General features: G+C 43.5%; 3 protein-coding genes across 11 annotated transcripts in view; all 3 read right to left on the reverse strand.

Moving 5' to 3' along the window:
* Positions 1–7,197: 7,197 nt before the first annotated feature.
* GASK1A (golgi associated kinase 1A) lies at positions 7,198–81,183 on the reverse strand. Of its 3 annotated transcripts, none has more exons than XM_054483416.2 (5): positions 80,849–81,183; positions 30,668–31,954; positions 11,349–11,471; positions 9,456–9,559; positions 7,198–8,813 (listed from the first exon to the last, which is right to left on the reverse strand). In XM_054483416.2, exons 1-5 carry the CDS (start codon positions 80,849–80,851, stop codon positions 8,603–8,605), a joined length of 1,728 nt encoding a protein of 575 aa, XP_054339391.1. In that variant the 5' UTR covers positions 80,852–81,183; the 3' UTR covers positions 7,198–8,602. The 3 variants fall into 3 exon arrangements, with proteins under 3 accessions (XP_054339391.1, XP_054339392.1, XP_054339393.1); XM_054483417.2 differs by having other exon boundaries at positions 81,009–81,154; XM_054483418.2 differs by lacking the exon at positions 80,849–81,183 and adding an exon at positions 40,851–40,959.
* A 36,384-nt stretch (positions 81,184–117,567) lies between these two features.
* Positions 117,568–123,987, reverse strand: KRBOX1 (KRAB box domain containing 1). Of its 6 annotated transcripts, XM_054482665.2 has the most exons (6): positions 123,447–123,503; positions 122,728–122,759; positions 121,427–121,508; positions 119,005–119,131; positions 118,289–118,405; positions 117,568–117,822 (listed from the first exon to the last, which is right to left on the reverse strand). In XM_054482665.2, the coding sequence occupies exons 3-6, from the start codon at positions 121,460–121,462 to the stop codon at positions 117,713–117,715; spliced, it is 390 nt and encodes a 129-aa protein (XP_054338640.1). In that variant the 5' UTR covers positions 121,463–121,508; positions 122,728–122,759; positions 123,447–123,503; the 3' UTR covers positions 117,568–117,712. The 6 variants fall into 6 exon arrangements, with proteins under 6 accessions (XP_054338640.1, XP_054338637.1, XP_054338636.1 ...); XM_054482662.2 differs by lacking the exons at positions 122,728–122,759; positions 123,447–123,503 and adding an exon at positions 123,874–123,987 and having other exon boundaries at positions 118,289–118,402; XM_054482661.2 differs by lacking the exons at positions 122,728–122,759; positions 123,447–123,503 and adding an exon at positions 123,874–123,987.
* Positions 123,988–142,955: 18,968 nt separating this feature from the next.
* The window catches only part of ZNF662 (zinc finger protein 662), a 13,220-nt gene continuing 11,996 nt past the window's right edge, over positions 142,956–144,179 (reverse strand). For both annotated transcript variants that reach the window (XM_054482668.1, XM_054482667.1), the window contains one exon: positions 142,956–144,179. This exon is cut by the window's right edge and continues 3,784 nt beyond it. The gene's annotated coding sequence lies outside the window, so the exon portion shown is untranslated.

The raw sequence follows: 144,179 nt of genomic DNA on the forward strand, positions 1-144,179 counted from the left end.
ATTTTGAATACTTATTACTTTTGTTTCAATGTAATTTATTTAATGGTAACGATATATAGTTTTTTCCTCTTTTTTAATACCCTTCAATTGGGATATGCTTTTTTTAAAAAATAATGAGGTGGGGTCTCACTATATTGCCCAGTCTTGAACTACTGAGCTCAAGTGATCCTCCTACCTCAGCCTCCCGAGTAGCTGGGATTACAGGCATGTGCTACCACACCCAGCATATAGTTTAATTTTTTAATAATGGCTGTGCTTTACAACATAAGCTCTTGCAAGCCAATATGAACAGACTACAGTATTTCACTGTGGCAGGCTGAAAGAATGGCCCTCCAAAGAAATATTCACTTCCTAGTCCCCAGAATCTATGAATATTACCTTAAATGTAAAAGACTGAATAGTATTTTATTTGGTGAAAGTGATATCTAAAAATCCTGAGAGGAGACTCTTACCCTAGATTATCCAGGTGGGCCCTAGATCTAATAACAAGCGAAGTATCCTTGTACTACCAAGGCAGCGGGAGATTCGACACAGACACACATGGAGTGGAGAAGGCAGTGTGAAAACAGAGGTAGGGATTGGAGCGATGCAGCCACAAACCAAAAAACAAAACAAGACCGGGTGCGGTGGCCCACACCTGTAATCCTAGCACTTTGGGGGGCCAAGGCGGGTGGATCACCTGAGGTCACGAGTTCGAGACCAGCCTGACCAACATGGAGAAACCCCATCTCTACTAAAAATACAAAATTAGCCAGGTGTGGTGGCATATGCCTGTAGTCCCAGCTACTTGGGAGGCTGAGGCAGGAGAATCACTTGAACCCGGGAGATGGAGGTTGCAGTGAGCCGAGATCTCTCCATTGCACTCCAGCCTGGGCAATAAGAGTGAAACTCCATCTCAAAACAAACAAACTAGCTAACAAACAAACAAACAAAACAGGAGGAATGCGAGGCAGCCAGCACATGCTAGAAGAAGCACACAACAGATTCTCTCCGGAGCCTCAGGTGGCAGCATGAACCTGCCAATACCTTGATTTCGACTTACCCCCAGAACTATGGTTTTGAACCACCCCATTGGTGGAAGATTGTCACGGCAGCCTGAGGAAATGGTTATGGGCCCGACGCTTCTTCTCACATGGACCTCAGATATTTGTCTTGTCCTTAAGCAAACCAAAACCAATGGCTGCCTTCTTTGCAGAGATGTCTTCCTTTGGATTAAAAGCTGGGTTAAATCTCCTACCCTTCTTGAGTCTTCCTATCAGTCTCCAAACTCCCCTTTTGGAAGGACTTACATAGTTCAGATTTTACTAGAATAAGCTGTTTGCTTAGTTCTCAAATACATTGTAGAATGATTCCATCACAATTTCCAAATTGCCTGGCATTTTCATAAACTCCGGAGAGGCTCCACCTTTTCCTTAACAGCAAAGACTTGAAAAATGTTGTCCCTGGACCAGCAGTGCCAGTAGTACCTGGAACTTGATAGAAATGCAGATTCTCAGGCCACACCCCAGGCCCACTGAGTCAGAAATTCTGAGGGTGGGGCCCAGCAATCTGTGTTTCAACAAGATCTCCACATGATTCTGATGCTGGCTCAAGTTCGCAGCTGCAGCCACAAATGGATGGTTTCAGAGTCTGCTTAGGCTCTCAGACTCAGCAGCAGGCCAGGGAACCCGGGATGATGTCTGAGAGGTGGGGTGGGGCTAGCCCAGAGCTCCTGCACTGAGGAGGTTGCTCAGGGCTCCAAGCATGTGAGCTGCACACTACAGGAATCAGAGCACAAGGAAGACAGCAGCTCCTGCCAGGAGGGGCAGCCCCTCCAGGCTGGGTGGAGCCCTGCCGTCCAGATGGCTCAGGCTATGGGAACTTCTGCCCATTCTTCCGACCGCCACTCTCATCCTTCAGAGCACTCACTCTCTGGATCAGCCACAACCTTTCTGGTGCCTTGAAACACAGAGTGCCTGGAGGTGCGGACAGAGGAGGATAAGCACTCATGCTTCCTACTTCCACTCAGTTGATAAGAGTCTGCCCAGCACGGGCCTACAGTATGGCAGAAGTCAGTTAAACCTCAGACCACCGAGGCATGTGGGCTGGCTCCTCACATCCCTCCAGCCTCATGGGGGATGAACAGGCCAAGGGGCTGCTTGGCTTCCTTCCAATCTCCAGGCTCCCAACCCAACTCAGGGAATCCACATCTGACATTCCACTCAGGGTGGGGGCCGTGGCTAGGGAAGGAGGAGCATCGCATTCACTCCTCCAGGGAAAAGCCATCGCCTGCATCCTTGGCCAGGCCTTCGTGGACTTCAGGATCCTTGTCTGCAGAACAGAGGGGTTTCAGCCAAGTCAGGATGGCTCAAAGTGCATCTTGAGGAATGCTGACAGACGTTACTTAACGCCTCTGTGCCTCATCTGTAAAACGGAGATAACAGCCACACAAAGGCCACAAAAAAACCAAAGGAAGGGCTGTTTGACAAAATAAGTTTAGGAAGGGCTGCACTGAACAGGGCTCTGGCCTCAGGACCACAGAGCCTTCAAATGCTGCTTTGGCCACATCGCCAAGATGCACCACACCCAGGGCCTCCACCTTGGAAACTTCTTAAGTCAAAGATCTCAGGATCCCTGAAGCATCTGTCCAGCATCGCAGGTAAAAATCTGCTGCTCCCATCTGTGTGGCCTCAGGCAAGCCACCTCTCTTTTTTCCCTCCCCACTACCTCTGCCATTCGTTCCTTATCTGTAGGGTAATCATAATCAAATTGGGATTGTTGTTAGTCATTGATGAGATAATCTGTATAAAGCCCTTAGCATGAGTTATTACAGGTCTGTCCAGAATCCCATACTCAAACCCTGGGGCCCAGATGTGATTCAGAATTCTGAATCTCTCAGATTTAGAAAGGTAATATGGTTCACATGCCGTGCATTATGCAGTGCCCTCAGCAGAGTCTGAGGGTACACCCAATAATCAAACACATGGCTATTTCTGCAGTAAGTTGTATAAATATTCACACTGAGTGGGACATGAGTTTTAGCACCAAACATACAAAAAAGCTTTTGATTTTTATGCTCTGGGGAATTGTTGGAATTGCATCTAGAAGGTTGTGAACCTGTGTTACTATCTTCAGCTCCTCCGGCTTGGAAATCATCATTTTTCTTGGAGCAGCCCATTCAGCTGGGGATGCAGGAGGAGCAGGTTGGACCTGGGGTGAGGCCTATCTGGCAGCATGGACGCTGGCAATTGTGATTGCCTCAGCAGAGCCTCTGAGGCTCATCTGCCTGAATCGGAGCAGAACCCCCACCCCACCCCACCCACTGCAGACCCATGGCAGCACCAACCCTACAGACTCTCCTAAGCTTAGTGGGAACATCCTGATTCCCAGCTGTTTGCTTCACTTGGCACATGCTTCTCATTCCAGAGGGAATGGCTGGGTGAACAGCAAGCACTGAGGCAAAGAGGCTTTCTTGAAAAGGATAAAAGTGGATGAAGTTTCCAGTTTGCAGGAAAGACACAGCTAATAGATTAGGCAGACTTTAACAAGCCAAGAGCCAAATGCACGTGAATGTGCTTGGCCAGGAGTTGCAGCTTGCGGCTCCCTGGACTAGAGAACCAGCCCTGCCACATCATTAACAGAAAGTTCTTCCCCTGCTAATCCTTCTGAATCCAAAGGGATTAGCAGAAGAGGAACTGTCAGGGTGGCTGGGCTGGGGAGTGTGGTGGGAAAAGCGGTGGTCTTGGAAGCGAGACTTGCTAGCATAGTTCCTGCTGGGTTTGAAGTCCCACCCTTCTACCTACAAGCTGGGTGACCTTAGGTACGTTATTTAACCCCTCTGTGCCTCATCTGTAAAATGGAGATAGTAACAATCACACCTCCCCATGTGGTTGCTGTGAGGTTAAAAGCTTTGATCCATGTAAACCACCTATCCTAGGGAGCCTGCCCTTCTCCCTGCTCCAGGGAGGAAGAGGTCAGTGTTTATGGGAGTGCCCAGAAATGGTGTCCTTGCCAGATAAGCCAAGGAGGGAGAGCTGGGCCCTATGCCACAGTGCTACAAGTGGCTGCTGTGCACTGGACAGACTGAGAGGGGCCACTCCGTATCTGCCCATGTGCCCCCACTGTCTATGCTGAGCAGACCTGTTCACATCAGCACACAAAAGGGCTTGCTGCAAGCTGGGGCCTTGCTCACTGACAGGAAGAGTCTGGCTTGGTCATTTCAAAGAGAAACACACACACACACACACACACACACACACACACACACACACAACCAGGCAACCCTGCCAGGCAGATTTCCCCTCCTTTCTTAGGCGGCCACCTCTGCCCCATTTCAGTGTAAAGGAAACCTGCTCTCAGGATGTGGCTCAGTTTGCCTACCCTTCCAGGTGCCGGGCCACTGCCTTCACCTGGATTACCAGCTAACTTTGTTTAATTCTTACAGCCAGGCAGTACGGAAATCAACAAAGACCACCAAAGGGAGAACAGACAGAGGCTTGCTATGGCAAGGGGGTCAGCACCATCACTTGCATTTGGCAGGGACTCCAAGACAGGCAGGGACTGGGAAAGCTTTATAGTGAAAAAGAAAGGGAAGGCTCCAGGTACATCCTGATTGGAGGCTGCTGGCATGAGAGACACTGGAGGTGGGCAAACTAGAGGTGGGCATCCTAACTGATTGGTTAGGGAAGCATATTTGGCTTTCTCTGATTGATCCTGAGTTGGAAGTAGGGACAAAAATAAGGGAGCTGGCAGTCACTGACTAGGTCCTTACCCTACCAAGCAGATGCTACAGACATTGTGGTTGGTTCTCTGAGCTGGTTGCTACAGAGTTGGTGGATAGAGTTTTATTATTATATGTAGTTTGGGCATTGTCCACTTGCACGTTCAGTCTCTCAGTGGTGAGAGAGGATTAGATCTGTTTTATTTCAAAGGGGCTGGTTAAGTCACAAAGTAGAATGAGCCTCATCCTAATGTGAGAGCTCCACATTATGTTTTGCAATGAAATGTTTCTTTGTATTCCTTTCTCCTTGCCATTTTCTAGGATGACAAGTGTCTCACTCCCACCTCTGGCTGAGTGTAGGTCTACCAGGCAGAAGGCAAAGCAGAGACTGTTAAACAGAAACTGGTTGAGGCCTGGAGGAACAGCATCACTTGATAAGGGTATCCTTGGAAAGAACTGAGAACACAGGAAGAAGAGAGGAGAAAAGACAAAAAGTCAAAGTCAAATAAACATTGGTGACCTTAAGAGAAATGCCTGAACTCTCTAAATCCAAACTCCCTTTTCCAAGGGCCTGAGTCTTGCCCAGGACACTTCTACATTTCCACGCCTACTGAATATGCCAGGCTTGTTGGTTTATTGCAGGCCCCTGCTACCTATCTCCTACATTAGGTTGTAAAAGATCTAGCAAAAGGCACAGGGCCCAGATGGTTTTATGGGAGAGTGCTATAAAACTTTTGAAGAATAAATGGTTCTTATTTAAACTCTTACAAAGCATTAAAAAGATAAAATAAAATTCTGAATTTATTTTATGAGGTATGTTTAAATTTAATAGTAAGACAGCCATGGAGTGCCCAAAAAGGAAAACCTTATGAATGTATATGCAAAGATTCTAAGTAAAATATTGGCAAGTTAAATTCTGCAGTTCCCAAAATACTAACATACCTCAGCCTAATAGGTTTATTCTGAGAATGTAAAGATTATTCGGCATTAGAAAATAAAGGAGAAAAACTATATGCTCAATAGATATTGAAAAGGGCATTTAATAAAATTCAATCCCCATTCTTGATTTTTGAAAAATTATTTTAGTAAGCTAAGAATAAAAAGAAACTTCCTTAACTTAATGAAAGATATTTATCAGAAATGATTTCTTTAAACCTGACAAAACATAATAGAAATCTCAGAGGTGTTCCCATTAAAGTCCAGAATATGATGTGGATGCCTACTATTGTTGCTATTATTACTCAATTTTCCTCCAGAAAGCTCCCAACCTAAGTAATAAGACAATAGAAATAAATGAGAGGAGTACACACACACACACTTATGAAATATAAATGTAAAATTATCATTATTTGAAAACGTTATTTTCTACTTAAAAACTATAAGATATGCACCTAAAATTCTATCTAGAAAAATCTAATCAAGAAAAAGAACTCATTCTCAATAGGAGTAGAAATTACAAACTATCTTTAAAATGAGCTTATTTGTTGAAGAAAACTTCAAAATGTTACTAGAGGCCGGGTTCGGTGGCTCATGCCTGTAATCCCAGCACTTTGGAGGTTGGGATGGGCAGATGCTTTGAGCTCAAGAGTTCAAGACCAGCCTGGGCAATATGGCAAAATCCCATCTATACAAAACAATACAAACATTAGCTGGTCGCGGTGGTGTACACTTGCCTTCCCAGCTACTCAGGAGGCTGAGGTGAGAGGATCACTTGAGCCCAGGAGGTTGAAGCTGCAGTGAGCTGAGATCTTGCCACTGTACTCCAGCCTGGGTGACAGAGTGAGACCCTGTCTCAATAAACAAAAAAATGTTGCTAGAGATTATCGAAGAATAGGTGGATTGAAAAACCTGAATGAGAGCATCAATATTCAAATAAGTCAGATTCCCACCAATTATAAATTCAATATAATCACAATCAAAACACCAATGGGATTTTGAGGATAAAAGGAGAGGGGTGGCATGCTTCATAGACTGACATTATCACATGAAAGACAAATGCACAAAAATAGCAAAGGAAAAAACTAAAGTAGAATAAAAATATGGGAACTCAGCCTACCAGACAGCAAAAAAAGAATAAAGTAACTTTAATGAAAACACTGTCATACTACTGCAGGAACTGAAAAATAATATCAGAACAGAGTTCACAAATGGACCTCTGTGCATGTGGGAACCTAATATCTGATAAAAGTATACTTTCACAGCAGTAAAGAAAGAATGGACTATGAAATAATGTTACAGCAACTAACTATCGATTTGAAGGGAAATGAAACTTGTTAGATCCCTAACTCACACCATTCTCTGCTTAAATCCATATAAAATATAGGTTTTATATATTAATTTAGAGGGAATATATAAGAAATACATGAAAATATATAAGAAATACTATACAATATATAAGAAATACTGTATAATACTAGAATAAAACAGATTATTTCAATAATCTTGAAGTAGTGACAGCCTTTCTAAGAAGGCATGAAACTCAAAAGACTTAAAGGGAAGGATAAACAAATTTGACTACGTGGAAATTAACATTTTACACTTGGCAAAAGACGATAAACAAAGTTAAGAGACAAATGACAGGCTGGAAGAAAACATTTACACCAAGTCAGCAGAGAAAAGACTGATCACACTCATTAGAGTCAAAGATTTCCAACAAATTAACAAGCAAAGGGCAAACATCTTAAAAGAAAAAGACAATGCAGAAAAGAAAATACAAATGTCTGGCAAATAAGTGGAAAGATGACTTCATTCATGATTAAGGAAATGCAGCTTTTAAAATAGGTTTTCCTCCTAAATAGACCAAAAAAAACCCCAAAAGTCTGAGAATGTCAAGTGTTGGTGAGGGTGTAGAAAAATAATCAGTCTCCTACTCTCTTGGGAGAAATGTAAATTGACACCACCATTTCAGAGAGCAATTTGGCAGTTTCTCTCAGAATACTGAATGCCCATACCCTTTGCCCCAGAAATCCCTTATGGAAATCTAGCTCGCAGAAATACTTGCATGCCATGTGATCATGTTCATGGCAGCAATGTCTGTAACTGATGAAAAATTGGAGCTACTTAAATGTTCATGATTATGGGACCAGCTAAAGAAAATATGACACATCCCTGCCTTGGAATTTCACGCAGTCACCAATAAAGATTGGGTCAGTTCAGATGGCTGATACAGAATATAGTTAATAAAGTAAAAATATAGTGAGTTGACAAAGCATGACCACACTTTCATTTTTTAATTTGCATGTAGTGTGACCATGAATAACACACACACACATACACACCGCTAGGGAGTTTGTGGGACTTATGCTTTTCGTCATATGCTTCTATTTTTTATGGACTTGTTTTTACTGCGCATGTATTACTTTTAGACTTTTATAATTTTTTAAACCAAAAACATAACTGAGTAATAATTGAAAATTTAAAGTCTATAAAGACGAACGCATTATGTTTCATTTCTTAGGCCTGAGTCTACTTTCAGCCAGAGCAACTCTAGGCTGCAAGTGCAATTCTATGAAGATTGTACCTTTATTAGGTTTGTCTCATGTATTGCATGCAGGCGTGCACACGTGCCACCCACACCCACACACCTCCACACACACACAAAGTTCTCCCACTCTGCATATGCACGTGCATCACACATTTTACAGTTTCTTGAGCAGCTCACAGAACATTTTCGAATGTATTTGTTGGTGCAAGGGAATAAATAGCCAGAGCCGAGAAGGCAGAAAGGGACGCATTGAGATTGAAAACCCCATGCTACCTCCACCATCCCAGGCAGGTGAAATATCCCGTGACATCCTTGTGCCCCTCTGGCTTCTGGCTTTTCCCATTTGTCCTCAGGATGAGTGAGCCCAAGAAAATGTGGCCATCAGGATGGATGCTCATTGACTCAGGGCTGTGTGCGGCTTACAGGTCCTCGTCCCTGAAGAGTGTGAGGTTGTGCTTTCGGATGTGTCCCAGCAGCACCTGTCCTCGCCGCTCCAGGGTCTGAAGGACCTGCTTCAGCCCCTGGGCCCCGCCTTGGCTTTCCCAGAACACTGGGTCCATCTGCAGCGACTTCAGCAGCATGTTCTGTAGACACCCTGATGTGAGAACCTTCACGGCAGACTCAGGAAACCTGGAGCAAAGGCCCCAGAGCCCCATAACAGAAAGAAAAAGCAACAGCAATCTCAGAGAATTTCAATAACAAGTGATGCCAGATGGCCAGAGCTTGCATAGCTGAGGAACTCTGGCAAAGTCACCCGGCAAACTCTCCAGACCTGTACCTGCTATCTCATTAACAGAGGACCCTTTGCCTGGCTTTGCTGTGAAGGCAGGGGACAGACCTTTCAGATGGGTCCCATCCTACAGAGAAGCCACGTGAATAAATTCTGCTATCCCAGGCTCCACTTGGCAAATGCAGGGCCAGAAAGAATCCTGGGAAGGCAGAGCTGCCTGCCAAGAGTGAGCTGGGAGGGATAGACTCTCCGGCCTAGCTCTCCCACCCAGAACAAGGGAAGGACTAGCCTTCCCACACCCCAGCAATACAGCTAGTATTCTGCAGGCACAGGAGGCCCTCTGGATATTGGGGTATGCCCTGCCAACTGTATCCCCTCTCAGCTTTCCCAGGGCTCCCCACCACCGCCTAAAGTTCTGATCCAACAGCTTCTGTCTGATGGACTGTGAGCTTCTCAGGGCCACAGTTGAAGGTCCCAAGGTTTGCAGCAAGGCCATCAGGTCTCAGTCCCATGAACTTCCACCCAACCCTTTTGACCCTCACCCATCTATGCCCTCCAGCAGCCGAAAGTTCAGCTTGTCCTCAGGGTGCTGAAGGTTGCCAGCGTTATCGATGTAGACCAGGTGAGATGGATCGCTGCTCCGGACCTCAGGGAAGAGGGTGGACAGAGACAGAGGTGGGTAAGGGTGCAGCTATGGCTGGCACCTATGGACTTGGTCAAGATTAAGGGGTTGAGAGCCCTGAGCTGTCAGTCCCACAGTCCATCCTAACAAACAGTCCTCACCGCTGAGTGCTTACTCTATGCTGGGCACTGTGCTAAGTGCTTCCAGGCATCCTGTCAATTAATTCTCCCAGTAACCTTAGGAAGCAGGCACTAGTGTTAGCCCTATTTTACAGAAATGGTGGCACCTTCTTTAAGTTAAGCAATTTGCACAAAATCACACAGCTAGTAAGTAGCTGGGCTGTTTCAAATCCGGACCCATAGGGCTAAGCCACAGCACCATCTGCTAAATTGCAAGGCCAAAGGACTGATCCTGTTTTGGTGGCTGAAGGGATGAGGAGCAAGGGTGGGAATCAGCAGGTGCCGAGGTAGCCTGCTCCTCAGGGCCACTGGCTGTGAGGGGCATCACACATGTGCTGCTCACATGTGTACACACACTCAGTCACCCCTTTGTGCCACCTGTGCCTGTGCACCTGGGCATCCCCCTGAGCATCACTGAGATCACACAGAGATGTCCTTTATCCTCAAAAAGCACTGACCATACTCTGTTTCTACAGAAGAGTTTAGCAGCTCCTAAACCTTTTCAAAACCAAAATCAGCACCAGAAAATTCTTTAGTACCTTAAAGAATATGGTGTGGTTGCGAATGGGAGGCCATCTCTTCTGGTCCCCACTCCCATGCACGCGCTCCTTTCCCACATAGCCTCCAAAAGCCCATGGGCATTTCCCACAATCCTCTCCAGCGGCCTAGGCTTAAGCTATGAGCTTCTGTTTCCAGGACTCCAGCTTCCCTTCTCTCTGCCTCTTCTCCTTTCTCACCCCATTCCACATATCAGGATCACCTTTTGCTCAAAGCCGGGTGACTCTTCCCTCTGGAAACTGCTGTCCTAAAAGATCTGTGAAATGCCTGCTCACCAGGGGTAAACAATGGCTATTAAAACTTTGTCTCTCCCATGGATATTTACCTTTGACCAGGGAAAAGGAGAGATGGCTCTGGGGGTAGGGGAGGAGAATTCCCAGCACCACCACTAAGCAATCCTGGCCTTCAGGTGATGTGGCCTCCCTGAAGCCCATCCCTGGACACCATGCTGACAGCTACCTTCCAAGAGCAAACGGAGGCTGTGAGGACACTATGCCTCACTGCAGGAGAAGATAGAGAAGCCCTTCCCCGGGGGAAGCACCTTGTTTCTTATGCAGAAGAAGTGGCTATTCTGCTGTATCCAATGGCCTCAGCACATTGCTTCCCACCCTGGACTCTAGTTTTGACAGGAGCAGAACCAGCCTGTGAGCCACTGTGGTCTTGGGTTCATGCCCTAATGCTGCTACCGTATGGCCTTGGAGATTCCTTTCCCTCCAGACTGCAATTCCTCATTGACTGGCACAGCAAGGATTTGACTAGACACACCATTCTCAAACTCTACTTCCAGGAGCCCTAGTTGTTCCCTGGAGTCTCTCAGGGGCAGTGGAGACAGTGAAAACAGGGCTCCAGCCCCCACCCCACACTCCTCCTCAGGCACATTCTTAAAGCTCCATTTTGTCAGCTTTATATATTGCAGACTCCTGGAAATATTCAAACAACTGGTTCTGCTGCTGAAAAGAACAAGACTGGGAAACCCCAGCATCAACTGATCTCTGAAACTTGTTAACAGCATCTTCTGAAGGACACAGGAAGACCTGGGTCTGGGGTGACAAGGGGATGGTGTGGAGGAGACGTACCAGGATGTGGACCAGCCGCAGCTCAGCTGGGTTCCGGCATTTCTCTCGGAGCCTCTCTTCCACACAGGGGTCTGAGGGCTCAGGCTCGAAGCCACAGCAGTAGCGATCCAAGCGGTCGTGGACCTGTGGAGACACCCAGACTTTGGTGGGGTGCAGCAGGGGGCCTGCCTCCACCAGGCACAGCACGGAGGCCACCTGACCTGCCGTTTCCTACATGACCCTGGGGCCACAGCAGGGGTGACCCTCAGTGGTTCTCTGTGCTGGTCATTACTAAATGGGGCTACCGCTTTCCTCCTCTGGCCAGATCACTCTGCACACCAGGAGCTGTTTGCTCATGCCTCAGGCCAGTGGGGATTTTCACCCAGTGCCCAGAGCTTAACCTACACTGTTGCTCTTGAGCTCTAGCCTGGCACCTCTGGGGCTCTGAATGCTGACCGTCTGCCTGTCTACCTAGGGAGATTCCACATCACTCCATTTTTTCTTTAAGCAGCAAATGCTACATCAGGGATTCCTCCTTTCTTTAGAGGTGCAAGTCCTTCAATGATCATCTCAACAGCTCCAACTGGACAGCTCTTTCACCCTGCAGCAGGCCTGAATCAAGCCAGGGAAAGAGGAGGGCATCCTCAATGTGGTGTGCAGTCAGTTCTGAGGAGGTTTGCCACCCTTACCCTGAATAGACACATACAGATGACACCCACAGCATTTTAGAGTGGATCAGAGGATTCCCAGAATCACACTTCCCACTCACTTGCTTCCGGGATGCTTTCTTCAGAAGGAAAGGCGCAGCCTGCAAGTCAGCAATAGGAAGAATTGTGGGTCTATCCCAGCCCTGACCTACATGAGGATAGTATCAGCTGTAAGTATCTAGGACAAAGAGGTTGAGGATGGAGAGGCATACAAGCAGAAGTGGTAGAGTCCTCTGAGGATGGTTAGGGGAGGGCTTGCTGTGGGGAGAAAGACAGGAAAAGGAGAAAAGTCGAAGTGAAGTGAGGTGTTGGTTTGGAGAAGGCTTGGGAGATGCTAGGAAGTGGATGAAAGATGAAGCGAGGGCGGCTGAGCAGTAGGGAATCATCATCACACACAGGATGGGCAAGCCGGGGAAAACTCACTGTATTTTCCTTTTATGAAGGAAACTTGGTTTGAAGCAATACCTCGATGAGTGCTTAGGGTAGGAGGTGAAATCCCAGGAGGTCTGGGTGTGGGAGGACTTGCTTTGCATGGGACAAGAAGAAAAGTTAGTTTCTTGCTGTGGAAGGAGGAGGACAGAGGAATAGAGAAGGTGAAGGGAAGCAGGGAGCAGCAGGAGGCTGGGGCTGAGATGTGCCCTCCCGTAAGTTCTCCATCCTTCAGTGAAGCTGCCGCCCTTGTAAAATGTTTGGTGGATGCTGAGCTTTGAGTTCAGGTTTGGTATGGGGCAAGTCAAGGTAGTGCTCATGGCACATGAAACAGAAAGAGTCCATCTACTCCTTGGGATTTGTCCAAATCCTAGGAAGGGCTCCAGACCCCACAGGTTATGGGACTAGGGGTTTTAGGCATTTTCTTAAATCTCCCAGGTGATGGTGAAAGTCAGTGGGGAGGCCTTGAGGACCTCTGGGATCTACCAGTCAGGACAATGAATCACATAGGTATCTAACTGTCAGGCTGCAAAATGTACTAAGTTCCTAAAAGAGCCTGGTGTGGGGAAGACCTAGATTGGACACTCTGATCCCATCTTTGCAGAAGGGCTAATCTGAATTATAAAGCCTGGGAACACCACTGGAGAGGAAGACATCAGCCTGAGAACCTGGAAACTCAGTATGAAGGGAGCAGAGCAGACCTCATTTCAAGAAAATTATCATTATCTGACGTGTCTGGTGATTCCCTGGTAAACTCCACTAAAAGGCATGGCTTTTTTGGTTGCCCGGTACTAAAAGCCTTCTCCTGGAAGGGTAGAGGACATTTGTTGATAACATTTACTGGCAAATGTTTCAAAAGCATGGCTGTCTGAGACAGTGGATAACAGTTGGGACAAACAATAGATTAACCAAAAAGCTTTAAAAGGAAAAGATAAGAAATGTCCAAGGAGCTGTGAAAAGCTCCAACATGTTCCTGGAAATCTAGAAGGCCACATGCACTTGTGTAGGACTGTGCACTTGTTCAGGAAAAAACTGAAAATACCCTAAGCTCTCACCTCTGGTTGACCTTGAGACTATACAAGCATGAGTGAAGGCAAAAGCAGATTTGTCAATTGCATACATACGTGTTGGAGATGTCTCAATACACACACACAGAGTCCTTTGGCAAAGACTAGGAGACTTACTGGCTCCAGAAATTCATGAAAAGTTCCTGCTCAATCATCAGCTGATACTGAACTAACTGAGCAGAAATTTCAGTGGCCATATACAATAAAGAATACAGATGAATATAGAATTTGTTCATAAAAATAAAACAAGCAAATAAAGAAAATCACTACAAACAAAAACAACTACAACAAACAGCAACGACAAAAACCCTGGGGAAAAGAAGAATCTGATTTTCAGAGTGGCCACCTTATATTATTTAAATACTCAGTTTTCAACAAAAAAATGTGAGACAGTCAAAGAAACAAAGTATGGCCAATATGCATGAAAAAAGTCAATCAATCAAAATTTTTCCTGAGGAAGCCCAGATGTTAGACAAAAAATTTAAATTAGCTATTTTACATATGTTCAAAGAACTAAAGGAAACCAGGCCTAGAGAAGCAAAGTATGAGAACGATACCTCACCATAAAGACTACATGAATAATGAGATAGAAATTATAAAGAGAAACCAAATATAAATTATGGAGTTGAAAAGTACAACAACTTTTAAAAATTCACTGAGAGGATCGAACAGCAGTTATGAGCAGGCAGAAGAATGAATCAGAAAACCTGAAGATAGGTCAACTGAGATTATCAAGTATGAGGAATAAGAAGAAAAAAATGAAGAAAAATAAACAGTGCCTCAGAGACCCATGTAACACCATCAAGTGTACCAACAGATATATAAGAGAAATTTTAAAAGGAAGAGAGGAGGATGTGAAAATAATATTAGAAGAATTAATGTCCAAAACCTCCCCAAATTTGGTGAAGAGCATTGATCTACACATCCAAGAAGTCCAGTGAACTCCATTAATATAAACTGAAAGAGACCTACACATAGAATAAAACTGTCAAAAGCCAAAGACAGAGAGAGAATCTTAAAAGCAGCAAGACAGAAGTCACTCATCACATAAAAAGGATTCTTTCAAAGAGTAATTTGATATCAAATTTATCAAAAACCATGGAGGCCAAAAGGCAGAGGAATAACATTCAAAGTTGAAATTAAATTGAAATTAAAATTGAAATTAAATTTTAAATTAAATTGAAATTAAAATAACATTCAAAGTTGAAATTAAAGTTGAAATTAAATTGAAAAAAAGAGAGTCTGTCAACCAAGAATTTTACATACAGCAAAACTATCCTTCAAAAATTAAGGAGAAATGAAGACATTAACAGAACAACAAAAACAGAGTTTATTGTCAGCAGGCTTCTTCTACAAGAAATACTAAAAGGAGGCCTTCAGGTTGAACGAAAGGACACTAAGTAGTAACTTGAATTAATATCAAGAACTAAAAAGCTCTGTTCAAGGTAACTACATAGATAACCATAAAAGACAGTATAAATGTATTTTTTTTGGTCTGGACTTCTTTTTTCCCCTCTGATTTTAAAAAACAACTGCTTAAAGCAATAATTATAATCTATACTGACGAGCAGAAAATGTATAAATATGTCATCTGTGACAAGAATTACATGGGGGGGACAGATTTATATAGAAAGAAAGTCTTTTTACACTATTGAAATTAAATTGCTGGTAATCTGACCTAGATTGTTATAAATCAAGATGTTAATGGTAATCCCAGTGCAACTACCAAGAAAATAACTACAGTTCTAGTCACCAACCAATCTCACAAAACCAGATGTTAAGAAATGAGACAGCATTCAATAGTCCCAAGTACTGTCCCCAAACATTATTTTCTCTGTTTCATACAGTTAAACATGGAGAAAGCACACCTCAGGTCTAGACAGGCTGAGGGCAGTAGACCAAATAGATTAAATATATCCACTGATTCTAGTAAAAAAACAAGTTTAGCCCAGAGGCCAAAGCACAAAGCCCAGAAGATTGGTCCAGCTTGGCAAAGAACCACAGCCCTGTTCATGCAATGAGCCAATTAGCAAGACTTCCTGAGGAGGACCCTCTTTACTGCTTTGGCCTCCTGAACTTTGGGTAACCAATATCCAATTTTCCTTCTTTCCTCTAATACCCTATTATAAAAAATTTCAAACATACAGCAAATTTGAAATAATTTTATGGTGAATATCCACATACCCACTACTAAAATTCTACCGTGACTATTTTATTATACTTACTTTATGACATATCTAACTATTGATACATCTGTATATCTATCCATTAAGTCATCTTATTTCTTATTTTTTATGCATTTCAAAGTAAGTTGCAGACATTAGAAATTTCCCTCTAAACACATTGGCATGCACACCACTCATTAGAGTTCCTGGTTTTCCTATAAGAGAATCAATCTTCCTTGCTAGATACAGTCTGGTAACATCAACAATCCAAGTACCCTGCACACCCAGCCATGAAGTGAGGATGGGGTCCAAGCTCCCCTAGCCATATACCCTCCATCCTTCCCCTGACTCTTCAGGCTTCCCAGGCCTTTTTATTCCATTCCTTGAAGCCCTTAATGTCTTACCAAATGTAGATTCTTTTCTTGCTTATGTTAACCAGAGTTAGTCTATGTTGCTTGGAATCAAACTCCCTCCAAGTGATGCGCCTCCTGAATTTTCCTTCATCCAGGTTAAACACACTTGGGTTCTGAAACTATGGTAGATGCTTTTGATGCTCTCCATCCCTGAACCTAGGGCTCACCTACAGAAGGTCCCAACCATACAGTCCCCATATGTAGAGGTGCTCTTGCCCACAACAGGCTTGACCCACCCACGCAGCAGGCAAATGTGCTGGAAAATCAATGCCCCCAGGAGCAAGCTTCAAACAATGACTTATGGCAGTTAGTGTACAAATATCATAGCCCCTTACCTCCCAGGGGAATGATACCCTACAGCAGTGTTCTACACAGTCTGTCAAGGGCCCTCATCTGGGTTCAGCCTCACTTGCCCATGGTGGCAGCCTGCTCTTTACTGTACCCTTCATTAGCTTTTCTTCCTTCCCTGCTTCACTTCCCCATTTGCTCACCAGGTTTCCTAGGACCACCTCCCAGATAAATTGCTCTATTCAAATTCTAGTCTCAGAGTCCCTTTTTGGGGAACTCAAACCTAGATAGAAACCCCTCACGGTCTCTATTGATGTCACATGTCCAGGCTCTTGTTGGTCAATATTCTTCATACTTTAGTACCTAGCACTGGACACAACAGCTGAGAATCAAGTTATGGAGTAGCACAGAAACATCGCCTCCCTGATTCCAGATGCTAAGACTGAATTAGCATCTTCACCAATCTTATCATATTGTTGACACCTATTGTGCATGTCCAAAACTAACAAGTCTCTGTCTCATATGTGTCCATTCAGCCAGGGCTTCATTAACCTGCCTTTATACCACTGACTCACAGGCCCTCAGTAGACTTTGCATTTAACACTATTCCATTTCCTCCTTTAATCTTTCATTGCAAACCATTGAATCTTTTTTGGATGGTTTTGCTGTCACATTCATTTGCTTTTCCTTCCCCTGCCAAATTTAGGGTATGTGCCAGCCAGACCAGTAAGCTACTATACCAATGGGAGTGTTTTCAGCCACAAGTATCAGAAAAACCTGACTCAAAATGGCTTAAACCATAGGAAGATTGAGATTATCTACAGAAGGAAGTCTTGAGGAAGGGCAGATTGGGTGGATTTAGCAGCTCCATATTGTCATGATAAGGACTTGGGTTGCTTTCTGCCCTCCACGTTACCAACCACAATGTTAACAGCATCCCAGTGTTGTCTTAGGATGCCTGCAGGTAGTTGCTGTAGGAATATGTTTCCTTGTTCCTGTCCAGCAGGAAAGAGAGAAGAAGAGTATGAGAGAAGGGGAGAGAGAGAAGGAACCTCTCCCCTCAACAACCATGGAATAGAAGGTCTTCCCTTCAGCCAAATTAAGAGGCACACATTCTTGGACCAATAGCAATCAGTGGAAGATGTTAATGCACTGATCCTTGAACCCATTACCTCTGAATCCAGGAATAGGTGGAAGGTGAATCAAATCAGGGCTCTGTGAGGAACAACTACAGAGAGACTGGCTGGGTCCCCTACAGCCCAGCTGTCCTCATTCAGGCTACTAATAAAAATGTTGGCTAGGACAGGGTTAGAGAGTTCATTTTAAATCACTAAAGCTAGTATCATACCACCTGTATTAGTCCATTCTCAGGCTGATGCAAAAGATGGGCTCCCACAGTCTTGGGCAGTCTGGCTCTGTAGCTTTGCAGGGTAGAGACCCCCTCCCAACTGCTCTCACCGGCTGGCATTGAGTGTCTGCAGCTTTTCCAGGTGCACAGTGCAAGTTGTCAGTGTGTCTACCATTCTGGGGTCTGGAGGACGATGGCCCTCTTCTCACAGCTCCATGAGGCAGCCCCACTGGGGACTCTGTGTGGAGGCTCTGACTCCACATTTTCCTTCCACATTGCCCTAGCAAATGCTTTCCATAAGGGTTCCACCCCTTCAGCAGACTTCTGCCTGGACATCCAGGTGTTTCCATACATCCTCTGAAATACAGGTGAAGGTTTCCAAAGCTCACTTCTTGTCTTCTGTGCAGCCACAGGTGCAACACCACGTGGAGGCCAAGGAGGTTTGGGGCTTATACCCTCTGAAGCAATGGCTTGAGCTGTACTTTGGCCCCTTTTTGGTGCAGCTGGGATGGAGGGCACCAAGTCCTAAGACTGCACAAAGCAGCAAGATCCTGGGCCCGGCCCACACAACCATTTCCTCCTCCCAGGCCTTTGGACCTGTGATGGGATGGTTGCCATGAAGACCTCTGACATGCCCTGGAAACATTTTCTCCATTGTCTTGGCATTGACATTTGGCTCCTCATTACTTAAGCAAATTTCTGCAGCCAGCTTGAATTTCCCTCCAGAAAATGGGTTTTTCATTTCTACCACATCATCAGGATGCAAATTTTCCAAACTTTTGTGCTCTGATTCCATCTTAATTATAAGTTCCAATTCCAAACCATCTCTGTGAATGCATAAAACTGAATGTTTCTAAGAGTATCTAGGTCACATCTTGAATGCTTTGCTGCTTGGAAATTTCTTCTGCCAGATACCTTAAATCATCTCTCTCAAGTTCAAAGTTCCACAGATCTCTAGGGCAGGGACAAAATGCTGTCAGTTTCTTTGCTAAAGCATAGCAATAATCACCTTTATTCCAGTTCCCAACAAGTTCTGATCTCCATCTGAGTCCACTTCAGTCTGGACTTCATTGTCCATATCACTATCAACATTTTGTTCAAAGCGATTCAACAAGTTTCTGGGAAGTTCCAAACTTTCCCACATCTCCCTGTCTTCTTCTGAGCCCTCCAAACTGTTCCAATGTCTGCCTGTTTCCCAGTTCCAAAGTCAATTCCACATTTTTAGGTACCTTTATAGTAGCACCCCACTCTTTGTGGTACCAATTTACTGTATTAGTCCATTTTCATACTGCTATAAACAGCTGCCCGAGACTGAGTAATTCATAAGGAAAGAGATTTAATTGACTCACTGTTCTGCATGGCTGAGGAGCCCTCAGGAAATTTACAATTATGCAGAAGGTGAAGGGAAAGCAAGGAACCTTCTTCACAAGGTGGCAGGAAGGAGAATGAATGCAGGAGGAACTACCAGGCCCTTATAAAACCATCAGATCTCATGAGAACTCACTATCATGAGAATAGCACTGAGGAAACCAACCCCCATGATTCAATTACCTCCACCTGGTCTCTTCCTTGACACGTAGGGATTATGGGGATTATGGGGATTACAATTCAAGATGAGATTTTGGGTGGGGACACAGTCAAACCATATCACCACCCATATATGAGCCTACTCCATGCTTTCATATGCACCCCATCCTTAGCAAGAGCCACCAGAGGCTACCAACACAGTGGTTTAGTGCAGAGATCAGAAAACTTCTCTATAAAGGACCAGAGAGTAAATATTTTAGGCTTTGGAGGCCATACAGTCTCTGTCATAACTACTTAAGTCTGCTACTGTAGTGCATATCTTCTATATTATAGATAATACATAAACAAATAGGCATGGCTATATTCCAATATGTTGGTAGAAGAGCTGAGAGGCAGGACTGGCTTGTCTATCATAATATAAAAGAGTTTTGGAAGATGTCCAGGGTCCAGGGTCTAAAACCCCTCATGGCCTTTGGAACACCAAGCTCTGTGCCAAAGGGTGGAAGGCTGCCCTGCCGCACCACAAATCTAAGCTCAGGGCATAAAACCCCTTGTGGCTTGGATAGAATCCAGGGCCCAGGGCATAAAACCCCCATAGCCTCTGGAATGTGCACAGATTTGTTGGTTGCTCTCCCAGGCTAGTAAACATGCTCCCCATTATCTCAAGCAGCAGAGCATATTCTATATGTGTCAAAGAAAATGCTAAACCATCACAGCTACACTTGATGCACCGCTACCTTTCTACCCCCACATCCTCACACCCTCACCTGTTTACCCCCACATCCTCAATGTCCTCACCTCCTGCTTCTTTGTTTGATCACCAATAAATAATGTGGGCTCCCAGAGCTTGGGGCCTTCGCAGCCTCCATACTAGCGTTGGCCCCCTGGACCCACCTTATGCACTCTTAACTTGTCTTTTCTCGTTCCTTTGACTCCGCCGGACTTTGTAGCCCCCACGGCCTGGTGTTGGGTGTGATCACCCCAACACCAGTAAAACCTTATGTGCACTGAAATTGAATTTCATATAAATTTAGATGTCCCACAATATTATTCTTTCAATTTTTTCAACCACTTAAAAGTGCTAAAATCATTCTAAACCATTCTACAAAAAGGCGAGGAGTGAATTTGGCTGCACTGTGGGCCATGGTTTAGTTTGTGACCCCCAGTTTGAAGTCCAGATGAATCTGGGGATGAATCCTGCCTCCACTATGTCCTGGCTATGCGAATTGAGGAAATTACTAATCTTGCTGTGCCTCAGTTTTCTCATCAACAAAATGGGGAGGTGATACTCCCGTGGGGCCATGTTGAGGACAACACAGAATGTAAAGCAGGAGGTGGTTGTTATGGAGAGTTTCCAGAAGTTTCTGGCCCTGGAGGGGACAGTCTAGTGGTTCCCTCCTAAAAAGCGCTGGCCTCACCCCCCACTCACCCAGCACTACAGGCCTGAGAACCAGAGTCTGACGTAAAGTAAGATATGATGGTCTAGCATCTCTTCCATGCACAAGCCTAGTGTTTGGAGTGCGACCTATCTGTGAGACAGAAACCCACCAGCTGAATTCTCTTGGGCCAGGAGAGCAAATGTCAGGGCAGCTCTAGCAAGCCCAAAATGCAATAACTGCTCTGGATTTTGCTTCACACCCACTGCATGGACAGCCAAACCCCCTTGCTCCCACCAAACCCTCCCTGCTCCCGTCTCAAGGCCATTCTGTGCAGATTTAAACTTGCAGCAGCATTTATTTCCAGAGGAAGCTACAAGAAATACTGGCCCATATGATGCGTGCAGTGCTGGTTTCCCAGAATCTACACCCATTTGAATGTTTCACAGTGAGGGCTTGGATGGCACACTTGCCAATGTGATTATTCTGCCACGCTGTCTGGTTGGTTTTTTCTACAGAAGAGAAATTAGGTTTAAACAGTAGCACACTAGCAGCCAAACAAGACCAAGCTTAACTTTCATTCCCATATTCCTTCAAGATTTGATTTTTTTCCCCTTTTTGAAAAAATGAAGAGATACCAAGAAAAAATGATAATCCTTTAGAGTTTGGGTTTTCTGGCAGTGTTACATAATCGTGTGGACTGAAGTTTTTGTTTAATTTTAGTTAAGCCATTGTAATGCCCTTACTCTGTGCCAGGTATTATCCTTAGTGCTTTACATATCACAAGTCATTTGACCCCTGCTAGCAGCCAAGAGATAGATACTGTTATTGTTCCCATTTCAAAGATGAGGCTCAATAATGAGTCACAGAGGCTGAGTAATGTGATCCAGCTCCCAGAACATGTTTATCATAACCAGAGACTTAGTTGAAGGTTTTTGGATGCAAGAACAAATTGAAGTGCATGACTGGCTGCCAGCATGAAGGATATAGTAGGGTCACTGCCTCTGTGACTTCCCAAACAGGACATCTGGATGGGACAAGATACTGCAGTCTGCCAAGAAGGGATACCAGGTCCAGCTGTGGGGGTGGGAAGGTCCAGGGTGAAGGCTCTGGGGCCAAGACTCCTCAAGCAGTGCCTGATCTGGGTCTGGTAGAGTCCAGAAGAGCCACCTGCTGTCTCTGGTGTCCCATGCCCCCAGCGCAGAGACACTTCCCCAGACTGGGAGCAGTCACAGGCCTGGGACCTTCATGGTGGAAAGGGTGGCTGCTGGCTAGGCAGACTCACTGCCTGGGGGTCAGAGAGTTGCAGCATAGTTGGAAGCAGGAGGAGAGCCAACTCCCCTTCCCATACTCCAACACCTCTCTCCAAGGAGGGTGGCAGGCTGCTCCCATACTGGCTGGCTGGCTGTTGAAGAATTTGGTGAGGCTTTGGGGAGGTCAGAGTGTGAAAGAGGAGGGAGTTACTTGGCACTGACTCTCACTCTTCTCTGAGGACTCACCTTGCTGTGCTTCTTGCCTTTCCACATACACGGCATCTTCCCTGGAAGCTCCAGGGAGGGAACACCTAGACTGCTTCATCTGCCCCAAGCCCAAGGCCAGAAGCCTCAGCACCATCTTTGGAAGCTGGTGAATAGACCAGCTGATGGGCTTTGAGGAGCTGGATTGAGAAGGACTATAGCTTATCTAAAAAGACCATCTGTGGAGCCTCCTAAATTTTAAACATCAACGCAAAACCCAGCAGCCATTAAAAGATGAATCCACCACAGCAAAGTAGGTTCTGGCCAAGAAAGCTAAGATGAATCATCATTGGAACACTATCACAAAATGTCCCCACTTTAATAATTAGGGGGGAAAATATGGTGACTTCTTCCACAGATACCCAAAAGGCATTCGAAAAAATTACACATCCATTCCTGACAATGAAACTCTTCTTTGCTTTTGTTTTCTTTTGAGACAGGGTCTGGCTCTGTCGCCAGGCTGGAGTGCAGTGGCATGATCACAGCTCACTGCAACCTCCACCTCCTGAGTCCAAGAGATCCTTCCCCCTCAGCCTCCTGAGGAGCTGGGACTACAGGTGCATGCCAACTTGCTTGGCTAAGTTTTAATTTTTTTTTTTTTTTGTAGGGACAAGGTCTCCCTATGTTGCCCAGGCTGGTCTTGAGCTCCTGGGCTCAAGCAATCCTCCCACTTGGCCCACTCAGACTGCTGGGATTACAGTTGTGAGCCACTGCGCCTGGCCTGAAAACTCTTAATAAAGTAGGAATAATGAATAATTCATCATATCTTCAGTCAAAAGCCAGCATGGTGTTTAATGGTGAGACACTAGAAATTGTCCCGAATCTGTAAGAAACATGTCATGTCGTTGGGGCCAAGATGGGTTCCTCAAGCAGTGCCTGATCTGGGTCTCGTAGAGTCCAGAAGAGCAACCTGCTGTGCCTGGTGGCCCATTCCCCCAGCGCAGAGACACTTCCCCAGACTGGGAACAGTCACAGGCCTGGGGCCTTCAGGATGGAAAGTGCTGGGATTACAGGCGTGAGCCCCTGCACCTGGCCTGAAAAACTCCTAATAAAGCAAGAATAATGAAAAGTTCATCACAAATCTGTAAGAAACATGTCATGTCTATCATTTCATTAATATTTACCATTGCTCACTACCAGCAAATGTAGTGAGGTAAGAGTAAGAAAGAGGAAATGAAAAGACAGAATCCCATTTGTTACAGATGAAATGATGGTATGCAGGGGAAGCCCAAGAGGATAAACTGAGCAACTGTTAAAAGCAAGATGAAGTCAGAAGGTGGATGGTGGCAAAGTTAATATGCAGAAGAAATAGCCTTCATATGGACAAAGAGCTACCAGCCAGAACACGTAATGAAATAAAAGATCCCATTTCCAATAGCCACAAGAAGATAAAATACCAAGGAATAACCCAACCTGAAAGTGAAGACCCAGCTGAAGAAAACATCAAAATGCTTCTGAGGAACGTGAACAGATGGAGAGGCATAACCTGTTCTCAGCTAGAGTGACTGTATTTCAGGATGTCAATGCTCTCTATATTAATCCACAAAAACTTGATTTGATTTCAAGAAAATCCCAAAAGGATCTGGGAAGGGGAAGGAACAAGCACAAAAGTACGCAAGAATATCAAGAAAATTCTAAAAAAGAGCAGTGAGAAGGACCAAGTCCTACTAGTTATTAACATAAAATATAAAGCTCAGTAATTCAAACAGTGTGACTCTGGCATATAAATAGACCCTTTCCTGGAACAGAAAAGAGTCCAGAAATAGACCTATATACTTATGGAAATTGGCTCTATGGTAAAGGTAGCCTTTCACGTTGAGGGAAAGATTGATTATTCAACAAATGTCACTGAGACATTTGGGTTGCCATCTGAAAAAAAAATAGTTGTTTTATACCTTATCCCTTACTCCAAAATAACTTCCAGATGGATCAAAGATATATCAAAAACATGAGAGAATTTTAAAAATAACGCTGAAATGAGAATAGCCTTTTAAAATATAACACATGAACCTAAAAATCAGAGAAAATCCTGGTCATTTTAACAATGTACATTTTTAAAACTTTTTGCACTGCAAAAAGACTACAAACAAAGCTTAATGACAATTGAATCTAAGGGAAATATTATATACTACAATGGAAAACAAAGGGCTAAGTTCCTTAATCTATAAAAAGCTCTTAAAATCATTAAGAAAAAGACCAACAACCCAACAGAAAATAGGGCAAAGAACATGGATGGAGCTGGAGGCCATAATCCTAAGCAAACTAACTCAGGAACAGAAAACCAAATACCACATGTTCTCACTTACAAGTGGGAGCTAAACATTGAATACACATGGACACAAAGAAAGGAATCACAGGGGCCACACAAAGAAGGGAACAACAGTCACAGGGGCCTACTTGAAGGTGGAGGGAGAGAATCGAAAAACTACCTATCGAGTACTATGCTTATAACCTGGGTGACAAAATCATCTGTACACTAGACACCCATGACACAAAATTTACCTGTATAACAAACCTGCACATGTACCCCTGAACATACAAGTTTAAAAAATAAATAAATAAAACCTACCTAGGCAAGGCGCAGTGGCTCATGCCTGTAATTCCAGCACTTTGGGAGGCCGAAGCAGGCAGATCACCTGTGGTCAGGAGTTCAAGACCAGCCTGGCCAAAATGGCAAAACCCTGTCTCTACTAAAAATACAAAAATGAGCCACGTGTGGTGGTGGGCACCTGTAATCACAGCTACTCAGAAGGCTGAGGCAGGAGAATCACTTGAACCCGGGAGGTGTAGGTTGCAATGAGCCAAGATTGCACCATTGTACTCCAGCCTGGGTGACAGAGTCAGACTCCATCTCAAAAAAAAAAAAAAAAAAAAAACTGGTGGCAGATTGTGCTGGTAGCAAGAAAAATAGATGTTTAAAAAAAGAGAAGAAAATGGGGCAAAGACTATGGATAGTATTTTTGTCTTTTGTTTTAAAACGCTTTTAAACAGAGGCAGGACTAAGATGAGACCAAAAAAAAAAATCAAAAGAGGTACTCACTTTCTTTTTTTTTATACTAAAAGATGTTTATTAAGCATTGTAAGTTGCATTCAATAGCCTTCAGATACAGCACACCACAATCCATCGACAGTCAATCAAACCCAACAGCAGTTCATTCTTGCACAATCCATTGTCAGGGCCGAACTCCCTTCAACTTACAGTGAGATCCTACTTGGTCCTTGTGGGCAGGGGTTGGGAAATTACACCTCATTTCTGATCACTAATGTGATGAAGAGCATCAGAAGTATATAAAAATGATAAGAAGTGATTCTGATTTCAAAGTACATTGTTTGGAAACATTAACAAAAACATCAAAATGATAGAAGTATACCTGCTTCTACTAAATTCTTGATGGGAAAATTCTCAAGAACAAGCAATTTGTTTCCTGCTACAGAATGGGGGATTTTTTTTTTTTAAAGATCAAAGAGTTTTTTTCACAGAATTTCATATTTGCTAATATGAAAGCATAAAACAGCAACAAAGAACAATAATGCATACAGCAGTGAATACACCAGTGTAATGTTGATATTCGAAATGGCTAGATAATTTTTGGGGGCTTTAGAATAAATGCAACAGAGGTCAGTAATCATAAAATTTCAAGGTTAGCGCAATATCAGTCAATGACTAAACAGAATTAACATCTTTTCTAGGGCTATTACTGATTATTAGTATTTTTGTTTTGCAAATGGGCACATACTGATAAGAATGGAAGAAAGAATGATAACATGCACAATATTAACCACACACTTCAAAAATTACGAACCATGCAGAAGTTTAGCTCAAGTAGTAGTATTAAAGGTCTACATCTGATTCAAAACCACATAGTTCATTGATCACAGATGCATGGTGGGAGTCACGAAAAGTTTCAGAACACGTTGTGTTGATTTTGAAAGGTCATTTGCATCTTCTATGATTTCAACTTTATCTCCATTTAACTCGCTCGTAAAGTATGTATGATGTATATTTAAAATCAGCAGAATGGCAATATTACTCTATAATTTTTTAGTTTTGATAGTTGCACTTTTTTTTAACACAAAAGAACCACATCAACAGTAATGAAATTTAAGAAAGAAAAACTGTGGTTGTGCCTTACTTCTTTCATAATCATAAAAATCAAAGTCTTAAAGACAGCTTCATTGTGAAACAGTAATGCAAAATCAAATATAATGGCATACATGTGGTGCCAAATGCTAAAAATTATATTTTAAGCTATATATACTTAAAGACTGCCAAAATTTGTTTTCTTTATACTTCAAGAGACACAACTATAGGCTCTTGTCATAACCAGTTTAAACTTAATGTGTACTTCATTTTAAGAGTGGGAGTCAAATGCTCTTCATTTTCTTTCTCTTTTTTGTTTTATTGTAGCATTTTGACTATAACTGGTTAAAATTAAAAATGTATCATTTAAATCTCTGATATCAAAGAGGGATCTGAATTTCCAAAGTCCCCATTTTTCTCTTACAGAAAGGACAAAATGTACATAACTGCAGGTTCTTTCTCTGCAGATATTCCTAAATACCTTACCCTTCCAGCATCCTTCACTCTCTACAAAAAGTAAGTTTACACTTCTTTATTTAAGACAGCTGCCTCCAGAGCAGCTTCTGTGTGGCAAGGTCTCTGTACTTAGTGCATTTGAATGAGGATTTGTATTGCACATTTTAGAGTCATTATTCAAGGCACTTTCAGAGTGGCTGGGGGCCCTGGCATCACCTGGGGTCCCGTTCATCTGGGGAGCCGGCTTCTCCTTGGCCATCACTCCATTTTCAGCCAGGGTCTTGTCTGAAGACATAGCAGAGGACTTCGATTCCCCAGATTTTGACTTAGGTTCTTTGGCCACTTCTTCTGCTGAAGCAGCATAAGGAGGTCTGCCCTGAATCGCTGCCTGGTTTGAGGTACTGACTTTCAGTGTTGTGCAATCGCAGGGTCAGCACCCAAGAGTGAGCATGCTCTTAATTTTTTGTACCTTGGAAACCTCCCTTGCCTCATGTGTTAGTCTTCTATTGCCGAGTAATAAATTACCATGAGCTCAGTGGCTTAAAAGAACATATCTATGATTTCATAGTTTCTGTGGGTCAGGAGCCTATTACATTTTCGCTAGGTTCTCAGCTCAGGGTTTCCCCAGGCTACAATCAAGGTATGGACCAGGGCTGGATCTCACTCTAGCTCAGGGTCCTCTCTTAAGCTATTCAGGTTGCCAGCTGACACCATCGCTTGCAGTCGGAGGACTGAGGTCCTCAGGGTTGCCAGGGTTCTCCTAGATGTCTCCTCTCCCCATAGGCAGTTCATAACGTGGCTGTTTACTTTTTTCCTTTTTTCCCAGCTCAGTTGAATCCAACTGACCCACAGATCCTGGAGCAAGAATAAAGAGCTGGCGTTTTAAGCCATTGAGTTTTGGAGGTTTGTTACACAGTGTTATTTCAGCAATCACTAACTAATACAGAGTGTTATATGGGATTTGTGAAGCATAGGTATGCTTTATGGGGTGTATAAGAGATGTGTATGTGTGCAGTGCTTGTGTTTTGTGCCTATGTAAATGGGATGTGGTGAGGTACACAGAAAAACAAAGGTTTATACAGGATAAAACCAAACAAAGGAGCAAGCAGACCTACTCAAGAGTGGGCTGTATGCAGTTTGTACCCAGCCCCTGGTCAGAAGGTTCCTGTGCAGGAAAACCCACATTCTACAGCCCTGCCTCTCTCTGCCTTGCCAATGGTTTCTAAGAAGGTGGCATTAGCCAGATGGGGGGTGCTTGACTTGACTGGCATTCAGCAAACCAGGGAAGAGGTGGCACGAACCCAGCCGAGTCATGTCTGCCCATATAACCAAGTTGTGTGTGCTTTGGCTACAGAGACTTGTCCCCACAGCAGGGCTTGGCAGCTGAGGAAGAGTCCCACGCTGCAACCCTGAGAGGTGAACAGAGGGGCTCTGTGTGGAGCAGAGAGCAGCTGCAAGTACATCAGCTGGACTGGGGCTTTGCAAGGAGCTGTGCCTCAGAAATCAAGGCCCCAGGACACCCCTACAAGCATCCCCTTTTCCTGCCCTCGTTCATGGACAGCTGAATGACTGTGATTCAGAGTGAGCTCTAGAGTCAGACCATCCAGGCTGCTTCTCAGCCCACCAGCTGCCACCTTGGGCAAGTAACCTCATTTCTCTGGGCCTCAATTTCTCAACTTTAAAATAGGATTAAATGTAGTATCTCACTCATAGGTTGCCATGAAGAGTGGATGAGTTAATTCCTGTAAAGTGGGATGGCACCTGCTTCTTACTGAGTATGTGCCACCCGCCAGGCACTGTACTAAGTATATTACATGAATGACCTTGCATCCAGAAACTATGCGTGATCAATGTTATTATCTGACGAAGGCTGGGATCCCCAGAGGACAGACCAGAATTCAACTGAGAGCAGTTTACTTGTGTGCTAACTCCAAGAAACACAAGTAGAGTCGGGGAAGAGAGACAGCAATTACCACTGTGAATAACTGGGCTCCAATCCTGCTAATTTAACTGAGAGGTGTGTAGAATACGCATACAGGGCATCTATACACCTACTGTCCTCAGTCAAGGTTGGAGGCTGCTCCTGAGGGCAGCATGACCAACCTTCCTTGTTTGCCCACAACTGTCCCAGCTTCAGCACTGAAAGTCCTATGATCTGGGAAACCCCTCCTTCCCAACCTGCATGGTTGGCCACACTACCTGGAGGGTACTCATTTCCCCAGCACTTCCAGTGCAGCAAGCAGAGCAAGCCTGCAGATGCAGGTGCCAGCAGCCAGGAGCTACCATGTACTAAATGGTCAGGCTCAAGGGGATGAGGTTGGGGTACACAACCCCATTTTGGGGTGAGAAAAGTAGAGCTAAAAGAGGCTAGGTAATCTGCCCAGGGGTACACAGTGGGAAGTGGCCTGGGGGTGGGGGTTCAAACCCAGGTTGGTCTGATGCCAAGGCCCATGCTCTTGACCATCAGGGTCCATAGCTCCTCCTTCCACAAAGCAGCCACAGGGACATAGATTGGAGGAGCTGGGAGGACGACAGGAGATCAGCTAGTCCCATGACTGGAAACAGACTTATCTGCAGGCAGACTGGGGTAACATTCAAGAGGCCAGGAGGACAGTAGGTGAGCGTTGGGCAATAAAGAGGTAGAGCCTGTGGCCAAAAGGAGAGTATGGCAGCCTCCAAAGGGGGCAGCAGATGCTCAGCTCAGGCTGCTTCCTGCTGTATGGGAATGAACGACCAGTATTACTAAACCATCCAATTTTTCAAGGGAAGCTGGATTTTTATGGTAAATCTCTGAAGTATTACATATTATCTAAGAATTTTCTAAAATAGAAACCCAACCCCATGTGGACAAAACACCACATATTGATCCACTCACCTCTGCAGGTAACCCTAAGGGCTGACATTGAGGACCCTTTTCTTCAACAGGAGTCTCTATAGAAATAGGGGCTGGTTCCACGTGCATTTGGTGCACACATCCACCCTCACTGAGCTTTATCTGGTTTTTGTCTTTGTTTCTGTCTGGTCATGTTTCCACACATGTGTATCTATGGCTGAGATCCAGCTCATGGGCACCAGAACAGCCACACTGGTTGTTAACAGACCAGTTAGTAAATAGCTGGTGCCTGTAGTCCCCCAGTCAGCCCGTGTACCCTGACAACCCAACCCCTTCCCTGGGATTCCCACACTACCCCTTGATCCAGCAACTCCAGGGTTAACTCCTGACGGTCAGGGACCTCAGCCAGCACTGTTCCTTCTCATTCTTCAGTGCCCAAGCATCCTCCCTTTCTCCCTCCCTCTCCCATTCTCTCCATCGCTATCTCCACCTCTCCCTCTCTCACTTTTTTAAAAATTATACAACCATCTTGAATCCTTGTTGAGTCAAAGATGTAAAGTTATAAACAGTGGTGTGCTGATAAATGTTCAACAATCAGCTCTCCAGGAGTAGAGGGGAGTCCTGATTTGTAGCATTTGCTGCTTTCCATGGTGTAAGCAGATATTCACACCCTGACGGGTTTCAAGCTACCAACATGACCAAATGTGGAGTTGTCAAGAGATGTGCAGTGGCACACCATTAGCTAGCGTTTATTATATAGACACGAAGCTGCAAAAGCACAGATGATAGTAAAATAATTAGGAAATAATGCATTCTGAGTAGTTATTACCTTTGTTTCTAATATAATTTATTGTTTCTACAACTTAATTTTTTAATAATGCCTGTGTTTCACAACTAGGTCACAAAATTCCTGAAAATTTTAGCCATCAGTTCTTGTGAGCTGATGAGCTGGCTCCAGTAACCACTGGATAAACAAACAGAGGCAGGAAAATTATAAAAACAGGTGCTCGGTGGTCAAAAAACCAGGACTTGGGGGAGAGCCACCATCTAACCTCAGGTGGGCAATTCAGGCCTCTCCACCCAGAACCCCCTACCTCCACAGCTCTCTACCCCCACTGCCCAACCCCACCTACCTGCAACAGGAAGTCGAAGAGTGCCAGGCGTGCCCACTCGGTATGGTGGATACCCAGGCATGGGGCCTGGCCTGGCCAGTTGCAGCCGTGTGCCAGCAGGGCCTGATACTGCAGCCAGCCCAAGGCCAGAGAGTTCTGATCCTCATCTGGGTCGCTCAGGTGCTGCACATCGGGTGCCCACCAGATGACAGGCCTTGCTCCGCCGTCTGTGTAGCGGTAGGGCAGGAGGGGGCTATGGAAGCGGCGGGCCACAGCAGGTAGGCTCCGGCGCAGCCCCAGCACACGATCTAGGTGGAAGGACAGGACCTCAGGCAGGTCCCCAGGCCTCTTGATCAGGCCACAGAGCCCTTGGGAGCAGAGTTGGCTGAGCCTGGGAGAGGACAGATCCTGAAGGGCAGCCTCAGCAGGGAAGCCAACCTGTAGCACCTGCCCATGGGCGGGGACCCTGGCTTTGTCCACCACCTCCCCCTGCGCCAACAGCCGGAGCATCTGCACATCGTGGTCTGTCAGCCATGGGGGAGCCTGCCCACCAGTCCTTGAGCTGCTCAACAGCGTCTCAGCGTCACACCATACTGACCCTTGCAGCTTCTCAACAGAGCCAGGCCACTGATGAGCCCCTGAGGCCAAGGTGGGATCCTCTGCTTGTTGCCCACCAGTCAAGGCTCTGTTCTCATCTCCCAGCAGATCCCTGCCTTCTGCTGTATGGGGCCAGAGTGTCAGCCCAGAAGTAGCTCTCCAAGCCGGTAAAGCTGCCACGTCGCTCCCTGGGAGTGGACTGACCAGGGTGACCATCTCACTCTGCGTCTCCTGGATGGGACCGCCCTGCTGGGGGTGGCCCAGGTCTTTGGCTCCTGGATCTCCGACCTCATCCTCCCTCAGGAGCACAACATGCTGAGTACTGAGTCTTGGATGTCCTGACAAAGTAATGTCCCTCCTCACCCTCCCTGGATGCCTGAGGTCCCCTCCTGGGGACTCCCTGCTTCTGTCCACTCTTGCTCTATGGCCTTGCTCCTCAGCACAGACCAAGATGGAGTTCCTGGGCAAAGCGCGGCTTCTCCAGAAGCCCATGTTTCTTGCCCGCTGCCTCCGGCTGGAGCTCAAAGCCTGCCGGATACGGGTTGCAGGGGCGCCAGTTACCCTGTGAGGCTCCATGGGACCAGGGTCTGGGCCGACGGATGGATGCTGTGGGGGAACGCGGGTGACAGCCATCGCAGATAGGGTCATCAAGAGGCAGAATGCTATCACTGGCCGCCTCTTGCCACGCAGCCTTCTCCAGAGCCAAGACGCCTGGGAGACAGGGTAGAAAAAAAAGCTTGAGATCTGGGAAATACATCAGCTCAACCCACAAAACAATGGGGATGCTAAGCAAAGGAGGCACTCAGTTCATGAAAGAGAAGAGCACAGCCCAAGTGGAGGGACAGCTGGCTGCCTTCAAGAAAGGAAATGTCAACTCCAGCCAACTGCACTTCTGTTTCCAAGCTTGGCTTGCTTTTCCTTCTAGGGCAGCCTCTGCTGAGGCCTGCAGACCCATGCTCTTCTGCCTTATTCTCCCTTTGAATAAACTGCCATTACAACGCCATCACCATGCACCATAAGGGGCTTTTCTCACGTCTGTCCCCATCACCAAGAGCTGACCTTCTCTTTTTGTCTCCATGTGATCCCATGGGCCCGTTCTGGCAGGTCTCTTGATGTCCCCACACACATGCCCTTACCCTTTTCCAGGGCACATGGCCACCCAGTTAGAGATGACTTTGCCAGCCTCCTTAGCAACAGGGTGTGACCACGTGACCAAGTCCCTGACTATGTCATGAGAGCCAACCACTTTTGCCAGCCCCACATGCTTAAAAGGAAGTTGGCCACCCTGGCCTTTCTCTCTCGCCGTTCCTGCCGGTTGCACACAGATGTGGCAGCAACAGCTCTGCACGTGTTAGCAAGGACACACCCTAGGGGCAGTGATTTCTCAACACGTAGTCCTTGGACTACATTCAGGTCTTAGTTATTCAGTTAAATATATTCTATGCACACTCCTGTCCCCTTGGCCCCAGTTTCCCATTATTTCTTGGTTGACTGAAGTTCACACGGGACCAGCAATATCAGTATCACCTGGGGACTTGTCAGAAATGCAAATTCTCAGGGCCCCACCCCAGAACTACGGAATCGGAAACAGGGGCTGGGCAGCCTGTGTTTTTAGAAGTACTCTGGGTAATTCTAATGTGGGCTTAAGCTTGAGAGCCACTGCTCTAGGGCATCATGAGCCACAAGAGGGAAGGAACGCAGTGTCTGAAGCAGTGCAAGCCTGCAGTTGGGAGCCTCTGTACCTGTGAGCCTTTATGTGACAGACCTACAGGCAGAGCCCTGGTACATAATGGGAATCAACAGATACGTGACTGACAAAATGAATGGAAAATCTAGTCCAAATCACAAAAAAACTCCCCAAATTAAGTTTACTTACTAAATCCACCAGATATTCCTTAGAGATTTTTGATACTATATGCAGTGTGAGGCAATTTGCTGGAATGCACAGAAAAGGCACACAGGTAAACAGAATTTTAAAGGTGTCAAAGAAACAACACCCACAAAACAAACCAGATCCCACTTTTTTTCCACGCATGTGCTTGCTCTTCTGAGAAGCTCCCCTGTGGGTGTCAAAAGGGGATTATCCGGGATCTGCAGTGGACATGTAGGTGAAGTCCATCCTCAGTAGACCCCTGCTTTCTTTCAAAAGTACCACCTCTATCCCCCACAATCCACCTGAGCCATATCTATCCAGGGACCCCGACCCATGACCTAAGCTGATGAGGCCATCCTGGATCCTGACCCATGCTGGGCCAACAGATTCTCACCCCCAACCCTAGCCCTGGGAGCATGGGCTTGTGATAAATCAGCAAGGCTGACTTGTCCTCCTCATGAAATACAGAGCAGGGGCCCATTGCCACCCAGCCAAAGATGACAGCAGTGGGCCATACCCTGTTGAGAGCCAGTCTGCAGGGAGAGAGAAGGAAACAGTTGCATAGACAAACCAGAGATGAAAACAGGAGGAAAGGCCTTGCCCAGCATCCTGCGCTGCAGTTCCAATTCTGAGCCTGGCCCAGGAACAGCAGTAGCCACCGCCTGGGGCTCTTCGGGACTGAGCAGCATCCACGAAACCCATTCTCCCTCTACACTTGAGCTGTGGATCGTGGGTACTCCTGCTACATGCAGCCAAAAAGGCCTAATTCAGGTCATCTCTGAGTTCCCTTTCCTCTACAATTAAAAGAGCATTTCCTGGCCGGGCTCGGTGGCTCATGCCTGTAATCCCAGCACTTTGGGAGGCCAAGGTGAGTGGATCACTTGAGGCCAGGAGTTTGAGACAAGCCTGGCCAACATGGCGAAACTTTGTCTCTACTAAAAATACAAAAAGTAGCTGGGCGTGGTGGCGCGTGCCTGTAATCCTAGCTACTTGGGAGAATCACTTGAACCTGGCAGGAGAACCGCTTGAACCTGGGAGGTGGAGATGGCAGTGAGCCGAAATTGCACCATTGCACTCCAGCCTGGGTGACAGCCGCAAAACTCCATCTCAAAAAAAAAAAAAAAAAATCACAAAAGATCCTTTCCTCCTTCAGTACCCATTTGATCTTCCCCTTCCTTCCAATGGCATGGCCTGGAGGAATGCCGCCCCTCATGAATTTCCTAATTTGTCTGTGTTTTCAGTCCCTTCTAAGTCAGTGGCAGTTTCTGCAGGAACCGAACACATTTCTCAGCACTGTGAACATCAGAAAATAATCAAAAGGAAGTGGAAGTGGGAAATCTCAGTTACAGCCCAGCCATAAAAAGTGCCCATGGCTGCCTCCTACCTCCAGTTCCTCCACACTGGTTCTCTCCCTGTCCTAACCCCTTCTGCCTCCTGGATATGAGGCCAGCATCTCCCTCTTAGCGCCTCCATGAGTGGTGCACTGATGTCTCTTGGCCCCACTTTTGCCAAACACCTCAGCTGCAGGAAGCCAGTGTGTGGACCCCAATCTCTGGAGCAGCTTCCTCATCTACAAGGGGTTGGGTTGGATGAAATAGCCTTTGAGGCCTCACTTTCCCAAATACCCAGTGATTCTAGCTCTTGGTGGACAGTGGAGGTGCACTGACTCAGCTGTGGGCTCCCCTGAACCTCCTCCTCCTGTCCATGACAAGCACCTGTAGCAGAACAAAGCTGCACAAGAGGACCCACACACCACCATTGCCCAGTAAGTCACTGTAGGCCCTTGAGGGTGGCTTTCAGAGAAGAGGGTTGAAATGAGGGTTTTCTGCCTCTGCCCAGTCACCACCAGGAGACGCAATCACCCTCCTTGGCCTGAACAGTGAGACCATGATAACCAAAGCCTCCCTTGCAGCTCTGAGCTGATCCCCCAAGACTCAGTGGGACATGCCAATACAAGGTGACTCAGGGCCAATGGATACTTTCCATCCACCTGAAGCTGCTGCCGGAGGGACCACTTAAGCTCTCCTTCCCTCCCCCATACCTGGAGGGGAGGAGACAGTAGAGAAAATTCCCTCTGGCCTCTGGCACCCAAGTGCTAAAATATCTTCCCCCCTCACCTGACACCCCATGCATTCATGCTTCTGTGAAGCCAGCAGGTGAGCCTATATGTCCCAGGGCCACAAAGCCCTGCTTGGACACCCTGCTTAAGAAGGGGTGGGGTGGGGACCAGCAAGCTAAATAAACAGTGGGGAAATCAGGTGAGGTCATGCTTCTGATGTCCCCCTCACTTCAGCCAGGGCCTCCAGGGCCACAGGGCAGGGAGACAAAGCCTAGAGAATATTTTCCTTGTAAGTTGTGTGGTCCTCTAGACAACCTGTGCTAACCAAACCTGGATTGCATCTGGAATCTCTCGCCTGCTTACCAGAGATGGGACAGAACAATGGTTCTTAAACTTGCTCTGGGGATTCCTTCATGTTCTACCATGGGGTGGGGGGTTAGGAGATGACTCTGTGTGCTCTGCACTTGCCACCCCCACCCACACACACATACACTTCCACCAAGAGAGCTCTGTGTTCTTTCATTAGGTGGGTTTAGCTAATTTACATTACTTGATATGCCATACATGTTTAGTCTTAGTTCTATTGTAATATTTTATGGTATATTTTCTGTATTGTAAACTCAAAATAAAACTCTAAGCCCCCTGACCATCTGAATGGACCCCTCCTTTTGCCCAAGGGCCTTCCAAAGTTAACCTGAAAAACTGGTTCAGGCCATGATGGGAAGAGGAAGCCAGACATGCCTCATTATACCCTCCTCCCTTTTGAAATTTAGGCCCAGCTGACAAGCATTGACATCAACACAGACCTTAAGACTGTTAGAACAGCCTCTTTATGTCTGATAAGAAACATTTACAGTCTATTCCCTCAAGCCAGCTACCTAGAGGCTCCAATTGCATGATAAAGCCTTGGTCTCCACAAGCCCTTATCTTAACCCAGACATTCCTTTCTATTGATTCTAAGTCTTTAGACAATAACTTAACTCTTTCAATCAATTACCAATCAGAGAATCTTTGAATCTACCTATGACCCAGGAACCCCTGCTTCCAGTTGTCCTTCCTTTCTGGATCAAAGCAATGTACATCTTAAATGTATTGATTGATGTCTTATGTCTCCTTAAAATGTATAAAACCAAGTTGTAGTCTGATCACCTGTTCTCAGGATCTCCTGAGGGCTGTGTTACAGGCCATTGGTCACTCATATTTGGCTCAGAATCTCTTCAAATGTTTTATAGTTTGATCTTTTCATCAATATTTATAATATTTGAAGTCTTATACTATGTTTTCTTTTCACTTACTTTTACTTTGTCTTTTGGTGTATATTTCTTATAATATTTAGGAAATTTTGATTTGGGTCCTAATTATTACCTTTATTATTGTATGCCCTTAGTTGTCTGGTTCTTTAGACTGTAGCTCTTAATCCCCTAAGAAGAACAATATTAAAATTAATTCCTCTTCCTCCTCCTTCCCCTCCCTTTCCTCTACCATTCAATTTCCATAACTAGTATTATCTTTTTAAATGTTTATCTTTGTACAATTAAATATGTTTACATTTCTATATATTTCTCAGCTTTAAATGATATTCTTCAGTTCCCTGCTATTAGTAATGAAATAAACAGCATATTAATTCTTTCTCCCACCTTTTGCCTTCATCCCCCTTCCAATTGTTTATATTTGTGTCATTTCTGCATTGGTACAATAGGAAGCATATACATTTGATTCCATCACTCTAATACCCACATTTGTTCAGGTCTTAGTTATTCAGTTAAATATATTCTATGCACACTCTTGCCCCTTTGGCCCCAGTTTCCCATTATTTCTTGGTTGACTGAAGTTCACACGGGAACAATATTCTCTGATTTCTTGCATGTTCAAACTGTTTTCTACAGCATTCCTATATGAAGTAAAGTTGCCTAGATAGAAAATACTTGGCTCACAGTTTCTTTCTTTGAAAATAGCTTATGGGTTCTGCTCCACTGTTTGTAAGGTTAAGGGAAATCTAAGATTAAACTGATTTTTTACCCTGCCTGGCTGCCCTAAGAATTCTTTCTTTTTCTTTAACATTCAGTAACATTCCTAAGATCTATCAGTGTTGACTGTTTCAGGTCAGCTTTTCTTGGCATGCAATATGCCCTATTAGAAAAGGTAAACACAAGTCTTTTTATTTCATCAGAATTTTCTTGAGCTAAATATTAAATATTTCTTCCATTCCATGACTTTATTTTTACTTTTTTCTGTAGGTGCTTCAATTACATACATGGTGGCTCTCCTTTATCTTCCTTATATGTTTCTTACCTTCTCTTTAATCCTTTCTAACTATTTTCATTTCATTTTGTTCACTGTTCTTGTTTTTATACTCTATTTGACTTATTGTGTTTTACCTAATATTTGTTCGCCCTTTCTGTTATTTTCCACTTTTCCCTACTTCTTTCCAGCTCATATTTCACATCTTTCCATCTTACCATTTTTTCTTGAGTTCTTGCATTTCTGCTTTGTGGTATTTATTCACAGAGGGTATTTTAAGTTTTAAAAATTCATTGTGATAAGATTGCTCAAAATTCGACTGTTTCCAGGTAATATTTTCAGGTGGCCAGCCCTCATCTGTTAAGAAACATTGCTGTTCTTTGTCTCCTTTTTTCTCACAGTGTCTCTGTATAGATGCTGGACTGTTTTTATTGTATGAGTTGGACCAGTCAATTGAAAGAGGTTCCTGTAGAACCCCGGTGGAATTTGAAATCAACCGGTTTTCATAATGCAGATGCTTTCTTCTTCTCATCTACCCCATGACCAGGCTGCATCCTGCAAATATGGCTCGTTGGCATGGCTCTTTATGTATCACAGTGTCCTCTGCTTTTCTAATCTCAATAGTCCAGCTGGATCCTCTGAGCCACTAAACTTGCCCCCATCCCATTTCCACACCCTCTTTTGCAGACAAGGAGGGGATAGTGATTCTGCTCCTCAGGTGTGTCACTTACCTTCAGGTATATTTCATTGGTGCTTTCTGAGATCTGCCAACTTGGGCTCTCTCTTCCACTCTTTCTCACTTCCTCCAACACTGCACCTGCATGAAACTGGCTGCTTCTTACACTGTTCCCAAGTATTTTGGTGGCTGCCTCCTAATTTATCTGAAAAAGGAATTTGCATTTTGTCTTCCATCTTCTTTGTTGCTTTCTGCTAGTTTCCAGCGTAAGGTGAGGATGCAGAGTTTATGCTGCCGTGTTTACACCAGCAGTTCTCAATGGCACTTTTTTAAGAAGAAAGGAGTGTGCCCTTACCGAATGCAGTGACTAATCGGCCCTCAGAGCAATGACCTTTTTCCAACTTCCGTGCTCAGGAGCCACAGCACCCAAACAGCCCTGAGAATTCCAAGAATTTTGTTCCTGCTGCACATTTCCACAAGATCTATTCACCAGCTTTGTGTGAATTGAGTGCACTTTGTGTGAATTGAGGCTGATCACTTCACCGCATTCTTCTGGAAAGACCCCCCTTGACGCCCTTTGGAGTGACACGGACCAGGAAGTGAGGTGATCCACCCATCCCAGTTAGACTTCTAAGAGTCAAGGAGAGAGGGAGGGACCACAGGGTCACCTAGCAGTTCTCCACTTCATAATTTATTCACCATCTCATCCCCTCTCTTATGGATTCCCATCCTCCTGTTTCCAATCTGGCTAAAAGGTAGCACTGTCCACCCAGATACCCAAGCCAGAAATCTGGGCCTGACCTTCATTCCACCTTTCCTCTGCCCCATACATCTAAGTCTTGCAAATTTTTCCTCCTAAACAGCTCTTGAACCAGTCCATTTCTCATTAGACCCTCTGTGACTGAGCCCAGGCACCCTCTTCTTTACCAGGACACGTGCAACAGCCCCCTTTGCTCCTACTCCTGCTCCTCTGCAGGCCACTTGCCACAAACTGGATCATACCTTCAAAGTCTCCTTAGAGAACACCTAAATGCCAGAAGTGCTCTAGCCATGCTAAACTTCTTTCAATTCTGGACAGTGCCAGACCCACTCTGTCTCCAGACCTTTATACGTGTTGATCCTTCTGCCTGGAATAGACCCCTCCTCCTGTTTCCATTGCTCAGGTCTCAGCTTAGACACCACCTCCCCCAGGAAGCCTTCCCCTGAGACTCCTCAATGAATTGGATGTCCTTGCCATGTGCTCCCATAACACACTGTTCCTCACCAAGCACACCCCTTTTCACTCTGTACTGGATTTGATCATTTAATATCTGTCTCTCAATGGATGGGTTGTTCCACGCAAGCAGGACATGGGCTGACAATTGCATCTCTGGACTACCACAGTGCCTGGCACGTGAGAAGCTCTCTGCAAAATGAGCTGTCAGATAAGAGGAGTTATCAGGGAGGTGGAAACACTGTTCCCTGGCCTGTGGCACTGCACGTCTGCTGGTGAAGAGGGCTCCTCCAATCTCCAAGGCTCTTTTCTGTTTGGAAAGCCAGCCACCCCCACCCACTACCCAACACAGCAGATGCTTTTTGTGCCCCATTATTTTAAAATGTACCCAGAATTTGTTTCAAGCAAACACTGCACCTGCAGTGTTTGGTAAGACACAAGAGACACAAAAATAATTGCCATGAAATAAGTTTTTGTTATATTCACAGTCCCCTAGAAACAGGAGGTACGGCATGCCACACAGGGCCACACAGGGCCACAGGAGCTGAGATGGGCAGGCAAATTGCAAGAGCAAACGCAGCTGAAGCCTTTACTGTGGTTTTCACAGTACGGAATGAGCAAAGAAAGTTAAGCAAACTGAAATTGAATAATTTCAGCAGGCTCTGGGCTATAGGTGATACAGCAGAGGACAGAAAGAAACCTGATAAAAGAAGACGGGTGATATAGACTCATAATTGGTTGGTTTGCACATGAAAGATATGCTCACAGGCCAGTTGATTACTCTATCTTCTTAAGAATTAGCTAACCCTGGGAGAGGCAGTCCTTCCCTAAGTCCACAAGGCACCAGACACCAGAGCATAAAAAAACAGAAAATAAGAGAATATAGTGAACACACCCACGTTATGTCCCCATGTGCCCCGATTGACTCCAGCTGCCCCCACAGCAGACAATCCTCCTGTGCACTGCCAGTCCCCACCTCAAGGACCTGATCACTCCTGCTTTTTTGCCCGCTGTGCCAGGAAGCTCAGGGGAGATTAACACCTCTGGTGACAGCCCTCTAGCAATAAGGGACAAAAGTCAGTGGGTAAATAAGCCAACCTCCCTCCTGAGAGGCATTCAATATGGTTGCAACTAATGGTGCTAAGTAGGTCTGAGCCTCTTTTCTATAAAACAAATGATGCCTTGTCACCCCCTAAGATACCTTTATCTGATGATTTTTCTGAAGTGAGATCCTAAATTTCTGTCCCAGTTAAATATGCTTTTAATTTGGTCTATATTGCTATTTTTAAAAACACACAGGTACTACATGCATAGATATGCACTGTTAAAAACCCATATACCAAATAAATCAGGGCAAAATCGAACATCTCCTTCCCCTCCCCAGAGGAAGCCACAGTTAGCAATTAGGGTGTGCGTCTTCTCAGGCTGTTGCTTTTCTTTGCATTGTAACATATGCATATGTCACAGTGTATTAGTTTCCTGTAGCTGCCATAACAGACCACCACTGACTTGCTGGCTTAAAACAACATAAATGTACTCATTCACAGTTCTGGAGGCCAGAAGTTCCACATCAGTTTCACCGGGTCAAAATCAAGGTGTCAGCAGGGCCGTGCTACCTCCAAAGGCTCTAGGGGAGAATCTGTTCCTTGCCTCTTCCAGCTTTTGGTGGCTGTCGGCATTCCTTGTCTTGTAGTCACATCACTCCAGTCTCCACCTCCACAGTCTCCTCTTTTGTTTGTGTCAAATCTCCCTCTGCCTCTTACTTATATGCATATTTGTGATGGCATTTAGGGTCCACCTGGGTAATCTAGAATAAGTTCCCCATCTCAAGATCCTAAATCAGATCTGCAAAGATCCTTTTTCTAAATGAGATAACACGCACAGCATTTGGGGATAATTTTTCAGCCTACTACACGTGGTAATTATTTTCAGCATAAAGGAAATGACTATGCCACAACTTGCTTTGATTGACATCAGAGGCCCTGAAGCTTTTTCCATATTTATCCATATAGAGGTACTTTACTCTTTTTAACTGCTGCATAATATTTCACAATGGAAATGTGCCATGATTTCTTTACTCATCCTTCATCCTTTTTATTATAACAACAATATTGCACTGAATATCCAATACATGCAGCTCTTGGAAAGAATCTAAAAATTTCTATAGAGGAGATGCCAAGAGAGGAAGTTGTTGGGCCCACTCCTTCTCATTGCCCTTACCCTTTCACCATATGTAAGTTACTATCTCCTTTAATCCTCACAACAACCTAGAGAAATGAGAATTATATAATTCCTATTTTACAGCTGAGAAAACAGAAAGGTACAGAGTGCCAGTGTTTGCCCAGGGCCATATAGCTGGCAAGAATACCAACATTTTAAACTAACACTAAAAGGGGAAATGGCCATGGACAAGTTGGCTTGGTTTTTTTTTTTTTTCTTCTACAGTGAAAAATGTATTGAATTCCTAATCTGTATTCTCAAAGTATTGGATACCACCAAGGAAAAATAAATCATCTTTTAAAAATGTTTCAAGAAGACAGGCTGTTTTGATCCTTCTTTCAGCCTCACTTGGCTTCAGAAAACCTGGGGAAAGTTGGCAGTTGTGCAGTTGTGCAGAGAGAAAAGTTCAAAATGGCCATGAGCAGATGTCCCAGAGAGGGCCACCCAAGTAAAGCTTTGGGAAAAGAAAAGCAGCTTTGATCAGACTGAAAAAAACATCATCTGAAGAGAAATATTCAGCTGAATAATACAGTACATTAGAGAAAACATAAGGGGGATGATGCAGAATCTACTACAAAGTTTGCCGGTGAGACCCAAACTGACCCTGCCATTGCAGACATGCCGGGGGGCAGCCCCACCTCCTCCCCTCAATTCTAACCATCCAAATTACACACCCTGTCTTTTCTGCCCTGCAATGATCATGGCAGGAGGGAAAGAGAAATGGAGTTACCTTCACTGTGTGGTTCTACAGCTACTCTCTTTCTCCTTCCTTGTCAAGCACCTACCTCCCACCCCTTCACAAATACCCCTCCTTAATTCCTCAGAGAAGATGCCCATGGGCTTAACAGTCCCATCCACCCACAGTTGCAGAGGAGGAGCAGTGAAAACAGGGGGGTAGCCAGAGAAATAGACACACAGGTTTTGTGGAAGACACCTCTGAGTTCTGCTTTTGCCCTTCTGAGCTGTGTTACAATAGGCAGGTCACACAACCTCTCTGCCCTGTTTCCTCAGCTATAAAATGGGGAGAATGAGATATCTTCTCCCTCCAGGAGTTGGCACAATAAATAAATGAGTCAAAGTATGTAAAAGGCCCACTACATGGTTGGGTATATTTACATGAGTGATGGGATCCAGGATTTTCTGTCCCCACTTCTGGATACAGTCTACCTTTCAGGGGTCTGAAAATACTCCTCTTCCTGGGTTTTGGCTCATTGTAAAGTCAAAGTAAAAATGGGGATATTTGGGAGCATAACGGAAGGTAGAGACAGAAAGAGAAGCTCTTTCATTGTAAAACCACAAGTGTCAGCCAGGAGGAAGCCACTTGGGCAGTGAGAAAGTTCTCACTGTCTGCTGAAGCTGCCTCCCAAGATAACCAGGATAAAATAGGAAAGAATTTCTTGGCCTTTTAAAATCACGTGGAAAGGTGAGGAGGGAAAGGGTGGGAGCCAGAGGGGAAGTATGTCAGGTAGTTAAAGGAGAAGACAGATTCTGACAAGAACAGGGTTGGGGCTGCCTAGCAATTGTGGGAAGGGAAGCCAGGAGAGTTCTGCCTGAAGGAGCCCAGCCCACTGAGAAGCTGGGGAACTGTGTGGGGCAAGGGACAGGAACCACCACCAAACTCCCTGCCATTGCCTCCACGAGGGTAGAAACAGCTCTCAACCAGGAAGTGCAGCTCTCAACCGGGAAGTGCAGCTCTCAGCCATGAAGTTCTAACCATCAAGGGCAGTGTCCTTACTAGCATTATTTGTTTACAATTCTGGGTTCCCCACCTTACCATGGTTGCACTGGAGGCTTTAAATGTGTTTGTGTGGTTTGGCTTGCCTCCTTGCAAATCTGTCCTCACCGTGAGAAGAGCTTGCCCCAGGTGAAGCATCTGGGATAAACCTGAACTCAACCTCCAGCCTGGAGCCAACCCAGCCATGCTCACCAGGCCCAGCCTACCCAACTCCTGTTACCAAAATATAGGCATATGTTTTGGTTAGCTATTGAGACTGGGGCTATTTGTTATGCAACATTATTGCAGCAAAACCCAACTAATACACACCTTTTGGTGGCATCTCTTGGGCTCAATGTGTGCCCTCGGTCAGATAACAGGCAGGCAGGTTGGCAATGAAGCCTAGCACCCCTCCCTCAGTTAATAAGAGTGTAGTGCTGTCTCTACAAATGGGGCTTAGGCTGTGATGAGGATGATGGTGCAACCCAGTCACAGATATATCTCTTGAACCAGTTTCCTCAGTAAGATGGTATGGAGGGAGCCTTCTGTCAAATGGAGGTCTTTTAAGAAGGACTTTTCTGAAAACGTTGAATACAAATGGACTTTGCACAGAGACAGCTTGAGAAACAGGGACGCTTGGAGGAAAGGACCATACTTAGAGTTTACAGTTTGTACTGTAATAGACAGCAGGAGATTTTCCTCATTTCTGTAGGGAAAGGAATGGTTTTCTTTGGGGAAATCCAGTCAGGATCTTGCCTGACAGTTTGGCACTAGATCTCCACTCCCCAAACTTCCTCTATGCCCTGCACCACTCTACACCCTGACACCTCCACTGCTTACAAATATGACTGCAGTTGGCTGGCTGCACAGGGACCAGCTGGCAAAGACAGAGGCTAAGTCATCTTTCCTCAACTACCAGACATCAAAAAAGGATGACAAAAATCTGGTCCTCCACCAAACTGCCATGGACAATGGGATAACATGCTGGGCAGGGAAGATGGAGAGAAGACAGATCACATGCTCTTCTCCCCACCCAAACAGACAAAATCACAAAGCACTTGTAAAGTGTTTTTTAAGGGTTTTCTGGGTAGGAGAAGGGGTAGAGGGAAGCCATGTGATGGGGTGTGTGTGTGTGTGTGTGTGTGTGTGTGCGTGTGTATGTTAAAAACGGAATTTGGGTCTAACTCTGGAGTCATCACTAAAGGTGTGACAACCCCTTAGTTTCTGTTCCCCGACCTTTGCCCCCTTCTAAACAGCCATCCTGCCTGATTCATCACTACTTAGGCTCTGAGTTAAACTGGCAAAGATTTGGGAATTTGGAGTTTCTGTTCCATTTCTTAAAGTGCAGTTTGTCATAACAAAACTATGGCTGGGGTGAAAGGGAATATATGAGCAGACTTTCAGAGGGCTGGATTAAAACCACATGTCCCAGTCCTAGGATGAACTCAGCAGGCAACCCTGCTTTCCTTGATTTCCCAAAGTCAGACCCCAGGCAGGCAGAGCTGAACCGGCCTCTAGGGCAAAGGCAACAGGCACAACCTCCCTTTCCAGTCAGATATGCTGGGTCCTGAGAGGCTGGGCTGTTTGCTCCACTGTGGGCAGAATAACAGGCAGCCTGTCTCCAAAGCTACCACCAGGCCAGGCTCCCTTGCTCAGCTCCATCAGAGGGCTTTGATTTTTCTTTACACATCAGCAACTTCAAGACAAGATTGGACTTTTGCCCCTGTAATTTCTGGCTCAGCCAATTCCAGGAAAAAGAAAGAAAACCAAAGGAATGATAACTGACATTGATTCAGCATTCGCTACATGTCTGAGACTGCTTGAAAACCTTACTTATTATAATTTAATCCTCATGCCCGTCTTATGAGATATGTACTACTGTTATCATCCTTATTTTACAGGTGAAGAAAACAATGCATAAAGAATCAGAAAGGCTCAAGGCTCACACTGCTGACAAGGGCAGCACCAGGGCACGAACCCAGGCAGTCTGGCTTCAGAGCTAGCTGACCTAGTTGCTGTGCCACCCTAGGAAGAAGCCGCCACGTAAAGCCCCTACTTCAGCCCTAATTCCGAAAGACTGCACTGGGTCTTAGGTGTGGGCCTTCTCTCAAAGGGGGCTTATCTGTTCAGGACTGACCAGTTCATCCACAAGTGAGGCTTGAATGAGGTCAAAGGCAGGTTGCAACCTTTTTCTATAAGGAAAATTGAGGAAAAATAAAAATATTTTTAGGCTAAGTGTTTTTCATTCAAAATGAAAACAGCTTTGCTATGTCTCTTGTCCTCCTTTATTCTTTATTTGAGAAATAGAAGACTATCAATGAGAAAAATTCCACCATTTGATATACTCCAATCTGGGCATATTTGAAAGGTAGCATCAGAAGCAGCTTACTAATAATCTGTTATCCTTAAATTAGTCTAGGGCTTGATATCTAAACCAGGCAGGTTCTATGCCTCCTGCTCATTCCAGAACCAGATGGTGTCCCAGTTCCATGTCAAGAATGATCCAGACTATCAGCCAGGAAGTTGAAAACATCTGACTTGTGAGGTGACTATAGCAGATCCCAATAAAAATGACCACTTATTGAGCACATACCATGTGCCAGGAACTCTGAAAATCCTACAACATGTGTGCTAATATGATAACATTACAATGGTAGAAATTCATATTACTGGCAGGCAAGTTTTAAATTTTTCCAATAGCCCATGTACTTTTCACTTCACACACAAGGGAGAGGGAAGAATCCACAATCTTGGGACAAAGATGTGAGTATAGGAGGGTGCTAAGCATGGGGAAGAAACCTGGGATTTTGCTGCGATTTTTGCTGTCTCGTTCAACAACTTCCTGTAACTTCACATGGCCCTTCCATATGACTAAATACAGCCACTTCCGTGACCTCAAGCAGCCCTTCCTGTGACTTCATACGGCCACTTCCAGTGACTTCACACAGCCCTTCCTGTGACATCACACTGAATCTTCCTGTGGCTTAACACTACCTCTTCCCGTGAATTCCCACCGAATCTTCCTGTGGCTTCACCCTGGCCCTTCCTGTGGCTTCACACGGTCCCTTCCTGTGACTTCACACAGCCTCTTCCTGTGACTTCACACTGCCACTTCCTGTGACTTCACACTGCCCCTTCCCGTGACTTCACACTGTCCCTCCCTGAGACTTCTCCTTGCCCCATCCTGTGGCTTCACACTGCCCCTTCCTGTGGCTTCACACTGCCCCTTCTTGTGACTTCACACAGCCTCATCCCGTGACTTCACACTGCCTCTTTCTGCGACTTCACACTGCCCCTCCCTGTGACTTCACACTGCCCCTCCCTGTGACTTCACACTGCCCCTCCCTGTGACTTCACACTGCTCCTCCCTGTGATTTCCCACTACCCCTTCCTGTGACTTCCTACTGCCCCTTCCTGTGGTTTCACAGGGCCCCTTCCTGTAGCTTGACACAGCCCCTATCTGTGATCCCACACTGCCCCTTACTGTGAACTCAGACAGCCCTTTCCTGTGACTTCACACAGCCCCTTCCTATGACTTCACACTGCCCCTTCCCGTGACTTCACACTGCCCCTTCTGTGACTTCCCACTGCCTCTACCTGTGACTTCACATTGCCCCTTCCTGTGACCTCACACTGCCAATTCCTGTGATTTCACATTGTCCCTCCCTGTGACCTCACACTACCCTTCCTGTGACCTAACACTGCCCCTTCCTGTGACTTCATACTGCCTCTATCTGTGATTTCACACTGCCCCTTCCTGAGACCTCACAATGCCACTTCCTGTGACTTCACAATGCCCCTTCCTGTGGCTTCACACAACCCTTCCTGTGACTTTACATGGCCCTGTCCTGTGACCTAACACAGCCCCTTCCAGTGGCTTCACACAGACCCTTCCTGTGAAATCACACAACCCCTTTTTGGGACTTCACACAGCCCCTTCCTGTGAAATCACACAGCCCCTTCAGGGGATTTTACACTGCACCTTCCTGTGACTTCCCACTGCCCCTTCCTGTGACTTCCTATGGCCCCTTCCTGTGACATTTCACTGCCCCTTCCTGTAACTTCCCACTGCCCCTTCCTGTGGCTTCACATAGACTCTTCCTGTGACTTCGCATAGCCAGTTCCTGTGACTTCACTCAGCCACTTGCTGTGGCTTCCCACTTCCCTTTCCTGTGACTTCCCACAGTGGAAGTCCATTCCAGTGGTTTCAAATAGCCCCTTCCTGGGACCTCACACAGCCCCTTCCTGTGAACTCTCACAGCCCCTTCCAGTGGCTTCACACAGCCCTTCCCTGTGACCTCACACAGCCCCTTCCTGACGCTTCACATAGCCCCTTCCTGGGGCTTCACAAACCCCTTCCGGTGGCTTCACAAGCCCTTCCTGGGGCTTCACATCACCCCTTCCTGTGACTTTACACCGCCCTTCCTGTCACGTCACACTGCTCCTTCCTGTGGCTTCACACAGCTTCTACCTGTGTCTTCACAGGGCCACTTCTGGCATGTTCACACTGCCCCTACCTGTGGGTAGGGAAATACTGACAGTATTTCCCTGTCGTCACAGCCCCTACCTGTGGCTTCACACAGCCTGTTTCCCTGTCATCACAGCCCCTTCCTGTGACCTCACACTGCCCCTTCTTGTGGCTTCACAAAGCCTCTACCTGCGACTTCACACTGCCCCTTCCTATGACTTCACACTGCCTCTTCCTGTGACATCACACAGCCACTTCCTGTGACTTCCTATGCCCCTTCCCATGGCTTCACACAGCCCCTTCCTGTGACCTCACATTGCCACTTCTGCCCTCACACAGCCCCTTTCTGTGACCTCACAGAGCCCCTCCATGTGACTTCCCAAACCCCATCCTGTGGCTTCACACAGCCCCTTCCTGTGGCTTTACACTGCCCCTTCCTGTGACTTCACACTGCCCCTTCCTGTGGCATCACACCGCCCCTTCCTGTGACTTCACACCGCCCCTTCCTGTGACTTCACACAGCCCCTTCCTGTGACCTCATACTGCCTCTTCCTGTGACTTCACACAGCCCCTTCCTGTGACCTCATACTGCCTCTTCCTGTGACTTCACACAGCCCCTTCCTGTGACCTCATACTGCCTCTTCCTGTGACTTCACACAGCCCCTTCCGGTGGCTTCACATACCCCTTCCTGTAACTTTCCACTGCCCCTCCCTGTGACTTCCCACAGCCCATTCCCGTGATTTCCCATGCCCCCTCCTGTGGCTTCACACAGCCCCTTCTGTGACTTCATACTGCCTCTTCCTGTGGCTTCATACTGACCCTGTGACTTCACACAGCTCCTTCCCTTGGCTTCACACAGTTCCTTCCTGTGATGTCACGTAGCCCCTTTCTCTGGCTTCACACAGCCCCTTCCTGTGACTTCACATAATTTCCTCTTATGACATCTTCCAGCCCTTCCTATTGTTTCACACTGCTCCTTCCTGTGACTTCACTCTGCTTCTTCCTGTAAGTTCACATTGTCCCTTTCTGTGACTTCACACAGCTATTTCCCATGGCTTCACACAGCCTTGACTTGCTGCAATTCAGTGTGTGCTAAATCCTAGAAGCCAGCCCTGCCTTGTAAATGACAGCCCACACAGTGGGTTCTTACATACAGAAAAAGGTTCCTATTTGCAATAAAAATCTCCTGTGATCTCCTCCTAACCATTTTTTTTTTTTTTTTTTTTTTTTGAGACGGAGTCTCACTCTGGCACCAGGCTGGAGTGCAGTGGTGCGATCTCGGCTCACTGCAACCTCTGCCCTCCGGGTTCAAGTGATTCTCCTGCCTCAGCCTCTCAAGTAGCTGGGACTACAGGCGCATGCCACCACACCCAGCTAATTTTTATATTTTTAGTAGAGATGGGGTTTCACCATGTTGGCCAGGATGATTTTGATCTCCTGACCTCGTGATCTGCCCACCTTGGACTCCCAAAGTGTTGGGATTACAGGCGTGAGTCACCATGCCTGGCCCATTTCTTAATCTGCCTAAGCAAATGCCCTCTTGGCACATTTGAAGAAAACTATTTTGAACAGTTAAAAACATTATAGATATTTTACCTTAATGGATTTGTTGGGTGGAGAGGGGAGAGTTGGGGAAGGTAAGAGGCTAAAGGTCCATGGCAGGGTATAATTTGAAATTCCTCTGAGGCTCAGATGTGAATCTCATTTACTTCAAGCAAATATGGTAGGAGGAGCCAGCCATGTGTCCATGGCTGTCTGCCCAGGTTCTGCTGCTTAGCTTCCATAGAATAACATCAGGGATATTGTAATCTTATTATGTGATGGAACTTCCTTGGTGAACAAATGGCAATAGCTAGTGCTGGTGAAGGAATGAAAACCAAAAGAAGCCTTAGAAAATGATGGTTCTCAGTTGGGATGGGCGTGAGGAGGGAGTGGTACACAGGGAGACAAGACCCAGAAAATATTAGCTTTTAAAGCAAGAAAGAAAGGAATGTCAGACTTAGAGATGGCAGAAATCTATAATCCAAATGAATTCTCCACCCTCATGAAATACGAAAAGCAATTCAAAAAATTGTTTCAGCAAAGGCCTCAGCCAAGGTAAAAATTATTTTTCAAGAATAGTGACAGAGATTGAAAATTTAACTTTTGCAGCCCACTCTACTGCATTTCATGGGAGAACATAAAATGCTATAATGGTGTTTCTCAAATTCGGGGATTTGAGAAAGCCTCAAGAAGTAGGCTTTCTTGAGAAGCCTTGAAAGCATTAGGGTTCTACTGAAGAGTATGGCCTAGCAGGAAGAAGGCTCTGGCTGGGTAATATCTGAGTATGAGCTCACCTTTTCAGACTCCCTCTTTCATCAGAGTGGTTTCTGTTATTGTAGGTATTGAGCTGCTATCTATAACTGCCTGGAACCCAACATGTGACTGGTAGACAACAGGGAGTGAAGGATACTGGGAAAGGCATATGATGTTAGGCACGTACTTTGGAGACCCTCAGGGAACCAGTGTGGGAATCCAGAGCACCCTGGGGCAGGAGGCAGCTTCCTCCAAAGGAACAGTGTAGGGGTGAGGTTGCTCCCCAGACAAATTGTGCTGCATTACAATTTTATCCTTCTATTCTGACCTCCCCTAATGCCAAGCACTGGACCAAGAAATAAGGACACCAGTGTGAAGAAGGCTTGGCCCCTGCCCTCCAGCAACTCACTGTCTCAAGTAAAAAGGTAATGATATAATAATTTCCCTCATGCAAATTCTGGCAAATCTAGCCTTGCCTACATTCAGGCAACTTATCTTTCCAAACTTGTGGGACAGGGCTGATGAAGCATGGAACGCTGGACAGCAGCTCTGGGTGCCACCACCTGAGGACTCCACAAACGTCTGATGACACTATGAGTTTGTTACATGTTTTTCACTGTTATGGCTAGAAGGATGTTGCCTCCAGATATTCTCACAATGACTCTAGCAGGAAGGAAGGAAATATCATACCATTTTACGGCTGAGGAACTCGAAAAAGAGACTTTGAAATTTGCTCAAGGTGACACACCATCTAAGTAGAAGCGCTGGGATTCCAACTCTGGCCTCCAGCCTGCAGAGACCAAGCTCTTCCCAACACACAGGAGCCAGTTCTGGCCCTGGGGACTTCAGAGCATGTTGGGGAAAGAATTAGGTCAGGCCATCAGGGGTTTATCCAGAAGCATTTTCAATGCTCCCAGATAACCTGGGGGAAGCAGTGCTAGCAGAAGGATTTTAAAGACCTGAGAAATACCTGGATCTGTCTCTTCATTACATGGGCTGGAGTTCCTGACACCAGCTGAGACACGGGAGATGATGAATTGTGTTATCTTTCAACAAATATTTACACTCACTTCAGAAAGGCAGCATCTGGAAGGATGCGCTGAAGGATACACAGGAGCTGGACTCTCTAGGTCCAACCCCCTGCTTTGCCACTAACGAGCATATAACTTCACATCAATTTCTCCATCTGAAAAATGAGTATGAAAATGGTTCCTCCCTCAAAGAGTTGCTGTGAGGATTCAACACATTTTAATGTATATAAAGTGCTGAGAACAGAGCCTTGCATACATTTTTATAGTTATTACTTAGCATTATCATTAAATCTCATGATTATTAAATCTCCGAGGTACTTGGTAACTCCAGCACCTCCTTTAAGTTACTGCCCCATGCCGCACTCTCTCCATCTGTGGATGGGCTGGTAACAGTTAGAGTCACAGCATTCTGAACTGGTAAGCCACGACTAGAGGAAAGCATGTGAAGAGGTTTCAGGGACTGATGCCAAGGTGCCTCCTCAGAGCCACCACTTGCTCAAGTGACCAAAAGAGTAACCTCTGACTCCCTGCTCTGCTGCTCCCAAGTGCAGTTGACTGCTAAAGCATGGCTGCTCTGTACACACTTGTAGAGTCCTGGTGAGGGTGAAAGCATTCTTGGGCAGATGCCTGGCAGCAGGAAAGCAGGGCTCAGACACAAAATACCTCTTAGAAAATTGGCACTTGAGAAGGTTAAAACAAAGCTATAGTTGAAATCTGAGATGGAAAAATTAAATCTTTCCTTTTTCCTTCAGTGAGTCTATCAGATAGGAAGCCTGTACACTGAATGGGAAATAAAGAGGCCTTGCAGTGGGGATGCTCATGAGGCATTTCCTGACAACCATGGGCATAGAGCTCCTTGCAGCCAGGTGACCTCCGGCTTCAGAGGACTAGGAAGGAAGCAGGCAGCCACGTGGGGGGGCACACGTGGCACCATGGAGGCGTGGAGGTCCTCCCTTGAGAGACTCCAGAACACCAACTGTAGCCAGCATTGTTGAGCATCTCCCACGCCAGACCCTGTGCCAGGTACCTGATAAGACAGTTCCTCTATTTCCTGCAACCTCTCTGGAAGGGAGGTATCGTTCCTCACATTGGGAAGCTGAGGAAACTGAGGCATAGACAGCTTATGTCAGTTTCTTACAGCCTCATAGCTAAGTGGCAGAGTTAGATTCAAACCCAGGTCTAGCTAACTCCATCAGTTTATTAGCCGGAGTTTTGACCCTGCTATTATAGAAGCCTAAAAGAAAAAGAGTTGTTTCTCCACGTGCCTCCCTTCTCCAAGCAAGCAAGCAAGCAAGCAAACCCAGAGAGCTGGAAGCCATCATCTTCCTGCCCCAGGATAGAATAAAAAGGCCTTTGCTTTAAAAGCCAACCAAGGCTCCTAGAGGTAAATTGAGCTGGGCTGTCTGACTGATATCAGGTCACCTAGGTGAGGACAGGCTTGGAGCCAGACAATTTGATTTAGAAAAGCAATGCTGTTGTTCAGCTAAAAATGGTAGATTAAGCACCTGCTATTCTCTTTCTTTCCTCCTGAGATATGAAAATAACAGTAAAGTGTTCTTATTTTTAAAGAATAAACTCCTAAGGATAAAGAGAACAGGAAAGCAGTCAACCATAAAAGCAAAATTCAGGAAGCTGGAAAGCAGGTGAATGAGTAGCAATGCCCTGAGCAGACTCATGAGAGCTGAATCCTATACTAGAAGGCAGGTCAAAAGTCAACATGATTTACACCAAGGGAGCCCGCAACAGGTCAAGGACTGGTGCTGCCGGGTGCCTCCAGAGGAGGCAGTGAAGATGAATAAAAAACAAAAGGATTGGCTGAAAGTCGACTTAAGAAGAAGCTAGACACCCAGATCTCCATACTGTGAAGTCAGGCAGCTGCCCCTCCTGCACCCAGCAAAAGACTGAAGGTTTGTTCTATGGAGAGAGAAAGCTAGGGAATCTGCATGCTGGGAGACACCTGGGACAGTTGAGGGCAGTGGGGACTATACTGAAAATAGGAGTTTTAAGAGAACATTTACATGCTGAACATTGAAATATTGCAAGGGCCCGCCAAGTATCCGACACAATGGCTAAAGAGTGAGACCTTAGTGGTATGGAATTCAGATATTTGCAATTGCCCCACACACTTGCATTTTGATGAGATCACCCCCTAGCAACAGTATGTCCTGTTTCCATGGTCATGGAGACAGTTTTTTGCTGCAGCCATTAAAAGCAAAAGCTTCCATAGCAATGGCTGCTTGGGGTCACCTATCCTGAGCTTCACCACTTGGCAGTGCTGTGCCTCTCACCTGCTCCCCTATGACTATCAGGTGTGTGATACTGAGGGGTACACAACCTGGAAGTACAGGGAAACTTATGTCGAGTGGAGCAAAGCTTTGATCATTGGGAGACTGAAGGCAGTGGGTAAATTCAAGTGGTCCTGAATTCAATTTATGCAGCTTCTTGGATAGATCCATAGGATCACACAATCAATTGCCTGTAGCAGCAGCCAGCTTGATAATACATCGCCATATCATCTCTCCTGTTTCTCTGCTTCTCTTTGGGTGTTTCCTGAGATTGTACTCCCAAATCACAGCACATAAGCCTCCAGTCTCGGGCTCTGTTATTAGAAAACCAGGTTAAGACAAACCAAGGCACATCATTGTAAAGCTTCAGAACACCGGGGAAAATATCCTCCAAGTTTCCAGAGAGAAAGGGAGAAAAAAATAAAACAAGTTTTATACCAAGTAATCAAGAATCAGAATGGCTGTGGACTTCTTTACTACAATACCCGAGGCTAGAGCACCATTGAGCAAAGCCTTCAAAATCTGACAGAAAATTATTTCTTATAATTCTATAGTCAAGCCAAACTATCAATCAAATATGAGGGTAGAATGAAGGCAATTTCAGGCATATAACATTTCAACATGGTTTACCCCTTCTGTAGTCACTTTTAACAAGCTATTGGATAAATTACTCTACTAAAACCAGGAGGTAAACCAAGAAAGAGGAGGACATGGGATGCAGGAAACAAAAATGCAACACAAGAGAGGCAAAGAGACTCGTGGGATGCTGGGAAAGGAGCATCCTAAGCCAACGGCTATGCAGTGACCAAGAAAGCAACCAGCTGAGAAGGGGCAGGTCAAAAGGCTCTGGGCAGGGGGTTTCCAAAGAAGGTGAAATGGATGTGTGCTTGAGTCTATTAAGAGGAAGTTGGCTTGTGATAAGTACATGAAAAAAACTAAGGAAACAAAAAAGACGATTGCTAACTAGAGGGAAACAGAAAGGTGCCCAGGAAAGGAAAGGTGATCATAATATAATACAGCAGTCTCCACCCCTTATCCTTGGAAGATACGCTCCAAGCCCCCCAGCGGATGCCTGAAAGCTTGGACAGTACCAAATCCCATTGCCATAAATCGGAACACATTTCTGGAAGTTCATGTCTTCCACCCACAAATTGAATGCCTTGTCCATCTTAATGAAGCACTTATCACACACACTGTGGCTGTAACTTTTGCCACAGTTTGAGGTGCAGCAGCAAAACTAGCATGAATTTCTCTTTCTTTCTTCAGAAGACAATTTCACAGATAGCAGATTCATTCTTACTGCAGATCTTAGCAACCCCAGCCTACAATTTTTTTTTCTTAAGTCGAGAAACTTTCATCTTCTCACTTAAATGAAGCACTTTCAGCGTCTCTTTGTCACACTCCAATTGCAGGATCACTACTCTTGCACTTTAGGCCATGATGAAGTAAAATAAGGTTTACTTGAACATGGGCAATGCAGTACTCCAATAGTTACCTGATAACTGAGACAACTACTAAGTTACTAATGGGCAGAGAGCGTCTGCAGTGTGAATATACTAGACAAAGGGATGACTCATGTCCCAGGTAGGACAGAGCGAGATGCCACAAGATTTCATCACACTACTCAGTACAACACACAAATGAAAACATAAATTGTGTATTTCTGGAATTTTCCATTTAAGATTTTCAGACTGCAGGTAACCTTGGGTAACTGAAACTGTGGAAAGTGAAACCAAGGGTACTACTGGATACCGCTCAGCCATTAAGATATCCATGTCCTAATCCCCAAACCTGCGAACAACCTTATGTGGTTAGAGGGATTTGGATGGTGTGATTAAATTAAGGGTCTTGAAATGGGGAGATTATCCTGGATCACCTGATGGGCCCAATGTAATCACAAGTATCCTTTTAAGAGGGAAGCAAGAAGGCGGCCATGTGATGACTGAAACAGAGGGAATCAGAGTCAGTGAGAGAGAAGATGCTGCACTGGTGGCTTTGAAGATGGAAGTGGAGACCACGAGCCAAGGAATGCAGGTGGCCTCTAAAGGATAGAGGTGGCAAGGAAACGGATTCTCCCCCAGAGCCTCCAGAAAGAACTGGCCCTGCCAACACCTTGATTTTAGCCAAATAAGACTCACTTTGGACTTCTAGTCTCCAGAACTGTAAGAAAATTAATTCGTGTCGTTTTAAACCAGCAAGTTCCTAGTAATTTGTTACAGCACCAATATGAAGCTAATACAGCTGTGAATAGGTTTTAAGCAGTCATAATGTAAACACTGATCTCACCAAAATTATTACCTAATTATATTGGGGGAATGGATGGATGAGAATAATGTGTCTGTACTGGAGGTGGGGAAACGTGGTGAAAGGCCCAAATCCTCATCTTCCATAGAGGGGAGTGAATAAATAATGGTCAAAACTGAGAACAGTTTGGGAAGCACTGTTCCAGTTTTCCACCCTCATTTTTGATAAATGATGAAAAGGAACTCCAGAGAAGCTGTGGTTGAGCTATCCAGTGAGTCATCTTCTCCAGAGAAGAGGGTGGGTGGGTATGGGCTCTTGTGTGACAATCACTCATAAGCTAGTTTATGTTTTGTGTCTTAAACAATAAAACAGCTGATCGGTTAACCTAGTCATCCCCCAGTTAACCTGGGGGAAGTATTGGCAAGATCTGACATCTGCAGTCTCAACTGCTAGGTGAGAAGTCATTCATTAGCCTTCACTCTGAGCAGCTAAACGTCTCCTTGGCCAATGAAATAGCTTTCACCTGAAGTCAACTGGTTTTATTTTCCATGGCCTGACCCAGACATCTCTCCCCATTGAAGACATGCTAAATACTAAAAACTCACCTTGGGAAGCCTAAGAAAAAAGGCCTTCCTCACTCATTCTGCCACTCCCAAACACCTGAAACCTGCCAAAGTTCTCCAACCATGAGGCAGGCAGGAAAATAACAGTCAGAATCCAGGCTGTCAGAGGGCAGGTAAATGTTACCAAAACAACGACAGCCTCATAGATCCTAAACGAATGAATGAATGAATGAATGAAGTGCATATATTCAAAAGAGTCACTGATACAGTAGTGGGTTTCAATTATCACTAGGGGGCAAAATCACCTTCTCTGGGTCAGTAGTCCCAAAACTTTTGTTCATATACTTTTACTGGTAAAAAATCTGAGCACATCCTTCCAATATTTACAAACCATTTTTTCCACTATTTACAAATTAGAAGTATGTAATACCACATAAATACGTTCATTATAAAACATAGACAAGAAATTTAAAATCATAAAAGAATTAGATAAAATAAACGTAAACAGCAGTTCTGATATTTTCTTGCTGCACCTGGTGGATTGTCTAGTGTACCCACGGAAGTGGCTGAGCCCCATTTTGAGACCTTTTATCTGGTAGCAGGCTGCCTTCACTCTGCTACCAGTGTGCTACCACTCTGCTGCCAGATGACTCTGGCAGGGAGTGACTTGAGTTTGATTCTGTCTATCATCTATTCTTTTTTTTTTTTTTTTTTTGAGACAGAGTCTCACTCTGTCACCCAGGCTGGAGTGCAGTGGTGCAATCTTGGCTCATTGCAACGTCTGTCTCCCTGGTTCAAGCAATTCTCCCACTTCACCCTCCTGAGTAGCTGGGATTACAGGAGCCTGCCACCACGCCTGGCTAATTTTTGTATTTTTAGTAGAGACACAGTTTCACCATGTTGGCCAGGCTGGTCTTGAACTCCTGACCTCAGGTGATCTGCCTGCCTTGGCCTCCCAAAGTGCTGGGATTACAGGTGTGAGCCACTGCGTCCGGCCTCTAAGGTTTTACTTTTAACACATCTAGTCTCTTTTAAAAATGCATATTTATTCACAATGTACTAGACATAATCTGAAGGGATTATGGGACCAAGTAAAGTAGCTATTTTCCTGTGTAAGTCAGGAGGATCACCAAGATTGAGATCAATGCTCTAAAGATTCACTGCAGAAATAAATTAATCAAATGGAGTCCAGGCACATTTGAATAAGAAAATTAAGGCATAATGAACACCTGTCATCCTCAAACATTCAGAAATGAAAATCAGAGAAAAAGGTCTGGAAACAAGGAAGGTGGGAATTGTTGAGCTTCATTTTCAAGCATAAAAGAACTGAAGAATGAGGTGGCTGTAAACCAATGTTTTCCTCACTCAGAGCCAACCAATAGAAATACAATGTGAACCACATAGGAAATTTCAAAGTTTCTAGTGGCCACATTTTTAAAAAAAGAAAAAGAAACAATTGAAACTCATTTTAATAATATATTTTATTTAACCTGATATATAAAAAATATTATCAGTTCAACATGTTATCAATATAAAAACTATTAATGAGATATTTTAGTTTTTTTGTAACATCTTTGATATCCAATGTGTATTTCACACAAACAGCACATCTCAATTCAGACCAGCTACATTTCAGTATGTGGCTGGTGACTGCAATATTGAACAGCACAGCTCTAAACCAAAGCAGAGGTCCTTGGAGCCCCAGGAGCCCACAGAATGCTTGAGAAATGCTATACTAAAGGATAAACAGCAGCAGATCACTCGGACCAATAAAAACACAAAAGTAAGCATAAAAATTGTGGTACAGTAGAGTCCCAACTTATGAGAGATCAGATTCTGAATGCAGCAAATCAGGCAAAAATTAAGTCCAGATCAGAATCACCCTTGAAAATCCCTTAAGAAAGAAGTTGTTATGCCATCAGTTTTTCCTCCAGCCTTAGGACACATGCTGAGTCTTTTGTCTCAACAAAATAAAACCGCAGAGTTGGAAAATTATGTCACGTACTCAGCCTCTGGGACTGTCGGTTTGTCTTGAGAAACAAATTAGACCATCTAACAAAGAGGATTCTGGGAAGAAGAATGTTTGAATGCGGACCTACCTGGCTCCACTCACATTTAAAAGGAGACCAGTGATGATTAACACCAGAATAGTAAGCTGATTTCCAATCAGCAAGCTTTCTATGCTGTGTAGCGTTTAGTAATAAAAAGCATCCCAAAGGGAAGGGAGGGCATACGTGACAGTAGAAAGGGCAGGGCACCCAGGAAGCCTTGAGGAGCCACAACTGCGGGTGGGAAAGAGGGTGGCTGAAGAGAGACAGGCAATCGGTCAGACCTCTGGAGCCTGCAGGAGAAGGGGAAGGAGCGAGGCAAGGACCCACCTCACAGGAAGCCTCCCTACCCCTCAGAAATTCTTCCTCCAAAGCAAACTTGACTGCCTCCAGAGGCCAGCAATGCCAGTAGTCCAATTACACCCGCAGAGGCCCACCTGTCCCCACCTTCACCTTTACCTTCCTCACCTCCTCTCATGTCTCATTGAGGCTCTTGGAAAGACAAAGTGTCCCTGGAAGTAAGTAGCCATAGCCCCTCACCTTGGATTTCAGCTCTCCTCTTTTGAAAGGGATCAAATTAATCAGTATTTCCCCTCAGCTCCCTGTCTGCAGCTTCATGTTCACAAACAAATAGGCAAGCTCTGCATTCTTGTCCACATACTTGCTAGAGGCTGCATGAGCCTGCTGAGCACAGACCAATATTTCATAGTATCTGGCTCCTTTTCTTTGTTCTGGCCTCCTGCCCTGCTCTGGCCAGGCCAAGTCCGTTGCAGGCTAGATATGGCCACGTGCTGTTTGGATTTAGCTGTATCCAGAGTTAGAAGGAATGATCGCTTTCCCGGACTGCAAATCATCAAGTTCCACCAAGAAAAGCTGCAGCTGGAAGGGTTTCACTCCTTCCCTTGTGTCATGACGTAGAACTTCTTACAGCACATGACCCAGGGTCAGCTTTCTGGACTAGGCCCACAATGTCTGCGCCCTGCTCAGGGTTCTGCCAAGGTGAAGATCTGGCACTGGGTGTTCCCAACACTGAGGCATCTGGAATGATGTATCTGGTGGACAGGGAGGGGCAGGGTGGAGGAGGGGAAGAGGAGCCAAGGAGAGAGCTCTCCTCCTAGGCAGGAAAATGTGGACTCAACCCCCTCTTCCTTTCTGTGACAGGCACCCAGGCATCTCCACCAGTTCATGACGGTGCCATAGGGTCTCAAAAGAACAAAATTTGTCTTGTCTTCATGAAAACGTAAAATTTAGTTGAGGAAATGAGTCCGGGGCCAGATTTTCAAAGACAAAACTAGCAAGCAAGAGAAATTAGTCTTCACTGTCCTCCATGCCCCACCTTGCCCCAAAATACAACTACAATGAAATGGTCCGTCACCTCATCCATGTGTTGAATGACTGTACAGTTAATTTCTTGGGAGCAGCACTCTACAACAACTAAAGTGAGAAGGATATTCTTTACAAAGTATTAATGTGATTTTCCTGTTTGCTTTTCTGAGAACCTGAGCTTGACCTTATTCACCTACTGGGAAATGTGACAGAGGAATGTTACAAAGATAATATGCAATGTGGGCCAAGGGAATGTTCGCCTTCTGATGTGTGAAATAGAATTATATGGAAATGCATGGTCTTGTAGGCATGGCTGCTGTCTTGAGAGAAGATTTCCTAGATTCCTTCATCTCCCTCTTTAGCATCAAGGGCGAAGCCTGGAGAATCTTGCTGATTTGGCCCAGGGGCCTCCAGTTTGAGTCCCATGTTTATGCGATCTCCTGCTTTTGAGACTCTGTGGCTGTCTGTCCACAAACTCAAAGAGGAATCTGACTGAAGAGCAAAACCCTACCTCTGGAAGTGGTAGAACACAGCAGTTGCTTGTTAAATATCTAGTAACTACTGATTTTTCTTGGTTTGGTAGATGGGAGTCAGAAAGCATTGGAAAGGCCACATTGGTCTCACTCAGCCCCAGGAGCACACAGCTCCAGCCTGACCGCTCTCACAGGACTGGGCCAACTGATGATGGGTAAGAACACGTGGTCCTCAAGGCAGAGCCTGGACAACCCCTGTAGTAAACTGAATACTGACTCCAAAGATGTCCAGGCCCTAATCTCTGGGATCTGGGACCTTTGCATATGTGATAAAGTTAAGGTTCTTTAGAGAAAGAGACTGTCTTAGATTAGCTGGGTGGGTTCTAAATGTGGTCACAAGTGCCCGTATTAGAGGCAGGTGGAGGAATAAATGAATACAGAAGAGGGGACAGCAAAGTGATGATGAAAGCAGAGACCAGAATGATGGTCTCTGAAAATAAAGGAATTCCTGGCAGAAGCTAGTAACACAGGCAGCTGCTAGAAGCCAGAAAAGGCAAGAAAAAGGATTCTCCCCTAGAACCTCCAAAGAAAACCAGCCCTTCTGACAACTTGAGTTTAGTCCAGTGAAACTTGTTTTGGACTTCTGACCAGAGTCACAGAGAACAAATTTGTGTTGTTTCGAGCCACTCAATGTGCGTTAATTTGTTACAGCAACAATGGGAAATGAACACAACCCCTGCACTGGCTGCTGCAGAGATTGGCGGCATGGCCTCTTTAAGATGCCTTTCTACTGTAGGAGTCCCTGGGTAACAAGGGGGGCCAAGAGGGCCAGGCCCATCATGCCCACCTCAGGAATCTGAGTACACCAGGTTGGGCTGCGAGAGAGCCAGCCACTGAAGCCCCAGTAGACAAGCTCCTCTCCTCCCCACAGCCCTGTCCTGGGAGGAACAGCAGGGAGGCAGGCTTGGGGCTGACAGCTAGACCCAGGACAGAGGTTGCTGAGCACCTGGACCCTGGGGTTTGCTGCATGTGGAAGGTGCCTGCCTGTGGAGAAGCACCAGTGTGCACCAGCTCCGTCCAGAATGTGGAGAATATATTGGCAGGGAGGAGTGGTGATTTGGAAATGCAACAATGCACGCACTGCCTTCCAAATTGGCTTCATTCCCACCAACCTCAACCAAGTTCAAGAAGGGGGACAGCTCCATTAAAACGAGAGAGTAGTTCAATCAGATTGTCACACTGTGATTGGAACCCATTAGTACAAGAGAAAGAAAAGGAAGCAAAAAGAAAAAGAAGAGAAGAAAAAAATAAGTCATAAGGGTATATTATTTCATGAGACTTTAATTTCAGCTATACACACTGATATGTACACGTGCACACACACACACACACACACACACACACACACACACATTAGGTTAAAAAAAAAAAGTCCAAAAGCTAATAGATAAAATGACGTAGTTATGGCAGTACGCAACAAAGAGGCTTTTCTCACCCTGTGAATCCTAGGGAAGCTGACACTGATTAGAGGGTCCCTTCAACCAAATCTAGGCATCACTAGTAGCCACGGAGGAACAAGTCAGCATCAGTTATAACCAGAGAAGTGATATCAGGTGAACTGGCACCGGAAAACCCCAGGTTAGCACCTAAGGTCACAGGGAGCGGGAGTGAGCAGGTGGGAGGACAGGGCCACCCACACAGGGCTGTCTGTCATAGCAGGAGGCAGAGACAGAGACCCCCTCCCCTGCCCGCTGCACACTCCTGCTGAGACACCTGTCCTGGGTGTCCTAGCTCTTCACTCATTTCTAAAATGGTGGAAGGTTTAGCACCCGCCTCCTAGGGTTGATATGAGTGTTTAATGAGTTAATGTGTATACAATTCTATAAAAGTCGCAGGGACATAATAACTGTTCAAAAGGTGGTCGCTCCCATTATTAACATTACCCTGCTAAGAACAAGCTACAGCAAAGGGCAAACTGGGCTAAGGAGCTGAGCTCCAGGTCCGCCCTAGACTCACCCACCAGCCATGAACTCTGCCAGGTGGTCCAGTCCCGAGTGCGTCTCCATCGCTTGCCCTGCCCCCACCACCTCTTCTCCTTCAGCCTCTTCTGGTTCTCGGATATGAGGCCCCCAGAATATTCCACAAAAGCTGACCCTTCATCCAACCAGCTCTTGGGTGGAGAACCCTTCCATTAGGAGTTCTCCCGGCTGCGTCTTCTGCAGTGTTGGAGCTCATCACAACCAGTGTCCATACAGTGGACAGCGAGGTGATGTCCCAGACCACTTAAAGGACTTCAGAAGTGGTCAGCAGCAGTGTGCCTGCTGGGACGCTAATACCCCCAGGAGCAGCCTTCAACCTATGGCAGACAGGAATTGGCAAATAAAGACTCCATCCTCTTTACCTGTGGAGGAGGACAACTCCTAGGAGTGACACGTTCCTCATGGTCTCTCAGAAGTTCCCAGCAGGACCAAGCCCCAGAAGTCCCCAGCAGGAACCTGCCCTCTCATGCACCCTGCACTGGCTGCCTTCCCTGTCTCACTTCCTCCCTCCCTACTGCTGTCTTCTGGTGACGTCTTCCAGATAAACTGTTTGCACTGGAATCCTGGTCTCAAGGTCTCCTTCTGGAGGAAGCCAACCTAAGACACAACCTTATAGGTCCATTATGCTAATTAAATGAGATAACTGTCAAATGCTTACAATTATTCTAGACCCACAATAGATGCTCAATAAACATAAGCTATGAGGGGGAAGAAGAGGAGGAGAACTCCTCCATCGTGCAGCTGTTATTCCAGGTACAGCTGAGGAGGGAAGAATCTGCACCCAGTGAGGGCCAGAACAGCCCATGGAGGAGAGGCCCCTGGGAGGTACACCTTTGAAAAAGAATGTACATATGTTGTTCTCCAATCTGAATATGATTATCCCCATCTCTAAGGATCCCAGATCTCTCTCTCTCTCTCTCTCTGTCTCTCTCTCATGCGTGTGAAAGTGGTAGCTTGAACATGTAATACCTCACACTTGAAACATGGAAAGTCAGGCCAAAAGCGAGCCCCGAAGAGCAGGGAGCAGAAGCCAGAGGTGAGATCAGCAAGACTTATTGAGGGCCTTCTCTCCCTCAGACCCAGCAACTCAACCCCAGACACTTCACACACTAAACTATGTTATCTGACTCTCTGAAAGGGAGTTGCAGATGTCACCCAAGGTGCAGGTAGCAGAGGGTAGAGGGTGGGCAGGAAGAAAAAATTATTCATCTCCTGTCACAAATGAGGAGCACTGGCTGGTGGGGTTGCTCATCACAGGGCCCCTTGGCCTGGACATGATTCCAGCCCAGGTTCCAGTCTTAGCTCTGAAACTGCTCAGCCTATGAAGGGAGTGTGGGATGTGCAGTTCTGCACAGGGCCCTTAGCACACGCAGCTGCCAGCTCTCTGCTCCAGGGACAGAGTGACCTACTTGTCATCAGAAAGACAAATGGCCTCTCAGAGTTTGTGCACATTCTCCAAGGAGACCACAAGTCCTGAGGCTCAGTGTAGATGACCCACAGCCCACGGGGCACAGGCTGAGCCAGGAACTGAGTATCCTATACCCAAATGGTCACAGGGAGCACCCCTCAGTCCCTGACCACAGTCCCATGACCTTTCTCCAGTTGCCAAACTATTTGACAAGTTTCATCTCTGGGCCTAGAGGTGAGATGGCCAGGTCCCCATGGCCTCCTGCCATCACCAGCCTAGCATAGCTGCAAATAACACATGGGCTATTGATCCCAACTCCACTGTGGGCATTGATCTCAACTCCACTGTGTTCTTGCTGTGTGACCTTGGGCCTTGATTTCCTCATCTGTACAATGGGGGTCATAATAGTACCTAGTACCTCCTTCATAGGGTGGTCCATTCATTCGTTCATTAAGTAGGTATTTCCTGAGCCAAGCACTGTTCCAGGCAGAAGAGAAACATCATGAACAAAAGAGACAAAAGCCCTCTTATGGTGGTGACATTCTGATGGGAAAAGAATGTGACTTGTCAATCATAAAAATAAAATCACTCTACTAAACACTATGAGAGTTACATGAAGTGTTGTAGATAAAGCATTCAAAACAGAGCCTGACACACAGTTAAGTTCAGTCAATGTTAGCTGTCATTAAGATTGTTGCTATTACCATGATGGTAATTTCCTAGCAATGCCCATGGGATCAACTCCATGGCAGGGATCCTGGCACTGTGCTGAGAGCAAGAGCCCCATAGGCAGGAATGTCAACGGAGTGTCTCTTATGTCCCCCCGTTTGCTGGTTGCCCTGGTCCAGTCTCCACGTTGATTATACGTTGGGGCTTTGCAGCCCTGCTGGCCCCAGGAGCCCTCTCCACATCCACAGCTGAATTAGCATTTTGTTCCAGCTCACAAGAGCGCCAGTGTGGGAACACCACAGGCCAGATGGAATTTTGGAGACCCTGTCATTTGTTGGAAATTTTCTCTGGCTCCCTTTGTATTAACAGCCACACATTTTGCTCTCAGATCTGGGAGTGGGGCTGGGATCAAGAGGGGGTGGAGATTGCTGCTGAAAAATAAGTTTCTTTCTGGGCTATACCTTTCCAACCTTCCAGAGATTTCTGCTCCCTGGCTGCTCAGAGGCCAAGATGCAACCTCAGAGAAGAAGGGGAGGGGAGCATGTCTGTGCCTTCCCTGTGCACGTCTCCTCTCTTTTGATCAAACACATGACAACAGGGGAGGCTGAGCCAATTAGGAACACTTCAGGACAGAATCCACCTCGCTCTTCACTGGACATCCACCCCAGTCTCCAGGAGGTGGTAGAGATTCATACAGGATTAGACCTAGTGGAGAGTTTATAAACCGGGACCCACAGGCCAAATCTGGCCTGCAGATGTGTTTTGTTTCGCTTGTAGTGTTTTAAATAAATTTGAACCAATATTTAAAATCCAGGATATTTCACATAAAAATTCAGATTTCTGGCTTCCCTTGAAAAAAGGGAAGTTCTAGTTATACTTTGGGCCCAGGTCCCTACATGGCTGGCGTAGAGTATGGCACTCTCTCTCAATGACATGCTCCCTTAAGTTCACCACAGGCCTCACTGCTCCCTATTGTCTCCCAACACCAAGGAAGAAGGACAGTTGCCTTTGGCATTTCATTTGCCTTATTGTTTTTCTTATAGAAGATGAACACTTCTCTGACTACAGCTCAGTTAAACCTGAAAAAACAAAACATAGGCGGATTTGTTTTCGTTACACCCAGCCCACTTCCTTCACTTATGCTAGCAGCCTGGCCTCCATCTGCACTTCAATTTATATCTCTTGGTCCAGGACTACAATGTCCAATATAAGAGCCACTAGCCACATGTGACTATTTACATTTGAATTAATTAAAATTTAAAAATGTCCATTCCTGGTTGTACTGGCCACATTTCAGGTGTTCAATTGCCACCTGCAAGTAGTGGCTACTATGTTAGACAGCACAGGATAGAACATTTCCATCATCTCAGAAAGTTCTGTTGGACAACTCTGGAGATATTTAAATATAAGATGTAGGAGGCTAACAACCAATTGAAACATCTGTTGCCCACATCCTCCACATCTACACTGTGCTGGATGCTGTCGAGGGAAATGATATGCATCAGGGCTGCTGCCTTCCAAGAATTAGGGAGAAAGCCTAATTAGCAAGTCTCTGACTTCTCAGTCAAAGACAAGAGAAGTGCCTGGCAGTGTCTGATGGACCGTCTTGGATTCAGAGAAGAGGAACAGGTCTCTGTGTCCATGGCACAAAGAAAATGCTCTGCTTGTCTACCGCACGCCCTCTTGGCCCAGTCCCAAGCAGAAAACTGCATTGGAGGCCTCCAGAAATGGAGGTTCCCTCAGCCCTCTCATGGAGATGCTGCTTAGAAGACTGAGGCTGAGCCTCCATGCATGTGTCTTGGAGGCTCTCCAAGCAAAATACACTAAGACAGTCAAATTGGGCTTCAGAGCTTGCCCTCCCTATCAGTGCTTCCTCCCCAGCATTGGCCTTCCCCATCTCCCTAGGCCCGGCTCCTGCCTCCATGCCTCCCCTGGGGTTGTCCTCTGCCCAGGCCTCCCCAAATCCAGACCTAGTTCCCTCCCAGGGCCCCTTCTCTAGTATTGCCCTTTCTTCTCCTCTATCTATACAAGACGCCCCTGAGACCCAGACCCTTGGGACCATGCTTGATGCAACAAACTAATTTCCAAGGATATTTATTTTTAGCAAAAAATTTCCAAAGACTAGATATCAAAATGCAAGGGCTACGTCCAAGTGTGAGAATTTTCAGGTTGATTGAGTGGAAAAAGCATCACATTTGTGGCTGGAGGGCCCACCTGGAAGTCCTTCATGTTTATGAACTGCATAACTTGGCCATGACTCAGATTCACTGAACCTTTATTTATGGATCTCTAAAACGGGTCTCATACAATAGTCTTAACATTTAAAGGATGAGGATTCCAGGAGATAATGAATGAGAAAGTTACAAAGTCCAATGCTTTGGGCATTGTTGTTATTGTGTTGTTATGCTACAATGACATAATACAATATGTTGTAAATACAATATGTTATTATTACTGAGGGGAAATTATCTTCCAAAACCCAGCACAGTGCCTGGCACACATCAGGTTTTAATTTTTTAAAAGATTATTTTTTAATGGTCATGGAGTAGAGGTTGGGGAAGGATGCTTTTAGGCAAAGAAGGCTTCTGTCACTCCCCCAGAAACAGATCACATTGAAGAATATCTACACAGAGGCAGGGGTTCTGAATCTTTTTAACACCAAAGACCCTTCTGGCCACCTGGTGAAGCTGAAGATCCTTCTCAAGATGCGCTTTTTATTGTATAAAATGAAAAATACAGGGTTACCAAGATAATCAACTACATTGAAATAATTATCCAGATCTTCTAAAAAACAAATGTGTGATATAATCCTACACGTGCTTCTTTATTAACACATTAAAAACCAATATCTATCAGTATACCTAATAACAAATGCACTTTCAAAGCAGTGATGAATAAAAACTATATTTCAAAGTGTCCGCTTCTACTGTCATTACATAAAATATCTGTGACTTCTCTTGGTGACAAAGTCACAGGTCCTGCCAACACTACTGTGGCTGGTGCCTACATTCATTATAGAAGAAACAATGAATTCCTGTTAGAGATGAGTGAAAATAAAGATGTAACTTTCTTTAACCTAGTGCTCCCCTGAATTCCATGCATTAAAGCAAACTAAATATGGCCTGAGAAGGACTCTGTACTTCTATATTTGAGTCCTTGTGGATGAACTGTAAGCTAGCTTAATAGTCAGACAAAATTAAAAACCTAACTTAATAGCATGCGGCAGTAACAATGGCTGAGTGTTCGCCAATCCCAGCGGCCATACTTCAACCACTCATAGACTGCTGAATGTTCAAACTGCTCAAATAAGGCAAACGCCAAGCTGTAACCAATCTCACTGTTTCTGTACTTACTTCCGATTCCTGTACGTCACTTTACCTTTTTTGTCTATAAATTTGTTCTGACCACGAGGCACCCCTGGAGTCTTTGTGAATCTGCTGTGATTCTGGCAACTGCCCGATTTGCGAATTATTCATTGCTCAATTAAACCCTTTTAAATTTAATTCGGCTGAAGTTTTCATCATATGCTTGGACCCCAGATCAAGAACTCTTGAACTAGGCGCCCCTTTCCCCTTCCTCTGACTCCAGTTCACCGTCAGAGGGATGGATCCCCAGGGATGAGGCACAGGCAGCCCCTCTTTGGCATACACCCCAAACTCCTTCTGAGGGGAGCCAGAGTCTAAGGTATCCCCCACTCCTAATCCTCTTGTTGCACTGAAGGATCCTCCTGACAGTTCTAGAAGCCCAGGCCTTGCTGTGGGTCCAGGCCTGTCTGTTGTCCAAGGACAATGTAATCACAGCTCCCATTAACTGAGCACTGACTATGTGCTGACTGTTACGCAAGGTGCCTTATGCTCATTAAAGCACTGAGCGTACATTCCCACAAGGAGGCCCTGGTATTGCCAAGGGAAACAGAGGCTAAGAGGTTAAAGGTTCACTGAAATGCCCAAGGTGGTGAGCAGGCTTTGAATTCAGTTCTGATTACAACTCACCCTCTGAACCCTTCATGCTTTAAAACCACACCGAGTAAGATATTACGACAATTACAGTCTAAACTCAGCCACCGCCAGGGAGGGAAGTGAGTGTGAACCAGGAGCCAGGAGCCTCTCCAGACTCCCAGCGAAGTGACTACACAAGGCATCCCTGCCCAGTCAGCCTAAAGGGAGATGAGGGGATTTTAACTAGAATTTCAGGGTAGAATGTTCTGAAAGAAAGGAATACAATAGCATCTTTGTAGTTGCAACAGGATCTTGGGCAGAGGGGTGGTGGTGGGAGGCCAGAATGTGGTAAGTAACTGTAAGAGCCAACTAGGTCCAGAGCCTGCAGACTGGCCAGGCATGCAGGGAGGCTGGGAATGAGTACCCGTGCTATCCAGGAAGCAACCCTGCCAGCAGCCAGTCCCTGAGCTGGGGTCCAGGTCCCCCAGGAGGCACACACTGAGCCTCTATGTGGACAGACAACAGAGCCACTCTGTCCTTGAGAAAGAACCCTGTGTGTCCCACTCACTCTCCTTCCAGCACAGGCACAGACATCCAAATGGCCCATTCACTGGCTGTTACAGCCTCCAGCCCTCAAACTGCCTGCAGCCTTCACCTCCGCTGGGCCCAGGCACCCAGGCAGCATGACCGCAGCCCCCACCATAGTCTGGACACAGCTTGAGCCTGGCTCCAGCCCCTGTACTCCATCAAACACCTCTGCTTCAGAGCCCAGGCAGCACCTCTGCAGCTGCTCTATGGCTATGCAAGTGTGTGAGGGTGTGTGAGTGTGTATGCAAGATTACCAGTGTGTGGGTGTGTATTTCACTGTGACACTGTGAATGTCAATGTAAGCATGTGGTTTATGTGTGAGTGTGTGAATAATGTATCTAAGTGCATGGAGTGGGTAGATGCGTGTGTGTGTATATCTGCGTGACTCTGTAGAGGGTATGAATAGCAGAGACAACAGCAAGAAAAAGACTGATTGGCCAGGCGCAGTGGCTCATGCCTGTAATCCCAACACTTTAGGGGGCTGAAGGGGAAGAATCACTTGAGGCCAGGAGTTTGAGACCAGCCTGGACAACAAAGTGAGACCTTGTCTCTACTAAAAATAAGAAAGAAAAAAAAGAAAGAAGGAAAAGGAGACTTATAGAAGAGAAGCCCCCAGGAGACTCCCAAGACCTCAGATGACATCCTTAAAAGAACTTGCCCCAGCCAGTGGCCTTGCCTGAACTCCACCCCCACTGCTTCCACCTAGACAGGTCCAAGGGACTTCAGGGGTCCCCAGATCTCCTCCCAACCAGCTGGGGTGAAAAGAGTGAGATAACCGCACCCCTCATTTGCATACTTGTCCATAGTTCCCCCAGGCACAGGCCTCGAGCTCATTCAGGTTTCGGTCCAGCCCCTTACCCCACCATTTCCCAGCCACAAGAGCTCAGGCAAAGCATTTGGTTCCTCTGAGCCTTAGTTTCCTCATTAATAAAAAAGAGTGACACCTAGCTGACAGAGCAACACACCTGGCCTGCAGAACAACATGCCTGGAATACAGAACAACACTGCCAGGACTCAGAACATCACACCTGTGACTCTCAGAACATCACACCTGAGACTCAGAGCTTCACACCTGGGATGCAGTCAATGAACTGTCATTAAGTAGATAAGCAGGCTGCTCCCCATCCTCCCCAAGACTCGGAATTCCCGAGGGGCCTAGGGTATAGAGCATGCTCATTCTCATCTCAATGCTCAAATGGAGGCCGGGCACATGGCAGGCAGATGCCTCTCTGATAAAAAAACTTAGTAAATGTGGGTTTCCTTTGTCCTCCCTTCTTCCACCACAGACAACCACCACTGCTGTCCCAGAAGCAGGCAGAGAGCAGCACTCTGAGAAGATGGTTAGGAGTTATCCCCAAGGGTGTACGCATAGAGACCCATTTTTTTTTTTTTTTGAGACGGGGTCTCACTCTGTCACCCAGGCTGGAGTGCAGTGGCATGATCATAGCTCACTGCACCCTCAACCTCCTGGGCCCAAGCAATTCTCCCACCTCAGCCTTTTAAGTACCTGGGACTATAGGCACACACCTTTTTAAACTTTTGTAGAGACACGGTCTCCCTATGTTGGCCGGGCTGGTCTTGAACTCCTGAACTCAAGGGATCCTCCCTCCTCAGCCTCCCAAAGTGCTGGAATTACAAGCATGAGTCACCACACCTGGCCCTGCACAGGGACTCTTGACCATGCAGACCTCCCAGCAGGTGCACCTGTCTATGCTGTGAGTCTAATGCTGGGAGCACCACACAGAGACTCCTCCAAAGAGACCCAAAAGAAAGCAGGTAGGATTTTCCATGATAAGCAGGTATTGCTCTTACAATTTACAAAAGACAGAGATAAAACAAGAGAGTTGCAAAACCCTAACAGGCCCAAAAGGAAAATTGAGGAAAACATTCCCCTACAATTAGGTCAGGAAAAGAAGCAGTGACAATATTCAAAAGAACAAGTTTCTAAGAATCCTACCTCAACTCCACATTCACCAAAAAGAAAGATCAACGGCATTGTGAACCCTAAAAGGGAAGTCCAGACAGACAGAATGGGACACCTAGAAGAAAGAGATTGCACAGACCTGGAGACAGAAAGCAAATGTGAGGACCAACCCCATCCATTAATGCACCTTTTCCCAGGCTCTGTAGGAGATGTGTTCCTTGCTCCTCCCTGCAACCCTCTCCCCCTATCGACATCTCCCCCTTTCCTTCCACCTGGCCAGTAAGAGTTATCACATTATCCCTGGGCTGCAGTTCATTCATCTCCTTTGTAGATAACAATGAAAGGGACTGCGGCTCCTGCACTTTTTGAAATTATGGCCCGCTAATGTTATGGTTTGACTGTATTTGGGTCTTCCCTTCCCATCTCAAAGATATCACCAAGCATTTAACAACACTACAGTTACTTTTTAAATCCTTGCCAGAATATCTTGAGAATTTCCTAGTGCCCAGTGCATTGGAAGTCACCTCACAACACTGCTGCAAAGCCAGTCTGGCTAGAAGCAAAACTGGCCAGTGGAACAATTGGGTTTGTCCTGCTGATAATGCCTCCCCAGCAGGAGCACAGAGCTGACATTAGGGACAGCCCTGGAGCATGTGAAGCACAGAGAGGCAGTGGCAGTCAGCCCTCAGTCCATCCAGGCCAGCAGAAACAGCACCGCTCTGCCAAAGGGCAACAACATTGACGAAACCCAGCTCAGAAGAGTGTGCCCCATGCAGCCCAGGAGCCCCGCTGCATGGCATGCTCACAAGCTGAAAGGGGCACCTGCCTGGCTCAGCACCATGCCTAGACGTGAAGGGTTCTCCACAGAGCTGGTCTCGTTTGTCTCTGTGCCTTACTCTCTTCATCTCGCATCCCTGCGTCTATGGGTCTGACTCTTCTCGTTTTTCTCTCCCTTTCTCTCTTCTAGTCTTATCCCCTCTGCTGTCTTTGACCGGTTCTTTGGCTGATGGCATTTCTGGAAAAATCCCTACCCAAGCTGGCTCTTATAGAACCATGAACCTGCTGCCCCAAGATGGGAAGATTTGAATCCTCCAGCTGGTTCTGGAAGAGGCTGTTTGCTCATTGCAAGCAAACACCCTCAAAAGCCAAACAAAAACTGCCCACAAGTAAACAGCACGTGATACAGCCCCTTCCCACGGCCACTTAGCAGAAATCCAAGCCCATGGCAGACGGAGAAGTTGGGCTAGGAAGGATGCAGCGGCCACAGCCCCTACCCACTCTCCAGCAGTAGTGGTCAGCTGGGCTGGAGGCCAGAAGGAAGGGAGCCAGGTGTCTACACCGGCTGGAGGAGAGCATCAGGGACCACAGGCAAGGTGGCTTGGGAGACATAAATAAACCTGTACACACAATTATTGTTGGAATTCTCTCTATCCTACCCCCATCCCTTTTTTTTTTTTTTTTTTTTTTTTTTGAGCTAGAGTCTCGCTCTGTCGCCGCGGCTGGAGTGCAGTGGCTCAATCTCAGCTCACTGCAGCCTCTGCCTCCTGGATTCAAGGGACTCTCCTGCCTCAGCCTCCCGAGCAGCTGGGACTACAGGCGCCCACCACCATGCCCAGCTAATTTTTGTATTTTTAGTAGAGGTGGGGTTTCACCATGTTGGCCAGGCTGGTCTCAAACTCCTGACCTCAGGTGATCCATCCACCTCAGCCTTCCAAAGTGCTGGGATTACAGGTGTGAGCCACCACACCCAGCCTCTCTCTATCCTACTCTTGTGATTATCAAGGCAATATGTACAAAATCAATTCAAAGGATTAAAGGAGAAGTATCCAACATTTCACCATTGCTCTTAAGAATATAACATAATAAGGATTTTATAGAATTAAAATGATTACTGTCATTGTTAAGTTACTTCTATATATGATCATTTTGTGGGATATGATGATATTTCTCTTCAAATAATCTGATCAATCTTTTATTCTTTAATTCATAGTACCCCCTCCCCCTGCTTTTTTCTCCTTTTTTTTTCCTTTTTGCCTTTGTTAGATGCCCAGGCATGCCACAGTACCAGGCTTTATCAGTACCAGCTCATGTTCATCTCCTTATTTGGAAAGAGGACTAACTTTCTAGCTTATTACAGACACCCCTTCCCCTTCCTCTCCACTTTCTTTTATGTGCCCACCCTATCTAAAAAAAAAATCGAATGTTTAGCCAACCAGGATTAGTTTAGATTGTACGACCCAACCCCGGCCAATGAGGAAAGGGTACAGGGGCAGGACTTGTGTCAGGAATAAAGGCTCTCATGCCCCTTTGTTCAGGTGTGCTCTCATGGCAACTGGCCAAGGAGGCACCCCTCTGTGCAGAAGTAAAATTGCTTTGTTAAGAATCCTTTCTTTGAGTGTTCAATTTCTTTAGGATTTTGAGCATTATTCCTAACAATTTCTAAGTGTGACTAGAAGAGAAACACCAAAAGCTAAATTTAAATGAAAATGAAGAGAAAGGAGGAAGGCCGACAGAGACCCATACATCCAGATGCCTGAACAAGAACCTGGAGTCACTCCTGACCTGCTCTCAGCCTCCACATCTGAGATTACCAAGGGCTGGAGGTTCTCCTGCCCAAACATCCTCCTACCTGCTCCTCTGGCCTGCTACAGAATCCATACCTCTATCCTGGCCCCCTGGATCACACTGCTTCTTCTCAGCCTCCAAAACTGCTCTCTAAAATGCAAACACAATCCCACCTCTCCAAGCTCAAAAGCCCTTCCATTGCCCTCTCTGCCCTAGGGACAATAACACACCCCTAGCTGGTGGGGAGAGCACCCACATCCAAGAGCAAGGCCCTGGCCCCAGCCCCATCTCCAGGAGGTTTCCCTGTGGTCCCAGCCCAGCTCCTTCCCAGCCAACTTTTAACAGCTCATTTTTGCCTCCAGGGGTTTTGCATGTGCTATTCCTTCTGCTAGAATGCCTTTCCCTCTTCTTTTTGTTATATATATATTTTAATTTACATACAGTAAAACTGAAACTTTTCTGTATCATTCTATGAGTTTTAACACATGTATTAGATTTGCATGTCCACCACCACAGTCAGGACACAACAGTTCCATCACTCCAGAATTCTCCTTTGTGCTGCCACTTTGTAATCACAGCCTCTCCACCCCTAACCCCTGCAACTGCTGATGTTTTCCATCCCTATAGTTTTGCCCTTTCTAGAATATCATATAAAAGGAATACCACAGTATGTAACCCAGTAGGATTGGTTTCTCCCACTCAGCATAATGCCTTTGACATCCCTCCACGTTGTTGCATGGATCTATGGTTCTTTTCTATTGCTGAGGAGTAGTCCACCGTATGGACATACCACAGTTTATCAAATTACAGTTGAGCAACATTTGGGTTGTTTCCAGTTTGGGGCAATTATAAGTAAAGCTATTATAAACATTTGCATCAGATTTTTTTGTAGACATGTGTTTTCATTCCTCCTGCATAAATACACAGGAATGGGATTGCTGGGATATATGGTAAGTGTATGTTTAACTTTATAAAAAACTAACAAACTGCTTTCTACTGTGTTTCCCACTTTCATGTATGAGAGTTCCTGTTGCTGGCATGCTGACCAATACTTGAGGTTGTCAGGGTGTTTTGCTTCACTTTTTAACTATTCTAACAGATGTACAGTGGCTTCTCCTTTCTTCCCTTGACAGAATCCAGATCCTCCTCAGATACTCCCTGTCCTGGAGCCTCCCTCTGCCCCACTCACTCCTCAGGTTGGGTCTATCCTTTCTCTGTATCTTCAGCAGAATATCTGGCCCACAGGGCTGAAGCATTTCCTCGTGCTTCCCTCTCCCCTGAACCTACCACCTACCACCTGCTCCCCTGCCTCCACGCGCACGCGCACACACACACACACACACACATATGTACAGGCAGCCTCAATAAACTGTGTACTCCTCAGAAGCAGGGTATGTATTTTTGATTTTTCTATTTTCTGCCCTACACAATGTCTGGCTTAAAGCAGACATTTTATAAATGAATGGATGAATGAATGAATGACAAGACGGCAGGGAGATAGAGGGAGCATTAACACACATTTACACATTGAATGTGAATCCTCCATTTGTGGCCTTCTTGATATGCCACTCAGGAATTCCAAAGTCACTTGGGAGTAAGACTCAGTCCCTGCCCATGAAGACACCCGTTCCTTCAGAACTCGTGAAGGCCTAGAAATCAGAGTGAGGCCCCTATAACCGAGTACCCCCATTTTTCTAAGACAAAGAGAATAAGTTATTTAATTATTTTTTCTTCTCTCTTCCTCCTTTTCCCTCAATCCTTGCTTCCTACTTAGCTCTTTAGAAATGCAGTTAGAAGCTCTACCTTCCCTTCACCAAACACTCCCTACATGAAAAGCTTATCTAACTATGTGCTTACTTAGAAGCTCCAGAGCCTGAGCTACCTTCCACCAGGAGCTTGCCTCGAGAGATAACAGTCAATTTACAACCTAAAGTATGCCCACTCCAAAACTCTCTCCCACCTGGAGAGTATCTCAAGACAACGATGACCTTACAACCTAGCTCTGCCTGTGATGGTGCTAGCTCAACTCCCTGGTAGATAAGGCACCAAAGCAAGTCACGGAGACCCCCACGTGCTTGCTCACTCCCTTGCATGCCATTCACGCCAAGTATTCATTTAAAGGACCATGCTTTCTGCTCTAAAGCAAAGCAGTACCCTTAAAGGCAGCAGCCTGTACCTCTTCCCCTAAACTAAGCTTCAGAATAAAGTCACTTTCTTTATACTAGATCTCGCTCTTGTTAATTGGACTCTACAAGTGGTGAGTGACTGAATCTGCATTTCAGTTACACTCCTTCTGTTTCCTCACCCTTCACATCAGCCCTCATCCTGCTTCCCTTCCACTCTTAGCCTCCTTGACCCCAGGATTCACCAGATGCTATTATAAAGCACTTTCCATCTTCCACTCAGCTGGCAGTTCTGGAGCCACAGGCTGGACTCTGGGGAATAGGACCAGATCCCAGGCCACTCTCAAGAGTATGTGTGCATGCGTGAGTGTGTGTGTGCATGCACGTGTGTGTGTATGAGTATATGTGTGATATGTGAGAGTGAGCGTGTGTGTGTGAGAGAGAGAGAGAAAGAGAGAGAGAGAGAGAGATAGGAAGTGAAATCCACATGAAGGGCGGCCTGGAGTTTTCCCACAATCATGGCTCCCTCTCATCCTCAATCCCAGGCCAAGTGGTCCTTCACACACAGGCCTGTGCAGACACGTCCAGAAAATGAAGGGATCACACCCTAAACTCCCTAGGCAGAAGCACTTTAGCAGTCACATCACAAGATGATCCAAGCAAAGACAACCCCAGGTGACTCACAGCAACCATGCCTCAAAGAAAACTGATGCACTCTGTGTCTCTACTAGTACCTTAGGTAGGGAGCGGATATTGGGCCTCCCAGACATATTGGAGGGATTTGTCCGCATCTTTGAGGCCAAGCTGAAGCATGTTTCTCTCACTAGTCCCTGAAACAACTAAGGAACTCATTTCTTTGGGAGGCCTGTTCCCACCACCTCCTACATCCCTGTTTTTTAGACCAACCCCTGTTTGGTATGGTTGGGGCCAGTGGATTCTTTAAAACACTCTGCTCCCTGCCCAGCCCTGCACAAAGCCTGGGTCAGGTATGCAGCAGGAGCTGCAAGTGAGGGCTGTACCCCAGAAGAGAGAGGGGATCAAATTTCCACAGGCTCCATGGGCTGCATTTCAAGGTTCCAATACCAGTTTAACCTCTTCTTCAGCTAAGCCTGATAACTTCTGGGACTCATTCAGTGCAGAGGGACTCAATGAGGGGACCCCAGCAGTAGATTCCAAGGACCTGCAGCTGTTTGGGGAGCTACATTCTCATCCAGTCAGCAGCGTTCTGCAAGGAGGTGCATGGGAGACAGACTGGACGAACATCTGCAGGCTGGGTTTTCCTACCCGATGAAAAGAGAGACTTAAAGAAGCAAGAAAACTACTTGAGGATAAATTCCGTCTATACTAGATCCTTACTTAGAGAAGAGTCCCAGAAGCATCTCCTTGACTGGTTTTGAATGAAAGGCACCTGTGACTTCCTTACCATTTGTTTTAGACCCTAACAAAAAGCAAACCTATTTTTGTGGGTCCTTTGTAAAGCCCCCAATCTTACAGCACCTTTGAGACACCAAGTATTTTCACCTCCATGACTCCATTTGCTCCTCACAAATGACTCATTTTACAGATAAGGGGCTGAGGTTCAGAGCAAGGCAGCGCTTACCCAGAACCACACGGTGACCTAGCCCAGCACAAACCCCATTCTGATTGCAAACCCCGGGACTTTCCTCTGCCATTCCAAGCCACATCACATCCCTCAAGTCTATGATGGGGCTGTAGTGACTGTGACAGGACCTACATGGGGAGTGGAGGGGGAAGAACTAGGAGACCCGGGCTCTAGCCCGGCTCTAAGTGACCCTAAAGAGGCTACATCCTTTTTCCAGCCTCAGCTCCTTCTCCTCTGAGTCTTAACCTCCAGGGATTTTAGCTCTTGGTTCTCCCAAGGAGGACTGGCCCGTGTGGGCTCCCCTGGGACTCCATTTCCCCCACTGCTGCCTGCCTGATGACCTGCCCACAGCACAGAGTGAAGACAGGCAAGAGGAAACTCCTCCCACAGCACACTGGGCCCTGGGAGGGTAGTTACAGTAAAAGCTTGGATAGAGAAAGAGGCCGGAGCAATTCGTTCTTGTGAATTTTTCTTTTTCTTTTATTTATTTATTTATTTATTATTATTATACTTTAAGTTTTAGGGTACATGTGCACAATGTGCAGGTTAGTTACATATGTATACATGTGCCATGCTGGTGTGCTGCACCCACTAACTCGTCATCTAGCGTTAGGTATATCTCCCAGTGCTATCCCTCCCCACTCCCCCCACCCCACAACAGTCCCCAGAGTGTGATGTTCCCCTTCCTGTGTCCATGTGTTCTCATTGTTCAATTCCCACCTATGAGTGAGAATATGCGGTGTTTGGTTTTTTGTTCTTGCAATAGTTTACTGAGAATGATGATTTCCAATTTCATCCATGTCCCTACAAAGGACATGAACTCATCATTTTTTATGGCTGCATAGTATTCCATGGTGTATATGTGCCACATTTTCTTAATCCAGTCTATCATTGTTGGACATTTGGGTTGGTTCCAAGTCTCTGCTATTGTGAATAATGCCACAATAAACATACGTGTGCATGTGTCTTTGATATCCACTTAGCTGGGCACTCAGGTCCTCATTTCCATGGATAATGAGAAGCTGGCCACATGCCACTGAAATCAGCCCCAATCCTGAAGTGACCTAAATGTCCAAAAACGGGGAGATGATTATCAAAATCACGGTACTGAGCATTAAATGTATGGTTATAAAAGATTTTTCTAGAGATGTAGACATGGAAATGTGCTTTGATATAAACTGAAGTAAAACAAATCAGACTGCAAAATTGCATGTGTAGTGAAATCTCAGCTCTTTAAAATAATACTCAAAGAGAATAGGAAACATGCCAAAATGATAATCGTGGTTCCTGTAGAAGTTGTGTATTTTTTCTCAAAAATCAGGAGGAAAACGTTTTTTAATTGGCAGTAATAGTTTCAACTTTCTCTATCAATATTTTTCTTTTTTAATTTTTAACCCGACACATATATATCTGATTCTATCAATATTTTTCATCAAGTACAGAGTCCTTGGCAAACACCAAATCTCCCACCACCACTGCAAGGAAAGAAACTGACAAGTGTTCCAATCTTAGCTTTAGAAAAATACACACCAAGCCATGGCAATGACCCCTGACCCCTCAGGATAATCAAAAATGCCCCCACAGATACTGCAGCTCAATGCTCTTTTCTTTCTTTTTTCTTTTTTTCAAAAAGACATTTAAGGATTCTAGACTTTTATTTGTATACTGCTAACCCAGAGTTTCCCATCATACGTACCTTGGATCAATAATAGGATGGCATTAGGGAAATACTGAATAAAGGATACCGTATTCAAACAAGCTGGGCAAGTTCAAATCTCAGTGTAATGAATTAAAAGATGATACTCTATGGAAGGACCCTCAAAGAGATATAGCATATGATATATGCGATATCATATAATGGGAAATGATATAGCATCTATCATTTCCCAGAAACTATTTTAGGACTATCTCAAGGAATGACCACTCTATGGACATAGGGATATCTTGGGAAGTGCAGCTTTGAGCCCCAGCTTTCCCCCGTTGTCTCAGCCTTCTTGCCCTGTGGTTCTCAGCCCTGGCAGCACACTGGGCTGACTTGCAGAGCCTGAAAACATCCCTTGGTCTGGGTCTCATCTGGATTTGGGCTGGGGGATGGGGGCAGCCTGAGTCAGGGCTGAGAACCACTTCTTCCCCACACCTTTTTAGTTGTTCATGCTAAGCATAGCTCAACACTAGAATTGAGATCCAATCTCAAAATTATTCACATATCACCCATTTTTGGAGCTAAATGGCACCTTGAATAACATCTAGTCCAATCTCTCATTTTACAGAAGAGGAAACTAAGGTCCTCAAAAGATTCCTAGCCCCCTGTCTCCTCCCATGCTGCTTCTAGCCAGTGCCAGGCTGCCCTGTGGTCTCTGGACCTCAAGACCCTTCATTCAGATGGAGAAGCAAAGGAGAGCCTTCAGATCTCCAAGGCCATTTCACTGCCAGAGGATGCCCATCAGGCCCCTCTCTCTGCAAGTGAACCTGAGACAGTGAAATGTTGACACAAGTCCTCTTCCTAACACAATACCAGAACCCAGAGCCAGGGACGTGAAACCAGGAAGCTGCAATGACTCACAGAACGGGAAGCTTGCGCTGGCAGTGGGGCAAACACACCAATGTTCCCCTAGGCAGCCTGAGCAGAAGGCAGGTACCATCTCTCCTCCAGGCACTCTGCTTCAGCCTCAGACCACAGAGCCTCTGCTACATTTGCCTTTAAAGCCAGGAGACTCCAGCATGCTAATGCCCCTCAGAGTGGATGGCTGTGGCCTGAGTTCTGGCAACACTCTTGCTCCTAAACAGGGAATTTGTAATAGGATATCTCCACACTTTTCATTTCACATCCTGTACCCCCAATCATTCCCCCTTTTGAAGCTTAAGATTCCACTATTTCCTTCTCTTAGCAGCTTTGAGAAAAAAACCTGAAGCTGGATAGGCGTTAGGAGGGGTGAAACATACACACACCCCCTAGCCTTAAAGGTACCCTTCCCTGAGCCCCCAGCTCCTGATGACCAGCCCTCCACCTCTGTTCCAGCCACCTGCCAGGCCCCCCTGCACACAAAGGAGCTGTTCTCACAGAGACCCTCCATCCTACAGCACAGTCTCTAGACGGCCTTCTAAACTCCAGGCCCAGCAAAACTCCCCACGAAGCATTTCCAGTGGGTTCCGATCTGCCCTCTGTGAGCTTGGAAGGGAAGGGAAGAGGCGAGCAGGCACAGAAGCAGACAGGGGAGCCCAGTGAACTGCAGGAGCCCAGTTGGGGTTGCAGGGGTTTTCTGCTGCAGGAGAAGCAGAGCAACTAACCAGCGGCCGGGCCTGAGGGACGCCCCTTTCCTGGGGTTGCATGTGTCCTTTAGCTAAGCCGCCTGGGCCACATTCTCAATGGGTTTTTCTTTTCTGCCTGTTAGTGTCTGTGAGGTTGATCAATGGAAGGGCCACGTCCACAAGACCCTGGTTTCATCGTGACATCCCAGACCGACTAGTGCATCCACATCTGCCCAACAGTCCTCCTGTCGGGGAGGTAGAGGGAGGCGGATTGGAACCTTACTAGAGCCAATTTAACTCAATGTTAATAAACGTTAGGACATTATTTTTAATATCAATACATAGCTAAATTAGAGAAGATAGTATAAAATTCACACGAACTCTGGAGAGTATTAAAATGACTTCAAAAGCATCTCATCAGAGGCTGCCGTGTGTTCCCCAGGGAACGCTCCCCTCTCCCTGCCCTGTGGATTGCATGAAGATTGCACAGAGTTGCGAGTGGGTTACGGTTCGGTCAAGGTGTGCAGATCCGTAATAAAAGCCCCCTTATTACGGCCCGCCCCACCAAGAGCGGCAGGAAAGCCGATTGCCCCCAGCTCTGGTGCAGAAATGAAAGCCGCCGCCGCCCCATGCAACTTTCGGGGAACAACTCTGGCCTCCGGCGGCCGCGCAGGCTGCGCTCGCCCAGGGCCGCTGAGCGCTGCCTGCAGCCACCTGTCCGGGTGATCGCCGCGCCCTCCGCTTGCGCGTTCCTTCCCGCGAGTCCTACCATGTCCCCGGCGGTGACCCGGCCGGCTCCTCAGCGCGCTCAGCCGGCTGGCAGACTCATCCCGCCTCCCCTTGGCCGCCCCCGGCGCCGTGGCTCGCCAGGCTTCCCAGGATGCGCGGCTACTCGGCTGGGGCGGGTTTCCCGGACTGAAGGTGCACACCTTCCCTGCAGCCAAGTGGCCTCGCGCCAACTCTCGGGAGATCGCTGCACACCGGGATACTCCGCGGGTGGGGAATACACGCCGGATCTACTGAGATCTACGGCGATCTGCGGGAGCCTACCCGAGGCCGCGAGCCTCTGCGGTCTACTGGGGACTTTTGCAGAGTTTGCAAAGTCCCTGCCGCGCGTCCCGGCCCAGCTTCCCCATTCCCCCGAAAGCGCGGGAGGGGGGAGCTCCCTTCACAATAAAAGCCCTGCCGGGGGCTCGGCCAGCCGCAGTCTTCTGGAGTATGGGCCCAGGTGCTAGGAAGGAAAGGTCTACGCCCTGCCTGCCCGCCTGACGGGTGATGCGCCAAGGCTGGACGGTGAGGGACGCCTCTAAGGTGTGAGGGTGCTTGGTGAGTTCGCTGCAACTCGGCAATATGGCTGAGTGTTGCCCAAACTACCACCCTCTCCTGCCAAGCAGGACAAGTCTTTTTCTTTACTGTCGCTTGTCAGAAGGACAAGTCTTTTTTTACTGTCACTTCTTCGCTTTGTTTGGGTTCAGTCCCCAAGAGGATTTGGAAGGAAAATCCGCTGACCACTAAGTTAATTAACAATGAAGAGTTTTTGTCCTTGAGAACTAATCACTGTTAAAGTCACTGAAGTAAGTGGCTGATACCTCTCTGCTTTGGATGCACAGACAGTGCCTTTGTGTCCCCTGAGTCACCTACTGCCAACAAAGACACAGTCAGAGCAAGACCTGAGAGTCTATCCGTTCCTCGTTGGGGAATGTCCTGGTCTTAGGGGTTCTGTAGTCCCAAAATCAGGGCTAGCCCCACTATTAACAGCTGGGTGACCACCGACCAGTCCCCAGACGTCTTTATGACTTGTGTCCCCCAGTGGCCCAATGTTTGGACCCCAGGATTCTTAAGAGCCTGTAGACAATGGATGGAGGTGAGGCAGAGTCAGCAGTAGGGTGCCCTGAGAGAATTTGGGGGCCAGGCTGAAAAATTAGCCTCCAATACTGAAACTAACAGGAAGCATCATTAGCTAGATGAAGACAGGCATCTTCCCAGCAGTCACCTGCCCCAGAATGATCTGAGGTTATCACTGATGGCAGTGCTTCTAAAGGGAAGCAAAGATCCAGAGAGTCTCCTTAAATTGTGTATGTGTGTATGGGCAGGAGGAACAGATGAAGGGAAAGTATTCAGTCCTTAACATTCCAGATGCTTTCTGTACATTATTTCATTTAATAACCACAAACGATCCTAAAAGGAAAACTTTTGCAAATGAGGAAAGTCAGGATTAGGGAGGTGAAGTAACTTTCCTGAGACCAGATAGCCAGTAAACAGTTTAGCAAATCCAAATCTATTTGCCAGAACATGAAACAAAGAGAAAGACTTGATATGGCAGGAACAGGAGGCAGGATGTAGCACTGCAAACTGCAGCTTGTCTGTGCATATGGAGTACTGAAAGGACAGAGAGTTTGAGCCCTGGTTGGGAAATGAGGGAAGAGGGAGGAGGACAGTACAAACCATTCAGGGTTTTATTTAGATGTTTAGAGAGATGCTGTGATCTTTTGAGTCTCATTTCCTGACTGTGACTCCACACAAGATGTATATTAAACATATATGTATAAATGTAACTAAAAGAATGTTTTATAAAACATTACTTCATGTGATGCACTCTGAAATTTTCTATTCTATTCCAATTTTATATATTTTTAATGATGGTCTCAAATCACTAACTTAGACAGGAAGAGACTGCCCAGTATTTCCAGAATTACTGGAAGCAGAACTGTTTTTCAAAAGAAGCAGCTCCAATGACTCATGGAACACACTTGGGAAAAGCTGCTGCAGGATCTAGTACAGCCAAATAAAATTTCACACAAGAACATGGCTAAGCTGTAAAGAATTGTTTGTTGTTATAGCATATCCTCGTCCATCCTAATAACATGAATAAAATTACCTTTAAGAATAATTACTTGAAAAGAGTCATAAATCAGATTTTTGTCATTGCTTTGCTCAAAACCTACCAGAGGCTTCACATCTCCTGCAGTGTAACATGCCACATCTTACAGGGGCCTACAAGTCCTTTCACACTTTGGCCCTCATTGCTTCTCTAACATTATCTCTGCACACTCTCTCTCACTGTGCTCCAGGACACACTCACCTTCTTATTGTTCCTTGCATATTACAGGCACGATCCCACTTCATGACCTTTGCACTTGTTATCCCTCTCCCTAGAATGCCCCAGATATCCCTCATCTCCTTCAGGTCTTTGCCCAAGTGTCACCTCTTTAGTGAAGCCTTCCCTTCCACTCTATTTAAGATTGCACACTCCATTCCTCTTCAGTTCCACCTTGTAATTTTTTTTTTCTGAACTAGGCAACTTCTTGGAAGCTATATTAAAGGGTTTTAAATTTAGATAACCAGTAAATCCCTCCCTTCTAGGAAACAACACTTCATGTTTTGTTACTTTCCAAATTTTTGTTGACTGGTGGTTGGCTGCTCCCAGGTTGTTGGCAGAACCTCTGGTTACACTGCAGACCTTGCAGGTAGGAAATACTCAACTCACTCCACTGGGACAGGTTGGTGCTAGAGAGGAATATTTTATTATTTTCATGACAGGGTGCTCCAGGTTCATTAGGAGTGAGTCTATCTTTCGCCAGTTAGCAGGAGATTTCCAACTTGCTCTAAGGACGTTTTAGGGTTTCTTACAAACTGGTACCCCAGGCAGCTGCCCAGCAGGCCCACTCTCTAATAAGATTCCATGTCTAGCTCCATTCCAGACTTACCGAATCAAAATTTCCAAGGCTTGAGTGTCTTTATATTTTTTAAGCATAGCCAGGGCTGAGAACTGCTGAACTAAGCAATTCCTCTTCCTTGGCTCCCATATCCAAATGCCCTTTCTAAATGATTGTGGAATCTTTCTCCTCCTCACGGCCAGTTCTTTGGCTCAAACTTATGTCATCACTTACAGTACTCTCAGAAACTCAACTAGCATCTCAGGCTCTACTTTTGCTCTTTCCAATCCATCCTGCACATTACTGCCAAAACGTAAACATGGGCCTGCCACTGACCTGTTCCACATAACTCTCAGGATTAAGTGCAAATTCCTCAGCAGCCTAGCTTTCAGGCTCCTTCAAGGTTTGATCTCTTACTACCTCTTCAAGCCTTTTACACACTCATAAACCTCCTTCAGGGCAGTTTCCTCCATCTCAAAGCCTTTTCTTGACACAGTCCTATTTCCAACCTGACATACCTCCCTGCACCAGTCCTCTCCATCCTGAAGGTCCAGCACAGCATGTCCCCTGAAGTTTCTCTGTTGCAAATATTATCTCCTGTGACTCTCACTTCCTAGAGGAAAGGACCATTCTGGGCCTTCTGTCTCCACCTTCCTGGTACCAAGTAGCTACTTGATAAATGCTTCTGAATAAAGGAACGAGACAGAGAAGACTGAGGTTCAAAACTGAATCTACCACTCACAAAGCATGGGTCCTCAGCAAAGCCACTTCCTCTCCACTGGCTTCAGGTTCCTCATCTAACAGATAAGAAGCATCATCCCAGCCCAGCCTAACTCCCTGGATTCCTGCAACCATGTAATGTGTTCATATAAGTTACAACATCCAAGTCAGGACTTTTCTCATTGTAAACTTTCAAAAACATTTATTGAATCCAAGAATGACGAATGAGAAAAAAACTTCTTTTGCAGCAGAGAATGTTAGCATCCAGTTTACATTCTCTCTTTTTTTTCATTCACTTAACTCCTATATTTCAAGGAGCAGCAGTATACTTGGGCAAAAAATTATATATTTCACAACCTCCCTTGCAAAAAGGAACAGCCAATAAGAAACAAATGGAAGTCATTGGTGGGGCCCACAGAAGCATTTGAAGGGGGCTGAGGTAACTTACATTATTGTTCACAAATATTCACTCCCTATATTAGTCTGTTTTCATGCTGTTGATAAAGACATACCCAAGACTGGGCAATTTACCAAAGAAAGAGGTTTAATGGACCTAGAATTCCACATGGCTGGGGAGGCCTCACAATCGTGGCAGAAGGCAAGGAACAGCAAGTCACATCTTACATGGATGGCAGCAGGCAAAGAGAGAGAGAGCTTGTGCAGGGAAACTCTGCCTTATAAAGCCATCAGATCTCATGAGACTTATTCACTATCATGAAAACAGCACGGGAAAGATATGTTCCCATTATTCAATTACCTCCCATAGGGTCCCTCCCACAACATGTGGGAATTCAAGATGAGATTTGGGTGGGGACACAGCCAAACCATATTATTCTGCCCTGGCCCCTCCCAAAGGTCATGTCCTCAAAGTACTTCAAAACCAATCATGCCTTTCCAACAGTCCCCCCAAAGTCTTAACTCATTTCAGCATTAACTCAAAAGTCCACAGTCCAATGTCTCATCTGAGACAAAACAAGTCCCTTCCACCTATTAGCCTGTAAAATCAAAAGCAAGTTAGTTATTTCCTAGATACAAGGGGGGTACAGGAATTGGGTAAATACAGCCATTCCAAATGGGAGAAATTGGCCAAAACAAAGGGGCTACAGGCCCCATGTAAATCTGAAATGCAGCAGGGAAGTCAAATCTTGAAGTTCCAAAATTATCTCCTTGACTCCATGTCTCACATCCAGGTCATGTTGATGCAAGAGGTGGGCTCCCATGGCCTTGGGCAGCTCCATCCCTGTGGCTTTGCAGGGTATAGCCCCCTTCCTGGCTGCTTTCACAGGCTGGCATAGGGTGGTCTGCAGCTTTTCCAGGTTCACAATGCAAGCTGTTGGTGAATCTACCATTCTGGGATCTGGAGGATGGTGGCCCTCTTCTCACAGCTCCATTAGGCAGTGCCCTAGTAGGGGTTCTGGGTGGGGGTTCACACTCCACATTTCCCTTCCACACTGCCCTAGCAGAGATTCTCCAAGAGGGCCCCACCCCTGCAGCAAACTTCTGCCTGGACATCCAGGCATTTCCATACATCCTCTGAAATCTAGGAGGAGGTTCCTGAACACCAATTTGTGACTTCTGTGCACTTGTAGGCTCAACACCACATGGAAGCTGCCAAGTCTTGGGGCTTGCACCCTCAGAAGCCACAGCCGAAGCTCTACATTGGACCCTTTCAGCCATGGCTGGAACAACTGGGATGCAGTGCACTGAGTCCCTAGGCTGCACACAGTATGGGGACCCTGAGCCCAGCCCACGAAACCACTTTTGCCTCCTAAGCCTCTGGGTCTGTGATGGGAGGGGCTGCTGTGAAGACCTCTGACATGCCCTGGTGACATTTTCTTCATTGTCTTGGGGGTTAACATTCAGCTCCTCATTGCTTGTGCAAATTTCTGCAGCTGGCTTGAGTTTCTCCTCAGAAAATGGGATTTTCTTTTCTCTCCCATTATCAGGCTGCAAATTTTCCAAACTTTTATGCTCTGCATCCCTTATGAAACTGCCTTTAATAGCACCCAAGTCACCTCTTGAATGCTTTGCTGCTTAGAAATTTCTTCTGCCAGATACCCTAAATCATCTCTCTCAAGTTCAAAGTTCCACAAATCTCTAGGGCAGGGGCAAAATGCTGCCAGTCTCTTTGCTAAAACATAACAAAAGTTACCTTTGCTCCAGTTCCCAAGAAGTTCCTCATCTCCATCTGAGACCACCTCAGCCTGGACCTTATTGTCCATATCTCTATCAGCACTTTGGGCAAAGCCATTCAACAAATCTCTAGGAAGTTCCAAACTTTCCCACATTTTCCTATCTTCTTCTGAGCCCTCTAAACTGTTCCAACCTCTTCCTGTTACCCAGTTCCAAAGTCACTTCCACATTTTCAGGTATCTTTTCAGCAGCACCCCACACTACTGGTACCAATTTAATGTATTAGTCCATTTTCATACTGCTGATAAAGACATACCCGAGACGGGGAAGAAAAAGAGGTTTAATTGGACTTACAGTTCCACATGGCTGGGGAGGCCTCAGAATTATGGCGGGAGGTGAAAGGCACTTCTTACATGATGGTGGCAAGAGAAAATGAGAAGGATGCAAAAGTGGAACCCCCTGATAAAACCATCAGATCTCGTGAGACTATTCACTATCATGAAGACAGCATGGGAAAGACCTGCCCCCATGATTCAATTATCTTCCACAGGGTCCCTCCCACAACATGTGGGAATTCCAGATGAGATTTGAGTGGGGACACAGCCAAACCATTTTACTCCCCTTCCCCCTGCTGCGAGCAGAGCATATATCTTTACTGCACTGTTGTTGGGGTTAGCCATGGACTAACTCTGACCAATAAGACGTGAGCAAACAGAAGTATTGTGTGTGCTTGTGCAGTATTGCTTGGCTTTGCATTCTAATAATGCATCATGTGAAGAACAAGCACAAAGGTAATTTGATCTTTTGAAATTAAAGTTGTATTCTAAATAAGTTACAGTCTTTAATAAAGAAATTGAAAAAAAAATTCTGTTCATCTTGGCTGCCCTTTGCTGGTGACAGTTTTTGAAATTCTGAAATTATCTTCTAAAACTGAAGTCATTTTTTGCTGCATAAGTTTTTGAAACAACCTATGCATAACCATCGAACGACTCAAGTGTAGTCAGTTCATCCTTTGTCAGGCTCCTTGTTGGCCTCTTCAAAGAGCATCAAACAGTTTTGGAGAAACAGCATAGAAATGTGTTTCTATAATCTTTTCTCCATTCTCAACCTCAATATATTTCCAAATTGAAGAAGAACATTGTTATGGACTGCAACCCCGGGGAGCCCTCATCAAGACACTACCCCTGCGGTCACCTTGATTTTGGACTTCCATTCTCCAGAACCACGAGAAAATAAATTTCCCTTGTGTCATGGGTGGGCAATGACTAGCTGGGCCCGTGGCATGGAGGGGGAAAAGAATTCACCAAGACAGTTGTAAATAAAGAAAGGCAGATTTGTTAGACAAAGTATGAAAATACATTCCAAGAAAGCAATGAGCAAATCAACATGAGAAGAGCTGCCTGCAAAGAAAAAGGACTTGCTGGAGATTTTATAGAATAGTGTTTATGCTGAAGAGGGCTTTGTGCAGTACTGATAACACCAAGGTTGCAGTGAGCTAACTTGCAGGTGTTTGGTGATCCTTGGGCGCAAGAGGGTTACATGTCCTGGACCATGAAGAAAGGCAGGCTTATAGCTTATCTGCTTCTCTTTTGCTTTCCAGTCTTCTCTTTTTAAGCCATCCAGTCTATGGTATTTTGTTAAGGCAGCCCAAAACAGGAATCCTTTTGTCCCACACTTGGAAAATATTATTTTTTGGCAGGCCAACATTTTAATATCTTTTCTATGGCTGACAACAATGACAGCCACGTCTAAAGAGGTGTTTTCCACTTTTATAAAGTCAAAAATCTTATTAAGTGCTTCTGCAGGTTTTGAGGAACTTTTAAGAGGCCAAAAATTTTCATTATAAAAGGCTCAATGTCAGGTAAGCAAATTATATGCCTTTTTAGCAGTATTGTATATAAGATATGCAGGTTATTTAGTGGGTAAGGTGTTTTCTTTCTTTCTTTTTTTGCTAAGAAATTTATAGACTGAATGGAATTTGCCAAAATTTGTATTTGCACTGTCTGCTGAACAGGCAGATTGCTGAGTAAAGTCTAGTTTGTATTTGAACACAATACCAATTATCTTTTGTGTTTTCTGTAGTTTTATTAAGATCTTAATAAAAATAAAGAAAATGATTTGAAACCTCATTTTTCAAATCAAAGTACCTAACAGCTAGGGACATGTTTTGTTGCTATGATTTGACACATCACTTAATGTATGGTAGAAAGTATGATCATTGGTAAGATTTGACAAAATCAGCTCTACACTCTAGGGGGCTAACACAGGAGTTTCCCCCTCTTTTTCCCACAGGGCTTTTTAGTTGCAACTTCTATAATCAGGAAATAAAACCTTACTCAGTTTCATGGAGCAATCAAAGGAACAATAAAATAATGCATGTTTGTTCATTCATGTGGTAAGCCCAAGCTAATTCAGTGGCCTCTATGTTCCACTGAGCATTGATGTCTTTTGGGCAAGAGAAGGGATAAAATACTTTTGACTGATTTAGAAGTATTTGAATTTCTTATCCTAGATTTGTGAGATTCAGTCTCCTCTGCATTTTCATATCTCCTTCTCCACCATGCCCAATCCCAAATTCTTTTCATAATAGGGTGCAGTATGCTTTGTTTCCGTTATTCACCTCCCTGATCTGGTTGGATGTGTCCTTCCATCTATCATTAAAATACATTATTTAGTCTTTTTTTTTGCAGTGATATCTGGGTCATGCTGGCAATAGTATAATAATAGTTCTTATTTTCAATATCTGAACTCTTAGAAAACATGGTCATAATATTCACAATGTTAAAAATTAATCCAGCACTATCTCAATACAAAGTTCAACAGCTGATCCACAGTCAAAATAAAAAAACAGACTGTTAACACTCACAATTGCAACACACTTAAGATGGACCCTTAAATCACATCACTTGGAGTGAAGCTATAATGAATATTCCATTATTGTGAACCACAAATCATGGTTGTCAACATCAGTGGTCAAGGGAAAAATAAGCCAGAGCAACTACAAAACGCAGATAATCTATACCTTATCCATTTGACACTAAAACTAGTATTGCTTTCAGCCCCTATTTTTTGGGCAGCAATGTGGTTTATCTACTTTTCCCCCAATCTTCCCCAACCAGCACCAAAAGCTGGAACTTTTCATGTCCCAAGCAGGGGTTCCTGGGATGTGGAACTTTCAATGCTAAATTGGAACAGTACTGAGCAAACCAGGACAGTTGGTCACCCTAGATTAAAGGAAGCCCACTGGATATATCAGTCATATCCACTTTCAGAACAGATGGATTCAACTAGCAACTGATACATTTACTGAGCATCCACAATGTACCAAGTATAGTGCAAGGTATTTTCATGTACATTTAATTTTTTTAAATATTTATAACAGCCCCATGAAGTAGCTATTATATTTTCTGTTTTATTATATTCTCCCTTTTATAGATAGATAAACTGAGGCTAAAAATATAGACTTCATTACTTATGGACTTGGGGAAAGAGGAAAATGGATTTTTGTCCTTCCCTTGGCTAGAGAGGAATTATATCTGAGTCAACCAAAGATCAGACACACTGGCAAGGAGGAGCAAACTGGAGAACTCTAAGGAAAAGAGAGCAAATTATAGGGGGATGAATTAGGGCCTGCTAATCCCACTATTCTTTACTGCCTCCTGGGCACTTATTTTGTTCCTGGAAGATTGGGACCTTGTTTGATTAAGAGTTGCCAAGGCGGGCGGATCACAATATCAGGAGTTCGAGACCAGCCTGGCCAATATGGTGAAACCCTGTCTCTACTAAAAATACAAAAATTAGCCAAGCGTGCTGGCGGGCGCCTGTAATCCCAGCTACTCAGGAGGCTGAAGCAGGAGAATCGCTTGAACCTGGAAAGTGGAGGTTGCAGTGAGCAAGATCGCACCACTGCACTCCAGCCTGGGCAACAGAGCGAAACTCTGTCAAAAAAAAAAAAAAAAAAAAAAAAAGAGTTGCATCCCTGGCCAGGCATGGTGGCTTGCGAGTGTAATCCCAGCACTTTGGGAGGCCAAGGTGGGTGGATCTCCTGAGGTCAGGAGTTCGAAATCAGCCTGGCCAACATGGCGAAACCCTGTCTCTACTGAAAAATACAAAAATTAGCTGGGCACAGTGGCAGGTGCCTGTAATCCCAGCTACTCAGGAGGCTGAGGCAGGAGACTCGCTTGAACCTGGGAGGCGGAGCAGAAGTTGTAATGAGCCGAGACTGCACCATTGCACTCCAGCCCAAGAGACAGCATAAAAGACTCCATCAAAAAAAAAAAAAAAAAAAATTGCATCCCTTATGCAGTTGCTCTTAAACTCTTTTCCTGTTGACAAACCAGAGAAAATTCAGATCCCAAGGCACATGACCATTATCTCACAGCTAGCATGAAATTTTTTCACCCCAATCCACTATATACATGTGTAATTAATGTTAAAATAATTAAATTATTATTTAAATGTTTTAAATACATTTCTGACATTGTGTTTCAAAATCTTAGGTCTAAAATTACTGTTTCAGAAAGCTGTACTGTGGGCAAGCCATTTACCATTTATAAGCCTCTTATCAAAGAAAATACAAAATTTCTCTCTCCACTTTTTCAAGCAATAAGAATTTAGATAAAACATATTATTTAAGCTTATTACTTATTTATAACTGAAGAGTATAAATAATTGTATTTTTTCTGGAATTCTAACACTAGTTCTCACTTGCAAAACAGTCACAGCATAACCAGAAAAGATATATCACATTTAAAGACTAATTCGCTGGCCAAGCCCAAAGAGTTATTAGTATCTCATTTTCATACCTATTTATCTTGTGTTCCAAGTGCAGGCAACTAGGTAAGTATTATTTCCGTGAATATAGATTTATTATCTCCTCACCACTACAGATCTTACAGACACTGTAATAGTCTAACTCCACTATTGACGTTTGACAGCCAACACTTTTGATTCCCACCTCTCCCTCCCTCTTACCCTCTTGCCCACACCTGGACAAGCCTATTAGAACACCTGCGGGCTTCCTCCCTTGGTGCTAGCAGCAAGTTGAAACCACGTAAGCCCCTGCAGGCACAGTGGGAACCCTCACCCCATAACCACAATTAAACTTCAAGCCACTCTCCCCACCTTGTTCTCTTAACCTACATTCAGACTGGCTTGGGTGCCTGCCCTGCCCTCCCTAGAAAGAATATTCAACTAAAAATTCCCTCATATCCTCTTTGTACATGTGTGGCACCATCAGTTTTGATACCCAATCCAATTTTGGATGCATGGGTGGGTAGATGGTGCCTCCCACCTGGCAGAGTGATTACAACAGACATTAAAAACATAAAAAGATATTATGAACAACTTCACGCCAATAAATTTGATATTTAGGTGAAATGAACAAATTCTTTGAAAAACACAACTTACCAAAAGTAGCAAAAGAATAATAGAAAATTTGAATATAATTAAAGATATTGAATTCATAATTAAAAGCCTTCCCACAAAGAAAACTCTAGTCCCAGGTGGTTTCTCTGGTTAATTCTTCCAAATATTTAAGAAAAAAAATAATACAAACCTTATCAGAGGACTAAAGAAAAGTAGGAACACTTCCCAATTCATTTGATGAGACCCTGATACCAAAACCTAACAATAACATTACAAGGAGGAAAAATTATAAGTCCTTATCTCTCAGGAACATAGACACAAAAGTCTTAAAATATGAACAAATAAATCCAGCAATATGTATACACACACATATATGTAGATATGATATATAATGTAATATAATCATTAACAAGCAGAGTTTATTCCAAGAATAAAAGTATCATCAATGTAATTCACCATATTAATAGAATAAAAGAGAAAAATACGCTTTTAATAGATTTCGATAAAATTCAAAACCCATTCACAATAAAAAAGAAAAAATTCTCCTCAGACTAAAAACAAGAGGGCACCACCTTAATCTGCTATAGAGTTTCTATAAAGAACCTACAGCTAGCATTATACTTAATGGTGAAATGTTGAACTCTTTCTCTTGAGTTTGGGGCTAAGACAAGAATCCAGTATCACTTCTACTCAAGGTTTTACTGAAGAGCTTAGTCAATGTAAAAGTAAGAACAAAAAATAAAAGATATAGAAGTCAGTAAGGAAAAATAAATATATCATTATTCATATAAATATTATTTTCTACATAAAAATGCAAAATTACCTATAAGCTAACAGAAAAAATAAATGAAGTTATCAAGGTCACTGGATACAAAGTCAATATATAAAATCTATTGTATTTCTATATACTAGCAATAAAAATTTGAAAATAAAATGTAAAAAGTATCAGTACAATAATATTAACATCAAATATTCAGAAATAGTGAAATATGTTCAAGATCTCTACACCGAAAATTAAAAAAGCTTTCTGACAAATTAAAGAAGGTCTAAATAAATGAAGTTATATAGCAAATGTATGGATAGGAAGACTCCGTATTAAAAAGATATCAATTGTCTGTCAAACTGATCTGTAAATTCAATCCCAATAAGTTTACATCAAAATTAACAAAATGATTCCAAAATTTTACATCAAAATGAAAATGACCTAGAATATCTAAGATAATCTTGAGGAATAGCAAATTTGGAGGACCTATAATATCAAGACTTATAAAGCTTCTGTAATTAAGAGTGTGGGCCAAGTGTGGTGGCCCACGCCTGTAATCCCAGCACTTTGGGAGGCCAAGGCAGGCAGATCGCTTGAGTGCAGGAGTTTGAGACCAGCCTGGAAAACATGGCAAAACCCCATCTCAACAAAAAACACATATAAATTAGCTGAGCGTGGTGGCACGGATCTGTAATACCAGCTATTCCAGGGGCTGAGGCAGGAGGATTGCTTGAGCCAGGGAGGCAGAGGGTGCAGTGAGCCAAGATCACACACCACTGCACTCCAGCCTGCGTGACAGAGTGGGACCCTGTCTCAAACAAACAAAGCGAGTGTACTATTGACAACAGAATAAAGAGACCAAAAAAGATAATAGAAAGTCCAGAAATAGGCCAGCATATATATAGTCAATGGGAAAATTATAATCTTTCAAAAATTACGATAGACCAATGGGAAAAATATGAACTTTGTCCACCCCTTAGCACCATAAATAAAAATTAAATTGAGGCAAACCATAGACCTAAGTGTAAAAAGTAAAATGATAGTGCTTATAGAAGAAAACACAGGCAAACAGCTTTATGACCCTGCTGTAGGCAAAGGTTTCTTAAATAGGACACAAAAAGCACTAATCAGAAAAGACTGCTAAATTTGGCCAAGCATGGTGGCCCACGCCTGTAATTCCAGCACTTTGGGAAACTGAGGCGGATCACCTGAGGTCAGGAGTTCGCAACTAGCCTCTACTAAAAATACAAAAATTAGCCAGGCATGGTGGAGGGTGCCTGTAGTCCCAGCTACACGGAAGGCTGAGGGACGAAAATCACTTGAACCCAGGAGGCAGAGGTTGTAGTGAGCCCAGATGGCGCCACTGCACTCAAGCCTGGGCGACACAGAGAAACTCTGTACCAACAAAAAAAAAAAAAAAAAAAAAAAAGGAAACAGAAAGAAAAAATTGCTAAATTAAACTTCATTAAAATAAATAGTTTTTTTCTGCATCAAAAGACACAATTAGGAGAGCGAAGAGGCAAGCCACAGACTGGGATATTCACAGTATGTATATCTGATGAAGGATTTTATCCAGAATATGTTAAAAAGTTCAAATCATTTTTTTTTAAAGACAATCAGCTCCATGGGGGAAAAAGGGGTGCCAAAAATTTGAACAGGCATGTCATATATAGAATATCCAAATGGCCAATAAGCATTAAAAAACAGTACTCAACATCATTAGTCATTAGGCAAATATAAATGAAAACTAAAATGAGTTACCACTCTATCCCTACCAGAATGGTTGATACTAAAATGACTAATGAGAAGGAGAATGTGGAGCAATTAAAAACTCTCAAACATTGCGAGGGACAGTATAAATCATTAAAACAACAGGCCTACCTCAGAAATACTGCAGTTTCAGTTCCAGACCACTGCAATAAAGCGAACAGCACAATGCAGTTATGTTTATACCACAGTGTAGTTTATTAAATGTGCAATAGTATTATGTCTAAAATATTATAGGTTGGCACCACTAAAAGTAATGACAAAAACTGGAATTACTTTTGCACCAACCTAATAACAATGTATAATCTTAATTGTAAAATGCTTTATGGATAAAAACACTAATGATCATCTGAGACTCCAACGAGTCATAATCTTTTTGCTGGTGGAAGGTCTTGCCTCAATGTTGATGGCTGCTGACTGATCAGGGTGGTGGTTGCTGAGGTTGGCATGGCTGTAGCAATTTCTTAAAATAAGACAACTATGAAGTTTGCCACATTGACTGATTCTTCCTTTCATAAAAGGTTTCTCTGTAGCATGCAATGCTGTTGGATAACATTTTACCCACAGTAGAACTTTTTCAAAATTGGAGGAGATTCTGTTTCAAGAAACCACTTTCTTTGCTCATCCATAAGAAGCTACTTCTTATCTATTCAAATTCAATCATGAGATTGTAGCAATTCAGTCACATCTTCAGAGTCTACTTCTATTTCTCCATTTCCTCCACATCTGCAGTGACTCCCTCCATTGAAGGCTTGAGCCCCTGCAAAATCATCCATGAGGGTTGGAATCAACTTCTTCCAAACTCTTCTTAATGTTGATATTTTGACCTCCTCCCATGAATCACGAATGTTCTTAATGGCATCTAGAATGGTGAATCCTTTCCAGGAGGTTTTCAATTTACTTTGTCCAAATCCATCAGAGGAATCACCGTCTATGGCAGCTATGGTCCTACAAAATGTATGTCTGAAATAATAAGACTTGAAAGTTGAAATTACTCCTTGGTCCATGGGCTGCAGAATGGACGTTTTGTCAGCAGGCATGAAAACAACATGAATTCATCTTCTTGTGCATCTCCATCAGAGCTCCTGGGTGACTAGGTTCATTGTCAATGAGCAATAATATTTTGAAAGAAATCTTTTTTTTCTGAGTAATAGATATCAAAACCGGCTTAAAATATTCAGTAAAACAATATTCAGTAAACAGATTACTGTCATCTAGCTGTTGTTCCATTTATAGAGCACAGGCAGAGCAGATTTTGCTTAATTCTGAAGGGCCCTAGGATTTTTTTTGAATGGTAAATGAGCATTGGTTTCAACTTAAAGTTATCTGTTGTATCAGCTCATTAAGAGAGTCAGCCTGCACTTTGAAGCTTTGAAGCTAGACATTGATTTCTCCTTTCTAGCCATGAAAGTCCTCTTCTTCCAACATAAGGGTGTATCATCTGAATTGAAAATCTGTTGTTTAGTGTAGACATCTTCATCAATTATCTCAGCTAGATCTGGATAACTTACTGCAGCTTCTCTGTCAGCACTTGCTGCTTCATCTTGCTCTTTTATGTTATGAAGACAGTTTTGTTCCTTAAATCTCACAAACCAACCTCTGCTAGCTTTAAACTGTTCTTTTGCAGCTTCCTCATCTCTCAGCCTTCATAGAACTGAAGAGAGTTAGGACCTTGCTCTGGATTCGGCTTTGGCTTAAGGGAATGTTGTGTCTCGTTTAATCCTCTATCCAGACCACTAAAACTTAGTTATTTCACTTCCGTGAATTCACCAGGGTAGCATTTCTAATTTCCTTCAAGAACTTTTCCTTTGCATTCACAAATTGGCTGTTTGGGGCAAGGGGCCCAACTTTTGGCCTGTCTTGACTTTTCACATGCCATCTTCACTAAGCTTAATCATTTCTAGCTTTTAATTAAAAGTAAGAGATGTGTGACTCTTCCTTTCACCTGAACATTTAGAGGCCATTGTATAGTTATTAGTTGGCCTAATTTAAATATTATTAAGGTCTGAGGAGTGGGAGGGTGATGGAGAAAATGGCTGCTTGCTGGAGCAGTCAGAACACACCCAACATTTATTGAATAAGTTTGCCGTCTTATATGGGTGAGGGTCATGGTGCTCCAAAACTATTACAATACTAACAACTAAGATCATTGATCACAGATTGCAATAACAGATGTAATAACAATGAAGGACTTTAAAGTATTGCAAGAATTACCAAAATGTGATACAGAGATACAAAGTGAGAACATGATGCTGGAAAAATGGCGCTGATAGGCTTGCTCAATGCAGGGTTGTCATAAAACTTCAGTATGTAAAAAATGCAATTGCCTACCCTATAACAGTTCCACTCCCATATATATGTATGTGTATATTATGACCAAAAAAAGTGTGTATTATGACCAAATTAATTATGCTAGTCTCAAGTTTGCTTTTTCATACAGGCTATATATTTACATATACACAAATACATATATATGTGAATGGAATTGTTTTATTATAGCGTAGACATATGTTTAGCATACATATATATAATGTATATGTATATATTTACATATACATATATATCTCTCTCCAAAAAGGAGTACTGAATAAGTTATCCCAAAGGCATATAAAAGGATGTCCATACTAGCTTTATTCACAATAATCCCAAACCTAAAACCAACCAAATATCCATCAACTTGTGGTATATTCAGTCAATGGAAGAGTATTCAGCAATTTTAAAAAGCCTCTGCTACATACCACAACATGGATAAATCTCACAGATATATTGTGGTGAAAGCATCTAAACATAAAAGAGTACATATTAAATGATTTTATTTATATGTAGAATAGATAACACTAACCTATAGTAATATAAATCATAATGATAACTAACCCTTGGGAGGAGATTGACTGTAAGAAAACTTGAGGAAGACTTCTATGCTACCTTGATCTGGGTGGAGGGTACAATAAATCTCACTATTTGCCTCCGCTAAAGACTACCTTGCTAGTCTCAAGCTTGCTTTTTCTCACTTAACAATATATTGTGACCATTTACATGTCAGCAAAGATATCTCTTTCATTAATATTAAGTTGTTGGCGTCTTTTTTCTTTTCTTTTTTTGTGACAGGGTCTCATTCTGCAGCCTGCATTCTACACTGGAGTGCAGTGGTGTCATCATGGCTCACTGCAGCCTCAAACTCCTGGGCTCAAGTGATCCTCCCACCTTAGCCTCCTGAGTAGCTTGGACTACAGGTGCATGCCACCACACCAGGCTAATTTTGTTTTTTAGAGACAGGGTCTTGCCATGTTGCCCAGGTTAGTCTCGAACTCCCAGCCTCAAGCTATCCTCCCGCCTTTGCCTCTCAAAATGCTGGGATTACAGGTGTGAGCCGCCGCACATAGCTGGACATCTTTTTTTTTATTAAACATACTTTCAGGAATCTTGTTCTCCAAAGTAAATTATAAATGCTACAGTGGCAGGGGCTCCATCTTACAAATCCCATGAGGAAAGGGAACTTGGAGCTGTGGAAATAGTCCTGGGTTTAAAGCTGAATTTTGCCCCTTTGCCTGCGCAACCTTGGACAATTACACACCTTCTCCGGATTCAGTTTCCACATCTATTTTTTTTTTAAATCAGGACAACGCCTACACATGAAGTTGTTAGAAAGTTTTAAATAGGCAATGAATGTAAGGAGCTCAACACCTAGTAGGTTCTCATCAACTGATAGCTCCTTTCTCTTCCATCCTCACCAAGCCTTGCTCACAGAGCCTTCAATAAAGCTGTGATTATTTTCTTACTTTGCTCCTGTATCCAAGCACCAGGGTAGAGAATGAATGAAGGGCAGTATCAGCTCAACAGTCTTCCTAATACCAATCATTTCTTCTCGAGGTCAAGAGCTTGTTTTTAACTTGCTTTTAACAAGAGTTTGTTTTTAATTTGGTTTAACTGACCACGTCATTTGAGATTTGAAGATGAATCCTGAGAACTCATAGTAATGGGTTCCTTGAGTCCTCTCACCAGTCATGGCCAGCAATCCCGTCAGCAGGAATAAAAGGGAAGAAATGCACTGAGCTCTAAGCAGGGTTTGACACATCCAGGCTGATCCCAGAATCAATGGTACAAGAAAGAAATATTTTAAATAACGAGAATTTGAAGAAGCAAATAGCACCACCAAGTGGCCAGCATTCCATATGGAAGTTGTTCTATGCCCAGATTCAGCCGTGAGTCTTTCCTAGCTACTGTATTATGTCTTGGCTTCACAGGGGTGGAGAGAGAAATAAGATAAATAAAGGACAGTGAACACAGTTGATCCCTCCATCTGTTCCTCAACAAGATCTGTGGATATGTGCCCACTGTGTTTTGGGCCTCCTAACTTCATAATCAGGCTCTAATTCAACCTCTTGCCATGGCATTTCATAGACTTTAACCTGTACAAACCCCACCCCACTCTTATTTACTGCCAGCTGAACTCTCAGTGTGGGATTTATAAAAATATATTTCTTGCCACAGTTCCTGTCTTCTACCATATATGGCTGCCTATCTACTTATGGGTTTTCCTGAACAATATGACTACAGTTTATTCAAAGATGTAATCTTAGCACCAATCATGATGCTTGGCATGGAGAACGAGCTTAATAAATGTTTTTGAGCAAACTAATATAAAAGTGATTCAACTGTACAATATATGATATATCCACTGACTTCAGAAATCATTTCACTCACTCCTTGATTCAACACGTATTAAGTACCTCCTATGTGCCAATAATTGCGTATGGGGCTAGGGTGACAAAAATGACTAGAACACCAGTCCTCTGCCCGCAAGTATCTCTAGGTGGGCAACAGACAGTTATGAACATGAATAATATAACCAGAGCTATGAGAAAGGAATTAGCAGGCTTCTCTTGATACCTGGAGGAGAAAGAGGAATACAACTTGCCTGAGTTGATGAGCTAAGGCCTCCAGGGCTTCTGAGCCAAAAGAGTGTTTAGGATGGGTAGTTCTCCAGATGGACTATAAATGGGGGGTTGGGGAGAGGAATTCTAGTCAAAGAGAACAGGATGCTGTGCATGGAGTCTGAGCAGGGTCACCTCTGGACTTCAAAGAGCAAGAAGCTGAGCTTTCTGTTGTGTTTGAGGGATACAAAATACCCATCTTCACAAGGGTAGCATTTGAGGGCACTGTGGGAAGCAATAGGGGAAAGCCCTCAAAACTTTGTCCACAAAAGTAATAATTTCCTTTTTGACAACCAGGAATATTTGAAAACATTTCAAAATAACAACCTCTCTTTTTTCTCCCTGGTAATCCTTTGGCAACTCTGCTTTCCTGATCCCTTGTCTGTTTCTCTCCTCTCTCCTTTCTCCCCAACTTGTTACCTTTCCCCTACCCAGTCTGAGAATTCCTGCAAGAATCCATAGGAAGCACTGCTGCCCCAGGTTAAGAGAAAAAATTAAAAATGGATCTTGAGCACATTTCAGGATCACAGACAGTGCATGAAGCCTACCCTTCCACTGACATTTCAGTCATGCCAGCTCCAACTCATTAGGCCCTCTGCAGACTTGAAAACATGGCCTCCAAGTTCAAGCAAACAAGGAAACACGGACACATCCAGAGGCAATAGGAGAAGTTAAAATAACAGATAGAACAACCAGACAAATATTAATCAAGGTATAAGAGATCTGAAGAATACAAAACAAAGTTGGCCTGATGGATCTTTATAGAATACTGCAACCAAAAATTGCAAAATATATATGTTGTTTTAAAGTATGGAACATTTCTTAAAATTAAGTGTCCATTGTACAGTCTCAACATATTTCAAAAGACTGAAATCATAAGAGTATACTATTTAAAAAGTATTCAGCCAAGCTAGAAATCAGTTACAAAAAATAACTAGAAAATCCTCATGTATTTTGAAATTAAGAAATACACTTTTAAATAACAAATGGATCAAAGAATATATTCATAATATAAATTAGAAAATTTTTGGAACTGAATGAAAATGAAGATAACAGTTGGAGATGCAAAGTAGTAAATACAGAGAAGTTTACAGCCTAAACTCATATATTAAAAAATAAAAAGGTGGAAAACTAAAGAGTTAAACACTAGCCCAAGAAGTTAGAAAAAGAAAAGCAAAAACAAAGGATAGAAGGAAGAAGTCAGTAAAGATGAGAGCAAAAATTAACAAAAGGGAAAACAAACACACAATAAAGAAGATTAAAGTTAAATTTAAAGTCCTTTGAAAAGACTAATAACATGGATAAACTTCTAATGAGAACTGATCAAGAAAAATGAGAGGTCACAAATAACCTCTTTTTCATCAATGAAAAAGACATAAGTGCAGATTCTATAATAATTAAAAATAAAATAAGATGATACGAATAACTTTATGCCACTACATTTACAATTTTAACAGGAAATGAAAATTTTTTCAGAAAAAATACAACAGAAAGAAAATTTTTAAAATCTGAAATCATCCTATGAAGTAGACTGCATCTGTAATTAAAATCTTCCTACAAAGAAATCTCCACGCCCAGAAGCATTCAATTTTGTGGGCTTCCACAAAATTAATATGGAAAAAACAATGCCAATGTTATATAAAGTCTTCCAGAGAATGAAAGAAAAAGGTATATCCTCCCCAACTCACTGTATGAGGCTATCACAATCTTGATAGCACAAAACCCAATGAGGACAGTATAAAAAGAAAATTTAGAGCCCAATATCATTCGTGAGCATGGATGCCAAAATATTCTACAGTATACAATATAGTATACATATTTGTTATGCAGGCAACAAAATTTGGAGATGCAGGTAAAGTAGTAAATACAGGGAAGTTTGCTATATAATACTATATAGTATACATATTTACAAATAGTAAATCAAACATCAAATTTTAAAAAGGGGAGAGGGAGCTAATATATCATTACAAATATTAGTTTATTTCAAGGATGAAAGATTTAACATAAATCAATCAATGTAATTGGCTACATTAATAGATTAAAGGATAAAAATCCTATGTTCATCGCAATAGATTTCAAAAGAGCATTTGATAAAATTCAGCCTTCTTCTCTTTCCTAATTATAAATTAAGGAAAAAACCTTACTGGCTGGGCACAGTGGATCACACCTCTAATCCCAGCACTTTGGGAGGCCAAGGAGGAAGGATCGCTTGGGCTCAGGAGTTCAAGACCAACCTGGACAACAAACACAGTGAGACTTCATCTCTACTAAAAATTAAAAAAAAAATTAGCTGGTCATGGTGACACGTATCTATAGTTCCAACTTTTGGGAGACTGGGGCAGGAGGACTGCTTGAGCCTGGGAGACTGAAGCCTGGGAGACTGAAGCTGCAGTGAGCTGTGATTGTACCACTGCACTCCAGCCTGGGCTACAGAATAAGACTCTGTCTCAAAAAAAAGAAAGAAAAGAGAAAAGAGGAGGAAGGAAGGAAGGAAAAGAAAGGAAAAAACCTTGCTAAAACTAGAAACAGAGGGATTCCTCTTCATCTTGTAAAGAATATCTATCAAAAGTTATAGTAGGGTGGGGGGAGGGAGAGCATTAGGAGAAATTCCTAATGTAAATGACGAGTTGATGGGTGCAGCAAACCAACATGGCACATGTATACCTATGTATCAAACCTGCATGTTGTGCACATGTATCCTAGAACTTAAAGTATAATAATAATAAAAAGTTACAGTAAAGATCATACTTAATAATGAAATTATTGAGATTGGGAATAAGGCAAGAAAGCCCACTATCATCACTGCTATTCAGCATGGTAACAGAGGTTCTAGCTAGTTTAATAAGAGAAATAAATAAAAAGTATGAGGACTTCAAAGACAGAAACAAAACTGTGATTATTTAAAATGATATAAGTCTAAAGTAATCTACAAATTAATTATGAGAATTAGTAGTTTAGTAAGATAGATGGATATAAACTCAATATAAAAATGCCAATTATATTTCTACATAACAGTAACATTGGCCAAATTAAATTTTTAAAAATCCACTTGTATTTATTTTCTGTCACTGCCATAACAAATTATAACAAACTTACTGCTTTAAAATTTTTTTAAATGTATAGACAAATTTATCATCTTACAGTTCAATAAATCAGAAGTCTGACACAGATATCATCAGGCTAAAATCAAGGTATCAGCAGGGCTGTATTGATCTCTGGAGCCTCTAGTGGAGGATCTATTTTCTTACCTTTTCCGGCTTATGGTTCCCTTCCTTCGTTCTTAGAGCCAGTAACATTGCATCACTTTCATCTTCTTCTGAAGTCACATACCCTTCTGACTATAGTCAGGAAAGGATTTCAAGTTTTAAGGTCTCAGGTGATTAGATTGGGCCCATGCAGATAATCCAGGATAATCTGCCCATCTCGAGATTCTCAACCTTAACCACATCTGCAAAGTCTATTTTGCCATGTATAATATGTATAAGGCAATATATCCATGGGTTCTAGAGATTAGGGCATGGATATATTTAGGGGGAGGCATTATCCTTCCTATCACAATGCAATTTATAATAGCATTAAAATGTCAATTATCTAGGAATAAATCCATCAAAAGGTCTTTAAAATGCAACACATAAAACTGTAAAACATTATTGAGGACAAGTGACCACACCAAATGGCGGCATAGGAAGCTCTAGGAGTTGGTCTCTCCACCAAAGCAACCACTGGGCTGGAAAGAGCAATTGGAATCAACTAATTCAGAAATCTGGAACCTGATCAGATACTTAAAACAACCAGGTTAGTGCTCAATGAAGGGACAGACTGCCCGGGGGTCGGGGGGCGTGGGCAGTCTTGTTTTGGTGACTGGCTGACCACCGATAATGGATGAGAAACTTCAGTGACCACAAATACGGAATACACATCTTGCAAAAATAGTTCAGAAAAGTCACAAATGGATGGCTGCAGCACTCAACAAGCAAAAATAAACAATTCTTAAGTAGTAAAAGAATCAAATTTCCAGAGTTACCACTCTGGAGTTAATATTCAGAATGTCTTGTTCTCAACAACAACAAAAGATTACAAAGCATACAAAGAAATCTGGCCCACTCCCAGGAAAAAAAGAATTTGGCAAAAACTATCACTGAGGAAGCACAGTGGTTTCTCTTATATTTGATGCCACTGATCCACCACATACTGACCTTAGGCCTTGTTGTATGTAGTTTCTTTCCTTTTACTATTCCTCCATGTTAGAGAAAAGACCTATCCTTCTTAGGCTTTGTTCAGCAGAGCTTCTATTGCTACTGGGCTTTTGCAACAAATATTGACATTCTCATTTGATTCCTCCACAGTCACTTAGCATGCCCTATCTAGTGCCTCCAAACTCAGGGACATTAGTAAAATCTTGTGTGGATATACTCTAATTACTGTAAGCTTTCTCAGTAAAGGTCTTGAGTCTTTCTCAAAGACTTCAGTCAGACCCATCTACACCAGCCTGAAGAAAGTCATCAATTAGAAGCAATAAGGTGGTGCTATGGTCTGAATGTGTCCCACAAATTCACGTGTTGGAAATTTAACCCCCAAAGCAACAATGTTGGGGTGGCGTCTTTTGAGAGGTGTGCAGGTCGTGAGGGAATTGATTAATGCTATTACAAAGAGGCTTGATGGAAGAAGTTTGGTTCCCTTTTGCCCTTCCACCTTCTGAGTACACAGCATTTCTCCCCTCCAGAGGATGCAGTGTTCAAGGTGCTATCTTTGAAGCAAAGAGCACACCCTCACCAGATACCAAACCTTCCAGTGCCTTAATTGGACTTCCCAGCCTCCATGATTATGAGAAATAAAATTTCTGTTCTTTATAAATTACCCAGTCTCAGGTTATAGCAGCATTAACAGATTCAGACAAGTGGTATATTGAGATTCACTCTCTTCTCTTTATGTACTCTTTTATTCTTTTCAGGTCAACATCAGGCCACAAGGGTGGGGAGTTAGAGAGTTGGATGTCTGTGCTCAACTCATCATCTTAAGCTGAAACATTCTAAATGGTATTTTAAAACACAGAACTGGTCTATTACATCTCTATTAGCTGCAACTTTGGGGGTGAAGTTCATAAAAACGTAACTCACTTCCTAGCATTGCTATTAATGTTGTTTCAGTTCCCATTGTGCTACAAAACTCAGTAAAAGTATACTACCATTTTTGTTATAACCGCACAGACACTTCTGAGATCTCAGTCTGCCTGGAGCAAAAAAAAAACTTTATTAAAGTCTAATCCAGTAAATATGTTGCTGTCAAGAAATTGTTTTATGTATCATCTCAATAACTCTCCAGCTCAAACTGTATTCCAGGGCTTCCCCTTCCTTCAAGTTGTTGGTCTGGTGGCTGGCTCCTTCACATAGATGGCCTGTGATATGATTTGGCTGTGTCCCCACCCAAATCTCGTCTTGAATTGTAGCTCCCATAATTCCCACGTGTTATGGGAGGGACCCAGTGGGAGATAATTTAATTATGGGGGCAGTTTTTCCCATACTGTTCTCATTGTAGTGAATAAGTCTCACAAGATCTCATGGTGTTATAAGGGGAAAACCCTTTTGCTTGGTCCTCATTTTCTCTTGCCTGCTGCCATGTAAGATGTTCCTTTAGCCTTCTGCCATGATTGTGAGGCCTCCCCAGCCACATGTAACTGTGACTCCACTAAACCTCTTTTCTTTATAAATTACTCAGTCTCAGGTATGTCTTTATCAGCAGTGTGAAAACAGACTAATATAGCCTGCAATGCAGATTCTTTCATGGTGTGGCTTATTAGACTCATGTCCCAATCAGATCTGAGCGGTTTCTTGGCATAGGCAATCCTACTGAGGCAAGCCACTTGTTCTCACTACCCCAACAGCTCTAATAGATTCCTCTCACTACAGAGAAGTCTGTGGGTCTTCCAAACCACTTTAGGATCCCATTTCCACAGCCTACCTTATGCCTACTGGAAACACCATAACCCCCCACCATGCCAAACTCCACTTAGCAGAAACAATCATGGCTAAGACATGGCAGGCAAAGAATGGTCTCTCATAGCTGGGCACGGTAGTTCATGCCTGTAATCCCAGCACTTTGGGAGGCTGAGGCGGGTGGATCACCTGAGGTCAGGAGCTCGAGACCAGCCTGGCCAACATGGTGAAACTCCGTCTCTACAAAAAATACAGAAATTAGCTAGGCGTGATGGCGGGTGCCTGTAATCCCAGCTGTTCAGGAGGCTGAGGCAGGAGAATCACTTGAACCTGAGAGGCGGAGGTTGCAATGAGCCGAGATCGTGCCACTGCACTCCAGCCTTGCGACTGAGCAAGACTCCATCTCAAACAACAACAACAACAACCACTAAAAAGAAAAAAATGGCCTCTCCTGCCATTCTTTCCCAACATCTTTGCAGAAGCATAGCCTGTTGGTTCTGATGCTCATAATAAGCAAACTCCAGAGATGTGGGAACTTGGCCCTCAGTTCAGTCACCTCACCTGAGGACCTCATAGGATTAGGTCTCCCATCTCACTTCTTCCCCTGAATTATCCAGCAAGGGAGAGAGGTAGCAGGGATCACTTTCCCCAAACTCTCCCTCCAACCTACTTTATAAATCTACCTCTATTTGGAAGGAAGAAGACACTAGTTTTTTCGGGTCACAAATTTGACCTCACAACTGGCAAGTGCTCTTTGAGCTTCATAATGGTGAGGCAGGGTCTTTGTGCTCTTTCCTCAGTGAAGATCTATCCCCACAGTAATCAACATGATTCTTGGCTTCAACAAAAGATGAAGTAAAGGAGAAGTCAGTCAGTAAAATTGGGAGAAAAAGAACTTCGCAATAATGCTTCATATTCATGCTTTTACACAATGTTCCCTCTCACTTTTTCAATGTTAAGATTTGATGAGCTCAATATAACCATGAGAAATGTGTATGGACAGAGGATTTTTTTTAGGGTAGTGAAAATATTCTGTATGGTACTAAAATTTATACATATATATAATAATAATAATTATAACAAGGCTGGACGCGATGGCTCACACCTGTAATCCCAGCACTTTGGGGTGCTGAGGTGGGTGGATTGCCTGAGCTCAGGAGTTCAAGACCAGCCTGGGCAACTTGGTGAAACCCCATCTCTACTAAAATACAAAAAATTCGCCAGGCATGGTGGTGCATGCCTGTAGTCCCAGCTCCTGGGGAGGCTGAAGCGGAAGAATCACTTGAACCCAGGAGGCGGAGGTTGCAGTGAGCCGAGATCGTGCCACTGCACTCCAGGTGGGGCAACAGAGCTGAGCGAACACTAAGGTAAACTATAGACATTGGGTGATAATGATGTGTCAATGTAGGGTCATCAATTGTAGTAAGTGTATCCTTGGGTAAGAGATGTTAATAACTGGGGAAGCTATGCATGCAATGGAGTAACAGGTATATAGAAAATTTCTGTATTTTCCTCTCCATTTTGCTGTGAACCTAAAAGTCCTCTAAAAATGTTTAAGTATTTGGAAAAAAGAAAAAGAGTGTGGAAAAATAAATAAGTGCATACCAGATTAACATTTTTTAAATCTGGGTGATAGTTACATGGTATGTATTCCTACACTTTAAAATTATGAAGTATTTTAAATATTTAAGAAACTACAGAGAATGTTGAAACAAATGTACTTGAAATATACTCAACGAATGGAAGATAGTCCACCAGAAACTAAAAGAATCTCTAAGCAACTAATAATAGTTTAACATACTGCTGTGAAGAAAAAAAAAAAAGATTCAGTGATTAATGGAGCAAAATAGAAAGCCTGGAAATCAATCCTATTTTATGTTAGAATTTAAACACATGATTATGAGGGCCATCATAAATCAATGGGTCTCAGAATACTTATTTACTTATGGGAATACGTTTAGGTATTTAAAAAAAATTCCAGGTGGTTAGATGCTTTTAAATCAAGTTATATTTACTAAATATAGCATAAAGTAGAAATGAGTAGGTATCACTTTTCTGAAGATTGATTAACAATGGGTGTTTTGTTTTGTTTTGTTTTGTTTTGTTTTGTTTTGTTTTTAGATGGAGTCTTGCTCTGTCACCCAGGCTGGAGTGCAGTGGCGCAATCTCAGCTCATGGCCACCTCCGCCTCTTGGTTCAAACGATTCTCCTGCCTTGGCCTCCTAAGTAGCTGGGGTTACAGGCCCAGCTAATTGTGTGTGTGTGTGTGTGTGTGTGTGTGTGTGTGTGTATTATTAGTAGAGACAGGGTTTCACCATGTTGGCCAGGCTGGTCTTGAACTCCTGACCTCAGGTGATCAACCCACCTTGGCCTTCCAAAGTGCTGGGATTACAGGCGTGAGCCACCACACCTGGCCAACAATGGGTTTTTATATATTGCATTAAAGATCTCAAATTCTCAGGAGTAACATTAAGAATTTACTATATTAAAAGGCACATGACACAAAGAGAAATTTTTCACAGTGGAATTAAAATTAGTAAACTAACAAAAAATTCAACCTCACTAATTACAGTAAAGAAATAGAAATAAAAACAATTATACCAATTAAATTTTTTAATTTTAAATTACAATATTTACTGTTCATAAGATTGAAATTAAGTATTCATACATTTCTAATAGCAGAGTAAATTGGTACAATCTTTTAAAAAGGCAATATTGCAGCATGTTTTTAAAACTTAAAATAATTATATTTTTGGATTTGGTTAATCTCATTCCTGGGAATTTATTTCAAGCCAATCATTCAAAAGAAAGGGAAAAAACAGCATATTCATGACATTGTTAACCACAACACTATTTACAACAGCTCACAGACAGAAACGTCCTAATGCCCATCAATGCATTTTAATAAAAATGAACTAACACCAACTGGATGGATATCAGGGTGGGGAATGTGATTAAGACACAGTCTTGCCTGGGCACAGTGGCTCATGCCTGCAATCCCAGTACCTTGGAAGTCAAGATGGGTGGATTGCTTGAGCTCAGGAGTTCAAGACCAGCCTGGGCAACAAGGCAAAATCTCATCTCTGCAAAAAATACAAAAATTAAGCCAGGTGTGGTGGTGCATGCCTGTAGTCCCAGCTACTGGAGAGGCTGAAGTGGGATGACTGCTTGAGCCTGGGAGGTCGAGGCTGCAGTGAGCCGAGATCATGCCACTGCACTCCAACTCCAGCCTGGGCGAAAGAGCGAGACTCTGTCTAAAAAAACAACAAAAAAAAGGACACAGTTTCTACCCTAAAACAATTCACAATTTGGAAAGGGAATAAAGAAGCGTACTCACAAGAGTAATAAAGAAGGGTCATCACAAACAGTAATTAGAGGGTATACAGAATTGGGGGAAAGGGAGGATGCTTAAGATAATAGTAATAAAAAGAAAACGACACATAACATTTTATCTGTTATGATTCAATTATGTATACATATGAACAAGGGTCAGCAATGGACATAGAGAAATAAAAATGGGGATCTACTGGAGTATCAGAATTGGAGGTATGGAGGTATATTTTTCTTTAAATTTTGCTTAAAGTAGTTATAATTTATTGGTACAATACTGTGATAAATTTTTCATTGTCCTATAAGATTCATAATACATGAGGGCCGGGCACAGTGGCTCACGCCTGTAATCCCAGCACTTTGGGAGGCTAAGGCGGGCCGACCACGAGGTCAGGAGATTGAGACCATCCTGGCTAACACGGTGAAACCCCGTCTCTACTAAACATATAAAAAATTAGCCGGGCGTGGTGGCGGGCGCCTGTAGTCCCAGCTAGTCGGGAGGCTGAGGCAGGAGAATGGCGTGAACCCAGGAGGCGGAGTTTGCAGTGAGCCAAGATTAGGCCACTGCACTCCAGCCTGGGCGACAGAGTGAGACTCTGTCTCAAAAAAAAAAAATTCATAATACATGAACACACTATGAATTATGTAGTCTCAGCCTACAAAATACCAGTGTCATAATCAAATGAAACTGAGATCCAAGTGTATTGCTTAAAATTAATTCAAGTTTTAGCAAGTCCAAGTGGTTACCACCTACTTCGCACACCTGCGTATCTCAACAGTTGACTCTGCTACATATACAATGTGATCCTCACACATACATTCATTTATGTACCATCCATTCCCAACGAACATGGCTGGACGCTAACCCTCTTCCCCACCCCAAGCTGTGATCAAGGCTGCAATTGTTCTCCCCAAGCCCTCTCTCTCTCACCCCCATTTTTTCTTTCAGTTTCTGACCTCTCACCAGCGAGGCTCAGGAGCAAGACCTTCAGCCACTTCCAACCCTGAGCATGGGAAGATAGACAGAGACTGTAGCTGGCTACAGCCCGTACATCTGTGGGAGCAGGATCTTGGGATATCTTTCAGCGCTGCAGGGACAGAAGTAGGAAAGAGAAGCTAGGGATCCCTGACCTCAAAGATCCTAGCTTAGGTTACAAAGCACCAATAGGGGCACCTGAGTGAGAAAGGTGGTGCAATCACAATAGCATGTGGATCCTGGCATCGCTCTCTGGGTTTGAATTCTGACCACTCATACTCAGTATGCATCTGTAAAATGCTGACAATAATAACCCCTTACCTCACACTTATTGTAGGACTGAGATAAAGCATATAAAGTCTATATCGCAGGACCTGGTTCATGGTAAGAATGTAATTAATGGTAGTGTAACTATGTGTTATTTCTATTATTGAGAAGAGGACTTTCTGGACAGCCCTGTTCCTTATAACAGGCCCACTGCTCACATAAGGGAGGTGTCAAAACATCTGGGTCTCAGTAGCAAATGGCAGGCCATGCCAGCAATTTACTCTGAACATTCTCTACAACCTGCTTCCCACCACCATTTGCCTATTGTGCACTCTACCCCATTAAGGATACTCAAGGTTGCCAGCAGCAGGCAGAGCTACTGATGCTATCACAACTAGACATCAAGATTTTGCCATGAAACCAAATTGGACACTCCGGCGGAGAGCAGGGGTACCAAACTGGAGATTTCTAAGCTTGACTCCTAGCCAACTTTGCCTTAATTCACTCTGTAGACTTTTTTCACAGCAGCCCCTACACAACATGTTCCAAATTCATTTAAGAGCCTATCTTTACTATAGTGCAACAACCTGGGAAATACAAATTATAGTTGACATAAAACACAATTACACGATAAAAACCCTTATTTAAGGCTGGGTGCGGTGGCTCACACCTGTAATCCCTGCACTTTGGGAGGCTGAGGTGGGTGGATCACCTGAGGTCAGGAGTTCAAGACCAGCCTGGCCAACATGGTAAAACCCTATCTCTACTAAAAATACAATAATTAGTGGGACATGATGGCGGGCGCCTGTAATCCCAGCTACTTGGGAGGCTGAGGCAGGAGAATCGCTTGAACCCAGGAGGCAGAGGTTGCAGTGAGCGGAGATTGCGCCACTGTACTCCAGCCTGGGCGACAAAGCAAGACTCAGTATCAAAACAAAAAAAGAAAAAAAACAACACCACGTTATTTAAGAAGGGTTCTTGATGGTTCCAGTCATCCCTCTGAGAATTTTACACTCCCAAGTTCTTGTCCAATCACACTACTTATCTCTCCAGGGCTTAATGGAGTTCCCTTTAGCTCCCAAGATCCCAGGAAAAGCAGTGCCTTTTGCCCCAACGTACTCTGACTGTAGGGCCAACAAATTCTTTTCAATTGTTCAACCCACTAACCTGACAGACTCCTGATTTGATCCATAAGACAGTGTAATGCCCTACAATTCAAAGGGTGGTTTGTGGGCTAATGTCCATCTGTGGACTCTTTCTCACTGGTCTCTAAGTACAGGAATTGAGAATAAATGTTTAAAAATTTATATAGCATTTTACATTGCCAGGACATCCAAGCATATGATCAGTGATCTCATTTCACACAAGGTCTATACCAGTTTGGGACCCATTCAATGAGTTACATGAGGCATGAGCTATGTGTTAGTCATGTGCAACAGAAGCATTTATTTATCTCTGAAAGATTGGTAGAGGGAGTGGGAGACTAATCCTTAACCAGAGGCAGTATGGAAAATCCTGGTTTAACCCCCACTCAATTTTCCAAAGATGATCCAGAAAAACTTAGCAGACTTGTGATAGCTAATATTAGGTGTCAACTTGATTGGATTGAAGGATGCCTACACAGCTGTTAAAGTATTGTTTCTGGGTGTGTCTGTGAGGGTGTTGCCAGCGGAGTCTGACATTTGAGTCAGTAGACTGGGACAGGAAGACCCACCCTCAATGTGGGTGAGCACCATCCAACTGGCTGCCAGCACAGCTAAAACAAACCAGGCGGGAGAAGGTGGGATCTTTGCTTGCTGAGTCTTCTGGCTTTCTTCTTTCTCTTGTGCTAGATGCTTCCCTCTGTTCCTCCTGCCCTTGAACATCAGACTCTAGGTTCTTTGGCCTTTAGACTCTTGGACTTACACCAGTGGTTTGCTGGGGGCTCTTGGGCCTTTGGCCACAGAATGAAGCCTGCACTGTCGATTTCCCTGCTTTTGAGGTTTTCAGACTCAGACTAAGCCACTACTGGCTTCTTTCTTCTCCAGCTGGCAGACTGCCTACTATGAGACTTTGCTTTGTGATTGTGTGAGCCAATTCTCCCTAATAAACTCCCTTTCAAGTATACATATATCCTATTAGTTCTGTCCCTCTGGAGAATCCTGACTAATACAAGACTGGTTAGCTATCTTTTTTATTTCACAAAACAGTTTTTAAAACATGAACGGTGGACAGAAGGAACAGAAATATGGCATGGCCATCATCTTATTTTCCAATAAAGGGCATCAAAAACCAATGCATAACTATAACAAAAGCATACAAGGCTCATGATTACTTCATAAAAGATAATTTTTATGCCAAAAAGAGAAATAATGACAATGTGTAAGTTTCCAAGAACTGTGGGTCATCTTATGTATACATATACACCTCATATATACATAGATTTCTACCACATTTCCTTCATTTTCTAACTTCAAATTAGTGGAAATTTTATCATGGACTTTCCCTAGTCCACAGACTCCCATTTTGCAACTGCTGGTCGGAACTCGGAACTGCTGGTCTATCTATTTTGCCTGGCTCCTATTTTACCAACTCTTAATTCTTCCCATGCCGTCAATGACCTTGCTAGAAAGCAGATCAACTATATGTATAGCCCTGCTTTAAACTCCTGATCAGCTTCCCCTGGCAAGAATAAAGTCAATCTCATTAGCATGGCATACCAGCTTCTTAGTAATTTAAATGCTGTTCACCTCTTCAACATTAATTCTTAGAGTAACCCTCAATTGACGTCATGCTAAATATTTTCAGCTCCCTACTATGTCTGGATGGCCCAATATGCCCCAGACACAAGGAGTTCCATGCAGGCTGGTAATTACAAATAAATGAGATTAACATAATCCAGTTGGTCTGAGCTTAATATACAGGTGGGTGAGACTGTTTCATGTGAGTACTCAGTCTCCTTTATCTTCTTCTTGGCCTGGTAACCTCTCAATCTTATGAACAGATCTCAAGGACAAGTTTCCTTTTTGCCAGATATCTAGAAACAATCCATAGATGCATTACCCATCATCCATCATCTGCAATGTAGTTACCAATAATGCACTCAGGCCATAAATACCACAGCCTGGCCCTCCAGGGATGTTTCTTCTTGCTCTCTGGATTGATGCTCCTCATCCTGGGGTTCCCAAACCTCTTTGCTGTTTAAATAAATCTGTGGACTCCATTAACTGAGGTTCTTTCTTTTCTCAGCTCACAGTATGTCTCCTCTAGACCATTTCTCTAAGTGACAATGCTGCTTTCAGCTACAAGACCTTGTTCTGAGTTCATACTTTCTAACCTTGGATAAAACGGTCTCTAAATAGGTTGTGACTATTCTGGCTCAAAGTCATCAACATCTAGCTCGCTTACATTTTTCTAAACTGTAGCTTCTGGCCAAGCATAGCCTTTGACTGTAACAAAGGGTAACCTTTGACTATAACAAAGGGTAACCTTTGCAAAGCATAACCTTTGCCTACAACAAAGGGTAACATTTGCAAAGGGGAGACAAGGGAAATGGAGGTAATTCATCACCCTATTCCTGAAAATGTCATCTGGAAGCAGTCAACCTACATAAGCTTATACACCTTTTTCATAAATAACACTGCTTGACCCAGTTATGGAGGGAAGAAAAGACAGACACATGAAAAGTAGACAGCAAATTATTCCTTTGGACCTAGAAAAGAAGTTCCCATATGGAAAATAACAAACTGACTTTTTGGAGACAAGGTCTTGCTCTGTCACCTAAGCTAGAGAGCAATGGCATGATGACGACGGCTCAGTGCAGCCTCAAACTCCTGGGCTCAAGTGCTACTCTTGCCTCAGCCTCCTGAGTAGCTAGGACTACAGGTGTGCACCACCACACCCATCTCATTTTTTAATTTTTTGTAGAGATGGGGGTCTTACTATGTTGCCCAAGCTGGTCTTGAACTCCTGGCCTCCAGTGATCCTCCTGCCTCAGCCTCCCAAAGTGCTGGGATTACAGGTCTGAGCCACCATGCCCAGCCATAAACTGACTTTTTGTTTAACAATTTGGTCTCCTGTGAAATGTCAAATGAACTCAGTGGCTAGTATTCTTTCAATGTGGCACCCCAGATGAAATCAACCCTGAAAAAGTAAAACTGAGGACCAGTTCCCATTTACTACTATGTTACAGCCTCCTATGAGGTCAAGGCATAAACACCTCTCTAAAAAGTCCATTTCTGGCAGCAATATCTTCAGTTTCTATTTGAATCCTTCTCTTCCTGAGTTGAGTGAAATCACTCATTTCTGCCATTCTTATAATGTACTCAAATGGTCATGCTCTATATTCATTTACAGTAGAAATATATTCATATTTCCTGACCTGTTTTCACCTAATCGTTGCTTCTTGCCCTTGCTACAACAGACAAAAACAGAAACCTACATCCACACAGCGTGTAAAATTGAGCAGCAAGTGTGCTGTGGCCATCTACAGAAAGGTAACAATGCAAAGTGGAGGAGGGTTCATTTAAGACTGAATGTAAAAGGCAGTATGAAATTTACAAAGGGCAAAGGGCCTACGTAAGTCCAGGAAAGATCACAGAAAGGAGGAGAGAAGTGGAGATGGCATCTGGGGGAACTCTAGTGTAGTTTTCCTGACGTTGAAAAAAGTCTGAACTGTGACTGCAATGTTTGTCCCACACATCAAATTTATAGAAAATCTGTATACCTGGTCCTTGCAGATGTGTTTCATGCTGAGAACTAACACTAATATTTCTTTCTGATTTCTTTTGTTAATGGCTTGTATTTTCTATATGAAGTTTCTCATTACTGATTATCTCCTTCACAGAATCTTTCTCATTTTTATTCATTTCATCCCTTGTGAAATTTCTTTTATGTCTAACTTACCCTCTGATCTGCAAATTATCTTTAATATCAGGTCCCCCTCTCAGATATTCACCTGATACCATGCCACAAGATTTGTGTTTATCATAAATTATTTGTTTTGATGTCAGATACTCATTCTCAGCCGAGGTTTTTCCACCTGATTAGAGAAGAAGAAATACATACAAATACCACCTCTCAGCAATGCCAGAGAGAAGTATACCAGAAGTTAGCAAACATTTCTTGTAAACAACTAGATAGCAAATGTTTTAGGCTCTTCAGGCCATATAATTTCTGTTGCAAGTACTCAACCCTATCATTGTAATGTGAATGCAGCCATAGATAATACATAACAAATGAATATAACTGTATTTCAATAAAACTTCATTTATAGATACTGAAATTTGAATTTCAAATAATTCTCATGTGTTACAAAATATTCTTCTTCTTTTGATTTCCTTCAGCCACTAAAAAATTCAACCATTCTTATTTCACAGGCCATACACAAAAAGACTGGTGGTAGGTCAGATTTTGGCCCATGGGCCATAGTTTGCCTGAACTAATCAGCAAGTGAGATTAATATGTCCTATTATTACACAGCTTTCGCGTCCTTATAAAATGCTCTTCTTTAAAGAGACAAGGTCTCACTCTGTCACCCAGGACTGAGTATAGTAGGGTGATCACAGCCCACTGAAGCCTTGAACTCCTGGGCTCAAGCAATCCTCCTGCCTTAGCCTCCTGAGTAGCTGGAACTACAGGCATGTAACACCACACCTGGCTAATGGTATGTTTTCAGAGATGGGGGTCTTACTATGTTGCCCAGTCTGGTCTCAAACTCCTACCTTCAAGCAATCCTCCCACCACAGCCTTCCAAGTAGCAGGGGTTATGGATGTGAGCCACCACACCTGAAATGCCTTTAGAGCATTTAGGGAATAAAGTGAGATAAAGAAAAGTCCTGAATCCCAAGAGGGAAGAGAAAGCTTTATCAGAGTTTAGAAGTCCAAAGAGAGTTCAAGATGAAAAGGTAGCTAAGAAGATAGGAGGAATCAAAAAGGGAAGGTCATGGGCCACGGGAATGAGTAGTAGTGTAAAAATACCGACAACAAATAAGGATGGGAACATGAAACAGAGGGCTCATATACAGTAGGGAAAGAATGGAGACATAATTGGGAGGCATAAAGTTAGGAGAGAATCTCTTAATTAAGTGAAAAACAACAAAAAATATCAAATAACTCTGTATAAAGTGTTATGGCATAAATGAGAAAAGTATTATATTATTCCTGCTGTCAGAAAGCCTGTAACTTACTTGGGAAAGATAATATACATACAATAGTTAGAGAAAATAGTATTGGATTTGGAGAATGCATATCTAACCCACCACCCAAAATAACTTCACTCATGAATCATAATGTCACTAAGTCTTTGCCAAAGACTAGCCAATGAAATCCAGCAGTATAAGGATTGTACATCACTGACTATGATTTATCCAAGGAATGGAGGGTGGGGTTCAACACGCCAAAATCAATCAATGTAATGTATACCATATTAATACGGGGAAGAACCAAATTTATCAGTCACAGAATATCATTTCATAAACTTTAACACTCTTCCACGACAAAAACTCAACAAATTGGCAACTTGATAAAGAGCATTTATAAGAAAATCATAGCTAACATCATACTTACTGGTAAAAGACTGAATGCTTTCCCCGTAAGATTAAGAATAAGACAAGAATGTCCACTCTTGCAACTTGTATCCAACATTGTGCTAAAGGTTCTAGCCAGAGTAATTAGGCAAGAAAAAAAGTAAAAGGCATTCAGATTAGAAAGGAAGAGTTTGTAAAACTCTATTTGCAGATGACATAATCTTGTATATAGAAAATACAAAGAAATTCATCAAAATTCAAAACTGTTGTGCTTCAAAGGACAGTATTAGGAAAGTGAAAAGACAATTCACAAAATGGGATGAAATATTTGTAAACCATGTATCTGATATGGGTTTAGTATCCAGATGTCAGAACTCTTAAAACACAAAAATAAAAGGAAAAGTTACCAATTTTAAAATGTGCAGAGTTGGAAAAGACATTTCTCCAAAGAGGATACATAAATGGCCAGTAAGCACATTGAAAAACTCTCAGTATCATTAGCCACTGGAGAAATGCAAATAAAAACTACAATGAGACAGCACTTCACATCACCAGGATGCCTACAGCCAAAAAGGTAGACAATATTAAGTGTTGGTGAGGATGTGAAGAATTAGGATCCCTCATACATTGCTGGAGGGAATGTAAATTGGTATAGCCACTTCAGAAAAAGTTTTGGCATTCCTCGAAATGTTATACAAAGAGTTACTGTAAGACCCAACAAGTATCTATCTAGAGTATGTACCCATGAGAAAACATATTTGCATTATAACTTGTATACTACTATACTGATACATGTTACAAAATGGATTAACCTTGAAAACATTATGTTAAGTGAAAGCCAGTGGCAAAACGCCACATATTGTATGACTGCATTAATACCAACTATCCCTAACAAGGAAATTTATGGAAACAAAAAGTAGATAGGTAGTTGCCTAAAACCAAGAGTTGGGGACGGGTATGGTGATGATTCCTAACAGATAGAGATTTCTAAAGATCTAAAAGTAGACTGTGGCATGCCTGCACAACTCTGTGAATATTCTAAATACCACTTAATTGTATACTTTAAATGGGTGAATTGTATCATTTGTGAATTATATCTCCACAAAGCTATTTAAAAAAACGACATGACAGCCTGCTTTGTACATCAAAATGAGTTATTTTAATGAATGAAAAACATTAAATCTACCAGTCTACAGAAAAAGAAAATGTGTATTTGACATCGTTTAAGGTGGCTCTTACATCAACTCCTTTCTTGGAAAACTGGTATTTAAATGTCAAGAATTAAGCTCTTCTTCTGTCTTCCCAGCATTGACGATTTTGAAAAATTTTTGATACTATTGTACGTAACACTGCTTTAGCTAAGTAAGTATACCTTCTTAGTTCCAAGTATCCTAGAGAGGAGGAAAATCATAACAACTATAAGCTTAAAATATTTCAGTATAAAAAATTATTTAAAATTGTTAATATATTAGTTCTCACGAAAAACAAAAATAAATTTTTCTACTTGTTCTGTTGGTCAGTGGACAAGATAATACTGCACCAAGTTTATCAATTTTGTAAAACTGGAGAAACTGGAAAAAAGTGATCACAAATAACCAGTAAAGTATTTAGAAAAACTATTCCACATATCCCCAAGGGATAAAAGCATCCCAGTGTGTGAAATACAGAAGCAGAGTGTTGTGTACTATGCTTTAATGGGATGGGAACCTATGAATAACACACCAGTCAGAAAAAATGTGATCGAGGATCCCAGTGTACTCCATGATGCTGGGTACAGAGAACACACACCTTTCATTTTGATGAAATGAAGGCAAAGGAAGAGACAAAGCTGGAGAAGAACCCTCTTGCTTAACTCACCTATCAAGCCTGCTCTCCAGTCATTCCTGCTTAGGACTCCCTGTGGCCGGGTGAAACAGGACTCTTTCCCTTGCTCCAGATGAGAGACCAAAGCTGGTTTGGAAGTGGGTGACACTGCTTGAAAAGAAGAAAACATAACAATAATGAGCATAATCATAGGGGTCAAATTCAAGTCTGTGGCTGCAAGAACAAGCAAGGGAGGTGAGGAGAGTAATTCCTGGGTGAGCTATACGAGAGGTACCCTAAAGAGGTACTGGGAAGGATCCTGGGATGAAAAGTCAGGATGGTTCTTCCAAGGAAGCCTGAAATACCCTGGAAGGCAGATTTCTATTTAAAGGGCAACAAGATTTTTTACCTTCTTTGTCAGAGGATGAAAATCTCCCGCTATGGGAAAAAGACAAATGGCTCCTAGGAGTAACTCCCAGAGGGAGACAAAGTGGCTGCATTCTCTCAAGATAAATTGGAGGTTCAATACTAGGCTAAGGGTATCAAGATATAGCTCAAGCCCTACTGTACTCAGAATCACCTCCGAGGCAGGTAGGGAAGGAGGGTAGCTTTTACGATAGAAAAGAAGGCAGGCCTTTTGCAAGTCAATAGATACCAGGGCTTTCTATACCTGGCACCCTTTGACATCGCTATTTGGGGTCAGCTAACAATTATAAAAGAGCCCTTCAACCTGAGGGCCCAGGCAGAAACCAGCAGCAGAGAGGCCTTACCTACAAAGGCCACAGCCTCATAGTTCTCCAGCATCACATCCCTGTACAAGGCCCTCTCGGCAGGCACCATGATGGCCCATTCCTTCGTAGTGAAGTACACAGCCACGTCCTCAAAAGCCACTGATTCCTGAAACGACAAGTTCCTACTTTCCCAGACCTCAGTACTTTGGTGATGGTCAAATCTGCCAATGAAAGACCTGAGAAGGGCACCTACAAATGATACGTATTCAGTATTGGGTCCTTCACGTGCCTACAGAGTTTTTGTGTAAAATTTAGGTGTGGAGGAAGAAGATGCAGAATTAAAGGTAGCCAGTCAGAGTTCAGCATACTTTCCCAGTGAGAAACAAGTACACCTCCGCTATTAGCTTCTAAACATGTGACCTCCACAGACACTGAACCTGCTGCATAGAAGCTGGGCTTGGGCCCGAGCTCAGAAGTGCACTTGTGGAAGGAGAACGGACCCCTGAACATAGCTGTCAGCTTAGCTCTAAACCCCTCCCTAATTTGTATATATCCCAGTGATTATTTGGGTTACTCATATTACTCCATTTCCCAATTCTACTTTCATTCTAATCCTTCTTTCTTGCCTGTCTCCTTGCCCACTACCCCAAGCACAAAAGCTCTCTGATCAGTCAATGAACTCCCACCCACAGCCTGTCTTCATGCAGAGGTAGTGAGGTTAAAGAAGCATAGGAAAATACTGCTTACTTGAGAAAGGCTAGGGTCTAGACCAACTTGGTGCATAAGGCTCAAGACAGGCCTAAAAAGGTGGCTATTTCAAGTTTTTAAGCCCTGGAGTCAAGCTCTGTATTTCAGAAATAGAGCTCTAGTGGAAATGGTCTTAACATGGAGTATGAGATTAAGGGAACCTATGAGCGAAGTGCCAAAGAATATTTTGTCAATTATCATTTTTATATATTTTTAATTACCTTGGAGAAAAGCCCTCCATGTTACGTTGTGTTGCAAAATTCCATGTAACTCACTAACAGTGAGTGTCATGGAATACTGGTTCAGACAGAAAATTCAACTAATAGAACTGAATAGGGATTTTAAAAACAGACACAGACATATATGTTCACCAAATGTATGACAAAGTAACTAGAGCAATTCAGTGGGTAAAAGGCAGATTTTTCAATACATAATCCTGAATCAATTGGATATGTATATGGGGGGAAAAAGAACTTTGACCCATGCCTCACACCTTTAATTTGAGATGAATCACACACCTAAGTATAAAGGTAAAACAAATCTTCTAGAAGAAAACACAGAAGAACATCTTGATGATGTCTGAGTAAGAAAAGATTTCTTACACAAAACAAACTGATATACTGGACTTCATTGAAGGTAAAATCTATTTATCAAAAGATACCATTAGGAGAGTGAAAATGCAAGCCACTGATTGGGAGAAGTTACTTAATAACATGTATGTCTGACAAAGGACTTACAATAAATAAGAAACAATACAACTTAGGAGGAAAAAAGGTACAGTGTAATAAAAAATACGAAAAAATATCTGAACAGGGAGTTCACATAAGAGGATATGCCAATAAACCTATGAAATGGTGCTCAGCATCACTGCTTACTAGAGATGAGAAAATTTTTTAAACCCCAATGAGATACTGCAAACGAGTGACAACAAGTATTGGTAAGGATATGGAGCAACTGTACACGGCTGACAAAAATATAAATTGGAAGAATCGTTTTGGAAAATTGTTGGGCAGTATCTACTAAAACTAACCAAATGTATATATACCCTATGAGCTAAAATTTTACTCACAGAGACATACCCAAGAGAAATAAGCGTCTATGTCCACAAAAAGACAAGAATGTTCACTGCATTCTTATTCATGGTAGCCCAAAATGGGAACAACCAAAAGTCCATCCACAATAGAACGAATAAAATGTGCTATTATCACAAAATGAAAAACTACTCAGTAGTGAAAAAGAACAAATCACTGCTGTGTGCAACAACGTCAGTGAAGTTCACAGACATAATGTTGAGCAAAAGAAGGTAGACACAAAAGAATGCATGTTTAATGATCCCACTTATACGAAGTTCAAGAACAAACAAAACTTTCCCATGGTAACAGAGGTCAGAATAGTGGTTAACTTTGGGATGAGCAGTGGATTGCTTGGGAGACAGTATGAAGGGGCCTTTTGGGGTGCTAATAATGTTCTATGTGTTTCTATGAGTGAGGTCATACAATTGTACATAGTTCTAAAAAGTGAGCTATACTGTTAAGACTTGTGTTGTATAAGTTAAACCTCAATGAGAAATGTGTGTGTGTATATATATAACATATATAAAAGTATGTTATATATGTGTAAATGTGTATATATAGATATTTTTATGTATGTATCTAATAAACATATATGTATATACACACAGGAATATGTACAGAGATAGAAAAAAACAGCTTACCTGGGGCCCGGTTGTTAAGGACACAGCTGTCATCATCTGACCTCTTTTATTCCTTTCTGGGTAAAGGTAAAAGTCTCAGGTGCTGAAGGTAAAGAAAAAAAAAAAAAAACGATAATAACTTTATTGACCATAAGTCCTACATACAACCTCTGACCCATCCTGTTTTGAAGGCTATATAAATAACTGTTCATTAGTTATTGCTTATTATCAGTCTCACAAACGCAAGATAGCAGGCATACAGAGAAATGCAAAAAGGAGGTAGAATCATCCAAGGAATGAGTGATGAAAAAGTGGACTGAGAAAACTATAATTTCAGCTAATCCATAGAATATATCACAGGGCAGAAAACAGAAAAGGAAACTAAGGTAGACAGTGGACAGAGTGTTATAGGCGGAAAAGAAAGTTGGAATTCTAAACAGTTAAGATCCCTGAAATCCATACAGTACAGATAAGAATGAGTTATGTAGTACAGATAAGAATGAGTTATATAAAAGAAATCCATTAAACACTGTAAGATCTCAGCATGTTTTTCCTCCTATGCTACTTAATATTAGAACGAGACAGTTTCTATGACTGAAGTAATGACAGTTGAACAGACTTTGAAAATAGTTATTAGAAATATTTTGATGTCTCCCTACTACTATTTTTCCCCTAAATACAAGAAACTCATTCAGTTTTATAAAGGTGTTGGGAGTGGGTGATGAGAAAGAAAACATTACCATATTAAAAGAATCCATCAACTTCATAACGTGTCCCAAATACTCCAAGTTCCAAATGTTATAGTATAAGGAAACAAAACAATTTCATTTCTAAACTAGTTCCAACTCTCATTCTGGGTCATTTAATTAGTTCATCATTACAAAGTAAGTCTTTTGCCTTTCAAGAGTGAATCATCAATATTTATGCATTAAAGACAACACGTGAAATACAAAGAGCTGCCAACAGTTAGATCAGAGATATTCAAAAGCATACAAACAAACACATAAAAGTGCATGTACTCATAGACCTTAAAAACAACTTCCATTCCAACTCCATATCTGCAGTTTGCCATAAGTCTTAAGGTACTGCAACAGCATCAGACAAAACACTATAAAGCCAGTGCACCGCCCCTCCCTCCAATGACTCTTCTTAGTGAATTCAGAAAGCCATTCAGGAAGGTAGAGGAAGCTGAAGGTGTCAGAGAAACAGCTGTCAGGAGACGCCAGAAAAGGCATCTTGGAAGTTAACAGGGAGTCCAGTAAGGAGAAATATTTACGAGTGTAAAGAGAAGTACTTTAAAAGAAAATACAATGTAAACCTACACAAGTAATGCTGCTAAATTCACGGATGGTTTCTGTCCAAGAAAGGGTAACAAAAGCAGTGATTCATAGTGAGTAAATAGGTAACCCTTGTAATTGTGGAATCTAATTCTCTAAAATCATGATACTGTCATTGTATCGGCAGTAAATGTCCCTTACAGTGGATATTTAATAGGATTAGCGTATCAAACAAAAGGACTTAAGCAAAAAGGTCTGATCTGCATAGCTGACAATCTGTGAAAGGGAAATCATCTGGAAATAGAACTACAACAGAGGCCACCCTACAAAACACAAAACACTCCCTATGGAAGTGTCTTCCTATGGGGAAAACTATGTGGAGTTGAAGCACACTCCCAACATAGTTGATTAATGGCAGGGACATCAAATGTTAACCTATGAACCTTGACAATTAAATTATGACAGTGGAGTAAAAGTTCAGAGAATCTAAAGAAAAGAATATAATGAACAATGTTAAGAGGTCAAGAAATCTTTCGACATCTCCAATCCTGTACATAGGAAACTATGTTAAACACTGGACACATATTAGGTGCATGACGGATACGATTAGTCTTTTTAGATTTAACATTCTTATGAGCCAATCCAAATCGCAGGGCTCCATATTTTCCAAAATGGGACATCCTGGGGACGGGCAGGGAATACATTTCAGTATTCTCAAATTTTTGGTTGCTCTACAACAGTAACAAGTTTCAAGACTGGTGTACACTATGGCAGACGAAAATAACTGATCACCAACTGATTTTCTGGGACCAACTGAAAACGTGGAAACTGACAAGCTGAGGGGTAGGGTCGGGGTTTCCGCATCCGGGGCAAAGACAAGGGGGCTGGAGCGACCGAGGGGTGTGTTCTGTTGCTAGAAGGTTCTGGAGTGTGGACAGTTAAAACTTTTTGTGGGCTTCGAAGTTAACATGCGAATGTGTGTCAGTATCTGACTCTGAGTGGGCCACAGGCTGCCGTGGGTACAGGCAAACGAGGGGGTGGGAGCCTGCGGCCAGCGTTCCAGGCCTCTGCCAGCGCCGCATCTCGACGCCACCAAGCCAAGCTCGGGGATCGGCATGAAGACCCCAGTACCAGCAATAGCCACGCCCGCCTCCCTCGGGGCTGTTTCCCGTCCTCCTCAGACCCGCTCACCGTGGGCTCCCGGCGGCCTCTGCAGCTTTTCAGCAAGCAGAGATGGTGGGCGCCACTCGCCGATCCTCACAAACCAAAACCTCGCGCGACAAAAACGAAGGCGGCCCCGGAAGTGCATCATCACACTGACTGGTGAACCCATACACTCTCTGGATTTCTCTCTAGGACTCCTGGAGGACCCCACATCTTGGTGCTTCCCTCCTAATTCCCGCAAGGAAAAGGGCACGCTGGCGAGATAGGCTCTTGGCGTTCCTCCAGAGCCCAGTTCTGAGTCGAGGCACCTTGCTCATGACACTGCATCATCGTGCCAACCTTTAATACTGGCTTCCAGTGCCTTTATTACTGTGCTACAATAACTGCAACTACAAGTCTTACCCAGAATATGCAAGAAAATGTGAATGGTTATACGTTTTATTGATCTTGTTAAATTTAGCATTTGGATTGTTATAGCATAATCAACTAATCACACATTATACAACCAGGACTTCTCTTGAATTGCTGTAATGATTGCACTCCTAGAATGTGATATCTTTCAATGTTGCTGACGCCTCTCACTTCCATACATTACCACTAGCAGAGAGGATTAGCAATGGACCATGGGCAAAGTGAGAGCAGTCAATTTATCCAAGAAATAGTCATCCCCTGTCCAGCAGAGCTGAACACTGTCCCAGGAAAACAGCATCACTACATCAATCAGAGGTAAGAAAGGATACCTATCATGATGAAAAACCTGTTGAAAGCACTTAGAGGAAATAGGTGTGGCCACCCCAGAGAACTTACTGACATGCTGTGCCAAAGCCTGTGGAAAGGGTAGAGTAACTGCCTTGATGCCAACAGTGAAGGGTGTGAAGAATAAGGGACATTTGCTCCCACCTCCATTGTCCTTGGGTGTTGTGTATCACATGCAACATCACTGTAGGAAGACAAATGAGCACAGGCTGACACAGGGGCCCACACATGCAGCTCAGATCTGCTGCAGGGGTTTGCAGTCGACCCCTTGTAGCCCAGAACCCTGAATTCACCCTGTGCCTGGCATAAGTGAGAGCCACCCAAAGTCACTGCCGTTCTGGTAGCTCAGTCTCTTTTCTTTATTTTTCAGGGTTTTTAAAAGTGTGATTCTTTTTGAAAAATCAAGAAATTCACCTTCTCACGATGTAGAAAACTGAAAAGAGTACAGCCTCACCCTTACAACAACAAAAAACAGCCAGATAATCTAAAATTTTCTCTTGAACACATCAGAAAGCTAAGATCTGGGGGCAAACAAGTTAATCTAAAATCTGATGTAAGACAGGCACTTTCAAGAAGAGATGGTTGTAAGCACATGTTTACATAGGACAGATGCCATTGGATGCCATGTAAGCTGTTAAGGAGAAATCAGCTAAAATGTTTAATGAGTTGCTGAGGTCCAAGTGTTGGCTAGCCTAAGAATATAGAGACTACAGAACTCCTTTGAACCACAAACACAAGCAGAATTTCCACCCACTTGTATATTCTTCTCTATGGACATCATCAAATGTGTGCACACACACATACACACATACAATTGAAGGTAAGGCAAGAAGAATCTTATGAAAACCTCCCCCCTAGAAAAGACATGAATCCCCATCCAGGTCCTTCTCTCCTGTTTCCCCTACAGAACAAAAACCCTAAGCCTCGGAGGATGAAGAAGCAAATCTTGTCACCCTTAGGGACTGGTTAAGATCCAGTGGAACTGAGGGGAATAAAGCGAACAAAAAGCTCTCTATTCACAAAATAGCAGTAGAATTGCATCCTGGTTCCAGACCATGGAGGTGTCCTACAGCTGAGGATAGGGCAACATCACTTAATAGACCCCACCCTTAAGTCTCAGAGACACAGTGCCTACCTAAGATTAAAGCTGAATCACAACAGAAAATGCCATCCCTTCTACCACCATCAAAATATCAAATGCTGAGTCAATAAGAGCAGCAATCTACTGCTAGAAGAAGGATAAAAACATGGAGAAAGACCCCTCTCTGAGGTACAGCAATGAAGGGAAGGCCTAAAGTTGAGAGTGGTGCAAACATTGAGAAAATCTCCTTTAGCAAACCATCCCACACACTAAACTCAGGGTAATACTAGAAGAACTTGAAGCCTGTGGATAACCATAGCAACAAAAACACCTAAACACAGTTTAACTCCTGATTAGATCAACTCAAGCCTTCACAATAAAGATCTACCGAAAGAAAAAGTATGCCTGTTTCATTTTTGCCTTAGCCGCTATATGTTATTTGTGTGTATGTGTATGTGCATATATGGGTGTATACTATATGTGTATAGCATGTGTATATAAATATATATACATACACGAATATTTGGATGCAGCCAGAGAAAAAAGACACATTACATACAGAGAAACCCAAATAAGAATTACAACCAATTTTGCATCAGAAACCATGCAAGCCAGAGATAATGTAGTAACATCTTTAAAGTGCTGATAGTAGGTCAGAGAAAGGTCAGGAACTTGTGAACCCAGAATTTTATATCCCGCAAAAATATTTTTCAATAATGCAGGAGAAATAAAGACTTTTCAGATAAACAAAATTCATTGCCACCAGATCAGTACTATAAGAAATGTTAACAGGTATTCTTCAGGCAGAATGAATATGATACCAGACAAAAACTTGGACGTACACAAAGAAATGAAGACCTCTAGAAATGTCAAGAAGTGAAAATAAATATAAAATTTACCTTTTTCTTATTTTAAAAATTACTCTAAAAGATAAGTCACTGTCAAAAGCAAAAATAATATCAAGGTACTATGTTAATACCATATGTAAAAGTAAGACATGACAAAAAATAGCACAAATGTTGGGAGAGAAGGTTTGGCAGTTTGTGTTGCAAAACCCACACACTACATGAGAAGTGATATAATATTATTTGGAAATAGACTCGAATTATAGATATATATTGTAAGCTCTGAAAATATGCATTAAACTGTTCAGTAGAAATAATAAATCAATTATGGGGATAACACAGAATCACAGAAAATCCTCAATTCAAAAGAAGATTTAAAAGAGAAAAAAAGAACAGTTAGAACAAATACAAAACAATTAGCAAATGATAGATTTTAATTCAGTCATATCAATAATTATATTAAAAGTAAGTACTCTAAACGCACTAATTAAAAGACAGAGGCCAGGCACAGTGGCTCACGCCTGTAATCCTAGCACTTTGGGAGGCCGAGGTGGGCAGATCACGAGGTCAGGGGTTCAAGACCAGCCTGGCCAACATCGTGAAACCCCGTCTCTACTAAAAATACAAAAATTAGCTGGGCATGATGACGCGTTCCTGTAATCCCAGCTACTTGGGAGGCTGAGGCAGGAGAATTGCTTGAACCAGGACCCAGGAGGCAGAGGTTGCAGTGAGCCGAGATCGCACCACTGCACTTCAGCCTGGGCAATAGAGCAAGACTCTGTCTCAAAAAAAAAAAAAAAAGAAAAAGAAAAAAAAAGACAGAGAATGTAAGATTTGATTTTTTTAAAAAAAGCAAGAATCACAATAGCAAAGACTTGGAACCAACCCAAATGTCCAACAATGATAGACTGGATTAAGAAAATGTGGCACATATACACCATGGAATACTATGCAGCCATAAAAAATGATGAGTTCATGTCCTTTGTAGGGACATGGATGAAATTGGAAATCATTCTCAGTAAACTATCGCAAGAACAAAAAACCAAACACCGCATATTCTCACTCATAGGTGGGAATTGAACAATGAGAACACATGGACACAAGAAGGGGAACATCACACTTCGGGGACTGCTGTGGGGTGGGGGAAGGGGGGAGGGATAGCACTGGGAGATATACCTAATGCTAGATGACGAGTTGGTGGGTGCAGCACACCAGCATGGCACATGTATACATATGTAACTTACCTGCACGTTGTGCACATGTACCATAGAGCCTAAAGTATAATAATAATAATAATAATAATAAAAAGAAAAAAATACAATAAAAAAAAGCAAGAATCAACTGCATGCTGCATACAAGAAACATGCTTTAAATATAAATACATAAAAAATGTTAAGTAAAAAAATGGATGAGGTTCTAGGTAAGATATAATTAGCCTATTCTACCTAGTTGTTTCTATTAAATGCAGGTCTAAACCTTGGGTAGGATGCATACAGTAGGTATTTGACTCTGAAAGGTAAATAGGAGCAAGCTGTTTGAGGAGCAACAGAAGTGAAAGTACCACAAGATTGACAGTGAGTTTACCATTTTTTTCTTCTCATATTCCCTAGCCTGAACTATACATAGCCCAAATTCTGGAAGTGTGCATCAGCAGAGACAGAAGTAAGGGAGAAGCCCTCGAGTTCTATAATAGCTCAAGGCGTGGAAAGGAGTCATCTGATGCTCCGGAAGAGAATAGAAATCCTCTGATTTCTTTTCTTTGTACTTCCATGTCCCAGTCCCAAGTAATCTGTGCTGGGGATAGAAGCAAGACTAATGGGTGTTGTCCAAAACCTAAAACTCAGAGAGAGTAAGAATCTTTCTCTCTGATCAGTGGAGCTGTGATCTCAAGTGGGTGAGAGAAACTCAAGCTGCTTTTTTTGTTTCTCGGTCCTCTCACTGCTTAGTGTGACCATAAGGGAGTAGCATACAGTTTCAATTGCAAAAAGTTTATAGCAGAGAGGGCTAGATAAAACCTCAGCTTTCTACCTGGAGGATCAGAAAGGAGGGGCAAGGGCCAGGCACGGTGGATCACGCCTGTAATCTCAGCACTTTTGGAGGCTGAGGAAGGCACATAACTGAAGGCCAGGAGTTTGAGACCAGCCTGGCAAACATGGCAAAACCCCATCTCTACCAGAAATACAAAAATTAGCTGGGTTTGGTAGTGGGTGCCTATAATCCCAGCTACTTGGGAGGCTGAGGCACGAGAATCGCTTGAACCCAGGAGGTGGAGGTTGCCCTGAGCCAAGATTGCGCCACTGCACTCTGGCCTGGGCGACAGAGCAAGACTCTGTCTCAAAAAAAAAAAAAAAGAAAGAAAGAAAGAAAGAAAGAAAGAAAAAGAAAAAAAGAAAGAAAAGAGAAATGAATAGACCAGAAACTACTAGCGAAATTTCAGAGAAGGTTGAGGTCAGTAAAACAATTTGTTGAAGTTATTTATAAACTCCTGGGTTTATTCCTGAGCTACACATGCATGGATCTGACCCCAAACAGCACAGACAGAACTAAATATGGAGTACATCACCTCCCAAGCCCCAGAATGGCCACTCGGTAGCCTGCACAGGGAACAGATATGGATAGTATTACAAAAAGTTTTGAAAAATGAACTGATATTAGGATTAAAAAAAATCAAAGAAAAATTGCCAGATTTTGCACCCTGAACCCAACAGGGTTGAATTACTGCTTTTTAAAAAATTAGCACTATACTTAAAATTTAAACATGCTTCGAGGTCTCATAATATAGCATTCAAAATGCTTAGGATACAATACAAAACTACTTGGTGTACAAAAAAAAAAAACCCAGAAAAAATATTGTCTCATTGAAAAACAAATCAACAGATGCTAATGTTAAGATGACACAGATGTTAGAATTATCTCAAAAATACTTTAAAGCAGCTATTACAAAAATATTCAAACAATTAAGAGTGGGCACTCTTGAAATGAATGGAAAGACAGAAAACCTCACCAAAGAAATAGAAAACAAAAGAACCAAATGAAAATTTTAGAACAACAACAAAAAAAAAAACAAGAAACTCAGTGTATGAGCTCAATGGCAGAATGGAGAGGACAGAGGAAAAAAACAGTGAACTTGCAGATAGATTCATAGAAATTATCTAATCTGAAAAACCAAGGAAAAAAGATGAAAAATGCAAAGTGCCTTAGGGGCCTATGAGGACAACATCAAAAGGTCTAACATTCACGTCATCAGAGTCTCAGAAGGGGAAGAGAAAGAGTGTGGTGTAGAATGAATATCTGCAGAAACGAAGGCTGAAAACTTTCCAAATTTGGTGGAAAAACATAAACCTACAGATTCAAGCTTAGTGAATTCCAAATAGGATAAACACAAACCCAGGCCTAAATACAGCATAATCAAACTACAGAATAAAAAATATTTAAAAGCTAAGTGCAGTGTCTCATGCCTGTAATGCCAGCACTTTGGGAAGCCAAGGTGGGAGGATTGCTGAAGTCCAGGTGTTTGAGACCAGCCTGGGCAACATAGCATGATCCTGTCTCTACAGAAAAGTTTTAAAAATTAGCTGGGAGTGGTAGTATATGCCTGTGTCCCCAGCTATTCAGGAGGCTGAGGTGGGAGAATTGCTTGAGCCTGGGAGGTCAAGGCAGTAAACCATGATCTCACCACTGCACTCCAGCCTGGCGAACAAAGTGAGACTCCATCTCAAAAAAAGAAATGTATTTGAGAAAAAGAAAAAACCTGGAAGCAGTCAGAAAAAAAAAATGCATTATTTATAGGGGAACGATGATTCACATTACTCCAATTTTAAATGGAACAGTATTTTTAAAGGGCTGCAAGAAAAGAATTTAAATGGAACAATTTTTTGTGTGTGTGTTTGAGACAAGGTCTCGCTCTGTCACCCAGGCTGGAGTGCAGTGGCATGATCTTGGCTCACTGCACCCTTCGTCTCTCAGGTTGAAGTGATCCTTCCACCTCAAACTCCTGAGGAGCTGAGACTACGGGCATGCACCATCACGCCTGGTTAATTTTTGTATTTTCTTTAGAGATAGGGTTTCACCATGTTGGCTGGGCTGGTCTTGAACTCCTGACCTCAAGTGATCCACCCTCCTCAGCCTCCCAAAGTGTTGGGATTACAGGCGTGAGCCACCATGCCTGGCCATAAATGGAACAATATTTTTAAAGTGCTAAAAGAAAAGAATTGTAAACCCAAAATTTTATGTTAAGTAAAAATATCCAAGGGCCAGGTACAGTGACTCACGTCTGTAATCTCAGCACTTTGGGAGGCCAAGTCCGGTGGATCACATGAGGTCAGGAGTTCAAGACCAGCCTCGCCAACATGGCAAAACCTCATCTCTACTAAAAATACAAAAGTTAGCCGGGCATGATGGCATGTGCCTGTAATCCCAGCTACTTGGGAGGCTGAGGCAGGAAAATCACTTGAACCCTGGAGGCGGAGTTTGCCGTGAGCCGAGATCGTACCACTGTACTCCAGCCTCGGTGACTGAGCAGGACTCTGTCTCAAAAAAAGAAAAGAGAAGAGAAAAGAAAATATCCTTCAGGATATTTTTCAATGTTTTACTTTTTCAGGGAGGTCTTACTCTGACAAACATTTAAAAATAGCAAACCCAGGCTGGGCGCGGTGGCTCACACCTGCAATCCCAGCACTTTGGGGGGCCGAGGCAGGCAGATCTCCTGAGGTCAGGAGTTTGAGACTAGCCAGGCCAATATGGTGAGACCCCGTCTCTACTAAAAATACAAAAATTAGCCAGGCGTGGTGACGGGCACCTGTAATCCCAGCTACTCAGGAGGCTGAGGCAGGAGAATTTCTTGAACCTGGGAGGTGGAGGTTGCAGTGAGCTGAGATCGCGCCACTGCACTCCAGCCTGGGCAACAGAGTGAGACTCCATCTCAAAAAAAAAAAAAAAAAAAAAAAAAAAATATATATATATATATATATATATATATATAGCCAACCCATCCCCAGCACTCGCAACTCTTTTCCTTCAAGTATATATGATTTATTCCTTTTGCTTATTGCCTTTTCCTCCTGACAACAATATGAACTCCAATGCAGTCAATTCACCGTTCTGTCCTCAGCATCTGGCACTTAATAGGCACTTGTGAAATACTGTGTCACAATAGGCACTTGTAAAATACAGAAATATAGTGTAGGGTAACCACATATATAGTAGTCTGTAGACTATGTATTGTGGTCACCCCACAGACACAGCCTGGTCTCTCACCCAAAATTTGTTTTGGATGTCTAGGCTTAAGACATCATGCTCACACCAAGCGGCTAGAAAAAGATTTACTACTCCCATAATGAGTAATGGCAGGCTCCCAAGCTGGTCTGAATGGCTTGAGAGAGCAGGGGAAAGGCTCTGGTTTTGGGTTCTACGGTGTTTGGAAGGTGGGGCTGAAGTGAGGGTTTCTCCATATGGGACACGTAAGGAAAGCAGCACCTGAGGTATTTTTTATCAGCTTGCCCAGATATGAAGCAGACAGAGAAAGAGGAGTGATGGGGCTTGAAAGCTGTCAGCAACCAACATCAAAAATGGAGCCAGACTCCTTATTTCACTATGTGGCATGCAGTGTGGTCTTAGCATTTCCTGGTTATCTGGCTGCTGCGACAGACTAATAAGTGTCTAGTAAACTCACATACACTCACCAACTATCACTGTATCTACTCACCCCAGTGCAGGGAAGCCTGAAGGCTATGGCAAAATCTAAGGCTAGCACGTTTGAAGGCTCATTAAACATTTCCAAAAATAAATGGGATCACCTCTCTCCATACTCCTTTTGTCTATATATACTGCCAAAGTGAAAACCAAACATTACCACTTCCTTGCTCAAACACACTCAGTGCCTAATTCAGTTTCTCCAATCCCTCACCTAAGGATTCAGGACTCCACAGTATGCCCCAACTCATCTCCAACCTGGCCTCCCTTACCTCCCTGCCCACACATTTCACTGCAGCCACACTTAAATTTCATCTGTGCCATAAATATGTTCCTGCCTGTGCCTGTTCTGTCTGCAATGCCTGCCTGTCCTTCCTTTCTTTCTATCCATATCCCCATTGCCAAATGTTCAGATGTACTTTCTCCATGAATCTTTACTAAGACCTACAACTAAATAACTTCCTTCCCCTAAATAAACCTATTAAAAACTCAACCTACCCATCCCACTTAGAGAAATTATTCTCACAGTTCCAGGTATTACAGACATTTGGTGCCTCTAAGAGACTTTTTGTTGTCCCTCAAAATGTTTTTCCCTTGTTGACAGAGATAAAACAACAAGAATAAAATCCTTGTATTTAATTGGTCAGGTGAATGTTCAGAATAAAGGCATTTCCCAGATGCCTTTGCATCTAGACATGGCCACAAAATGTGAAAACCAATGAGCATGTGAGTCAGGACTCAGCAATAGTGAGCCATCTTGGGCCACACACCCCTATTCAAAATCTGCCATTGACTTTCCTTCATACTTACAGCAGAATCCAAAGCGATTACCATAGCCTAGTGGGTCCTGTATGACCTGACCCCTACCTCTGTCTTTGATGTCATTTCCTCCTATAATAGTTTCCTGAGGCTGCCATAACAAAATACCACAGGCTGGGTGGCTTAAACAACAGAAATTTATTTTCTCACAGTTCTGGAGACTGGAAGTCCAAGATCAAGGTGCTGGCAGGGTTGGTTTCCTCTGAGCCCTTTCTCCTTGGCTTGCAGATGGCTGCTCTCTTGATGTCTCTTCACATGGCCATGCCTCTGTTCATGTGCACTCCTGGTGTCTTTCTGTGTGTCCTAATCCCTGCTTTTTTTTTTTTTTTTTTCTTTTTTTTTGAGACAGAGTCTCTCTCTGTCACCCAGGCTGGAGTGCAGTGGTGTGATCTCGGCTCACTGCAACCTTTGCCTCCCGGGTTCAAGCAATTCTCCTGCCTCAGCCTCCTGAGTAGCTGGGATTACATGTGCCCACCACCACCTGGCTGATTTTTGTATTTTTAGTGGGGACGGGGTTTCACCATGTTGGCAAGAATGGTCTCCAACTCCTGATCTCAGTTGATCCGCCTGCTTCAGCCTCCCAAAGTGCTGGGATTATAGGCATGAGCTACCACATCCTAATCTCCTCTTCTTATGAGGACAACAGTCAGATTGGATTAGGGCACACTCTAATGGCCTCATTTTGATTTTATTACCCTTTAAAGGCCCTGTGTCCAAATACAGTCACATTCTGTGGTACCAGGGGTTTGGGCTTCAACATATCAATTTTTGGAGGACACAATTCAGTCCACCTCCCATACTCTGAACCCATCCCACTCCTAAGCATTGCCGTCTCAATCTCTCTCTCTCTCTCTCTCTCTCTCTCTCTACTTACACACTGCAAGCATGCTCCCTTCCTGCCTCAGGGCCTTCCTACTTGCTATTCCCTCTACCTAGAATGCTATGCTCTCACTCATCAACACATCTTGCTCCCTATCTTACTCTAGTCTCTGGTTCAAATGTTCCCTCACCAGAGTTTATCTTTGACCACTCTATCCCTCTCTATCCCCTTTCCCTGTTTTGTTGTCCTTCATAGCACTTACTATTACTTGGCATAACAATTTATACATTGTGGGGTTCTCCCTGTGTTAAAAATATACCTGAGATTTGTTTTAATTTGTTATAGTAATTGACAGACAAAGAAACAACTGCCTTTGAAAGAATTTATTACATATAGCTCCCAAGAGGAGGGGCATGCCACGCCATGCAGAGTCATATGGGAAAGTACCAAGCCAGGAGGCAGAGAAGTGAAACAAAATCATAGGAAAGGGCTTTATTATGTAGTGGCAGGAAGCTGTTAGGTGGCAATGTCCTCTATTGGGCAGGAAGTGAGACACAGATATTGGGGTCTATGGTTAGAGGTTTATAATGTGATTTCACACGCATGTGAAAGCCTTACTGCAGGAGATATAAACAACTTTGGCCTTTAGTTTGACCCTGTGATCAATGGAAGCCAATTTATCAATTATATAATCTATAAATGCTGGTTAGAACCTCTCATATTTTGATGTTTTGCCAATATATTCAAATATTTAATAAGGGATTAGATTCCCATATAACTGGTTTAGTTTGCTCTTCGTGTATTTCCATGTTCTAAGGGCATCTTTTGCTGCCACCACTCTGTTTCCAGGCTTCACCCTGTCCTCTCAGGCCAGGTGCACTTCTGTGCATCTATCTCATCCTACCTGGGACCTCTCAAACGTCATCCTGCTGGTGAATACAAATGGACACATCTTCGCCTTTGGACACAGATTCAATGAAATGCCTCCATTGACTTACCTCAAAACTCAAGTGAACAGAAGTTTGAAGGAACCCAAGCTCACCTGAGGCCTGGCTATAAAGGACACAACTGTCAACCTTTGAGTTAATTCTTTTCATTGAGAAAAGTATGATTCTCATGAGCTAAAGGCAGTACATCAGCAAGACTGGACTGATCACAACTCCTGAATAGAACCTCTACCCCAGGCTCTATTTTAACATTTAATATTGTATATTGGTAGCATGACTCTATGCTCACAAAAGGGAGATAACAGGCACCCATCAGAATGCTGAGGTGAAGCACAGATGAATCTAGGTAGAAACCTGAGAATACTGTAAGTTCCATGGATCCAGACCCATAATCACAAGATCACATGATCACAGGAGAGGAGACTGGGGGAGTCAATGGATAGAGGATTTATAAGCCAAGAAAAAAAAATGGAGCCCCAAACTGTGAAATCCAAGAAGGGGTCATGTGAACCCCAATTTATAGCCAGTTTTTCATAAGTATAAGTGACAACCTACTACTTGTGATTGGCACTTGAAGGGGGAGGCAGTCGCGTGGGATTTAATATGTGGGAACTAATCCTACTCTAGGTAGTGTTGAATTGAATCAAATCATAGGACACCTAGTTTGTGTTTGCTGGAAGACTGGTTGTTGGTGGAATGAAACCCCTACACATTTTGGTGATCAGAGGTGAAGTGTTGTGTTAAGTGGTATGAGATTGGGAAAAACACTTTGGTTTTTCCTGTCTCTCACAGAATTAAAGTTTCCAAGAGAAGCATCAGAAGAGTGGAAGTTTGGGACCAGCAAACCACAAGCCCTAGGCCCCAAACTAGGGTCAAGTGGAAAAGAAGGGTATAATAGTGAAATGGCCCTCCTCTCCACTTCTGCAGCTCCAGTGGTGCTGTTCCTACTCATTATCACACTGGAATGGTTGCAGGATGAACATGATCCTCAGGAAATGGAGTGAGTCCTTGGTAAGGCAAAGTGGCTATCTCAGATTCTGCTTATTGGAGAAATTTCCCTTTTCTTGGTCCTCCAAGTTCACATCTGAAAGGAACACGAGGAAGGATACTCATTGAGAGGGTTGACGGGGACACTGTTCTGACTTAACAAACCATTTCCTTTTGGCATGATATTGGGGACCTGGAACTCTTAGTTGACTGCATAAAACAGAGTGCTTTTACTTATAATAGAAAAATCTGAATTATAGGTATAACCATAAAGCAAATTTCTTGGTTCATTTAACAAAAAAACCCTACAGGTAGTTCAGCTTTCAAATGTGGTCTGATCCAATAGTTCATGTTGTCATTAGTGCCAGTGGTGCTACAGCTCCATTTCTCTGCAATTCTCTTGATATTATTTTCTTCCTTCTTGCCCTCATAGTGACAAGAAAGTTAGCTACCTCTTGCTTCTGGAGCCATATGTAGGAGGCTCCACATATAGTTATGCAGTTTTTCCAGGAAGAACATAGGGGCAGAAATTCAAACTGTTCTGTTTGGCAAGCTGTGGTGCAAGCTGTCTGCACCCATAGGTAGGGTCAACTTTGCTTAGTACGGAAACTCCAAACTTGAACCTATGGAGCTGCACCTGCCCAGAAGAGTGCCTATTTCTAATTTCTCCACCCAGATTAAGCACCTTTTTCAGCCCCACAGGGTCTGTACTTTATTTTTCCACAGGGAAGCTTTCTTTCTAATTTGCACAAAGGCACTATATATACTAGTAGTATATATAGCATGGCTATATGCTATTCAATTTAAATCCAGGGGCAAAGAGAGGGAATCTCTCCCTTAAACTATTTTTTAAAGTCCTGAGCTTCACTCTGTTTGGGGAAACCCCAGTTACATGCCCATCCCTAAACAATAAATGTAGCAAAAGAAATGGAACTATTTGAATTTATTTAAGCCAGTCAGGGCTTAACTACTGGTAGCTGGTAGTATAGTTAAACCCACCTTATATGGCTTTGAAATGTGGCTACCTATTAAAAAGAATAAAAGTGAGACTGAATGCTGGAGAAGCAACCAATCAAATCCACTACATCACGTAGTATCAACTGCAGGAAAGTGAAAGGGCATCTATTCGCTATTGAGCACTACCAGAGATTTTGTTAAGATTTTTTTTAAATGTAGCCTTCCTGATTTTGTAGTTTTGGTCTTTAAGAAACAGGATTAGGGGTTTGTCCCTATCCTCCTACATCTCCATTAAATCATTTCTGTTTCAGCAGTGGCTTCAGAGAAGTTTTAAAAATTAAACTGGCGAGAAAAGGCAGAGTCCCATAACTCCAGACGCTACCTCAGTTACCGGTGCTTTAGGACAAGAGCAGTATTGCATCAGTAAGGCAGAGGTTGAGCAGCAGTAGCTGTTTAGGAGAAATTATATTGATTTTCTATTCCCACTTATGTGGTTCCTCTTTAATGTCTTCTAGTGCTTTCACTCACTTTGACGAAGAGAGAAAATTAACTTTCCAAGTAGGCAGAGTGACTGACTTTACGAATGATCTGAGCACCCACTATAGATAAAAAGTCTTCCTCTTAATAAATTTGTGTTCCATCCCCTGGTGTTCCCTTTATGCTGAAATGTATTCTTGCTTTGTCACAGGTTTTTGCCTGTTTGGTTGTTTTTTTTAGATCCAATCCTAAATTCAGAGGTAGCAGGTTTTTATAGGCTCCAAGAAATGACTAACACACTTCCAGATAGCGTTGGTCTATACAAGGGTTTCTCCACAGCGGCACTATTGGCATTTGGGGCCAGACAATTCTTTTTTGTGATGTGACAAGAAAAAAAAATCACATAGGTAGAGTAGGGAATCTGGAAGTTACCTCAGAGAGATAGGAAGTTATCCATTAGAGAATCTAGAATTCAGAGTATATTTTCATCAAGTTTGAAAGGTGTATCATGATAATAGAGACAGGAGACAGCCAAATGCTGCCCAGGTCATTGTGCACAGGGAGCTTGCCTAAACATGCCCACAGTGAAAAATTCTGTCCCTCGACACATGCACAGTAAGGGAAATAAATAAATGTGGAGGGGCTCAGACTAAGGGCGCACATGCACACTGGGAGAATGGGGTGGAACCACTGGGAATTTGTGCCTTATGCAGGGAGGAGCCTGGCCTCTTAAACTCGTGTGTGGTGGCCTGTTATTCTGTCTGTGAAGTGGAAAACCTGCATGCAGGACCCCTCTTTTTGTTGAGAATTTTTCTTTTCTCTTAATAAAATCTACCCTTCTCACTTTTCAATGTGTCTGCATGTCTAATATTTCGTGAGACAAGAATCCAGATTTTAGCTGAACTAAGGAGCAAAAATTCTGCATCACTTTGGTGGCTCATACAGGGACATGAGGAAAAGTGAGTAAAATGTGGACCCAAAAATCTGTTTTCCTTTCGTTTCTGAGCTTTCTCATCCTCGGACGTCTTCTGGAGGTAGAGGAAACTGCAGTCTTCCTGCCCCCCACTGCCACTCGCAGAGGCTGGGAATGTCAGCCTCATCCAACCCAGTCTTTTCTATGGTACTTTCCTTACTTTGAGGGGGGACTGTAATGTTACCTATCTTTTCTTTTACAATATTGGGGGTGTTCCACCCCCACCTGAATGACCACAGGTATGCGCACAGGATGGACAGGTGAGTGGCAGCTCCCCGACCCCACTCCCCTCCCAGTTGGGGCTGGGGCACATGGACCAAGGGCCCCATGCTGCTGGCTGGCCAGCATTCCCTGCCACTCACCCACAATGTCTTCCCCTCCCCCAGCCAAGGTGTCCAGCTCAGTCCAACAGCAATAAAATGTTTCTCTCCCTGTTGGAGAAACCCACTGTCATAAGAATAAGAGGATTTTCCCCCAAGTATCTTTCCCACCCTGCACTTAAGCTGTTTTTTGTTGTTGTTGTTGTTTTTTCCTTTCTCCACCCTGTTGGCAGTTAACACAGCCCTGCACTTAAGCTGTTTTTTTATCTTTCCTCTACCCTGTCAGGAGTTAACTTTAATGCAAGAGGATTTTTTTTCCTTTTAGAAGACATTTTACTAGGCCGGGACCCAAATTCACAAGACACCCTTTTCTCTCCCTTGTTGGAGGAGGGCTCAATTCCACAGCTTCACCTTAGTATTTGGCTTATGCTAAGGAGTCCATGTAACCCCCGAGACATATTTCTGTCCCAAACTCAATTCCAAGCTTGTAAACTTGAAGGCTACTGACAGCAGGGGGACAGGGTATACGTAGGCAAGAGTGGATAATCCCACCACCTAGACCCCTGTTAACATGGGTGAAAGCCACACTGACATCCATGGGCAGAACCCTTTCGTGGTCAGTGGAACTTAGGGATATACGGATGGAAGAAGTTAAGAAGGACTTTGTTCCTTCTCTTCCTCACATACCCCAGGCATTTGCTAGGAAGAGAAAGGAACCAGGGATGCCTGCTTCCCTCTTTCTAGATGAGAAGCCTTTCATCTTCAGTCTAGTTGGCTTGGAATTTAACTTGGGGGATGGGGACCCAGAAGCCTGACATGCCAGCAAAGGGGTAAAAGTTTTTTTTTTTACCAGTCAGGACTTTGGCCTCCCTGTCCCTGTGCAAACCAGTAAAAGGAATGCTAAGGATCACTGTTTATATTCTCTGTAAAGTTTTGATTAATGAAAAAGGATTTATGAGATTGATCTTAAGCTGTAACCAACCTGGTGTGCTTTGCATGCCTTAATTGATACTTGTTGGTTTGACCTGTGAAGTTACTTTCGATAAAGATCAAAAGCCAGAAATATTGGCTGCTTGGTATGGCTAAAGTCAGGTAATAAGGGATTTAAAAGGACTTTATTAAAAAGTGCTCAGCTTAATTAAAAGTGGATATCCAAGGCTGGGCACAATGGCTCATGACTGTAATCCCAACACTTTGGGAGGCCAAGGTGGGCAGATCACCTGAGGTCAGGAGTTCGAGACCATCCTGGCCAACATGGTGAAACCCCATCTCTACTAAAAATACAAAAATTAGCTGGGCCTGTAATCCCAGCTGCTCCAGAGTCTGAGGCAGGAGAATTACTTGAACCTGGGAGGCAGAGATTGCAGTGAGCCAAGATTGCGCTACTGCACTCCAGCCTGGGCAAGAAGAGAGAAACTCCATCTCAAAAAAACAAAAGTGGATATCCAAGTTCTAGGTATATTTAAAAGGCCTTTATGTTTTTCTCTTCTTGGATCTTGTTTTGCTGGAAAAAGATTTTTTTTTCTGTCAACTGAATTATTTTTCTCCATTTTGCCTTGCCACCCTTAATGCATGCATGAGAGGCCCTAAGATAATCTCTAAAAGCCTGAACTCCTTGGGAAAAATGGAAAGGCAACACAGATTCCATTTTGGGAGAAACCTCTGTTTTCCTCATGAACCCCAGGAATTAAAAGCAGATAGATCCCTCTCAAAATCTGTTTTTGTCTTCTAGCCATACCTGTTTATTGGACCCTGGAAACAGCATGATTTCCTGGCCATGCTCTTAAAGGGTCCACCCAGAGGCCAATAATCCAATTAGGAGATTGGTAAACAAAAAATCTTATAGCTACTAATCTTCTTCTGTCTATGTAGTTATATATGTGTTGTGTGTGATGTCTATTAAAAAGAGCTCTAATTAACTGGCATAAAGAAAAATAAGTGCTTAGATCAAATATATTTTGAAGGAAAAGTAAGAGCTGTAATGTCTCCTAGTTCACATGACTTTAATCTTTGAGAAATAAAAACAGTCTTAAAGATTATTAGTAAAATATAAATGTCTTCAAAATGTAAATATGTAGTCTAAATTATGCAGTTTAGATACTAGGTTTGCTAAATGTTTTAAGGTTATGAAGTACTTCTTTGGCTTTTGAGAACTGTTCCACTTGCCTGCTTTACAGCTTGGTAAGGCCTGCGGACATATGGAATTAACCACTCCTCTAACTATACTGAAAAGAGTCAAGCCTGACCTGCCCCCAGAACATAAGTAAAACAACTTACCAGGTTTTACATTAAAGTTAAGAATTGCTAAGAGTTATCATTATAACATGTAATTGAGACTCCTGAAAATAGATTTACATGCAAGGTGTGTAAGAACAGTAAAATGTGTTTTTAGTAAAAGATTATAAGAAGGCATGGAAATGTAAATTTTTGCCTAGGGTTAAAGATTGTTTTAAATTAGATAAGATAAAGGTTTAAACAAGTTATGGAAGGTTTCTAAAAGTTAGTCTTGCAAAAGAAATTCTGTGTGTGAACATTAAATTCAAAAGGGTATTTATGGTTTTTCTGTACAATTGAGCATTGAAATAAAAGCACAACAAGGTTTTCTTAAGGCACTAATCTCTTTAGCAAAATGTGTAAAAGGTTATAAAAGGCTTATAAGAATCTTACCTCATGGTCAAACTGGTTAAGATTTGATAGAATGGCCTAGAAGATTTCATTTTTTAAATTGGGGTTGACATTAATAGTAAACAAATGCAAGGGTGAAATTTGGCTTTCTCTCTGTTGAACAGATTTTCATGTAATAGTAAAGGCTAATGAAAGGTTTTTGATTTTTCAAATTTTTGAGTTATCATTTTGGCAAAAATAATTACTTATAGTAACCTGGAATTCTATTTTTTTTCTTGAGATGGAGTCTTGCTCTGTCACCCAGGCTGGAGTGTAGTGGCACCATGTCGGCTCACTGCAACCTCCACCTCCTGGGTTCAAGCAATTCTCATGCCTCGGTCCCCGAAATAGCTGGGATTACAGGCACCTGCCATCACGTCCAGCTAGTTTTTGTATTTTTAGTAGACACGGAGTTTCACCATGTTGGCCAGGCTGGTTTCAAACTCCTGACCTCAGGTGATCCACACACCTCGACCTCCCAAAGTCCTAGGAATACAGGTGTGAGCCACCATGCAGGGCCTGGAATTCTATTTCATAACATCAAGTGTTTCAAACATCTAACATATGTACCAGGCTTCCCAAAATCAAATTTCAGCTTCAAGGTTGTCTTTCTTACCCCTTGCTGTTGGATGCTACAGAGGGCCCCTGGAGCATCCAGAGGAGAGGTAAACTGGATTATTTGACATGTTTGTGTACATGGAATAGCCAAAATGATGTTTAATCTTCATATTATATTTTAGTGAATATTAATATGTTCCAAAATTATGTGGGATGTCTACAGTTCTAATGTCTGAGTATATGCTATCAATCATAATTAAGGTTATTATGTTATTGTAAACCACAGAGATAACCAAATTTTCTTTGTCAATCATGTTTTTAACTGTAACTACCCTGGACATTTTGTCATTCATACACAATTGTCTCGTTTTGATCCTCTTCAAAGGATGGTTTATAATCAGCCATAAGGCTTTGACAGGTGCTCTCAAATGCAGGTTTCTGATAACCTTAGAGATCGTGACATTGGAATAAAGGAAAACATGCAGGACTCATGAAGAGCTGAAATGTTCATAAATATCCAACAGAACAAGAGTTAACAGAATGTCCTGAACTAAAAGAAAACTGAAGTAATCTTTTTTTAAAGTTTTTGCTTGAAATATTGCTGATCCTTGTTTTGTTTTCAGAGTTAAGGAAACTTATTTTGAGCCATTTACAGCCTTTAATAATTCAGTAAGATACACTCCTGTGATCAAAATTTGGAGCATATTTGTTTCTCTCCTACTTGCTTCCCCAGAATTTGGAAACTAGTTCTGAGTATTCTTAATTTATAGCAATATAGTTTTTTGCATCAGTGCAATAAGAATCACTTTCTTTTGCAACAGGACACAATTGGAGCAACTGGTTGTTTTACCAAGGCTTTGATTGGAAGGGTATGCTTCCCTTTTAGGAATCAAGCTTGACTTACAGAGCCGATAAAAGCCCCTTGGGAAAACTGACTTCATACCTTGTCTACACAGTCCCCATACAGGTTTCCTAACCTGCAGTGAGTAAGGAATGTCATATTCTAAAAGGCCCAGGAACCCCATATTCTTGGGACCTCAAGAAGAGAGGAATTCACCCAACTCATAGGTATTTGAGGGTACAAACTCATGGCTGGGCTCAGCTTTAAAAGTCCTAAGATTCCTTGCAGAACAGAATTCCATCAAAACCAATTTTAAAAGCCTACGTAAACATAATTATTCTTGCTGCACTTTATGCAAATAATCAGGCCAAACACAAGACTAAAGTTTATTTTGCAAACAACTCAGTCCTATCATGATTTATTTTTAATAAAAATGAGAACTGGAGAGAAATTATGTTTCAAGACTTATACATTTGTCATCAGATTCTAGACTCATTTGTTGTTTTTAAGTTTTTTGCCCACATTTTAAACTAACACTGCTTATTCCTGTGAACCAACCAGCAATCTCTGGCTGCAGCTCAGAAGAAGCAAAAGGGATGGGTAATGTAAAAATCTGGATCAATATTCTAGTTCTGGGCAATTACCCTGAAAATCCTGCCAGATGATTGGAATAAATAAGGTGCCCATAACCCGGAGGTTTCTTTTTTTGGAAAATAAGACCAAGGGAGCTAACCAAAGCCAAGTCCCATACACCCAAATCTTAGCAGGCATAACTATAGCTACCAGTTAACTGGGTGTGTCAGCAGCCTTAGGATTTTTTTTAGCTGTCCTTACCATCCCCCCTTTGTTTCATTTTGATTATGTCTTCTAATAACCTGGTTTGTCTCTTCTCACTTTCAGGCCATTGAACTCTGAACGTTCATGAAATTGGAACCTCAAACGATGGCCACCTTTTACCAGGGACCCTTAGATAGGCCTCTGAGGGAGAGCTCACTATTTTCCCAAAACAGTGCCCCCATCAGCAGGAAGCAGTTAAGATCGATCACTACCCTTATCTTTATCCTTATTCTAAGTTAGATGTACTTCTTTAGAGGGGGGGAATGATAGAGTCAGTAGACAGCCAAATGCTGCCCAGGTCATTGTGCACAGGGGGATTGCCTAAACATGCCCATGATGAAAAATTCCATCCCTTAACACACACACAGTAAGGGAAATAAATCAATGTGGAGTGGCTCAGACTAAGGGCCTGCCTGCACACTGGGAGAATGGGGTGGAGCCACCAGGAATTCATGCAGGGGGAGAAGACTGGGCTCTTCAACTTATGTGTGGTGGCCTGGTATTCAATTTAGTGAGATGGAAAACCTGCATGCAGGACCCCTCTTTTTGTCGAGAGTTTTCCTTTTCACTTAATAAATTCTGCCCTCCTCACTTTTCAATGTGTCCCTGTGACTAATTTTTCCTGGTCATGAGACAAGAACCCAGATTTTAGCTGAACTAAGGAGCAAAAATTCCTGCACTAATGGTATGACTTAAAGCATCAGTATTATGCATGAAATTAACCTTAGGTCATGAGAGCCACCTATTTATTATTTTTATT

This window comes from Pongo pygmaeus, chromosome 2 (assembly GCF_028885625.2).
Source record: "Pongo pygmaeus isolate AG05252 chromosome 2, NHGRI_mPonPyg2-v2.0_pri, whole genome shotgun sequence".
Classification (NCBI taxonomy): domain Eukaryota; kingdom Metazoa; phylum Chordata; class Mammalia; order Primates; family Hominidae; genus Pongo; species Pongo pygmaeus.

Excerpts from the sequence above, each read along its gene's own strand:
- KRBOX1 (XM_054482661.2), bottom strand. The coding sequence starts at position 121,462 with ATGATGACAGCTGTGTCCTTAACAACCGGGCCCCAG. Across the intron at positions 119,132-121,426 it reads CCTTAACAACCGGGCCCCAG|GAATCAGTGGCTTTTGAGGA; the intron begins GTAAGCTGTTTT and ends TTGTCGTTTCAG. Across the intron at positions 117,823-118,288 it reads CTGGAGAGCAGGCTTGATAG|GATACTTGGAACTAAGAAGG; the intron begins GTGAGTTAAGCA and ends CCTCCTCTCTAG.
- GASK1A (XM_054483416.2), bottom strand. Across the intron at positions 9,560-11,348 it reads TGCGGCTGGTCCACATCCTG|GTCCGGAGCAGCGATCCATC; the intron begins GTACGTCTCCTC and ends CTCTTCCCTGAG. Across the intron at positions 8,814-9,455 it reads CTGCTGGAGGGCATAGATGG|GTTTCCTGAGTCTGCCGTGA; the intron begins GTGAGGGTCAAA and ends CCTTTGCTCCAG.